Source organism: Mauremys mutica, chromosome 25, assembly GCF_020497125.1.
Source record: "Mauremys mutica isolate MM-2020 ecotype Southern chromosome 25, ASM2049712v1, whole genome shotgun sequence".
Taxonomy (NCBI): Eukaryota; Metazoa; Chordata; order Testudines; family Geoemydidae; genus Mauremys; species Mauremys mutica.
The window spans coordinates 1,158,266-1,292,676 of record NC_059096.1 but is presented as its reverse complement, the minus strand read 5'-3'; the positions used below and the strand labels follow the sequence as shown (position 1 = coordinate 1,292,676).

The 134,411-nt window shown below is 58.8% G+C and overlaps 10 protein-coding genes and 1 long non-coding RNA gene across 16 annotated transcripts in view; 7 read left to right on the top strand and 4 right to left on the bottom strand.

Annotated features, from left to right (window-relative positions):
• The window catches only part of NAGLU (N-acetyl-alpha-glucosaminidase), an 8,660-nt gene extending 2,854 nt beyond the window's left edge, over positions 1-5,806 (top strand). Inside the window, exons 2-6 of the mRNA XM_044999560.1 lie at positions 514-661; positions 1,075-1,221; positions 1,578-1,663; positions 2,263-2,519; positions 3,079-5,806. Of these exons, the coding sequence (XP_044855495.1) occupies positions 514-661; positions 1,075-1,221; positions 1,578-1,663; positions 2,263-2,519; positions 3,079-4,295 (1,855 nt within the window). The 3' untranslated portion in view covers positions 4,296-5,806. The remainder of the gene's footprint in view (positions 1-513; positions 662-1,074; positions 1,222-1,577; positions 1,664-2,262; positions 2,520-3,078) is intronic.
• HSD17B1 (hydroxysteroid 17-beta dehydrogenase 1) lies at positions 4,319-11,187 on the top strand. Of its 2 annotated transcripts, XM_044999562.1 has the most exons (6): positions 4,319-6,981; positions 7,790-7,951; positions 8,504-8,683; positions 9,165-9,258; positions 10,320-10,503; positions 10,889-11,186. In XM_044999562.1, exons 1-6 carry the CDS (start codon positions 6,885-6,887, stop codon positions 11,057-11,059), a joined length of 888 nt encoding a protein of 295 aa, XP_044855497.1. In that variant the 5' UTR covers positions 4,319-6,884; the 3' UTR covers positions 11,060-11,186. The 2 variants fall into 2 exon arrangements, with proteins under 2 accessions (XP_044855497.1, XP_044855496.1); XM_044999561.1 differs by having other exon boundaries at positions 5,947-7,951; positions 10,889-11,187.
• A 5,227-nt stretch (positions 11,188-16,414) lies between these two features.
• LOC123356480 lies at positions 16,415-19,033 on the top strand. The gene is made up of 3 exons (XR_006575366.1): positions 16,415-16,686; positions 17,872-18,037; positions 18,903-19,033. It is a non-coding gene; the product is annotated as an uncharacterized LOC123356480 (long non-coding RNA).
• A 3,606-nt stretch (positions 19,034-22,639) lies between these two features.
• On the top strand, positions 22,640-30,660 carry COASY (Coenzyme A synthase). The gene is made up of 9 exons (XM_044999578.1): positions 22,640-23,308; positions 24,334-24,548; positions 25,722-25,853; positions 26,567-26,756; positions 28,411-28,475; positions 28,790-28,874; positions 29,546-29,643; positions 29,735-29,881; positions 30,526-30,660. The coding sequence occupies exons 1-9, from the start codon at positions 22,645-22,647 to the stop codon at positions 30,571-30,573; spliced, it is 1,644 nt and encodes a 547-aa protein (XP_044855513.1). The 5' UTR covers positions 22,640-22,644; the 3' UTR covers positions 30,574-30,660.
• Positions 30,661-34,521: 3,861 nt separating this feature from the next.
• LOC123356368 (coenzyme Q-binding protein COQ10 homolog B, mitochondrial-like) lies at positions 34,522-37,127 on the top strand. Its single transcript, XM_044999579.1, has 5 exons — positions 34,522-34,680; positions 34,985-35,146; positions 35,357-35,549; positions 36,237-36,338; positions 36,645-37,127. The coding sequence occupies exons 1-5, from the start codon at positions 34,595-34,597 to the stop codon at positions 36,810-36,812; spliced, it is 711 nt and encodes a 236-aa protein (XP_044855514.1). The 5' UTR covers positions 34,522-34,594; the 3' UTR covers positions 36,813-37,127.
• A 7,646-nt stretch (positions 37,128-44,773) lies between these two features.
• Positions 44,774-52,954, top strand: MLX (MAX dimerization protein MLX). The gene is given in 9 exon segments (XM_044999636.1): positions 44,774-44,798; positions 44,801-44,877; positions 46,580-46,616; positions 47,171-47,260; positions 48,102-48,208; positions 48,810-48,909; positions 49,630-49,729; positions 50,243-50,444; positions 51,623-52,954. Coding segments are annotated over 9 exon segments (795 nt in total). The 3' UTR covers positions 51,680-52,954.
• A 1,114-nt stretch (positions 52,955-54,068) lies between these two features.
• Positions 54,069-59,623, bottom strand: LOC123356398 (PSMC3 interacting protein). Its single transcript, XM_044999637.1, has 8 exons — positions 59,468-59,623; positions 58,376-58,482; positions 57,821-57,910; positions 57,017-57,128; positions 56,639-56,784; positions 55,773-55,826; positions 54,808-54,867; positions 54,069-54,622 (listed from the first exon to the last, which is right to left on the bottom strand). The coding sequence occupies exons 1-8, from the start codon at positions 59,499-59,501 to the stop codon at positions 54,563-54,565; spliced, it is 663 nt and encodes a 220-aa protein (XP_044855572.1). The 5' UTR covers positions 59,502-59,623; the 3' UTR covers positions 54,069-54,562.
• A 324-nt stretch (positions 59,624-59,947) lies between these two features.
• Positions 59,948-83,163, bottom strand: RETREG3 (reticulophagy regulator family member 3). Of its 3 annotated transcripts, none has more exons than XM_044999906.1 (10): positions 82,943-83,163; positions 74,165-74,271; positions 71,993-72,023; positions 69,885-70,011; positions 68,958-69,042; positions 68,383-68,520; positions 67,753-67,832; positions 67,004-67,136; positions 64,597-65,044; positions 59,948-62,126 (listed from the first exon to the last, which is right to left on the bottom strand). In XM_044999906.1, exons 1-10 carry the CDS (start codon positions 83,110-83,112, stop codon positions 62,039-62,041), a joined length of 1,407 nt encoding a protein of 468 aa, XP_044855841.1. In that variant the 5' UTR covers positions 83,113-83,163; the 3' UTR covers positions 59,948-62,038. The 3 variants fall into 3 exon arrangements, with proteins under 3 accessions (XP_044855841.1, XP_044855839.1, XP_044855842.1); XM_044999904.1 differs by lacking the exon at positions 82,943-83,163 and adding an exon at positions 82,621-82,874; XM_044999907.1 differs by lacking the exon at positions 82,943-83,163 and adding an exon at positions 82,758-82,841.
• TUBG1 (tubulin gamma 1) lies at positions 83,094-93,289 on the top strand. The gene is made up of 11 exons (XM_044999908.1): positions 83,094-83,245; positions 83,700-83,812; positions 84,711-84,878; positions 85,161-85,229; positions 86,628-86,707; positions 87,265-87,391; positions 88,224-88,310; positions 88,834-88,983; positions 90,888-91,040; positions 91,491-91,652; positions 92,542-93,289. Exons 1-11 carry the CDS (start codon positions 83,197-83,199, stop codon positions 92,737-92,739), a joined length of 1,356 nt encoding a protein of 451 aa, XP_044855843.1. The 5' UTR covers positions 83,094-83,196; the 3' UTR covers positions 92,740-93,289.
• Positions 93,290-95,325: 2,036 nt separating this feature from the next.
• Positions 95,326-115,175, bottom strand: PLEKHH3 (pleckstrin homology, MyTH4 and FERM domain containing H3). Of its 3 annotated transcripts, none has more exons than XM_044999902.1 (13): positions 114,884-115,175; positions 107,188-107,243; positions 105,084-105,172; positions 104,230-104,424; positions 103,677-103,834; positions 103,267-103,390; positions 101,870-102,167; positions 101,003-101,210; positions 100,484-100,611; positions 98,802-98,922; positions 97,988-98,437; positions 97,346-97,537; positions 95,326-96,888 (listed from the first exon to the last, which is right to left on the bottom strand). In XM_044999902.1, exons 1-13 carry the CDS (start codon positions 115,028-115,030, stop codon positions 96,691-96,693), a joined length of 2,364 nt encoding a protein of 787 aa, XP_044855837.1. In that variant the 5' UTR covers positions 115,031-115,175; the 3' UTR covers positions 95,326-96,690. The 3 variants fall into 3 exon arrangements, with proteins under 3 accessions (XP_044855837.1, XP_044855836.1, XP_044855838.1); XM_044999901.1 differs by having other exon boundaries at positions 95,328-96,888; positions 100,475-100,611; XM_044999903.1 differs by lacking the exon at positions 114,884-115,175 and adding an exon at positions 108,460-108,481 and having other exon boundaries at positions 95,331-96,888; positions 100,475-100,611.
• Positions 115,176-123,871: 8,696 nt separating this feature from the next.
• CCR10 (C-C motif chemokine receptor 10) lies at positions 123,872-128,867 on the bottom strand. The gene is made up of 2 exons (XM_044999931.1): positions 128,198-128,867; positions 123,872-124,945 (listed from the first exon to the last, which is right to left on the bottom strand). Exons 1-2 carry the CDS (start codon positions 128,222-128,224, stop codon positions 123,872-123,874), a joined length of 1,101 nt encoding a protein of 366 aa, XP_044855866.1. The 5' UTR covers positions 128,225-128,867.
• Between the last annotated feature and the right edge of the window lie 5,544 nt (positions 128,868-134,411).

Below are 134,411 nucleotides of genomic sequence, written 5' to 3'. Positions count from 1 at the left end.
GATATTGCCTTGCCGTTGAGCGCTGCAGGGGGTCTCGGCGCCTGGTCCTTGCTGTCCTGTGTGCTGTTTGCACTTCATTAGTCTTGGACAATGACCGTTCCTCTCTGTCTAATGCGGAGGTTTACTTCTTCGCATTGCTGCAAGCGACCGGGTCCGTTTCCCTGCTAGGCTTTGCATGAGCTGCAGGTATTTGAGCTGCAAAACACACGGGGGGATGTTGAAATCGGCACCAAAAACTGTCTCAATTGGAAAAACAAAATCAAGTCCCTGTGTGTGGTATTGGGGGTGTGATGTTTGTCCCCGTGGGAAGAGGCTGCCTGAGTTAATTCTCCAGCATCCATGGGGCCAGCGCTGGTCAGGAGTGGACAAGACGCCTGGATGCACATTAAGCTCCATTGCGAGGAGCTGCCTGCGTCCTGATTTCTTTCGCTCGCGCCAACCCGGCTGTGGTCTCCCAGGGTGAGGTGAGGAGTCCGGCGCGTTCTCTGAAGCATCTGTTCTCTCCGCTCCCAGGTTCCGCTACTACCAGAACGTCTGCACCCAGAGTTACTCCTACGTGTGGTGGGACTGGCCTCGCTGGGAGAGAGAGATCGACTGGATGGCGCTCAACGGCATCAACCTGGCGCTGGCGTTTACTGGGCAGGAGGCTGTTTGGCAGCGGGTTGAGTATTTGATTGGTGTCTCTAGTGAAGCCGGGTTGCGTGCAGGGCCCGGGGGCTGGGGCTTATCAGGCGATTGGGGAGACACGTTAAATGTATTGTCCTGGGACAGCACAGAAGAGGGCGCTCTGGGGGGAGGGCTGCCATCCAGGGAGTGACCCAGCCCCTTGATGCCTGACTGCCATTGGCAGGCTGGGGGGCAGCAGCTGACCAACAGCACAGCCGTCTCTGTTCAGTGTGGCCAGGTAGAACTGCTGTGTAGGCTGAGCCGGGGCTGCGAATGCCGGGACTGGCCAGAGGGGAGCGTTCCCAGCATTGGGCACGTCCGCGTCCTGCCCAGCAGGGCAGCGTCTGTCTCCCTGTTGGCAGCAGCTGACGTCGTCGCTCCCTGTGTTCTTCCCCTCGTTCGCGCCAGGTGTATCTGTCCTTGGGCCTGAACCAGTCTGAAATAGACGAGTACGTCACCGGGCCTGCCTTCCTCGCCTGGAACCGGATGGGGAACCTGCACACCTGGGCCGGGCCCTTGCCGCTCTCCTGGAACCTAAAGCAGCTGTACCTGCAGGTACTCACGGCTGGGGCGGGGCTGCAGGTTGTGGAGACGCCCCCCCGCAGCGCTCCCTGCAATAAGCTCCCGGGGAAACGTGCTCTAGGGACCCTGAACCAGCCTGGGCATCGTCTCCATCTCTCTGGACGGAGAGCCGCCCCGGTGCTGAGCTCCAGGCCGGGCCTCTTGTCCCCTCTGTCTGGTGCCCGCGGGCTCGGAGCCTCATTCAGGCTACGCCCGGGGGCTGGAGTCTCCAGTACGGATACGCTCACGTGGCGCGGGCCTGTCCCTGAGAACGGTGGGTTCCAGAACAACGCGCCTGCGTCTCCCGGCCCATGCGCCCCCTTTATCCGGCTTTTCCTCCTTTCTCCCAGTACAGGATCCTGGAGAGGATGCGGTCGTTGGGAATGATCCCGGTGCTGCCGGCGTTCGCGGGGCACGTCCCCAGGGGCGTCTTGAGGTAGCTGCAGATGTGTGAGCGTGTCAGGGCTGGGGCTTGGGCAAGACCCGCTCTCCCTGCTGGGCCTCTCTCCCCACCGAATGCGACTCAGCCACATGTGCCTGGAAGCAGCAGGGACCCATGGGACTGACCGCTGTTAGGGATGTAAAGGGTTAACCAGTTAGCCAGTCAGCATTGGGCTTACCGTTAACCAGACCTTAACCGCGGACCCCGCTGGCCGGCCGGAGCAGCCCCGGCCGTGTCGGGCCAGGTGGGCTGGAGCGGGACCCCAGGCACGGCACGGCAGGCAGGTGGGAGCCCATCCCTGGCTGCAGTGGGACGGCAGGACCCCATCCCCAGCAGGCAGGCAGCTGGAGTGGCCCCAGCCATGCTGGGCTGTTGGGACCCCAGGCCCTGCCACCCTGCACTGGTTCGCCGCAGCGACCGTGGTTAACGGTTAACCAGTATAATTGTAATGAGTTAACCAGTTACCTTTTAACGGCTATCGACGTCCGCTCCCCTGGCAGCTCCTTGCACCCACGTGTAGAGCTCTGCATTGCTGGGCGGGTTGGGGGAGCCCTACCCCCGCGCTGACTCCCGGCTGCTGGTCTGTGATGTAGGGCTTTCCCTCGGATAAACGTCACTCGGCTTGGGAGCTGGAGCAACTTCGACTGCACCTACTCGTGTGCCTACCTCCTGGACCCCGGAGACCCCATGTTCCAGGTGATCGGGACCCTCTTCCTGAAGGAGCTGATCAGAGAGTTCGGCACGGATCACATCTACAACGCGGACACCTTCAATGAGATGAGCCCCCTGTCCTCCGACCCTGCCTACCTCTCGGGGGTCAGCGCTGCCGTCTTCAGATCCATGACCGCAGGTAGGACCCGAGCAGGAACCCAGGCTCCTCCTAAAGGGGCTCTGCCTTGGGGAGCCTTCGCTGTGCAGTCAGGCCTGGGCTTGGATGGCTCAGGGGTGGGGAGCCGGGAACCTTTCGTCCCAGGGCTTTGGGTCAAGGCTGGTCTGGATTCCTCCCAGCCGGGGCTGCGCTGGCTCGCTGGCCCAGCTGGAAGGAGTTGGTCATTGCAGGGCGGTGGATGGGTGGCCAGTCGTGAGGCTCTGGGCAGCCTCCGCAGAGGAGGGGCGTGGGGCGGGCTCCGCAGGGCAGGGGCATTACCGAGACCAGGAGGGCAGTGCACAGGAGAGCCTGCCTGGGCTGTACTGGCTCTGGGGACTGCAGCCACCCGGCCAGGCCCTTTCACCCCCCAGCTGTGTGTGCCGCACCGTGAGCTCCAGGGGCCGGCAGGCAGGCGGACGCCCTGGGCCGGCAGGCTCAGAGCCGAAGGGCTTTCTAGGGAGTGACAGGTGTGGGGCAGCTCTGTCGGGGGAGGGCAGCGCGTCCTGATGGCCCTAGCGGCTCTGTGTGTGTCTGTCCCCAGCCGACCCTGACGCGCTCTGGCTCATGCAGGGCTGGCTCTTCCAGCACCAGCCTGACTTCTGGCAGCCGGCCCAGGTGCGGGCCCTGCTGCGCGGCGTGCCCAGCGGCAGGATGATCGTCCTGGATCTCTTTGCGGAGTCCAAGCCCGTGTACCAGCGGACAGAGTCCTTCTACGGGCAGCCCTTCATCTGGTGCATGCTGCACAACTTCGGCGGCAACCACGGCCTCTTCGGCACGGTGGAGAGCATCAACCGGGGCCCCTTCGACGCCCGGCGCTTCCCCAACTCCACCCTGGTGGGCACCGGCCTGGCCCCGGAGGGCATCGAGCAGAACGACATGGTCTATGAGCTGATGAGCGAGCTGGGCTGGCGCCAGGAGCCGCTGGACCTCCAGCAGTGGGTTGCCAACTACACCGAGCGGCGCTACGGCACCGGGAACGTGGAGGCCGCCGGCGCCTGGCAGCTGCTGCTCCGCAGCGTCTACAACTGCTCGGGGCCCTGCGTCAACCACAACCGCAGCCCGCTGGTGCGCCGCCCGTCCCTGCGCATGGCCACGGAGCTGTGGTACAACAAGAGCGACGTCTACGAGGCCTGGCGCCTGCTGCTGGGCGCCGCTGCTGAGCTGGGGGCCAGCCCCACCTTCCGCTACGACCTGGTGGACGTGACCCGGCAGGCCGTGCAGCAGCTGGTGAGCGAGTACTACCTGGAGATCAAGCAAGCCTTTGAGAGCCACTCGCTGCCGGAGCTGCTGACTGCCGGCGGGGTGCTGCTGTACGACCTGCTCCCGGAGCTGGACGGCCTCCTGGCCAGTGACCCCCACTTCCTGCTGGGCCGCTGGCTGGAGCAGGCTCGGGCCATGGCCACCAGTGACAAGGAAGCCGAGCTGTATGACCTGAACGCCCGCAACCAGGTGACGCTGTGGGGGCCCAACGGCAACATCTTGGACTACGCCAACAAGCAGCTCGGGGGGCTGGTGCTGGACTATTACCGGGTGCGCTGGAGCCTCTTTGTCTCGGCGCTGGTGGAGAGTCTGAACACCGGCACCCCCTTCCACCAGGAGCAGTTCAACCAGGCCGTCTTCCAGCTGGAGAGGGGCTTCGTCTACAATGGCAAGCGCTACCCCTCCCAGCCGGCCGGCAACACGCTGGAGATCGCCAGGAAGATCTTCCTCAAGTATTACCCCCCCGCCATGCGGCGCGGCCGGGCGGGGGCGGCGTGAGGGCCTGCGGCTCTGCGTCGCAGGGACCTTCCGGGGATGGGATGGCGCCTCTGCGGCTGGCCCGGTCTCTTCCACGCCGGAGATGCTGGTGCCCCCAGCTTCTGTCTCTCCCCCTCTCCCCCCCAAGCCTCTGCCAGAGCCGGAACCAAGGCCATGGACCCAAAGGGAAACCCAGCAGGTAGCCTCGTGCTGCGTGTGAGCGACGCTGCTGCGTGGGCGGGAGCAGGACCGGGATGGACCTGCCCATGGAGCGCAGTGAGCTGGGGAATGAGCTCCCGGGGAAAGGGCTGGAGGGACTGATCCTGCACTGGCCCTCAGGGCGCTGGGATGCTCTGACCTGACCAGGGTCTCCTTGCGGCTTGGAGGCTGATCCCAGCGTCTGGGGGAGGCAGCTGGATTGTGGGGCAGAGGGTGGACGAGGCCTGCTGCAGGGGCAGGCGGGACAGAGGCTGAGAATGCTGATCCCTTCGGGCAGGGGATTCGCAGAAGGGGGCAGGGACAGACATTGGGATACCGTGGTGCTGGGTGCAGACCTGAAATGGGCACGTGTGGGTAGTGCCCCCTTGTAGGTGATGCCCTCGCTGCTATAGGCTGAAAAACAACCAGTGCAGTTTCCCCGCCACTGGCAGCTCCAGGGCTTTGGGAGCTCAGAGGAGGGAATTGGTTCTGAACAGGCTGAGGGGCAGGAAATGCAGCGGGACCCTCCCAAGCTCTCGGTCCGGGGAGGGGAGTTTAACACTGCTAGTCAAGGCTCTAAAGAACAAAAATCAGGGAGGCTGGAAAGCTCCAATCCTGCTGCTTTGGTGCCATTGCAAAGTGTGCGCTGCAGCCGGCTCCCTGCGTATCTCAGCCCCTGCCCAGGGCTAGGAGGAGGTGCTGCATCGCCCGCAGCTCCAGTCTGTCCCTGGCTAGGGGGTGCTGCCTCAGCTTCTCCTGTCCCCCCTTCCCCCCGCACCCCGAAACTGCCTCCCAGCCCCTGGCTGTTCCAAGGGCTGTCCCCACTCCTCTCCCCACATGCCCTCGCTGTTGGTCTCAGATGGGGGCAGATCTGCCCCAGAACAGCGGCTCACCCACATGGGGTTATTCCTAGTGCCAGGGCCTGTCCGGATGGGGGCCGGCTCCCCACTCTGTACCCCCTGTGCCTTTGGACTAAACAGAAACAGATGTTGGGAATATATTTTTACGAGGACAGTCTATTTTTACACCAGGGACCCCCCCACTCGCCCTCCCCCCTTCTGTGCCTTGCCCCCTTCCCGCACCAGCATGTGAGCTCCCCGGCAGAGCTGGCACGTGTCTGAATTCCTCCTTGCACCTGGCTCCGGTCGCTGCCAGCCTCTCCGGCTCTGGGGAGTGAGGGCTGCCGCCGGAGCACGGCTCGGGCTGCAGTGGGACTGTCTCTCTTTTAGCCGAATGATTTTTATACGCTTGTGTACGTTGGTTTGAACTGGCAGCACTTTTCGGAGACTGATGCCCGGACTGTGCATGCCAATTAAAGACCTGGAGTCCGTTCATTCTGCGTCCGGGGGTGTCTCTTGCCCACCCCCTCGGGGTGTGGCTCTTGGCACTGTGCACAGCGGGGCTGAGAGTGGCAGCTGTGAATCCGAGCGGGTCTCTGAGAACAGCCAGGGGCTGCAGTTCACAGCTGCAGCAGTCACAACACGGCCGCATCCCGGCCAGGCTGTGCAGCCAGCCAGCTGCTCTGGCGCTGTGGGACTCAGCCCTGGGGGCTGCACAGGGCTCCGTGCCGGTGGGGTTTGGCTGCAGGTGCCTGGCCAAGGTCCCCTTCTGTGGGTCTTAAATGAGCAACTGCTGTGGCCTGGGCCTGGATGCCCCGGAGCAGTCGCTACTTCCCTCCAGTCAGGTCCCAGAGGGCGGGAGGAAGGTTTGATGTTCCCCAGCTGCAGAAAGGGGGCCAGTGGCGCGCCAGGCACTGTAGGGCAGTCAGCCCAACTTCGATCCCCGGAAAGGGACGGGAACAAATGACTAAACAATGCATGTGTAAGCACCTGCTGGATGACTAGGACGAGCCAGCCAGGATTTGCCAAACCAGCTGAATTTCCTTCTTTGGCAGGGTCACTGGCCGAGGGAAGCAGCAGCTGGGCTTTGGTGGCTCCAGGGGGAGGAGTGGAAGCCCCTTTGCTGGGGCGCTGGCGTTAGCGCACGGGGAGTGATCCCGCGCTGGCCCTGCCCCTCGGGGAAGGATCAGGCTGAGCCCAGGGGTCTCTGCTGGCCCCAATTCCTACCTCTCAACCCCCACCCCAGTGCCCACCGTGGCTGCCTGAAACTCCCTCCCTGAGGCCGCCACAGCCCTAAGCCTGTGTCCTGGGCTGGGGGGGAGGCCGTTTGTCACCTCCTGCAAACAGGCTGCCCCTGCCCCCCACACCCCTCCCCGCTCGGCTCTGCCACGGCCTCTCGGCTGGAATCTTATCTGCCGAGGGCTGGGCGGAGAGTGAAGCTCTGTGAGGGACGGCGAAGAGCCCAGCCTTGAGATAAGAAAATAGACAAAATAGCGGAGCCCACAGCCCCTCGGCTGCCTGGGAACCGGACTTGCCCGGCACTGGATGCTCTGTCTCTGAGCTGGAGCCAGCGATGGAGAAGACCGTGGTGCTCATTACAGGCTGCTCCTCGGGGATCGGCCTGGGGCTGGCTGTGCGCCTGGCCTCGGACGCCTCCCGCAGGTTCAAAGGTACTGCCGGGGCTTGTACAGCCGAGAGCGGGAGCTGGTCCTGACCCAGCGGCTGGGCGAACAAGGGGCTGGCGGATGCGTGGTCCTCCGCTGGGAAGGAGCCGGGCTCTGCAGCCCAGGAGGTGGGAGGAGCGGCTGTGGGTTGGAGCTGGGGATGCTGTGGGGCTGGGCAAGGTGGGGCCGACGGGATACACACTCCGTTCGAGGTCACGGAATACAGGCCCTCTAGGAAGGAAAGCTACGGGGATCCCGGGGGCTGGGGTCCAGGCAGTCTCAGCAGAATGAACTCCCTGGGGCAGATGGGAGGAGACACGCACATGGTCCTGGGCAGGTCGCAGGCTCGGACGGAGGAGGCGACTTGGAGCCGTGTAGTGTCAGGCAGGACAAGGAGCGCCTGGTCATGAGCTCCCTGAGCACCTGGGGGTCCATGCAGATGGGGCTCCCTAGAGATCACCCCATCCCAGGAGGTGGGGGAGACGAGTCGCTTGCTCTGCGCCCACATGGTCCTGGAGGGAGGTGGCTCCCGGGGGCCACCAGACTGGCTGAGCTGGGCTGGGACGAGCCTTCAGTCTGAGGGGAGCGGGGGCTCCAGGTCTCTCCTGGGGGGGACGTTAGGGAGACACTTGCATGGTGCAAGCCGCGGCAAAGCCTTTCGCTGGAGCCGCCTGTAGCAGGAGGGTCTCTGTACTCCCCAGAGTGGGGGGCTCCCCTGGAGGCAGAGAAGATCCCCCACCAAGTGCCATGGGGCTGGAGGGGATTGCAACCAGCCCCTCCTCCCCCCCAAAGCCGGGCGCTCCTTCTCCCCTAGTCTACGCCACCATGCGCAACCTGGCCAAGAAGGAGCGGCTGCTGGAGTGCGTGCGGGGCTGCCACGCCAGCACCCTGGAGATCCTGCAGCTGGATGTCACCGACCCGCTCTCGCTCGCTGCAGCCGCGCAGCAGGTGCAGGAGCAGCGCGTCGACGTGCTGGGTGAGCCAGTCTGGCCAGGCGTCTCTGCAAGCCCCGTGCTCCTCGGCCCTGTGCCAGCTTCCTTCCCGCCCCCCGAGCCAGCCCTGGGAAGGGGGCTAGTTCCCAGCCAGCCTGCTGCATCTCCCTGCCTGCTGGGCACCAAGGCAGATCTGCCCTGTGTGACAGGTCGGGGGGTTCACACAGCTCAGACCCACTAGCCAGCTCCTCTGGGGCTCCCCCTGGGCTGAGCCTGCAGAGCCGCTGAGGGAAAGGGGATAATGTCCAGTCCTGCTGCTCCCGCGGTCCCTGGGCTTGCTCATGAAGCCCCAGCACCTGGAGCCCCGTGACTGGGCGAGAATCGTGCTGCTCACTGCGAAAGAGACGGAAGTGCCCAGCCCAGTCGGGCTGGCTGCTGGGATGGGCGAGCCCTAAGAGCCCGGTGACCAGAGCCCCACGCTTCAGATTTCACGCCAATTTTGGAATGTGTGGGGCTGGCGCTGCGGGGGGCGTGGGCCCCAGGGAGCTCCCTTCCCTGCACCTCCCTAATGGCGGCTCCTTGCTGTGCCCTGCCAGTGTGCAATGCCGGGGTGGGGCTGATGGGCCCCCTGGAGACCTGCTCCTACCAGGCCATGAAGAACATCTTCGACGTGAACGTGTTTGGGACCATTGGCACCATCCAGGCCTTTCTGCCCGGCATGAAGCGTCGCAAAGCCGGCAAGATCATCATTTCCAGCAGCGTGGGGGCGCTGCAAGGTGAGACACCCCCCCCTTCCCCATGGGGGAGGTACCTCCCAGGCCAGGCTCAGTCAGCAGCCCTGTGCCTGGGAAACCCAGCGACCCTGCCCACTGCATAAAGCTGTCTGCCCCTCAGTGCAGCCTGGGGGGTGCTGGCCTCGCCCTTCTTGGGGAGATTCTGGCCATGCATGGCCTCACCGTCCACCAAGGATCCTGGGGAGAATGGGGCGACTGCACCAGGAGCCCAAGCAGCTGCTGTGGCTAGGTGGGGATTGGGGAGCAGCTCCCCCCACGTGCCCATACCAGGACAGCCACGCCTGTGTTCTGTGATGCTGCCCACACCCCATGGCCTGTGGGTACCCACGTGGCCTTGCAAATCCCCCCTCCTGGGGGGGAAATGTGGGGCCCAGTGTAACGTCTGAGCTCCTGGGGGCAGTCTGGGAGGAGCTGGCCAGGCTCCCCCTGCCGGTTCTCACCCGTCCCTCCCGCTGTGCCCCAGGGATCCCCTTCAACGCCGTGTATTGCGCCAGCAAGTTTGCAGTGGAAGGTCTGTGTGAGAGCCTGGCTGTGATCCTGCAGCAGTTCAACATGCAGTGAGTACCGTGAACGGGCCTGAGGCCACACAAAGTGCTTTACGCCTGTCACTCGCACTCGCTGCCCTGCAGCCACCTCTGGGGTGGAACGAGGCAGCTGTAGCCTGGCGCTATTGCTCAGTAGTTTAGGACAGGAAGGGAAGAATAATCCTGCAGCCACTTGACAGTGCAGGGGGAGTTCCAGGCAAGAGGATGGAAGCACCCGAATTGCTGGGGTTCATCCATTCCTGGAGTTAAGGCAGGAGGGACCGTTAGATTGTCTGGTCTGGCCTCCTGCATGGCACAGGCCAGAGAGTTCCCCCGCCCTGAGCCCAAGAGCTGGGCTCTGATTAAAGCATCGCCCAGAAAGGTGCCAGTCAGGACCTGCAGAGCCCAGGAGATGGGGAACCCACCAGTGCCCTGGGGAGCTTGTTCCAGTGGTTAATCACCCGCCCGGTTACAAACCACGGCCCTGTTTCTAACTGGAATTTGTCTGGCTGTAGCTTCCAGCCGCTGGTTCCTGTTCTGCCTTTCTTGGCTGGCTTAGGGAGCCCGTTAGCACCGGGTATTTCCTCCCTGGGAAGATCCACCCACGCTGTCCTAGGCCCCGCTCAGTCGCCATTCTGGGAAGCTGACCAGCCTGGGCTCGATCCCTCGCTCTGTGCAGCGTCGTCTCCTGCCCCGGAATCGCTTCTGTGGCTCCTCCCTGCAGCCTCCCCAGCGTCTCCACACGATGCTCGCCCCAGGCCTGCAGGCAGCATTCCAGCACCGCTCACACCGCGGCCGGCTACAGAGGGGAAATCCAGGGGGCTTGCAGATGTCCAGTGCCATCACCCTCAGCCCTAGCGTGTAACGGCTGTGATCTCCCTGCCTCTGGGCCTGTCCCTGTCTCACACACCCCTCCAGCTCCTGGGGCCATGGGCTCAGAGATGCCATATTGCAGAACTGGCGCAAGATGCCCGGTACCCAGGGCATGGGGGCGAAAGCCCCTCTGTGCATGCTAGGAGGGTGTCACTCGGGGCTCTGCCCCTGGGCAGGGTGGGGCGTGCTGGCCCCCTGACAGGGCCCCTCTCTTCCTGCAGCGTCACGCTGATCGAGTGCGGCCCGGTCAATACGAGCTTCCTGGCCAACCTGCAGCAGACGGACGCCGAGGGCAGCGCGCTGCAAGCCCTGGACCCGCAGACCCGCGCCCTGTACAGCCAGTACCTCCAGCACTGCCAGAGCCTCTTCCGTGACGTGGCCCAGGACACCGAGGAGGTCCTGCAGGTCGCTCCCAGCTCCCTGCTTCTCTGCCCAGGGGAGCGGGGCCGGGCCAGGGGCCGAGAGCAGCCAGACTGCCGCGGAGGGGCCCCGGCAGAGCGCTCCCCACCCCTGGGGAGAGCAGTGATTGGTGCTGCTGCCCCCGACCTCACCCTGCCAGCTGGGGCAAGGGGGAGTGGCTGGGGCCTGTTGCCTGCCCCCCTTTCCCAGGGGAGCCTTGGGGCAGGGAGCCCGGCCCAGCCCTCTCTGCCCACAGGGGCCTGAGGTGGGGGCCATACAGCCCCAGGCAGGTCTATGGCCCTGTAACGCTGAGGCGGCCCTGCTCTTCCCATCAGCGAGGGGGTCCCCCGCTTACCGCCAGCCTGACACGCACCCTCTCTGCTTTTCCCAGGTGTTCCTGGACGCCATCTGCGCCCCCTGCCCCCCTCTGCGCTCTTTCACCACCCAGGTCTTCATGCCGCTCACCCGGCTCAAGCTGACCAGCCCCGACGGCTCGGAGTACGTCCGCGCCATGCACCAGTTCGTGTTCTCTGCGGGCGAGGCCCAGGGCGACCGGGCGTGAGGAGGAGCAGCGCGGCTGTCCCAGAGCGAGGGGCGGGCTCGGCGGGAAGCGGCCCCCGCATTGCCCTGAGTTTGTACAGGGGGGCTGGATACGACCCTGCCACGGAGCTCCAATAAATGTCTGCTCCCAGCACGGCTCTGGCTCTATCCACCCCAGCGCTGCGCCCTGCAGTCTGCACTGCCCTGGGGCGGGGGATGTGGGAGGGAGCTGGGGCAGCACCTCCTGCTCAGGTTGTGCCTGCCCTGGGGGGAGATGGGGCGGGACCCCAGCCCACCTTGCTAAGTACCACAGTCGCTGCGGTGAAGTGAAGGGGACGCCTGGCTGTCCCTATGCACCTCCCCAGCAGGCATGGGAGCCTCATGCTGAACCCACCAGCCACTCCAGCCCCCACAGCAGCCTGGGGGCAGCGCTGGGCCTTGCTTGGCCATGGGGGGGCCTGGTACCCCCACCCCTTGCTGCTCTGCCAGGGTGAGCTGTAGTTTGCTGGTCTCTGCGCTAAACCCGGTCCCCAAAAGGCAGGTCAGAGAGTCTCCCCTGGCAGGCTGCGGTTCTGCCCTCTGCCTTCTGGAGCAGGGCGTGAAGACGAGGCCACGCCAGGGCATTTAAAGTGAGGAGCATTTCAACCTGCCAGGGCTCCTCGATCTTCCCTGTGCCAGCAGCCGCTGGGCGATACCCATTGCCCAGGCTGGGGTGTGAGGAATCCTGGCCCTTGTGTGTGGCACCAAGCCCAGTGGGCAGAGCTGCCTTCATGCGCCAGTCAGCTTGGAACAGCAGCTCACCAGCGTGAGCCGTGCTGCCGGAGGGGCCTCAGCTTTAGCTGCTGTCTCCTCTGCTCCCCCAGAGACCCTGGTCTCTCTGTGCCCCCCCATGGGAGACCCTCCAGGTTGCAGCGGGGGGCTGGTGCGACAGGCACGGGGCTCGTTCCCCCAGCATGGCGCAGGGCCCAGGAGTGGAACGGGGAGGTGCAGAGGGCTGGATTTCATTTCCCCTTAGGGCCTGAGGGCTGGGCCATAGGGCTCCTAGTCCCCCTCCCCCCGCCGAGCGGCGCTGGCACCCGTGGCAGGTTCGAGGGGAGAACTGCCCTTTCCAATGCTCCAGAACCAGACTGTCCCGTCCAGCATTAAACTCCTGCTGTCGCGGCTTCTCTCCCTTCTCCAGCCCCCTGTCCTGTGCGTCATTCCTCCTCTCTTCCCTCTGCCCTTCCTCCCCCATGGCAGCTCCCATCTGCCCCCTCTAGGCCTGGGCTCAGCGATGCTTCCATCGATGTGTCACGGCTGAGATTCGGAGGGCCATGGGGGAGCTCACCCCTCGCTGAGCTACTGGTTCAGGCTCTCTGCAGACGCAGGCAGCTGTCATGATCACCTTGGAAGGTTTTCTTCACCACCAGAAGGGCTAGATGCTCACGTGCTGAATATGGGCAGCACCAAGCGGGTGAGATGCAGCCTGTGGGCGGCATGACTGGCAGCCCAGCAGGGGTTGGTGCTGGAGCTGCCTTCTGTCAGAGGAGCTGTTACAGCCGGGTCCTCACCACGCCTGGGCTCTGAAGATCCTGTCCTGCTTCCTCGTTGTGTGGGAGCCACAGCCCAGTGCAGCGGCATCAGCTCCTCTCACACCAAGGCTGGAGCAGTCACTATTGGCTTCCCCGCCTACGGAACCTGGTGCTGTGCCCTGGGTGCAGAATGGCCGCGCTGCCCCACCCCAGAAGTAGCTGCATCGCTGGAGTCAGTAAAGCCCACGGGGCTCCCGCTGCACGGCAGGTGCTCCGGCAATAGATGCTGCTTATTACTGGGCATGTGAGAAGCAGACTCGTGAGCCCCTGGGTCAGAGATGAGCTCAGAGCAGATCGCTCTGGCCTGGCCGCTCCATGGGGCTGGGGCTGTTGCTCCTCGTCGTGTGGTTGTGGGTTAGAATTGGCTCAGGGAAGGCAGTGCAGGGGCCCAGGGCTCATGTCTTGGGACAACTCAGAATTTACCCCAGTGGGTCCCTCTTCCTGGAGACCGCGCGACCGTTGCCTGGCACCAGCCCTGGCAGCGGTGCCGGCTGTAGTTCAGCCTGTCACAAGCATCAGGGCAAACACACCAGCAGGGTGGGGGCATTCCCCCGGCAGCCCTGGCACCTGCAGCTGCAAGGCGGCGGTGTGAGGACTAGGCATTGTTGGTGTGTTCTGCTGCCAGGCGGGTGCGTTATCCTAAAGCCAGCCGGGCAGTTGCATTACACTCCGGTGAGCCTGGCACCGCTGCCAAGACTGGCGCTAACCGAGCACGGTGTTGGCCCCATTCCACGTCTGCTTCCGCCTCTGCAGTGAGGCTCTGGCCACCTCATGCCCAGCTGGATCCCTAGCTCACCCCTGGCTCCAGCCTCCTGCCCTGGCACTTTCATCTTCCCACTTGCCTGCTGGGGCTGCCGGGCCGGAGTCACCGGGGTCCTTGAAGCAGAGAGGTGGGGGAGGAAGCTGTGTTATGTGACTCACCTATCAGCAGGGACAGGGAGGGATATTCACCGGTCCCTCCTTCACCTCCATGCGCCTCAGTGCCAAGCACTGACAGTCCTGCCTGGCGCCTCGTGAATGCCCGGCCCATCCCGGCCCTGTCCCGGCAGCCAGCGCTCTCCTGGCCGCAGGCAGGACCAGGCTAAGCTGTGCAAATCCTGCTGCTGGGCTCGGCTGGGGGTGGGCTCAGCCAGGACTCGCTGTGCAGAGGGCCGATGGGCGCGGGAGCTGTGGCAGGCAAATTAGCCCCCTGCTCCAGCGGCTCCCCTGAAGGAGCCAGCGTCCCAGGCCCACTTGTTTGTCTCTCAGAGGAGAGGCTGGTGCACGTGAGCAGCCGGTGCAGCTAGTGCTGCGTGATACAGGCCGTGGGAGGGGAACATGGGAACAAACAACGTCTCCAGAGAGGCCGTGCGCTCAACCAGCCGGGCCGAGCTGAGCCAGGGCAGCAACCCAGGGCTGGGGAGCGCAAGGCCCGAGAGACCAGTCTGAGCTCCTGCACCCCCCAGGCCGGCGAGTCCCCCCCAGTTCAAGGGGTCGGGTGGGGGCTGGGTTTCCATAAGCAGCACAGGGTCTGGGGGTTGGGCAGAAGAGGCTGTTCCACAGCTCTCAGCCCCACCCCCAGCAGGGCAGGATCTGGCCCCTGGGCGCTCTCCTGCTTTTCTTATTGTTTGTCTGTTCTGGGGCCCGGGCCCGGGCCCGGTGCGGTTCTCCCGCAGAACAACCTCTCAGGTGTGTTGGGTGCCCGCGCCTGCCTCCGCCCCTGCTGCTGGCGGGCAGCGAGGGCAGGTGCAGCAGCTCCGCTGGCACCCCGGAGCCACCCCCCCCCCAAGGCTCAGGTCTTCCTACAGCAATACAGATGTAAGCAGCCCCTCCCCGGGGGACTGGGCGAGAAAGTGCTCACGCTCCCCTGGGCCTGAGTCAATGGGAGCAGTTTGGCTCCCTGTTTGCGTAAATTAAGTCCATTGGCAGAACTGTGGGGAAGGGGGAGCCCAGGGCTGGGATAACAGGGGGCTGCGGGTCGGGATTGAGGGGCACCAGCAGAGCCGGGGGTGGGTAGCTTGCACAGTCCCTGCCCAGCTGTGCCTGGCTCCTGCTAGCGCTTTGGGCTCCTCACTTCAACAAGCACCAAAGTCACTCGGGGCGTGGAGAAGAGGGCAGCCACCCAGAGCGCCTGGGCCCCTCTGCTGCCAGGCTGCACCTACCTTACAAAGCCCATCCCGGAGCTCTCTGGGCAGGGGCACTGTCCCCAGAGCCCAGGCTTCCCTGCTCTGGGCCGGGAGGCTGATTTCCCCAGGCCAGGGGACTGGGAGCTCACGTTTTCTGGCCGCCCAGCTCAGTGACGAAGCCTGTGACCAGCTCCTATTCAGCCTGAGCGTGGAAGATGAACTGCAGGACCTCCCCGTCTCTGTCCTCCCAAAGGCCAACACAACTTGCTTGGCTAACAATATGTGTCCACCCACCACCTCCCTGAGCAGCGGGCGGCAGCGTGGCAGGGTGATGGCTCCCTCTTTTCTGACGTACCCACCGGGAACGCAGGGCTGGATATAAGGAGGGGAAGCGCTGCCTGCCTGACACTTCAATCAGCAGCCAGGACAGCAAGCGCCAGGGAAGAGCAGAGGTAAGTGCCCGGTTTGTGTTTCCTATTTGCAATGGGGCCAGAGCGCACCTGAGTCCCACGCTCCCCTAGGAAAGGAGGGAGGAGGGACTCCTGGGACTGGCTCTAGCAACCCCACGGCAGTGCTCAAATTACAGGGGGGCCGAGTCTCCGGGCTGCTTTTCGGGGCTACCTCCCTGCTGTCTTACGGCCCCCGTCCTTCGCACCACGGTTTAAATCAAAGCAGCCCCCCGGAGGCGAATCTGCCGCTGGCTGCAGGGTTTAGCAGGGACTCTGTGCTTAGGAAACTTTAGGACTTTTTCCCACTAAAAGGCTCCAGGATGAGATGCTGAGAACTAATAATAATTCAGCAGAGCTTCTGCAGCCCCTCACACAAACCACGTAACTGGGCTGACCTACATGCGGGGTCTTCAGGGGCAGTGGTGGGGCTAGCTGCTGTGCTGACAGCAATGCCCACAGGCTGGAAAGGTAGAAGCAGGCGGGTCCCACAAGCAGCCGCGGGAGGATAATAATGAAAAATCAGGGAGCTACACCCACCCACACCCCGTTAGGCAGGGGACCGGCCATAGGGATAGCCGCTGTCCATGCAGGGCTGCTCACCGTCTCCCGCTCTCTGCAAAGCCGCGGCCACTGAGGATGGAATTCATGCTTGGCAGAAACGACCTGCCATTAATGCCCCCACCCCCACCCCAGGCTCCAGCCCAAGCCGCAATGTCAAGTCACACAGCTATTTTTAGCGTGCTGGCGCGAGCCTCGCAGCCCAGGTCTGCGGATTGTGTGGGACATGCCCTGAGGTTCACTCCAGTAACTGCCCAGGTCATCCAGCTGAAAACACACTGCCCCATCTGCCCCAGCAGTCTGGCCACACTGCGTTTCGGTCCCAGCCCCGAGGTTCCAGCGAGCAAATCTCTCCCACGTCAGGGCTGAGTCCCGTGTGGACAGTGCCTGCGAAGAGCCTGGCGAAAGCCCCTAGCCGGCCCGTGGAGAGGGCCTGGGGCTCTTTCTGCCCTCGGCGTGGTTCACTCTGTCGGGAGCAGTGGCCAGAGCAGGGACTTGGATTCTCCTCCCAGCGCTGCCACCAGCTGGCTGTGTATTGGCCGCCCAGAGCCTCGCAGGGAGCTGTTCAGCCATGGCTGGGAGGTATCCCAGCAGGGGAGGTGCTGGCGCAGGGCACAGGGCTCAGCCCTGCCTGCTTTCTTAGCATTGCCCCACTCTGGCAGTGTGAGGGTTTCAGTGCCAAAGGCTTGTCCCCCCCCGGTGCAAATTCCGCGCTGCCCAGGCAGGCACCCCCAGGAGGGTGATGCTGCTGCTCCAGGCCAGCCTTAGGCTGAGGTCCCCCAGGGGTCGTGACATGGCAAGTTCTCGTCTGTTAACAGCCAGCAGAGGCTACTTCCAGAGATGAACCTGATGCTTCAAGTCACCTTCCTCGGTCTCCTGTCCCTGCCGGTGCAGGGCTGGGTTCAGAGCAGATCCCTGCAGAGTGAGAGATGGAGCCAGCTGGACCTGCCGCAGAACAGAGAGCTGGTGAGCTGGGGGGCTGGGCTCTCTCCGAGACCGGGGGGCTGGGGCTCTTTGCACAAGGCATTCCCATGACGTAGGAGCTGGAAGCGGCTCTCGCTACCCCCAAGGCGGGGGTGTGGAAAGGCTTTTGATGAATAACTGATCACGTCTCCCTTGTCGCTGTTATGCGGGGGGGGGTCGTCTCTTTCTTTTCCATAACACAGGCTTGGGGAGGGGGTGGCTGGGATCAAAGGAAGTGGGGAGGCAGCGCGATACCTCTGTGCTGAGGTTACATTAGCCAAGCCCTTGAGAGGGGCCTCTGGGCTTTCTCTGCCGTCTCTGGAGCCGCGTGGCGTACAGGAGGCTTCATTTCAAGTGCCCATTAGGGCCTCACTAATGAGCCACAATACCGGTGCCAGATGAATTCACTCTCGCCACGATGACTCATGCCACGACAGGTCCTGCAGGGCCAGCCCGGCTCCCGGTCTGTGGGAGGCACTGTCTGGGGGAGAGCAGGCAAAGCCCCCCACCCCCCACCCCGGGGAGTCCAGGTTCAATGGGGCCCTGAAAGCAGAGGGTCACGTGGCTAACACGTGGGTCTGTACGAGACACGGGGGCAAGGCCGTGGCCTGTCGCCCTTACGCTGGGAGCGGATACAGCTCCTCAGCCCGACTCCACAAGGAGCTCCCTGCAGGGTCCCCCATGCCCAGGCCCTACGGTGAGAGCGCTCGGAGCTCAGCACAGCCCTAAGCGTCCCGTCCGCCTGGCTCTCAGCCAGACAAAGTGGGTGAGGGGGGTGCCCCCGGGATCGGAACGGCCAGTCCCTTCAGACTGACTGAGAACAGACCCAGCTGGCACCTCAAGCCCAGAGCCGCTGCCCCTTGGGACGTTCTCCCCAGCTGCTGCTGCTGGACAGAGAAAACCATTCATAGAAGGAGCCGCGCAGCAGAGGTACCGGAGCCCTGGGGCTGGCTGTTCCAGGCGGATGTGAGCTCCGGCGAGGCTAAGGGCCCGGGAAGGGGGTTTGTGGGCCTGAGCTGCTCACTCCCAGCTGCCTTGCAGAGCCAGGAGCTGCAGGCTGCTCCCTGTTCCACCCTCCGGCCCAGGACTGAGAGCCGCTCCCAGCAGGCTCCGTGGAGCCGGCTCCAGCAGTTAGCAGGACCCAGGTTGTTAATGCACCAGCCGACTCAGGCCGAGTTTCCCCCACAGTTCCTAAGTGCCCTGCAGAGCTACTTCAGCAGCAGAGGGATCCACATAGAGAAGGCTGCGCCGGCCTTTGTGCTGTCCACGAGGAATCGCCACCAGGGGGACCAGGAAGGACGAGAGCTGCTGGCCCCCGAGAAGGGGGCAGATGACTAGGAAGAGCTGATGGCAGGTAATTGCTCCCGTTCCTTGTCTCTGCTCAGGACCGGCTGGCTTGGCACTCATAAGACAGACGACGCAGGGGGCCCCGTGAGCATCCCAGGGGCGGTTAGTTTTGTCCCCTCTGTAATGCATTTGCCCGAGTTGCCCGGACAGCTACAGAGGTAGCGTGGGCTAGTGGAGTGGAAATGGGACTGGATCCCAGGAGCCAGCAGGTTTATTGTGAGCCGTGTGGCCTTGTCCCTCTGATGGGGATGATGAACCGGGGGGTGAAGCTTCACGCCACAGTGTGTGTCTACAAAGAGCACTCAGGGGGAAAAGCCCAAGCAAGAACTAGACAGAGTTGTTCCACTGCATGCTTCCCAGCCACACATGGGGAGTGTTCGAGCCCTGCCTTGGGCCAAGCATTGGCCCTCACCTCTGCATTGCTTTCCAAGCACATGCAGTATAACTGGGACCCTCGAGTTCGACTGGAAGGGAGCCCGTGCAAGGGAGGGCAGGCCCAGGCCCCACACCAGCCTTGTCCCGGTGATTGTTCTATAAGAAACGAAATATGCAAAATTCCAGACAATTTTCATGATTGACCAGGTGCATTGTGGGGGGTTTATGCCACTGCGAGCTAACAGGCATAAGCCATTGCTGGAAGCAGAGCCTGGATTACAGGAGTGTAAGTTCTGGGCTGCACACCAGGAGGCAGGATGCTGGAGCCGATGGGAATAACAGGCTCTATGGGCCTGAGGGTTGGAGCCGATGCTGCAGGAAGCGGGATAGCAGGCTAGAGGGGACAATGCTCTGTTCCAGTATGTACAGTAACTCTCTCTTACCAGCATTCTGCCTTCCGGAGTCTAGCGCTGACTGATTCCACCTTTCCCGTTTAGGTGGAGTCCTGGCAATACGATCTCTTCTGCCTCTGAGTACTTCACAGTGATGCACTGACTCTCTCCTGCCGTTGTGCCGCTACATGCACACACACGCGCGCGCACACACACACACACACACACACACACACACACACACACACAGGAGTGACCTTTTTATATTTGCTGGGCTCTGCCTGCAATACTGCGCTGTAGGGTTTGGATTCAATACATTCTACGCTCTAATGCTTGTCATGTCACCTTCTTTGTGAATACCAGCAGCAGATGAGCTGCCATTTGGCTGTGTCTCCGCACGTGAGGTACCTGCTCCTTCCCCCAGACCAGTCCAGGAGTCGGCAAGGAGGGTTTGCACTGTCTGTCATACAAACAGGAGAATTCAAAATTATGTGTTGAAAAGAAAAGACGAGACATAGCCCCTGTCCCTGAGTACCTCCCGGGAGTGAGAAAGTATTAATATTATATAACGAGAACACTGCTGCATCCTTAACGATGGAGTAGCCGCCATCATCATAATTGTCTAATCTACCTACTGTTTATAGTGCACTCATCACCATAGTATCTGGTCACTGCCCGCCTCCCCTGTCTTTCTGGGGGACACCTGGAGCTCCTGCTTCAGCTCTTGAACTCATAAATTTTGTCTGGACCTTTTAAAAGTAGGTTTCTTTAGTGTCTTTGCTGCTGTCATGAAAGGACTTAGACCAGGTTCTGCCCAAAGCCCCAGAAAGCACCATCCCTGGGGCAGGTTTCTTCCCCCTTCCGCTGCCGAACAGCTCCTGCTGCCTTGATCTCACCCCCTGCCCTGGACAATCAAAATAGCAACCCCCACCCAGTCCCAGGCACCTGCAGTCAGGAATTCCCAAGGCCCATGCACCTAAACAGGGCACAGTCCTGCAGCCTGTCATAGCAAGGATGTGACATGGTGCTGCAGAAGCGGTTTCTGGCATATTTTGGTTTTGTTTCCTTAGTGAGATAAGGATGTGGGGGTACCTGCTGGTACCAAGGACTGGCCTGGGGTCACGCAGGGAGAAGAAATGTATTCTGAAGAATTAAGAAAGCTGCCCTAAGTGTGGAAAGAAGCTGCTTCAGAAAGGGCTGAGGCCAGGTGGGAAGGGCTGTTCCCAGAGCCTCATCTCTAGGCAGGGAGGGACACAGTAGTTAGAGATGGAGACACCTCGGCAGTCACAGAACCTATTCCCTCAGTGTCACCCTAGCATCCTGTCCCATCCCGGAGTCCATTCTCCAACACTTCTGGCCTATTCTGCAGAGAAGCTTAATGCTCACAACTCCAGTTGGATGGAAAAGCTGCTGTAGGTGCTGCATAGGTTTGCTGGAAGCCCTAGGCAACATAGTCCCTTACCCTAGAGGCTTATTGGCCTCGTGAAGCGACTCCAGGGCCTTTCTCTGGCTGTAATGCGATAGCTTGTGAATACCGCGTCTGATCAATTCCAAAGGTTCAGGGAATGTTCTAAGCATCGATGAGCAGAACCCTGTTGATTTTGGGAAAAACTGGGGGGGGGGAACCAAAGGGGAGAAATGTGGGGTCATGGAGCCCCTGGCATCTGGTTAGCAGAGCAGAAAGAGAAGAAATAAGAATAGTGGGAGGAATGGGGGTGCACAACAGCATCCCTGGCAGGTGGGAAAGGGAACCCTGGTATGGGGGGCAGGGAGCAGGGAGGCGGGAAGAGCCCCTTCCATGTATCAGAAGGGCAATGAGGGAAGGGAGGGCACCCAGAGCCCTGGGTATGAGGGAGGGGGTGGGGAGAGATTGCAGGGGGTCCCTGAATAGAGGAGTATGGGGGGGCTGACACAGGAGCTTGTGGGGGGAAATGGAGACATACAAGGAGCCCCTCATGTGTGCAGTGAGTTTGGCTCCATAAGCAACAAAACGGGTGAGCCTCTAGGTTCCCAGCAATGCTGTGACATCTAACTGGCTAAAAACTCGGGTTTACTGGGGGTCAGACTCTCTGGGGGTGGGTTTAGGGTTCCTTTGTTGTAGGGTTCGTTTGAGGGGTTCTCAAGCACACTGGGGTTCCTGAGCAGGGCTCAAGACACCCTCTCTTTTTCCGTGGCTAGAGGGGGGATCTCTGAAAGGCGGCTTGCCCAGAGGTGGCTGAGAGTCTTCGTGTCACCCTCTGGGTTTCCAGGTAGTCGTGATCAGTCTGAGCCAAGCACAAGCAGGTTGGTGAGCTGCAGTGGAGCAGCCGGGCCCACGGGCCCCAACCGCCAGCTCCCCGCTCAGGATCTGTAAGGCCCTCAGAGCCCTAAATGGGTCCCAGGGCTCCCATCCCACTTGGCAGGGTCCTCCTGGCCCCAGGTGATGCTTAGTGACATGGGGGGCACCTCTCCCCTTAGCCCCGCCCCCTCCAGGAGCCCCGCCCCCGCCTCACCCTTAGCCCCACCCAACCTCACCTCTTAGCCCCGCCCACCTCTCCCCTTAGCCCCGCCCACCTCTCCCCTTAGCCCCGCCCTCTCCCCTTAGCCCCGCCCACCACTCCCCTTAGCCCCGCCCCATCCCGCCCCACTTCTTCCCTTAGCCCCACCCAACCTCTCCCCTTAGCCCCGCCCCCTCCAGGAACCCCGCCCCACCACTCCCCTTAGCCCCTACCCTTAGCCCCGCCCCCACCTCTCCCCTTAGCCCCGCCCCTCCCCTTAGCCCCGCCCCGCTTCTCCCCTTAGACCCGCCCCCAGTGAGCCTCTCCCTCGTCAGCCCGCTTCCACGCCCCCCCCCGGAAGTCGCGCCCCCTCTCGCGAGAGCCCGGGGGTCAGAGGTCGCCCGGAACGTCGATAAAGTTATTGAAATTTAAACTGAGATTTTAAAAAATGGCGCTGACACACTTCCGGCGATCTGGGGGTAGCGCTTCCGGGTCAGGCGCGGAGCGGTGGCGGCGAGAGGTGGCCCCTGGCCCGGCCGCGCGGTGAGTGACCTCGAGCCCCGCCCCCCCGTGGCTCCGCCCCCGCTGGGGTATGGGCGTTACCCAGCATCCCCCGCGGGCTCCCCTGCCTGCGGCCCCCCGCCCCCCCCCGGGCTGGTAGCGCCTCCCAGGCTGAGGCGCCGGGGCTGGTTCGGGTGCGTGGGGCTGGGGGGAAATGGGGAGGGGGCTGGGAGCGATGGGGTGGGGGCAGGAGGGCTGGGAGCAGTGTGGCAGGGGGTGCTGGGGATGGGGCAGTCAGGTGGGGGACTAGGGGCAGTGGGGTGGGGGAAGGGGGCAGTGTGGCGGAGGTGCTGGGGACGGGGCAGTGGTGAGGGAGGGGGCAGTGTGTCAGAGGGTGGGGGCAGTGGGGCAGAGGGTGGCGAGGGCGGGGGGACGGGGCAGTGAGGCAGGGGGGCTGGGAGGTGGGGGCAGTGGGGCAGAGGGTGGTGAGGGCTGGGGGCAGAGGGTGCTGAGGGCAGGGGGGCAGTAGGGTGAGGGCTGGGGGCAGTGGGGCAGAGAGTGATGAGGGTAGGGGGGCTGGGGGCAGGGGGGCAGTAGGGTGAGGGCTGGGGGCAGTGGGGCAGAGGGTGGTGAGGGCAGGGAGGTTGGGGGTAGAGGGTGCTGAGGGCAGTGGGGCAGAGGGTGGTGAGGGCAGGGGGGCTGGGGCAGAGGGTGGCGAGGGTGGGGGGGCTGGGGACGGGGCAGTGAGGCGGGGGGCTGGGTGGTGAGGTTGGGGGTGAGTGAAGCTCACAGGCCATGTCATTGAGCTCACACTTTGCTGTCCCCCGTGTAACCCCCTGCCTTGCTCCTGCGTGTCTGTTCCAGGTACCATGTCTGTCTTCCGCTCAGGCCTCCTGGTGCTGACGGCCCCACTCTCTGCCCTGTCTCTGCGCCTTGTGCCCATCCTGGCCTCGGCCTCCCGGATCGTGGAGGATACGCTCTACATTCACCTACAGCCGGGCCTCAGCTTGACAGGCTCTTCGCAGCCCAGGTCCACTTACGTGCCAGCCACACCTGAGGTCTATAGCCTCATCAACAAGCTGTATGTGGACGCTGACGCCCACAGCCACCTGGACGTGCGGGTCCTGCTGACAAACATCCGCAACCAGAACCTGACGCCGCAGTCGCTGTCCTCGGTGCAGAACCTCTCCCACCCGCCTGAGGTGATCCTGACCGACTTTCAGACCAGCGATGGGGGCCAGTACAACCCCGTGAAGCAGCGCCTGGAGCGTTATGCCACCAGCTGTTACAGTTGCAGGCCCAATCTTATCTCTGTGCTGCTGTACCCGGAGTATGAGCCCATGATGGACCAGAGCGAGCTGCCCCCATGGGAGCCAGACTTGGATGGCGGGGCTCTGCGGAGTTATAGTGATGTCGTTGTAGGGGGCACATTCGACAGACTCCATAATGCTCACAAGATCCTTCTGAGTGTATGCTGCCTGCTGGCTGAGAACCGGCTTCTGGTTGGTGTCTCTGACAAGGATCTTCTGGAGAGTGAGTGAGAATCCTAGTCCCAAACCAGAAAGCAAAACCCCAGTTACGCTCGTTCTCCTCGGGCCGTCACTTCTTCAGTCCTTTTGCTCCCAATGGCAGGGAAGGGAGCCGTTTAGATCACTCTCTGATGTTTCCCTTGGGCCAGCTTAGGAGCAGCCTTCATGGACTCTGAAATGGGTGTGCTGTCCAAGCATCTAGGCTCTTTAAAGGTGGAGTGTGTAAATTGCAGAAAAGGGGAGACCCAGTGAGAGGATGAAGGGGGAGAGTAGGTTTCACATTAGTGGAGATGTAAAGCACATTTGAACCATGTGGGCACAGTGGTAATTGAAAAGCATCATTTATTAACGAGACAGGAGAGTCATTTAGGCCCAGCAGTTAGGCTTGTTGGCTTTTATGAAGAGATTTTGTAAACCTTCTAATAGGATTAGCAATGTTGCTAACCCTTCCCTGGCAGTAATGCGCCCAAGCAGTAGCCTTGGGTTTGCGCCTGAGAATGGGAAACTGGCCAGAGCTGATAAGTGAGACTCACCAGACTACTCCCACTGCCTGAGCCAAGGTGGAATGGCATCCCTGGTGAACAGATTAGATGTTTCCATGTCCCGGCGGGGAGGGTTATCATAGTGATTGGTATCTTGCTCGTGTCCCTTGAGTGTGTTTTGCTGTCTGTGTTTTTATGACAGATGTGTTGCCCTTGGAGTTAAATATTCCCTGCCAAGCAGCACAAGGCTGAGTCACTTGTCTGTGCTCGCTGCTTTTTGTGCAGAGATGATGCTCTTCTGATAGCAAACCCAAGGAATTGCAGCATTGTCGTCTTGCCAGAGTGACTCTGTTCTCCAACGCACAGAAACCTGGGGAGCTCAGTGCCCTTTGGGCACTAGAGAAGTGAGGGCTTAAGTCATTCCAGAGGTTGCTAAAGCCTTTTTGCATCTCTATTGGCCCCTCCTTTAACTGTGACTGTTTGCTGCTAGCTCTGGGTGCGGAGAGCTGCATGCTGTTGCTTCCTCCCTGTTTCTTGTCCCTTCCAGATAAGATGCTGAAGGAGCTGATCCAACCATATGAGCAACGAGTGGAGAAGCTCTGTGAGTTCCTGGTGGACGTGAAGCCCTCTTTGCGTTATGACATTGTGCCTCTGGTAGACCCCTATGGCCCATCGATAACGGACCCTGACCTGGAGTGTATAGTAGTCAGTGAGGAGACCCGCAAGGGAGGGGTGGCCGTGAACAAGAAGAGACTTGAAAATGTAATGCCTTTAAAGCTGACCTAGCGGAATACACCCCCTCCTGCTATTCATTCCTTAACTGTGTGGTGAAATCTGATGGCATTGAAAGTGAGGACCTGGGAGTTCTCGCCAAAGCCAGGCATAGGGTGGCAGGTGCTGTACAAGCTCCCCAGTTTGATTCTTCCAGTGAACAGTAGTCCTGACCTGCACTCCCCCTGCTGTTCCAGGCCTGGGCTTCCTCCCCACCCCCACCCCACCAGCTCAACTCTGCCAACGCCCCTCATGAGCTGGTTATCCTTCCCAAGTGTGTTGTGAAGGGAGGGTGCAGCTGTTCCAGAGGAAAAGAATGAAAACTCAGGTAGCTGGGAGCAGAGAGTGCAAGAGAGAGATGGGACAAACAGTTTATTGGGTTCTGTCCTCCTCTGAGCTCCACAGAGGTGGCCCCTCCATGGCGGGGACCCTGCTCCTGAAGGCTGTACCTCTTCCTTGGGGTTGGCCTTCTGCAGAAACCTCCCCCCATCTGTGGCTGATGCCATGAGGTGTAAAGCCCTGCCCCTCCAGCCATACCCCCTCTGGAGCAGTGGGGGAAGCTACCCAAGAGGGACCCTTTCCTCCCATCATCTCTCACTGGTTGAGCAAGAGCACCCCAGTGACGCACCTGGGAACTCGGCAGTCTCTGTTGAGGCTCTGTTTCTCTGTCCACTGTCACCTATAGGAACTGCCAGCCCCATCAGATCGGCCCTGGACCCAGCAGGGGATTTCTGTCTCCAACAGCAGCTGTCCCCTTAATGGACAATTCTGGACTAGCCTGCCCCACGGGAGCTCTCTCCTGGGCCCAGGCAGTTACTCGTTGGGCTGGCCCCAAAGGATAGTAGGGGAGCTCTGTCCCGTAGGTAAAAAGAGGCTCCTGATTCCTTGGGAGCCTCCCCTTCTCTGGCGGCTGCTTTCCCACCTGACTCCAGAGTCCCCTTCTGTCACCCCCGTCCTTGCCCAGCAGCGGCCTGTAGCACTGCCCAGGCGCAGGCAGTGCCTAATCGGTGGGAGGCAGCAACCGCCAGCCTTGCAGAACTGCCCCCAGGCCTCCTCCAGAGCTTGGTGTGAAGATGCTGTGACTGCTCGGGCGCCAGTCTGACTGAAGGGCTGCCGGTGGCTCTCCACCCTCTGACCACGCTGTGCTGCACATTCTCTTTGCAGGGGCTCTCCGAGCTGGCCCTCCATGAGATCCTGCTGGTTAAAGATCCCGGGCACGGGGAGAACGAAGAGGAAAAGATCAGCTCCTCCACCATCCGGCAGAGGCTGCTTGGAACACTGCTGCAGCCGCCACAGGTAGGAACGCACAATAACTGGAGCTCTGCAATCGTGACTCCACTCCGTCTGCCAAGCGACCTCCGGCTTGTAGGGTTTTGTGTGGCTTCTAGGCCTGGGGTGAGACGCTGCTCTACTCGACCTCCACTGAGTGGGGACCAGAAACAACAATGGCTCCCCCAGGGGAGGGGTGACACACACACAACGGAGCTGAACCGCATGTCCTGGGTCAAATAACAAGGGCGGCGTTGAGCGTGGGGACATGGAGACAACAGAAGGGAGCGCCGAGCAGAGAGGCCTGGCCAGGGCCCATTGCTGGAGTCAGCTGGCATTGTCCAAACGAACTCAGCCCAGGGCCCTGTAACCGCATCCTCCTCCTGGACTGACCTGATGCCAGAAGGAGGTTGACGGTGACGTTCCTGGGCGTAGTTTGGATCCTGTGACCATAACTAAGCACAGGGAGAAGTGCAGCCGGACACTGAGCGGGTCTGGGGGGAGGTGTGGCAGCCTGGTGTGGTGGAGACTGGGGTGTACTGGGGTCTCCCTCTCAGGGGCATCCATGGAACATACCAAGACCAGACCATGTCTCTACTCACGGTCCCAGGGAGGAGCAGTCAGCTTGCATCAGCTTTCACATCCATCCTCAGAGCTTGTGGGGATTCACGATCAGGGTCTCTTCTCCCCAACCCTTCCTGCCCCCACCAGCGCTGACACCGTAACTCTTCTTTGTGTAGAAAGACCCGGCCCTGCCTTCTCGTCCCTACGTGATCGGTCTGACTGGAGGAACTGGAAGTGGGAAAAGTTCCATTGCCAGATACTTGGAATGCCTAGGAGCTTTCCTCATCGATGTTGACAAACTGGGCCACGAAGCCTATGCCCCAGGTGGCCCTGCATATGAGCAGGTGGCGGAGGAGTTCGGAGAAGGTACAGCAAGCATATTCTGCATAGAATGCCAGAGCAGCAAGGGTGACGGGGACACATCATCTTAGTCACTTCTGAGTTCCAAATCTCTCCCTCCTTTGGTTTGGGAGCAGTCAGCGTACCCTGCACTTCCCCAGCTAGCAGGGCTGTGGAGAGCTAATGTCTGAAAGTGAAGTGCTGGAGGTAGTTTGTTTCTTATCCCCTGACATCTTTGGCTGTTAACAGCATCCATGATTATTGGCCCTGGACCCAGGATGCTCGCTAACGTGTGCTTCCCTATACTGGCTATTCCCTGCCACTGAAGCAGCAAAACACCAGGCTACCTAGAGTCTGTCTGTTGGCTGGCTCAGCCCTCGGTGGTGTCTCAGACCCAAACAAACAGCTCTTTGGGATCCAGAGGGTGCTGCTGGCAGAGAACTCTTGGACATAGGTTGGTTTGGAAGCCTAAATTGCTTGGTAGGGACCCTGTAAGACAAGGGTAGCCAAGCTTCGCTGAGCTAAGGACTGTGTTGTATCCAGAGTTGTGGTAGCACAAAGGCTGCCTGTGAGTGGCAGAAAATGGTGCCAGCTTCAGGTGCCCTCCTCCTTGGTACACAGGTCCCAGCGTACAGTGCTCCAGCTCAGTGGCTCTCAACCTTTCCAGACTCCTGTACCCTTTCAAGAGTCTGATTTGTCTTCTGGACCCCCAAGTTTCACCTCACTTAAAAACTTACAAAATCAGACATAGAAATACAGCAGTGTCACAGCACACTGTTACTGAACAATGGCTGACTTTCTCATTTTTACCATATAATTATCAAATAAATCAATGGGAATTTAAATATTGTACTTACATTTCAGTGCATAGTATACAGAGCAGTATAAACAAATCATTGCCTGTGAAATTTTAAGTTGTACTGACTTCACTAGTGCTTGTTACGTAGCCTGTTGTAAAACTAGGCAAATCTCTAGATGAGTGGATGTATCTCCTGGAAGACCTGTGTGTATCCCCAGGGGCACTTGTAGCCCTGGTTGAGAACCACTGTTCTGCTTTGAACCAAGCAGAAGGTGCTTAATTTAAGACGAAACCTAGCATGTTGGTCTGTAGCGTTCTTAGGCCTTGCCTCTGTGCCATGAGCATGTTGGCTGCCCTTCTGCTTTAAAAGTGACCGGAAGGTGAGGAGAAGGGGACTCAGAGACGGGCCTGCAAGGTTGTCCAAAAATCTGTCGTCTTTTCCATGAGAAATTCATGGTGCCTGGAGACCCGGCGACGTGATAGGTGAAAGCTGAGCAGTGGAGGGGGAGAGATTCTTAGGAAGATCATTGAACTGTTTTTAACTCCTGTTGAATTCCACTGCCTAATGAACCGTAGGGCGAAAGGACATTTCTGGTAAGGCGAGAGACCTCCCACTCCATAGCTGTGCCCACCAACAAGTTCTCCAGCTAGAGCAGGGAAGGCTGGACTTGACATTCCTAATGTTCTCAAGGTGAAGGGAAAAGCCCTTTCCTGCCCTCGCTACACTGTAAAGAAGCCCAGGGTTTGAAACCTTGTTTGCAGATCCCTTTAAGGGAGTGCCAGGCAGAGACCCCACTCAGCAGCCCCTGCTTCCCTTGGAGCCCTTCTCCCATGAGGATCTGAACTGAGTCCTTTTTTTTACTGTTCTTCTTTGTCTTCCAGACATTTTGAATGAAGATGGGACAATTAACAGGAAAACCCTTGGGGCCAAAGTGTTTGGAAACCAGGTAAAACCCGCCCAGCTCAGTGTCAGTATTTCACCTCTCCTGTGCCCACTGCTGCCAAGGCTTCGGTATCTTCCCCTCTGTGCTTCTGCTGCTCCCTCGGCAGGGCAGGAAAGAGGAGGAGAGCACCTTGCTTCCTAGTGCAGCATCACCACCTTCCATCGGGGGCTAACCTAGCGAGCTGGAAACATGGGGCCCTTGTGGGAGGGGGCAATAGGGATGCTTGTGGGTGACTCCCTTTGCTGGGTTACCCGGGAAATCTGTCACTTGATCATATGAAAGCAAATAACTGAAGTCCAGCCATGTGCCCTTGCTAGGAGCGGTTAAAGAGTCTCACGGACATCATGTGGCCTGTGATTGCGAAGATGACAAAGAGGCAGCTGAATGAAGCAGCAGCACAGGGTGAGCGTGATCTTCCCTTCTGAACCCAAAGGGGGCTGGGACATATCATCCTATTACCACCGCGCAGTCCAGAGACCCTGGGTAACTGCTGTCCTAAGCCCCAGTCTGCAGCTGCATCTACTTCCTGATCAGCCTAGAGCTGGTCGGTTTTCCCAGCTCAGTCCTTTCTGTGCTTTACCGGGAGCTTGTCCACTGCATCTTCCTGCAGTTGGGTAAGTGCCAGGGGCCAAACTGCTGCCAGACTTGGATTAGGAGCCTTTGCATTAAATGGTTGGATACTCTGCCCCCCTCCCTTTCCAGAAAAGGCCACGAGTGCGTTTGTAATACCAAATCCCAGCAGTGAGAGTGTGTTTCCCTGGGAGAGAATTCCTCTAGCTCCCTGGGGCAATGGAATGCCCCTGGAGCATTGCTACCCTGCCAGGCATTTTCCTGGAGATGCCCCCGTGGCCTGGCCCAGCCTGTGTGCACATGCTAGGCAGAAAACAGTCTGGGTCCTGCTGCTTTCTCTTCTGCACGGGGTTCTCTTGCTCCACAGTAAAGTGTCTGCGCTGCCCATGTGCAGGAACTCGTGACATTTCAGGCTTGCTTGGATTGGGTCGTATAAACAGCCCCGGGGAATTGTGTGCGCTTGTGGTTCCCAAGCACTCACGGGGAATGGCCTCGTTCCACAGGTAAAGCGGTGTGTGTGCTGGATGTTGCCGTGCTGCTGGAGGCTGGCTGGACAGACATGGTCCATGAGGTCTGGATGGCCAGCGTCCCGGAGCAGGAGGTAGGTGACTCCCTGCCCCAGCCATTTGCGGTTAGCGATTGGATCCTGGTGCACCCGTGTGGAGGTGAATGTCCCCTCTTGGTCTTTTCAGGCCCTGCGCCGCATCATGGCCAGAGATGGGCTGAGTGACGAGGCTGCTCGCAACAGGCTGCAGAGCCAGCTGAGCAACAGCCAGCGGGTGAAGCAGTCCCATGTCGTGCTGTGCACCCTCTGGGAGCCGGAGGCTACCCAGAAGCAGGTGAGAGCCCAGGGTCTGCCCGGCGTGGGAGCCAGGAGTGCTTGCTGCCTTGCCTAGGACAGGCCAGCAGGGATGGAGAGGAGCCACTGGGGTCCAGCCGAGGACCTAGGTACCATGTGGTTAGACAGGAGTCCTGCCTGGGCTACCCGTAGGGCCTTGGACAAGCCACTGCTCGCCGGGTTGTGATCAGATCGGGAGAGAGCCTTGTTCCTCTCTAGTGGAATCGGGCTTATGGAATATCTGGTCCTACAGCTGGCTCCGTGTCCCTCTCCCCATGGAGGAGCTGTGGCTGCGGGTCTCTCCTTCCCGGGATGAGGGTCGTCCCCTGGGAAAGCGGCGCGTTCTGGTAGATGTCCAATTGCTGCATCCGCTCAGCGGAATCAGGTGTTGGTGGGTGGCCAGTGAGAACCCCCAAGTCCTGTCTATGCTGCAGATCCGCCCCACGGCTGGGTTGAGTCCTAAACACAGCCTGGAAGGAGTGAAAGGTTTGGGGGCTTTGTCCGTTCTGCACTGTAAGGGGAGTTCCCGCCCGTCCCTGCGCCAGTGCTCTAGCAGGCTGTGCCCATCCCCGCCCTGGCACAGCTGCATTTGGTGCCCTTTTTCCTTCTGAACCCTGACTTGCTGTCCCATGTTTGTTCTGGCAGGTGGAGAAGGCCTGGGCCCTCCTGCAGCAGCGCATCGGCCAAGACTAGAGTCTTGGGACCTGGTGGTTTTTCCCATCACTCCCGTCTCATCTTCATTCACAGCCAGACTGGGCATCACAGCACTGCTGGGCCCTGCTGCCGGGGCTGAGTGCCTGCGCTCTTGCCCCCACTCTGTCTCTCACCGTGTTCTAGCATCGCACATCGTCAGTCAGCCGGGCGCACTTCAGGTCTCAGCTGGGTGGTTAAATGGCTCGCCTGGTATTGAGGGGGAGGGGCTGGGGGCAGAGGCATCCTGCTTTCCTGTTGCTAAAGGCCCTGAGCAAGAGGCAGTACCCTACTGTGGGCTCAGAGGGCAGCGAGGAGCAGCTGCCCTGAGCTGGCAGCATGGGCACAAGCCAGGATTGCCTGATGTGGCCAATGTCCCCTGCACCCCCTGGGGAGCCAGAGGACACTGCCACGCATGGAGCGGGGACATGAGCGCCGTCACCCCCTTGTGTGATCAGTATCCCCGGATTGTCCCCCTTTCTCCGTGGATGGGCCGCGGGGGCACGGGCTGCCAGACCTGGGTGTAGTCTGTACCCTGTGGGCATGTGCCAGTTAAAGGTCCGGTTTGCGCAGTCTGTCTCTGTGTGGTAATTGTTCTGCCAGGCCTGTTTCTTCTGTTCGCCTCGAGCCCAAGGGCCTGTCCCCAAGCAGGCTGCACTTGTGCCGCTGGTCTGAGGTAAAGCAGCTCTTCCCGCTGTAGGGGAGAATCCTGCTGGCTCGTGATGGGAGCTTCACTAGCCCTCGTGTGTCACTCGGTGAGCACCGGGCCAGAGGTCTGTGGAACTAGGGGGACCCGGGAGGGCTTTTCCCCATTCTCTGAGCACTGCCCGTGCCAGCCTAGTGTTTTCAGAGCCTGAACTGAAGTTAGCTTAAGGCTGTTCATAGGGATGATACAAAGCCCCCGTGCAGCCAGGGAAACGGATCCAAATTGCACACTAGTGCAGCAAAGCAGATGTGCCCCTTCGCTCCTGCCTGGATCCTGGGCGCAGTGAGGAAGAGGTGGTGTAGACGCCCCCTCGGGTGTGCTGCTGCTATCACCAGTCCTTGCAGCAGGAGCTTTGCCAATGGACTGGAATTTGCAGAGGCTGAGTTCGTGTTCAGTTTCATGCCCAGCTCTCGCTCAGCCCTGGACATGGCTTAGATGCTCAGCTTGGCCCTGTGAGGGGTGAGTCTGTAGGATGCCCTAACCAGCCAGCTCTGAATCCTTCATTAGCCTCCCAACCTGGCCCAACAGACAGCACCAAAGCAGCGTGCAGGATCCGGCCCCGGCTGCTGTCTACGGCTGTCAGTAACCAAGGCACTTAAGTATCAGAGGGGTAGCCGTGTTAGTCTGGTTCTGTAGAAGTAGCAAAGAATCCTGCTGCATCTGAAGAAGTGGGTATTCACCCACGAAAGCTCATGCTGCAAAACGTCTGTTAGTCTATAAGGTGCCACAGGATTCTTTGCTACTTCTACAAGGCACTTAAATCACTTTTAAAAAATAGACCTAGCAGTTGTACCAGGTGGCCAGCAGGGGGAGCTGCTCATTCAACCAGCTATCACTGCACTGGGCAGAGGGACCCAAATTCCATGCCACCTTTGCGGGTGCTGATGATTTGAGATTCATTTTACTCCCACTAGCACCTCTAGTGCAAGGCCCGTGTTCATAGGTTCAGCGGGTGATGCATGTTTAGGGGCACAAGAAGGCAAAGCTGATGGCAGAAGAACACAAGGCAGAATAAGATCTTGGATGGATGGAGAGGTCTCCTGGGTGGATCAACAAGACCATTCAGCCACCAAGAAAGTAGCAGCAGATCAATGGGTGCAAATAATGAGGATGCCACGTAAGAAGCAGCAGTTCTAATCTCCCCTTGTATGTTCTTTGGTTTGGGGGCAAACATTCCAACTCCCAGCCTGCCCCATTCCTCTGGCCAAAGAGCAATGGAGGGAAGAAGTGCCCCCACTCCCGTCAGAGTCTGGGGGTTTGTCTACATGGGAAGGGAAGTTATACTGGTTTAAGCCAAGGTGTGAATTTAAACTGATCATAGAACTGGAAGGGACCTCGAGAGGTCGTCTAGTCCAGTCCCCTGCACTGAAGGCAGGACTAAGTATTATCGAGACCATCCCTGACAGGGGTTTGTCTAACCTGCTCTTAAAAATCCCCAATGATGGAGATTCCACAACCTCCCTGGGCAATTTATTCCAGTGCTTAACCACCCTGACAGGAGGTTTTTCCTAATGTCTGACCTAAACCCCCCTTACTGCAATTTAAGCCCATTGCTTCTTGTCCTGTCCTCAGAGGTTAAGAACAATTCTTCTCCCTCCTTGTAACAACCTTTTACCTACTTGAAAACTGTTCTCATGTCCCCTCTCAGTCTTCTCTTCTCCAGACTAAACAAACCTAGTTTTTTCAATCTTCACTCATAGGTCATGTTTTCTATGTCGAGCACCCACGGAATACGGGGGAAGTCGGCGCCTGTGCTTGCAACCCCCGCAGCTTGGTATCGATAGCTGTAACAGTATAGTAACACCATGCCCCATCCTTGTGGCCACTGATATTCAGTGTACCGGTGGCTTTTTTCAGTGTTGCTTATGACATTTAGGAAGGGTTTTAAGCTAACCCGAAAGCCACTTGAATAGTGGACTCTGAGGGTCCTTGTGGGATTATACTGGAACAACCCCTGGTTTAGCTATAGCAGTCAAACTTTCCCATGTAGACAAACCCTGACTGCTCGGAGCAGGGCTTGCTCTTCACACTCTTTTCGGCCCTACAGTAGATCAGGCTGTTTCCCCTCCAGCAAACCTATTGTGCTCTTCCCCCCCAGGCTGTGTTCTGGTCACAGAAGCTTCGTCTCTGAGGATAAGGTGGGTCCATCACCAAGGGTCAATGAAGGAAAGGTCCCACCCTCATTGATTCCCTGATGCTGGCTGCAGAGCGGCAGCACTGGCAGGTTTCAGACCGTCTCCCAGTGCTGCTGCCACTTTTCCCTCCAGAGATTCCAGTCCTTGGAGCTTGTGGAAACGCCTCATGAAAACCTCAGCTAGAATTTCACTTTCAGACTGCAGTGAGCAGACACTTTCCTTCCCTAGGCCTGAGTCTGCTGCAGGTATGTCCCACCGAGGGAGAAGTCAAGGACACACTCAGGAACAGAGAACATTTTTTAGCTGAGGGAATGAGGAAATTAAATTCCAGACTGAGAGGGCGTCAGAGTAGCTGGGCAGGAGGTCTGGCCATCCGCATTCCCGCTCCCTTGGGCTGGCCAACATACTTGGAGTGTGAGTCATCTGCAACGGAAGCCCGGTTTGTGAAGTGTCTGTTACACAACCTGCCCTCACGCAGGATTGAGCAGGGGAAAACCAGCCTTGCGCCTGTAGATCAGGTTGGAGGTTTGCCTAGACCAGGGGTTCTCAAACGGGGGGTCGGGAGGTGTCAGCCTCCACCCCAAACTCCAGCACTTACAATGGTGTTAAATATATAATAAAAAGTGTGTTTAATGTATGGGGGGTGTGGCACTCAGAGGCTTGTGATGTGAAAGGGGTCACCAATACGAAAGGTTGAGACCCTCTGGCCTAGACCTCCAGTATCCAGGGCTGCAAAGCCAGCAAGTGTCTGTCTGTCTCCTGCCCTGGAGCTCGGGAAGTTCCCCGGGGCCAGTCTCGCTGGAGCCCTAAACAAGCCCTGGTGTTTGCAGGCAGCTTCCATCCCCCCCATACACACACTCACCCCCCCCCATACACACACTCACCCCCCGAACCCACCTACACACACTCACCCCCCCACTCACTCACACACACTCAGCGACCACCGGACTCGCACCCAGGACACGGCTCCAGCTCGGGCCCAGGGCTGTGTCCGGACCGCCCAGGGGGCCCATCTCCTGCCCCCCCGCACAGGCCCCAGGGCGCCGGTCTCCGGGCGGTCCCTGCCGCCGCCCCGCCCCGTGGGAGTTTCCCCACACGTCGCTGGAGCACGTGGCGGACCCACCCCGCGGGGGCCGGGCAGGGGCCGCGGCCGGGGCCGGCGCAGACAGACGGAGCCGGAGCCATGGCCGGGAGCAGCAGCCGGGGAGCCGCGCTCCTGCGGGCGCTGCGGGGAGCTGGGGGCCGCCCGCGCCCCGGGGACGGGACTCGGTAAGGGCCGGGCCGGGGGAGCGGGGGCCGCGACGCTGCCGGGCCGGGTTCCCGGTTCCACCGGCCGGGCTGCTCGGAGCCGCCGCCTGGTCCCGACCCCTCGGAGCGAACGTCCCACGTGGCTCCGGGTTCGGGTTCGGGGGGGACCCCGGGACCTGCCCCAGCCGGGCGAGGCGCCGTGGGCGCAGACCAGCCCCGGTCCCGCGCTGGGGGCGGGAGGGGCCCCGGGATCCGAGCCCCCGGGGCTGAGCTGTCCCGGGTGTATCCGACGCGCCCCCCCTGTAACCCGCCTTCTCTCTTCCAGGCATCTCAGTTCCTGTGGGATCCTGGCCACGCCGCAGCCCCCCCAGCGGCCTCCCGCCGCCCCGGCGTGGGGGCTGCAGCCCCCGGCACGGACCTTCCTGAACCTGGCAGCCCCCCGGCTGGGTGGCAAGCGGATGGAGTACGGGGAAGCGCGAGTGCTGGGGTGAGTCGCTCCCGTCGTGTGTCCGGCGGCTCCCAGGGGGGCTTGGCCGTGGGGCTGGGAGTGGGAGTTGTCTCTGGTGGGCAGTGCCAGGGGCCTGTTCCCCAGGGCAGTGGCCGAGTTCCCAGCCCGAGGACCCCCTCGCCAGGTGCTGCCTGTCTCGCGTCACCCTGCCCGGCACCTGCTCACAGGCGTCTCGTCTCCCCTCTCCAGCTACTCCATGGAGCAGATGTACAGCGTGGTGGCCAACGTGGAGAGCTACCAGCACTTCGTGCCCTGGTGCCAGAGCTCCAAGATCCTGTCCTGCCGCAAGGGGCTGATGCGGGCAGAGCTGGAGGTCGGCTTCGCGCCCCTCGTGGAGCGCTACGTCTCTGAAATCTCCCTCACTCCCCAGCACCAGATCCGGGTAAGGGGCCACCAGGGAGCCGGGTTCTCACTAGGGGCCTGGGGGGCTGCCCAGGGCCAGACACCCTGGGCTTAGCTGGGAGGTGCTGAGCACTCACAACTCGCTGCAGGTGCTCGACACTTCTGATAATTGGCCCAAGGCACATCAAGCACCTAACTAAAGAGGCTGGTCTTGGAAAAGGTTCCCAGGCCTGTGCTTGTGGCTGTGACCCCGGCTGCCTCATTCTCGAACAGCTTCTGTGTGTGAGATGCAGCCCCCAACACCCCCACCCCTCATGCTGAGGCAGCAGCTGGGCTCCAAGGAGCCAGACAAAACCAGGGTTGTATCTGGTGCTGAGCTGTGTGGGTCCAGTTCCAGGCGGATCAGGGCTGAGGATACGCTGACGTCACACTAAGTCAGTGCTTGGGACGGATGCGGCTAAGGAACCTCTGCCTGAGCGCACTGGCAGCCCCAGCCTCTCTGTGGATGGGGGCTCGCATGTTACCACACAGCCTGTGTAACCTGGTTCCGTGTTCACAGACTCATGCAGATGTGAACTCGTGTGTGAACAAGGAGCCTGGTTCTTACTGGCTCCAGCAGCCCTGGCTCAGTGTCACTGGCTCCTGGGCACTCCTGGGTGTGGGTGGATTGAAATCAGCTGAGAGCCTTGTGGGATGAAACTGACAGGAGCCCCCTTTCCTCCTGCAGGCTGTATGCAACGACAGCCGCATCTTCAGCCACCTGGAGACGCTGTGGCGGTTTAGCCCAGGGCTGCCGGGGCAGCCGGACACCTGCACGTTAGACTTCTATGTGAGTATTGCCGCCTGTGCCAATCCCCGCGGCAGGCTGGGCCCTGCACAGAGCATTCCTTCTTTCATGGGGGGGTCACCGTGTGCGGTTAGTGAATGTCTTAGACAGGCCACCCCAGTGACGCTGCAGCCTGCAGTTCTGGCAGGCTGCCCTTCTGCAGGAAGTCAAGGGCAGCTGCAATCTGCATGTGCAGCCACTGGCTGTGCAAAGTGTGCCAGCTCCTGTGCTGGTTCTCAGTGGTACGGTTAATTGCCTGGCCAGAGATCCCAGGGCAGCCCCCTGTTAAGATCTGTGTTGCCTTGCCAGGTCTCCTTTGAGTTCAAGTCCATCCTGCATTCCCACTTGGCCAACCTGTTCTTCGATGAGGTGGTGAAGCAGATGGTGACGGCCTTTGAGAGGTGGGCGGAGAAGATGTACGGCCCGCAGACGGATGTGCATCCCCAGAAGTGTTTGCAGGCAGCCCGCTGCATGTGATGATGCCTCAGGACCAGCATCTCCTGCCGCAATGGGACACCCCTCTGAGCTCAGCAGAAGACTCTGTCTTCGTTTCATTCTGTCCAGATTTTTGGCTGGACGCCACCCAGATCCCTTGCTCTATTTATGTCTATTTAACCTGCACACCCTAGAGATAAATTATTTTTTTAATCCTTTTTTGTTTCTATTTAATTTTGGTGCCACAAAGACCAAAAGTCCGTTGTCCTGATCTATGTGTCTGTTGCAATATCAAATGTTAATAGACTCTGTGTCCTGTTCTGTTTTTAATGTGACCTCAATAAAATGTTGAATGAAGTCATGTTGTTCTGAACATTTTTTCACCCACCAGTCTCACTTCCGCCCTGGGGCCTTTTTTGCTTCTCAGCAGCCTCCTTCCCCACTTCTGGGAAGTGAAGTAACCGTGATGTCAGTGCAGGGAGCGTAGCAAGGCAAACAGGAAATGGAAACTGCCATGGGGACAGGGAGGGGCTGCGGAATCCAGTGTGATCCGAGCTTCCTGTGCACTTCCCAGCCCCGGTCGGTCGTGGGGGAGGTGGGTATAGAAAGGCTTGGAGGGCGCTTGTGTTCTGGTACTGGCAGCATCCAGCAGTGGAACAGTTAAACCCACCCGTGCAGAACTGGCCCTGTAACCTGCACCCCAGGGCAGGGCCTGCTAGATGTGCTGCTCTGGGGGAACCCGGGCTTTGACCCTGTGCAGACCGGGCAAGAGAGTACTGGGGCAGCTGCCCTGACGGCCTGAATCGTGCGCCCCTTGCTGGTGTGTCAGTGTCCAGGCGAATGGCCTGTGTCCCCGGGTCGCTCCCTGGCCAGGCGTGTTCTGATGAATACAAAGTGCGGCCGCGTGGAGCTGCTGCTGATCGCAGGGGCCCCGGCTGGGCTGGGCTGGGCTGGGGACCCCCCCACCACCTTGAGCTGCGCAGGCTGTCGGACCAGGAGATGCAGGCAAGTGAGTGAAGGAGCCTGGGGGGAGCAGCCCCCACAGTCGCTGTGAGGGAGCAGGGGGGGCTAGGCTCCAAGTCCAGGGTCGGGGCAAAGCACAGAATGTTTTCTCTCTGCCCAGTGAGGTGTGTGGCCTTTGCAGGCAGGGGGAGGAAAGGTCGCCGATTCCCGGTGCTCTCCCCCGTCTGCGTCACAGCCGTGCTCACAAACAGCCCTGCCGCACTGTGCTGGAACGGCCCAGCTAGAGAGACGCTGGGCCAGGGCCGGGGGCTGCATGGCCCAGGAATGTTCCTCGTGCCCCCCCAGATCCTGCCACTGGGGTGCTGAGGGGGAGGCTGCCTCGAAATACCTGATGCCAGGCAGGCCTCTCTGGAGGAGGCTCTGAGCGGGGAGGGGGGCAGGGGACACACTCTCTGCAGGTGTCGGGTGTTAGCAGGTGAAGCTCTGTTAGCAGCTGGGGTCAGAGTAGGTGGCTCCAGGGGTCCCTCCTGGATGTAGCTGGTATCCACTGTAGAAACCCCCGTTAGCCCTGCCTGGGCCTGGAGCCTTGGGTGGATTTTAGATCGTGAAGCAAACGTCTGTTGCAGACGAGCCAATGGCAGCAGCTGCTGGCCCTTGGGGGGGTGTCTAGAGAAGGGTCTGTGTGTACAGCACCTCGCACAAGTGGGGCCTGGCCAGTGACAGGGAGGCTCTGGGCACGTTGTAACGGGTCAGTGGGGCCCAGCGGGGTTCCAGGGCTGTGCCTTTTGCAACCCCCCAGGGGAAGTGAGGGCTTGTGCTGTCCACCCGTCACAGCCCAGGCGTGTCTCACCGTGCAGCCCCAGCAGGACCCTAGCTGGAGTGATGCAAAGGGCCTTTGCACCTGTGCCCTCTGGCGCCACTGGGGCTGCAGCCAGCGGAGGGCAGGTGGCACGTCAGCCTGGACTTTGCGCTGGCCCCGCAGCAGCGTCAGGAGGGACGCACCGGGAACAGGAGGTGGCTGTTATCTCAGGGCTGGGTACGCCAGCAGCACCTGGCGTAAGCAGGAGAACATGACGTGCTGTCAGGATATCCCGGGGCGAGGGGGCAGGGAGAGGAGCCATGAGGTGCCCTGGGGACTGTCTCCTCTCGGTGGCACTCGCAGGCATCTCAGCTGGGGGCTGCAGGCAGGAAGTGCGCTGAGGTTGGGCCCAGGGGCTCAGGGCTAGGCCATGTGGGTCCCAAAGCCAGGAGCAGGTGCAGCCTCCCCCTACTCCAGGCTGTGGCTGGGAGGAGGGAGCCTGTCTGGCAGGGCTGTTCCCTGAGCTTTTGGCCACAGGGTCTGGGGGGGTGATGGGGCTCCAGGGGGTCCCTGCTTTACTAGCCCAGTTTCTGGGTCTGTCCAGGGGGGTTCTTGGTGGAGGCTGCCCTCCGTCCTGGCTTGGCAGTGGGATGGGAGGGAACCCGCCTGCCCCTTTGGCAGAGACTCCCACTGATGCAATGGGAGGGAGGTGGGTTCTCCAGCCTCTTCGGACTGAATCAACATTGCCTGTGCCCCAGTGCCCTGGGGGTGTGCGTCCCGCTGCCCAATCGCAGCTCATGCTCTCTGTGGGGGGTGGGGGGGGCGACACCGAGTGGGCTCTGCACAGGCTTTGCTGAACAACACCTGGGGTGGGGGGAGTCAGGCAGCCGGCGAAGGCAGCCAGTGCCCTCTCCAGCAGGTCACCCCATGTGCAGAATTGCCCAAGTGGTCAGGTGCATTAAGGGGTGTCGGCTGCTGCTGGAGGCAGCAGAGGAGAAGGGTGGCCTGGTCTGTGGTGGTGACTGGTGTCAGCAGCCCTGGGCACTGATTCCTGGCTCTGACACAGCGCACCTCCACGACCTGGGGCAAGTCACCTAATCCGCCCTGCGCCCAGGTGCTGCCTGTCCCCACATGGTGAGGAGAGGGTAAATCCCACTGCTGCTGCGGCTGGGGACCAGCCAAGTGCCTTGCTCGAAAGACTAATCCCCTTTGCAGGAAGGCCCAGGCTGATCTGCCTCCCAGCATCTCTGCGCACAGGTGATTTCCCAGGGGGGCTGAGGACTGGCTGGGAGCAGGGAGCAGCTGGTGGTGGGTGAGGCCCGAGGGCAGCATGACATCCGAGCCCAGGGGCCCTGACAGAACCTCCCCGAGTGCTGCACTCAGTCACACGTGGCACTGCCGGCTCTGTGGCCTGTGCCAGCCTGGGGTCCTGGTCGCACTCCCAGGCAGGGGGCTGAGCTCAGGGCCTCGCCTACGCTAGGGCTTACGGTGACGTTTGCATGTTACTTCCATGTGCTCACAGCACGGGGTGCCGAGGCTGGGCCAGCTCCATCTCAGGGCTGTGGAGTGCTCATGGCCTGGAGGCGAGTGCCCTGCAGTGCCACATGGGACACCCCTTCCCAGCACAGCCTGCTCCCCTCTGCTCTGTGCTGCCCTGGGAGAGTGCCCCCCCGCCCCCCATCATGTCTCTGGCTCCCATGCTGCAGGGCTCTGTCCGGCCCAGGCGCTGCTGAGTCTCAGCCAGAGCTGGCGCGTCCTGCTGGTGCTGGGAGTCAGGCAGCACCGGCAGTGCAGCTGAGCATCCCCCTAGGCGGAAGCAGGAGACCAGGCTGCTGGGGAGGCCAGCGCAGCCAGCGGGCAGGTGCTGACGGTGGCAGAGGCGATGGGAGGGGCTTAGAGCCCAGGCCAAACACTGAACTTGCTGCAGCGAGCGCTGCCCAGAGCAGGGCCCCATTGCAGTGGCCCAGGCAGGAATGCGCCAAGGGGCATTTGCGTGGGGACAGCACTGAGCCAGCCTGCTGCGGTCCCCGCTTGGCACCTTCCCCCACCCTGTCACCACGGGAGGCTCCTCTGATGGTCGCTGCTGCCCAGCCCCGGTGGGGATGTGCGTCCCAGCAGGGCAGGACATTTCCCCATGTGGTTGGAAACCCTTCAGCTGCCTGCCCCCAGAATCCCAGCCCCATGCTCTGCTCCAGGGGCTGGGGCCTCACAGCCTTGGCTGCAGGGGGCTCGGGAATTGCCCCAGGCGGGGGCAGTTCTCAGCCAAGGCAGGAGGCCCCCTTGCCAGAGTCCCATGGGGCTGGGTAGCTCTGGGGGTAGGGCTGCAGCAAGGAACAGGTAGGAGGTGGCTCCAGGGCATGCGCCGGCTTGGCAGAGTGGCCTGGGCCTGCCCCTTGCCTATGACACTGGCTGATTGGACCAAGCCCTTCATAGCAACCAGGCATAAAAATCAGTGTCCAGAGCACCAGGAGAGAGCCCCTCCCACCAGTGTGCAAAGGGCCCAGCTGGCCTGGCTGGACTGAGGTGCTCTGGAGTGGCAGGGCGCCCCTGGCGCCCAGAAACAACCATGGGTCCTGTGCCATTGCAATGAGCCGTGGCTGAGGGGCACCGCCCCTGCCTGCCTCCCACCGCAGCCCTGAGGCAGGGCACTGAGGGACATAGGTGCCTGCACCATCTCCCAGTGCCTCCGGCTAACCCCACGTGAGTCGGTATCATGTCGAGCAGGAAGCAGCTTCCTTTCTGGTCTGGAGGCATCAGCGTCATCAGAGGAAATGTCCCACAAAGACCCCCCCAGCTGGCAAATGCTGCTCTGGACGTAGCACAGTGAACTGAACTCAACCTGGCCAGACACCTCGTGTACCCTGTGACTGCCCGCCCCGGAGACCCCAATTCCGGTGCTGGCCCCTGTGACACCCCCACCAGGGACCCCGCTTCCTGTGCTGGCCCCCATCCCCCAGGTGACTCTGCTTCTTGCCTGATACTGCTCCCGTGATCCACACTGCCTGAGGCCAGGGATTTTGCACTTTAGATTCACTGGCTCTGCTGGATGCAGACCCTGGGGATTTTCTGTCCTGCCCCTGCCAATAACCAGCCCTGGGGCTCAGAACTCTCCTGGCCAACTCTGGCTCCTGCCAACTGCACAGTGTGGCGAACTCTTAGTTTCATCAGGAGCCTCGTATGAAAGCCTCAGCTCCTGGAGTCCTGTGATTACAGGCGACTCTCAGCTTCCATGTAAACCAATACAAACCGAGCATGCCTGGTTAGGAAGACAAGTAGGAAACATGACCCTAAGGGTCAAATCCAGGAGGCAAAGAAAATAAAAAAAACTGAAACCCTCAATGGTTTATTGTGTGTAACATTAAAATCTCATGATCTGAGGGGCCGGACAGGCTGGGTCTGAGCTGATGGGGCTCCCAGGACCAGCACAGGGAGTGATGTTACTTAGGTTCATGGGCCTAGACCCAGGCCTGGGTGTGGGGGGGCTGTGTGTGTGTGTGAATCACCTGCAGTCATAGGCACAGGGCAGGGAGCTGAGTAAATGGAGGTCACAGGTCCAGACTTGGGATGGGAGAACCTTTGAGGGGGTGGGGAGGCCAGGCCCACAGCAGAGATTGGGGGTCATATGAGGTCACAGACCCAGACCTAGGACTGGGATGAGTTCATCTGTGGCCACTGGGCAGGGAATGGGGTTATCTGAGGTCACAGGCCTAGATCCAGGGCAAGGAATGGGGTAATTTGAAGTCACGGAATAAGTAATGGGGTCATCTGAGGTCACTGGATAGGTAACGGGGTCATCTGAGGTCGAGCCGCAGATCCAGGGCAGTGAATGGGGTCATCTGAGGTCACAGGCTGAGACCCAGGAGAGCAATTGGGGGTCATCTGAAGTCACTGGAGAGATAAAGGGGTCATCAGAGGTCAAGATCCAGATCCAGGGGAGCAAATGGGATAATCTGAGGACACTGGACAAGTAATGGGGTTATCTAAGGTCACAGACTCAGCTCCAGAAGAGCAAATGGGGTCATGTGAGGTCATTGAAGAAATAATGGGGTCGTCTGAGGTAACAGGTCCAGACCTAGGGCAGGTAATGGGGTCATCTGAGGACACGGGACAAGTAATGGGGTTATCTGAGGACACAGCCTCAGATCCAGAAGAGCAAATGGTGTCATGTGAGGTCACTGAAGAAGTAATGGGGTCAGCTGAGGTAACTGGGGTCATCTGAGGACACTGGAGAAGTAATGGGGTTATCTGAGGACACAGACTCAGATCCAGAAGAGCAAATGGGGTAATGTGAGGTCACTGAAGAAGTAATGGGGTCATCTTAGGTAACTGGGGTCGACTGAGGACACTGGAGAAGTAATGGGGTTATCTAAGGACACAGACTCAGGTCCAGCAGAGCAAATGGGGTCATGTGAGGTCACTGAAGAAATAATGAGGTCCTCTGAGGTAACAGGTCCAGACCTAAGGCAGGTAATGGGGTCATCTAAGGACACTGGAGAAGTAATGGGGTTATCTGAGGACACAGATTCAGATCCAGAAGAGCAAATGGGGTCATGTGAGGTCACTGAAGAGGTAATGGGGTCATCTGAGGTAACTGGGGGTCATCTGAGGACTCTGGACAAGTAATGGGGTTATCTGAGGACACAGACTCAGATCCAGAAGAGCAAATGGGGTCATGTGAGGTCACTGAAGAAGTAATGGGGTCATCTGAGGTAACTGGGGTCATCTGAGGACACTGGAGAAGTAATGGGGTTATCTAAGGACACAGACTCAGATCCAGCAGAGCAAATGGGGTCATGTGAGGTCACTGAAGAAGTAATGGGGTCATCTGAGGTAACTGGGGTCATCTGAGGACACTGGAGAAGTAATGGGGTTATCTGAGGACACAGACTCAGATCCAGAAGAGCAAATGGGGTCATGTGAGGTCACTGAAGAGGTAATGGGGTCATCTGAGGTAACAGGGGACATCTGAGGACACTGGAGAAGTAACGGGGTTATCTGAGGACACAGATTCAGATCCAGAAGAGCAAATGGGGTCATGTGAGGTCACTGAAGAAGTAATGGGGTCATCTGAGGTAACTGGGGTCATCTGAGGACACTGGAGAAGTAATGGGGTTATCTGAGGACACAGATTCAGATCCAGAAGAGCAAATGGGGTCATGTGAGGTCACTGAAGAAGTAATGGGGTCATCTAAGGACACTGGACAAGTAATGGGGTTATCTGAGGACACAGACTCAGATCCAGAAGAGCAAATGGGGTCATGTGAGGTCACTGAAGAGGTAATGGGGTCATCTGAGGTTACTGGGGTCATCTGAGGCCACTGGAGAAGTAATGGGGTTATCTGAGGACACGGACTCAGAGCCAGAAGAGCAAATGGGGTCATGTGAGGTCACTGAAGAAGTAATGAGGTCCTCTGAGGTAACAGGTCCAGACCTAGGGCAGGTAATGGGGTCATCTAAGGACACTGGAGAAGTAATGGGGTTATCTGAGGACACAGATTCAGATCCAGCAGAGCAAATGGGGTCATGTGAGGTCACTGAGGAAGTAATGGGGTCATCTGAGGTAACTGGGGTCATCTGAGGACACTGGAGAAGTAATGGGGTTATCTGAGGACACAGACTCAGATCCAGCAGAGCAAATGGGGTCATGTGAGGTCACTGAAGAAGTAATGGGGTCATCTGAGGTAACTGGGGTCATCTGAGGACACTGGAGAAGTAATGGGGTCATCTGAGGACACAGACTCAGATCCAGAAGAGCAAATGGGGTCATGTGAGGTCACTGAGGAAGTAATGGGGTCATCTGAGGTAACAGGGGTCATCTGAGGTAACAGGGCCAGACCCAAGACACAGATTGGGGTCATCTGGGGTCACTGGACAAGTAACGGGGCCACGTGAGGTCACAGGACCAGCTCCCCCAGGTGTTCCTGGCCGTTGCCCCCACCAGTGTCCCCCCGTTCGCAGCCCTGACACGTGGTTTCCACTTTGCGCCCCCCACCCTCCAGGCCCCTCCCCCGCCGGTCTCGGGGTTCGCGGTTCCCCCCGTGCTGAGACCGCGGCGCCTCCCGCTGCAGGATCTTCGCTGTCACGGCGCCCCCTCGTGGCTCAGGCGGGCCAGGGCCCGGGACACACTTCAGCTCCCATCTGTCCCCGCGCTGGAACTACAACTCCCATCAGTCCCCGCGGTTACACGACATCTCCCAGCAACCCCCGCGGCAGGCGTCTCCCGGAAGCTCCTTTCGCTGCAATGGTCGGGCGCTGTGATTGGCTGATGCTGGAGGTCACATGACCCGAGTCCGCGGGAAGATGGCGGAGCAGGCGGGCGCCTCGCCCGAGGACCCCTGGGGGAAGGTGAGTCCCGGGAGCGGGACGGCGGCCGGCGCGGGACACACCGCGGGGCCCTTCTCCCCGGGACAGGGCGACACCCCCTCTGGTACCCGCCCCGCTCGCCGGGCTCCGCCCCCCGGGCCCGGAGCCGGGTCACAGCGGGCGCGGGGGCCGGGTGGGTCGGGGCTGGGGTCACATCAGGATTGGGGGTTGGGGGTTGTGTCAGGACTGGGGTCATGGGTCAGGGATGAGGCCAGGGGTCAGGTCAGGTGTCCAACGTCCCTGTGACCATGCAGGTTCCCAGCTCTGTGCCAGAGAAGGCAGATTTCTGAGGGGATGTGACTGGACGCAAAGCCACTGGCTGGTGGCTCTCCTGGGGCATCTTGCCTTTTACTGCATAAAGAGAATCAGATACCACTGCTGACTTATTCTCTGCCCATCGTCCCCAGACATTGGGAAGGGACAGAAACCCTCCTGCATTGGACACGAGCCAACTCTGGGCAGCCGGGATTGGCGAGGAACCATCCAATATGGGTGGATTATTCCACAACTCTACATTTCTGTCACTGCAAAATCTTGACTGTCTTGGGAAAACATCTCTCAAGTAGGTCAAAGGAGCTAAATACACTTAGGGCCAGATTTGTAAAGGTGTTTAGATGCCTAGTGGGATTTTGCAAAGGAACTAAGGCCCAGAGCCTCAAATCAATGGAAGTTTGTGTGACCCAGGATTTAGGTTCTTAGGCACTTTTTGGTATGCCACTAAGTGCCTATCTGCTTCTTTCGGCAGCTAAATACCTTTACAAATCTGATCCTTGGTTCCTTGGGGGAGGCCTTACACAACTGCTGCCAAGCAGAGGACTTGGCTGTTGAATGCACTTAGGTTTCCTGCTTGGCATATCCAGGGAATAGTGTATCTTGAGAGTCATACCCAGAGGCTGAGCTTTAACTTTCTATGAATGTTTTGTCCTCCTGAACGCCTGGAGCAGAGCTACCTGGTCTTTTGTCTTTTCTTGTATTCAGTCTTAACATTCAGATAAATATAACAATGTAACAGGGGGAGGAAGTGTTGACTATGTGTCCATAAGTGCCCAAAGTCCGTGTAGGAACCAGGGTCAGATTTTCAACACCCAGGTTCTCCTGTTGTCGTCAATGTGCATATGCTTTTAAAAATCTGACCATGTATTCCTAGAATAAAGTGTAGTATTCATTCCATGGGTGGTGAACCCGAGCCCACTTATTCACTGACACTTTAAAAACCCTTGCACCCCAATCTGGGTCTATGCTGGTTATGTGATATGTATGTAACTTTTCATCCTTGCAAAAGATATCTGTAACCCCCCATAACCCAAGCCTGACCCCAGATGTACAGTACCTTCCCTCTCAACCTGTGTATATTTCATTTCAAACATTTACTTTAATAAAATTTTTAAAACTGTAACCAGATCAATCCTGCTGCCACAGCCTTGTTAAACTGAAGAACAAACCGTGTTTCAGCCTGCAAGGGAATTGGGCAGCACTGTTCTTCTGGAAAGCGGATGTGTTGCGTGGGGGCTCATGGGACCACCCACATTGTTCCCCCTTGCTGTCACGTGTTGGCACTATAGTTTATTGCGCAAAAAAGCAAATGTGCTAAAGAGGGAACTGCCTCACTCACTGGTTGGTTTCTTTTTCTCTCTTCTCTTCCCGGTTTCTTGCGCTGTCATTGGCTCCTCCTACAATGCACCAGGTGGATTCTGCGTACAGTGACAGTGGACTGGATCCCTGTGAGTAGCTTTGTGCCCTCTTGTTCCAAACTCTGTCAGGTCACAGCTGACTAAATGGGCCAGGGAGCCCTGGTCACTTTTGTCCTTTGCGCTAGTTTATGCTGTTAGAAGAGAGAGAATCTGGTCAAATTTGGCCCAAATCCAGAGTCTCTAATCAGACCCTTTGGCCTTTTAAATCAAGCCTAACATCTCCTCATGGGAAAAGCAGCACGGTCGCGATCATCAATGTATTCTTTGCTCCTTTAATGAGAGGCTCTTGAAGCACTTCATAAGTCTCCCAGAATGTATTTCCCCCGTTTTACAGACAGGGAAACGGGTGCAGAGGATATTAGAGTGACATTGCTGTGCTTTAGCTGGCTTTCCAGCATTCATCGTACCTATCTGCACATTGACAGGGACTGCAACAGCTGCTAATCCCTAGAGCTGGTTGCCCCGGGACTCGCCTCGCAGAGCTGATCCCTTCTCTGTCCCAGTTGCAGTGTCTCTGGGGGTTAGTGACACTTACTGCCTCCTGCATGACTTAGGGAAAGACGGTGTGGTATTTTCTCTTTCAGCACTCTTTGTGGAAAGCACTAGGAAAGGAAGCATAGTATCCCGAGCTAACAGCATTGGCTCCACCAGTGCCTCCTCAGTCCCCAATACAGGTATGGTCCCTTCTCTGTTCCACCAGCTTCTCCAGCACTGCAGTTAATAGGGGCTTTTCCTACTCTCTCACTCATATTCCTGTTCAGTCTCATTCTCCTTAGGTAGCTATTCTGTAAGTGATTGCAAGAGCTTCCTCTCCAGCTTCCCCTGCCCTTGGGTAGGGAGGATGGTGTCCTGGCTTCCTGCAGGGCAGTTTGATGGGACTCTCCTGGTAATGGAGAACAGAGGAGAGCTGGAGCGAAGTGCTGAAGAAACTTCTTGGCTGAGGTTTTTGAGTGCTGAGTGGTGATGGGTGCCCGCTCTGAGACACCTTCCAGAGGCCTGATTCCAGGAAGGGCTGAAAAGTTGGCCCCTCTGCGGAAGGGATCTCAGCTTAGACACCCAGTCCCTCTTGAAATCCGGACTGCAGCAGAGCCCTTCTAGTGAGAATCCTGCCTAGACAAGCCAGGGCCCAACCCCAGGGGCCTGCGGGAGAAGCAGGTGGCCCAGTTGGCACCTAGTATCTTTGTTATTGGCCTTCACTATAATGAATTTCCCCAGCTGCTCATTCATGTTGTGAGCTGTTGTCAGCAGAGATGCCCTTGGACAGGTGGATCTTTACTGTGTTTTAGTCCCATCCTTTTGAAAGAGCTGTTTGGAGCTAGTCCATCCAATCGGTAGCTAAGTGGTGTGCCTGTGAGGTGTTCTCAGGGACAGGGGTCTAAACGATCCCCAGGCCAGACATTGCCTGGGTTCTGTGTTGCCTCAGTAACTGGAGGTATCCGTTTTTGTCTCTGCTTCCTGGGCTCTGGGAGCTGCCATGTGCCCCCAGAGCTGATGGCGACCATTCTTCCGCTGCAGATGATGAAGACAGCGATTATCACCAGGAAGCCTACAAAGAGTCATACAAGGACCGACGCAGACGCGCTCACACCCAGGCCGAGCAGAAGAGACGAGATGCCATCAAGGTAACCTCAGAGCAGCTAGCAGGCTGCTCGTTTGCATGAGAATTCAGACTGCGCCTTCCTTTCACATCAGACCCAGGAGGGCCCATTATTGAACCTTGGGTTATTTACTTAGCTGTTAAATTCCATGTGCCCCCAAACATTCAGGATGCTGCAGGGCAGTGTTTCCCAAACTTGGGATGCTGCTTGTGTAGGGAAAGCCCCTGGCGGGCCAGGCCTTTGTTTACCTGCCCCATCCACAGGTCTAGCCAATCGCAGCTCCCACTGGCTGCAGTTTGCTGCTCCAGGCCAATGGGAGCTGCGGGAAGTGGCAGCCAGTATGTCCCTCGGCCTGTGCTGCTTCCAGCAGCTCCCATTGGCCCAGAGCAGCGATCCGCGGCCAGTGGAAGCCGCGATCGGCTGGACCTGCGGACAGGGCAGGTAAACACACCGGCCCGCCAGGGGCTTTCCCTACACAAGCAGCATCCCAAGTTTGGGAAACACTGCTGTAGGGGGGTTGTATCAACCTAGGGGAGCTGTAGCTTTCCACTTTGTTAAACCATCTGCCATCACCCCATGCTGTTGAATCTAAAACACCCTGTCACTTCCGTTCTGCCCCCCACAGAAAGGCTACGATGATTTGCAGGCCATTGTTCCCACGTGCCTGCAGCAGGATTTCTCCATTGGCTCCCAGAAACTGAGCAAAGCCATCGTCCTGCAGAAAAGTGAGTCTGGGGTCGGGGGGAGTGATTTCTGGGCCTGTGCTGGCATTCCTAACAGCTGTGACAAATAGCTTCTGTGCTGGACGGCTGTGCTCCTCTGGCCACTGAGTGGGGTACTGGCCAGCCAGAATTGGAGCCGTTCATGGGGGTTCGATGGGGAAAGTCCTCTGGCTGTTAAACCCTCCCTGCAGACATTCAAAACTAAAATAGCAGGTGCCTTGTTCCAGGCCTCACTGAGTTGTCTGCTCCCTCCCGGCTGGCTCTGCAGGTTAACACTGTCCTGGTCTCTTGCTGAGGGTAACACTTGTGCAATCAGCCTGGAGTGCAAGGGAGGCACACTGTTACAGGGTGAAGCACTAGCTGCCTAGCCCAGTCACCCCTTCGTGCAGCTCACAGGCATCGAAATCACTTAGGTTGAGGGTGGGAGAGTGTCTAGGGCTTAGGAGGCTTGGCCACTGCTAGCGTACGATCTAGAGCACCTTGCTCCCCGTCCCAGGAGCCGGGTTGTGAAGCACTGAGACCCTCTGAGGAGAGGAGGCACAGGGGGAGCCTGGCTCCTGGTCAGTTTGGATGCATGAGGCCTGTGGGGATGAAATATAGGGCCATGCGTCAATCCCACAGGTGCCCCAGTGTCTGCTTGTCCTGTCCCCTGCTGAGCAACATCACTGTGACCTCTGATCTGTCTCGAGCATCCTGAATCCTCGTCCTCCCTTTGCTTTTCAGCCATTGACTATATTCAGTTCCTCCATAAGGAGAAGAAGAAGCAGGAGGAGGAAGTTTCTACACTCAGGAAAGATGTCACAGCTTTGAAAATCATGAAAGTGTAAGGAGCAACTTGTCACACATCTCCCACCCTGAGGGGCCAGGGAGACAGACACCCTGTGTTTTAAATACTGCAGCAGACACCCACCATACTCCCCCTCTGTTCTGTGCAAATCCATCCCAGGGCTGGTTAGTATCTGACTCGCTGGTCAAGCTGGACTTGACGCAGATCCCAATACAGTGTGAAGGGCATGGGCTGAGCACGGGGACTGCCAGTTCAGAGCAAGGAGCCCCAGCCTGTTCCTGGGTCTCCTCTCCAACATGGAAGGGAGGCCATGAGTTCCCTGCATTTATTCCCCTAAAGGAATTTAAGCCCAGAGCCTGCTACCTTAACCATACAACCAGTCTGAGTGTCGCCTTATGGTCCTAACAAGCAAAGTTAATAGCCTTCAGCAAACACTGTGGCACATCTTTGGTCTCTCTCACACCTCAAACAGAGCTTTGGAAAGTGTCTGAGGCCAGAGCTGGCTTCCCAAGCCTGCCATTTTATCCAGGTTTCTTTGGTTTGTTTCAGAAACTATGAGCAGATTGTGAAAGCTCATCAGGATAATCCAAATGAGGGGAAAGACCAGGTCTCTGACCAAGTCAAGTTTAATGTTTTCCAAGGCATCATGGATTCACTGTTCCAGTCCTTTAATGCCTCCATCTCGGTAACGAGTTTTCAGGAACTTTCTGCCTGTGTCTTCAGCTGGATTGAAGAGCACTGTAAGCCCCAGGTAAGGACTAGGAGCCACACACAAAGTACCACGGGGCCAGATAGCTACAGTAGATACAAACGCAAAGCAGCGCACGTTGGAGGGAACTGCTTGATCTGTTCCTGCACCTTACTGGGCTCTAATTCACTAGCGCCAGGGCCAGTTCAGCACCTGGCAGCAGCCCAAGCACCTTAGGAGGTTTAAAGACCAGGATGGAGATAGTGACTGCAGTTCCAGTCACCCCATCTCAAAGAGGACGAAGCACAAGGAGACAGTTCGGAGACAAGTGACGAGAATGACTAGGGGCACGGAAAGCCTGGGACTGTCTAACAGAGGCAGAACAGGGGACATGATAAAGAGATGCAAAATAGTGCCTGGGGCTGAGGAGGGAGATGGGAAACTTCTGTTCTCCCTCTCTCGTAATGAGCAAAGGGACCATGTGTGAAATTGAAAGCGTCAAATTCAGAATGAATAGAGGGAGAAACTTCCCCCAATGTGCAGCTGGCAGGGTAGTGCTGTCTGCCACAGGAGATCAGGCAAACCCAAGGGTACATCTACACTGCAAAAACCCCTACAGCAGCGAGGCTCAGAGCCCAGGCTCTAGCCTGAGCGGGCACATCTACTCTGCTATTTTGAGCCCCATAGCGCAAGCTCTGCAAGCCCGAGTTACCCGACCCAGGCTCTGAAACTTGCTGCTGTGGTGTTCTTTTCTCAGCATAGAGAGACCCTGGTGAACAAGAGCCCCAGCATGAGACCAGCAAACACGAGCTTTGAGAGAGATAGAAACCCTCTGCTTCAGAGCATAAATGAGGCTCTAGCTCATGGGGGCTAAGGAGAACCTTCCCTGAGGGGCAGGTAGTCATACCACACCTTCTTGCACTAGGCTTTTTCTCTAAAGCAGCTGGTTCTGCTACTGTCAGACAGGAAACTGGCCCTTGGTCTGATCCAAGCTGGCAGGTGCTGTACTCCCAGTAATACTGAGGCACTGAAGCCATGTACCCCCCCCCACCCCGAGGTTTGTTCCCATAAACACCACTGTGCATGGCTGACACAACTGGTACCTAGCTGCCTTTTTACACACACAGTCCCCTCTGTAAGGCGTTCCCTGGCCTGTTCTGGAACCCACAGAGGCATTGCCAAGGTGAATGTTTCTTCATCCTGCAGAGTGACTGATCCTGCCTCCTCCTTGTTCTCCTCAGACTCTGCAGGACATCGTGCTTGGGGTTCTGCATCAGCTGAAGAATCAGCTCTTTTGACTCTCTCCCTGCCCTTGCCCCAGCAGCACGGGCCTGCGCTCATCATCCACACTGCTGTGGGGTGCCGCCCAGCAGGGAGGGAGTTGGGAAACAGACTCCAGGAAGGGCTGGTCTGTTTCCCTTGGGGTTGTTCTTAAAGCTTCTCTCTGGATTATTTATTGTATTGACCAAAAACCAAAACTGGGCCGTACATACCTCTCCACAGACCCTGTCGCAGTCTGTAGCACTAGAGGCTGCGTAGGGACTCAGTCAGCAGAGAAGGGAGTTTAGATGTGATGAAATACACTTCTCGTTGCCCCAAAGGAAGGCAAGAGAGGCTCTCGCCCAAACTGGCATGGCAGTGAACGGACCTCGCCTGAGCCCCTGACTCTTTGCAGTAGCTCAGCTGGTGGGAGGGATCTGCTCTGTAGCAGTCAGACTGTCCTGCTCCCTGAAGGGGGGGAATGGCATGGAGTCTAACTACTGCCTGGTCATCTGAGCACTGACCATCTTCTGCCTGGTGGGATGCATGCCCTGAAAACCGGGGCCTGGGCGTGAGCTGTAGAACAGATGGAACACGGGCTGTTTGGTTTCCAGGTAAGCACTTGCTGACATTGCAGCTACCCAGGCACCTTTCCATAGAGCAATGCAGGGTGACCTCCCCCCCGCCCCAGCTAGTTGCCACATTAGGATTAAAGACTTTGGCTGGGCTATGAACCCTCCTGCACCAGGCAACAAACTGTCCTCTACAAAAGGGGGTTAGGAAGAAGCTTCCCTTGGCACAGGTTCTCCCATCACTGCAGGCTTTCTTGCACCTTCCTCTGAAGCAGCTGGTTCTAGTTACTGTCGAGATGGGTTCTGGACTAGCAATTCCTGTGTGCCTCAATCCTGATTATCTAGTTCTGCCTAGGGATGGAAGGCTGCTTCCTTTACTGGTGCAGAATGACTTTCCAAAAAGCCATGCAAAGGAAGCTGGTGGGCTGGCCCCTCACTGCCACAAGGAGAGGTACTTAATCCATGGCCTCGACCTTCGCTTGAGCCAGCTACTGACTCGAGCCATGTTTCCTAAACAATTAAACATGAGTGCAGCTTTCGCTACAGCCTTCTCCAGCTTTATCAGCACAGAGGCTGATCTCTGTCGGGCTTTATATGACTTGGAACTTTTTGATAAAGTCACACTGTGTGGGAAAGTAGAATAGTGTAGCACAGAGTTGCTGTGAATTCTAAGTAGACGTCTGCTCTTGTTTAGAATGATAGTTTTATATCTAATAAAGCCTTGATTTTTGTAATGCATTGGAAAAAAAAAATCACACTAACATGTTACCAGTTTACATTTTGCAGACAGCTGCTTGTCTGGGACAATTTAAATCAGTTACACCCTGTTTCTTTCCCTGTAGCCCTACAGGTCTATTAACAGCAGATGGCAGCTGTCTGCTAAAGCAGCAATGGCATTTTACTGCTCAAACAAGGTGACACTATTGGAATTACCCCAGCAAAGTGACTCTCTTACAACAGTATTTGTCAATTTTCAATTATGTTCCTACCACACCTCTAAAAATCCCATGTTAATGGCTGTTGTGCATTTCTTTCAGTTTGGGTATGGTAGTTTCTTGGTGCTGGTTGTCTGCCTTTCAAACACTGAAGCAGGGGCATAATGTTTCCATTCAATCAAGGAAATATTCTTGGTGGTCTTGGATTTTATAAGACAAAGCACTTCTACAAAGCTTGCATTGTCAGTCCAAATGCAGCATACAGCCCCATGGAAGTTCAAGAGTTTGTTTGCAGTGACGTGTCTAACTGCTGAAGTGAACTGTACACAACAGGGGAAGCTGCCGCTAGGCCTGTACTCAAGCACAGACATGTAACTCTTGTAAGATGTTGCTTTGCTGTAAGGAAAGCACCCTGTTTGCAGAACCGATAGCCTGTGCTGTTTACTAATAAGTGGCATGTGTATTTCTCAAAGGACATTGCTTTTTACAGACCTCACTCAGGTGGAAATGAAATATTTTTCTATCATGAAAAGTAATTATAATAAATTTTTGCTAAGCATTTTAAGGATTGTCCCCCTCAGTTTGTTTATTTCTGACACAGAATCGCTGGGTTTGCTATGAGAGGTGATGAGGCAAGGGCCAATTTTCCAGAAGTGACTAATGATTTCAGGATGCCCAGCGTGACCTCTTAGCCAGTGTTATGGCAGCTGTATTGGAACAGCCCTCCCCACCTGCTCATCTCCTGTTATCTGGGTGCCTGACTCCGACTGTTCTCAAAGCCATAGTTAAACCAGACTGGAATACAAACCACCTCCCTTTTGTGAGAGCAAAGCGGCCAAGATTCCAGACAACAGTCAGGAAGCCAGTCTTGCTACCGCCAGGACATGCAGGGTGAGAAATAATTATGGAAGAAGCAGGGCTAAGATGAGACACAGTGGTGTTTAATGACTCACACTCCTGTATACAGCATTACGGCATGGTAGATGCTGGGGGAAGCATTTCCCACCCTCCCTATTAAATACATTGAGATGCTAGTACATCTCTACACAGTTAAACAACTAGTTTCTTTCCCATCTCCTAGACACTCCTTCCCTCCCTTTGCTAGAACAAACTCACCTACTTGCTGGCAATCCAACACACCCCGAGCCCAGTGGAGAGGCACCCTCCCAACTGCTCATTGCAACAAAGGATAATAGAAACGGGACTCCACTGCAAATGAGAATATGATGGGGCCTGGAGCTGCCTCAACCCCTCTAGCCACCCTCCTGACTGCAAAGCATTTTAAAACATAAACATACATAAAAGACGCAGGACAAAACCAAGCCCTACAAACAGTGCAAGTTTCAGAAGCGGCTTCTGTTGGGTTCCACACTGGCCAATTTTCTCCCTTGGAGCAGAGGCTCCTGTCAGCAACTCAGACAGCCACCGGCAAAGTGACATTGTAATCCTCATCCGTCTCTATCCCAACTTCCTCCTGCACAAGAACAATGCAGCCTCTTTACCAAGAGCACAAGGGAGAGTTAAGCTGGCTGTACAGCACAGAGAGAATTCAGAAACAGGGCCCTTTCCAGCACTGTGGGACTTGCTGATGGTTACACTTGCAGCAGAATAAATACGGATTTGTGTTAGTCAAAGGCAGGTGGAGATGGTCGTACTTACAAAGAACTGTTTCTTGCTTTTGGGGTAGCCCTCCAGAATTGCATCAAGTAGCTCAGTCGCCTGGTAAGACAAAATAATTTGAAAGAATATTTAGCTACATTTCTTCAGGAAACAGACACATTAAGTGAAACCTGGGCAAGCTCACCAGTGGGACAAGCCTAAGTATGCAGCTTAGCAAAGGCTAAAGCATTAGCCCCCATGGTCACAAGCAGTGAGGCTTCCTAGGGCGCATGCCTGCCTTGCACCCCTCCTCAACAGAGGCCATTACCCAGGCTGCTGAAGTCAGGTCTCCTCCCAGTTAGCCATTACACACTAATGAGAGGCTAATGGCCCCTACCAGACAGCTGTGGGGCTCCTTTCACCCCATATATTTCAGGGCTCTAAGTGATAACAATCTGCTTTGCTGCAATCACCCACTGGTCCATTGAAAGTGGCAGTTTGGGATCACTATTCGACTGTAAACCCCCAAACAAGATGACTCTGGTGAGTGACAGAGGGAGCTGCCACTGGAAAGCCAGAGAGGATGGTTGGGAGCTTGTCTTGCTATGTCCATACATTGGAAAGCAGATATCAGAGCCCAGGAAGAGGTCTCCCTGCCAGGATGGCTGCTTTCCCAGCACTAGAAACTATGGGATGGAAGCTGGAGAACAGCAGCATTAGAGTGGGGAGAAGTGGCCTTGTGGTTCCTCCTCCTGGGTGACACCAGAAGGGCCCAGGCATCCCCACTTCAAGACTAGCATAAGCTGAGTGTGCTACAGAGGTTCATATGTCAAGTAGTTCTTGGCTACCTTGGCAGCAGGCTATGGAAGCAAGATGCTCAGTTAGCACAGGCCCCTAGGGCTGCTCCATAAATCATTAAGTCGCTAGCATTTTTTCCCTGAACGAAACACCATGTCGCCTCTTCGGTATCATTGCCACCACCCAATGGTGCCCATCTACCCAGTATTCATAATAAAGGTCGCTACCATTCTCTTCCTCCTTCTCCATTCTTTACAGTACAGCTTTTTCTCGTTGTAAACCTGCAACCAACAAGACTGAGTGAGTAACATTAAACCCAACCACTCCCTAGTGTGAACCAAGGAACTACTGCTAGGAGGAGAGGCCAGGCCAGAGCAAGATGCTTATTTAGTGTTCAAGACCATCACACAGTGCAGGCAACTGTCTGACAAATAAGCTCTTTGGCAGTGGGTCTCCTTTTAAAATGGATGATTTGAGAGGCTAAAATGTTGAATTTCTGTATTAGTAAAATGACAACCCAGAGCAAAGGGCTGCAGGCAAGAGTCTCTCAGGAACCAGCCTTATAGCTGCTCCGCCTAGATACACACACAACCTAAGGAGGCACACAGTGAAGGGTCTGCTGAGAACATTAGGGAGCAGGACATTTCCAACGACATCAGACTCTGGGATTGGCTCCATGCTGGAGTGAGCCATACTTAAAGCTGACCAGCACTGCAACATGCCTGGCAGGTAATGCCAAGGTAGTGTGATCAGACTTCAGAGATGAGGCCACAAAAGCACCACCCTAAGCTATGAACAGGAACATTGGGAAGTTAATTGAGAAGAGGACAGTTTGTGCTGGAGTTTCAAACCCCTCCCACAACCACTCCAATTCTTCAGTGTTTCAAAACGTCTGTCAGCATTCTAAGGTGCCTTTCATCCTCACATTCAGACACACCACCTGCTTACAGAAACAGAGGACCCGTCCAGAAGGGACAAGCTATTCCCTGTCTACATCTAAGGATACTTTATTCAGCATTTTGTTAAGACAAGTAGCATTGAGCTGGGCTCTTGGCTGCTGTGTTCAGTGGCACAGCCCCTTCCAGCTCTTTACCTTCTCTTTTTCTTCAGGAGTCACATGGTTGGCTGCAGATTTAATTCGCTCCAGTTTCTCTGTGTAACTGGCACAATCTTTTTTTAACTCTTCAATCTCTTTAATCATCTCTGGGGTTGTCATTGAGCCATTGAGATCCTTCAGTTCTGGAATGGAATCGCTAGTTACCCAGGGATGCCCACAGCTAAAGCTCAACAGCTAGCATTAATGTCTGCATGACGCCACGCTCCATGCTGGCACCACAGTGCGATGCCTCAAAACACACGCTCCATGCTGGTGCCACACTGCACTGCCTCACACACACTCCATGCTGGTTCAGCTTCAGAGCTACTCTACTTTGAAATAAACCTGGCAGTAGAAGTGGAAATTCAAACATACCTGATTCCATATGGCGGCAGCTCTGTTGAAGGGTTTGTACTTTTGAAGAAAGCTCTGAGATTTCATTGTCCAAGGCTTTAAGCTCAGAGTCACTCACTGTGGGAAACTGATCCTGAGAGAAAAGAAAGATGATGCATTATGAATTACAGAAAACAGATGTTCCCTGGACAGTCACCACCTCCCATTTTTGACAGAGATCTTAGAGACATTTGTTTCCATGACAGCTTGCTGCAGTTCTCGAGATCAGCCATACACAATGTGCTCCTAAAGGTATCATCTCCATTGGTTACGAGGGGATGGGAAGAGTGCTGATAAATGGGCTAGAATGGCATAGCTTTGGTCATTGTTAATATTAACAAAATTTCATATTTATTACATTATAGTCTAAACTGGTGACATTGTCTAGGATGTTACAGACACAGCAGGTTTTATGTTATTGAACAGCAGAGTGCTGGGTTCCTTTAAACAAATAATCCAAAGTAAAAGGAAGAACCAAAGCATTTGAATGGAATAAACGCAAAACAGCATATGTTGCTTTGAAGTGTGAGGAAAGCCGCAGGTGCCCATATAAACACACATACTGGAGTCGCCTAGTGCATTTTGTGCTGAACCACTATGTAAATAAAAGCTTCTTCACAGTGTCTCCTCTGTGCCTGATGCAGCACCAAGAGTGCTGTCAGCACATTAACATAGACCGCAAGGAAGGCCGTGCCTCGCCAAAGGGCTTTACTTGAGGCTGGGCTGTTTAGTTTTTCACTCAACATTGTTTTTGTTTCCTAGGGAAATTGAACAGATTCATCTCACCTGGTCTGGAAAGTAGATTTTCTGTTTCCCATAAGCCTTCTCTCTTATTTTCCCTTGTTGAGCCAGCTGCTCCAGTGCTTTCACCACAGCCTGATGCAAAGAGGAACAGGAGTCCACATGAGAACTGGACAGAGCACCAGAAAGCGACCCTGTGGACTAAGCTGGGCAGGGGAAGAGATGAACTAGACAGACCTTAAGGGCTGTGTGTGTTGTTACAGTTGCAGAGATGGTATCTGCCCATGCAGCCAACCATCTGTGCATCTATCCAAGGGGCTCTCGCTGCCACCTACCAGCTGCCTGTGACATGGGTTGGTGAGAGGCTGGGGATTTCTCGCGCTGCTGTGGGACAATCTCTGGGGAAGGGAGGCAGTGGCAGAGTGAGCTCCCACCCATCTGGCGTGGTCACTAACATGCTCCCTACCAGCTTCTCGCTTGGGTGGAAGGCTCTGACCCGCCTTGGTGCCACAGGGGCCTTGCTCCAAGCAGCCAAGGGGGGCGGGGGGGAAGAGGCAGAGCCTCTATAGATCCGGGCAGGCTCCTAGCTCTGCGTCTCACCGTCTTGCCCAGCCCATGCTCCCGCTGCAGGTTCCCGAAGGCGTCCTGGGCGCTGTGTGGCCGATTCTGGTCCCGGAGGTAGCGGAGCAGGATTGCGGCAGCTCCTCCTGCAGGGAAGAGAGCGGGACAAGAGGCTCAGCGCCAGGGCTTGGCCACAGCAAAGTCAAGGGAGTGCGGCCCGGCCCTTGGGAGGGAGCCAGGGCTGGTGGGGGGTGGTCCTTGGGGAGAGGGGGGGGACTCTGGCAGGGGGGAGGGGGTTGGGCGGGAGTGAAGGGGGCCTGGCCCAGCGGGAAGGAGAGTCAGGCGGGGGGGGGGGAGTTGGCCCGACGGGGGAGGGGAAGGATCAGGAGGGACGAGGGGGCCCGGCCCGGCGGGGGAGGATCAGGCCGGGGGGGGGGCTGGCCCCGCGGGGGGAGGGACGAGGGGGCCCGGCCCGGCGGGGGAGAATCAGGCCGGGGGGGGGGGCTGGCCCAGCGGGGGGAGGGACGAGGGGGCCCGGCCCGGCGGGGGAGGGTCGGGCCGGGGGGGGGGGGCTGCCCAAGCGGGGGGAGGGACGAGGGGGCCCGGCCCGGCGGGGGAGGATCAGGCCGGGGTGGGGGGCTGGCCCAGCGGGGGGAGGGACGAGAGGGCCCGGCCCGGCGGGGGAGGATCAGGCCGGGGGGGGGGGCTGGCCCAGCGGGGGGAGGGACGAGGGGGCCCGGCCCGGCGGGGGAGGATCGGGCCTGGGGGGGGGGGGGGCTGGCCCAGCGGGGGGAGGGACGTCGGGGCCCGGCCCGGCGGGGGAGACTCAGGAGCGGGGGGAGGCCCGGCCCGGCGGGGGAGGGTCGGGCCTGGGGGGGGGGGGGGCGGGCCCAGCGGGGGGAGGGACGAGGGGGCCCGGCCAGGATCAGGCCGGGGGGGTGCTGACCCAGCGGGGGGAGGGACGAGGGGGCCCGGCTCGGCGGGGGAGGATGAGGCCGGGGGGGGGGGCTGACCCAGCGGGGGGAGGGACGAGGGGGCCCGGCCCGGCGGGGGAGGATCAGGCCGGGGGGGGGGGCTGGCCCAGCAGGGGAGGGGGGGGCGATGGAGAAAGGGGGCGGGGCCTCTCCTCACCTGCCGCCGCGGGGCTCTCTCGGACCTTGCTCATCCTCTCGGTCTCTGTGCGGGGCCCGCGGAGAGGGAGGCGGAAGCGGAAGGAACGCAGCCCCAGCAGCCCGCTCGACTGCTGCTATGGTTACCGTCCCTATTTCCGGTACGCAGCCCTCGGTCCCCTTTCCACCAATCAGAACGCGCTTCGGCTGCGGGGGGCGGGGCGGAGCCTACGCGTGAGCAATTTGACAGGAGAACTGGGCTCTGATTGGTTAGCACACACGGTGCCTGGGCCGTGACCCCCATGACCTCTCCCCTCCCCGCGGGCCCCGCCTCCTGGCCCAGCGCCAGGGGAGAAGGCGCCGCTCTGCGCCCCATTGCCCCGCCCCCCCCGGTAGAGCTGCCCCTGCCCCTGCCCCACAGGGACGCTCCTTGGACGAACCGGCTGTTTGTTTAATTCACCTGCCCCCAGCCCGGAGAATAACCAAAAAAAGAGACAAAAACTAAGTTTTTATCAACATTTTACTTAACTCACTTCAAAAAACTGCAAACTGACAAATGGCTATAAACGTTCACAACGGTGGCTACTGTAAACACAAAGGATGATATTGCCACACCACTGATCTCAAACCCAACCCACGGAGAAGTTACAACGCACTGCATGCTGGCCTAGGCGAGCCTGGGGGCGTATTGTTTCACTAGAAACGTCACTGATGTTGTGACTACTGACTTCACATTATTATTTGGCAAAAAAGGGCAGGGTGGTATCATCTGTCTTAAAACGCTATGCTTTAAAGTCATGAAATTCTAAACTAATGAACTCTAGAGATGGAGCAACTTCAGCTGGAACTAGATGCTTTCACAGTGGATATGCTGGTCTACAGAAAGTTTCAGTTAAGCAAATTTACACGTTTTCACAAGTTACTAAAGATCTTGGAAACTCCCAGAGAGCCATTCAAATTTAAAATCACAAGATTCCCCCAAGTTTCACATTGTTCACAAAACCAGGTGAACTCTGCTCCCAGCGTGGGCTACAAACCTGATTTGGCATTAGGTGGAGTTACAAATTTACACTTTTGGTGGGGACCACAGCACAGAGGTCCCTACATTTTAACCAACTAAGAAAAAGCAACCTGTTTCAAAGTAGCTCATTAATGTGGGGCACAGCATCTGTTAATGCTACTAGAACTTAACAGGCCCTGCTCCAAAAGAATGTTAAAAAGTTAACAGAGGCTATTTTCAAACATTTACTGCTGCAGAGGATTCTGCATTTCCATCCTTAGGAAGCAGCAGCACTTCAGTAGAATTTTTTTTTTTGGGAGGCAGTGGGGGCGAGAGACTAGCCAGGTCAGGAGTATTCCAAAGATTTATACTTAAGCAGCCCTAGTATCACTTGTGCCACAGCTGAGAATAGACAACCCTGTTTGTTACAATAGGTTAGCTCCCCCTTTCTGCACTGCAGCAAAGAAAGCACTTTGACCTAGAGGTGCTCATCACCCATCCATAGTTATATATCATTTGGAGGGGTTCTGCCACAAAAGTCTGCAGAAGGTGTTGGTTTTCTATCTGGCCCTACAAGACAGGTAGACTGCCACTAGTAAAGACAGAATATCCTGGGACCAACACTGTTACAACACTGTATACTAGTAAAGACATAACTCATAAGAATTTTCAGAGATTTAAGTGGAGTACGGCATTCTTCTTCAGCCTTAAAAGCCATGGTGATGATTACACAATGGACAAGGAGGGCTGTAATGAGTATGGAAATATGGATCCAAAAATTCACAACATGGTGTGTAGGAAGCTTCGTTTTGGAGTCTGCACTGGTAAAAGCAGTGGAAATAGTCTGGGGAAACCTACACTGCTCATCATGGATTGGTTTATTTTCTCCTCCTTGACCGCCCCCATAAGAGGCTAGTAACTTTTAAATAGGAACGATGAAGTATGGAGAAGTAAAGTTACTTGCCCGGTGGCAGAGGCAGCCATCCGTAGGAGAGCCATGCTCAGAACACCCATGTCCTAGCTCTGCTCGTACCACAACACTCCCCTATAATGCCCAGCCTTTTTGGAGGATTGGGGTCAAAGGAATGGCTGAAGAAATGAGTCTGTGACACAGGAAGTGTCGTTAGTGCTTCAGGGAATAACTGGGTGTTCACAGACTCTTAAATCGCTAGTAGATGCATCTGAAAATAGACTAATCATTAGCACTGAGCATTGTTTTTTCAGTTCTAGTTTTGATTATGCTGATTGCTTACAAATAGATGCAATTAAACAGGGATCTTTCAGAGACCACCACCACTCTACTTGTTTTACCCTGATTTGATACAATTAATCTATCCAGGTGTCTAATAAAGCCAACTGAGTTTAGAGGACTTCCTCTGACTTGGGGAGCTGCAAATCTTGTTTTTAAGTACTTAGGGACACCAGAACTTCTGAACAGTTTTACAGCATGGTATTAACACCAATGTGGAGTGTAAAAGGCTGATTTCATACACGGTTGTTCTTCCTCACAGCAGAGAAGAGGAAACAGTAGGAAAAAGGCAAGATCTCACATAAGAGTTAAATACTTTTTCCGGGATTAAAAAAGTCAACTTGTCACATTGGTACCTGAAGTTTGAACCTCTGGTGCTGTAAGTTACTCATGCAATAGCTGCACAGTGAGAATCTATTTTCTTCAAACAACCTGCAAGACATTAAGACTTAATGACAAGGTTCATTTCAGTGTTTGCAAAGTGCTCACATAGGGCTTTTGTTTAATAAAACTACGGCATGCAAGTTTGCATCAGGGCTTTACTAAAGCTATGCATGCCTGGGCTCCTGCTGTGCTTGTTCCAGAATCTAGTGCTTGACATTGTAAGAGGCAGCTCCTCTTCCCTATATCATAGGCCTCCCATCACCAGTTCGGAAACCTCTCAACCCCCAAAGTGAGACTGACAACCTGTCCAGCGTGACAGATTAAGATCTGCTCTCTACACCCATTCCATGCCCTCGGTGAAAGGTAGTTCCAGTAACATGGTAGTTTCCTGCAATATGCTCCTCTTACATTAAAGAATTATTCCCAGAAATTCCCTTACCAATAAGAATTAAAATTTCACTAGATCAGCTGAGGAGGACACCATCAGAGCCTTGTAGATGAGCAGAATGACTATACTAAGTAGATTTTAGAATCTAGTCCCAGGTTAATGGTTTCAAACAATTTAAAGTGCTAGTTAGTGGCTCATTTAGTTATTGCTCTCAAGTGATATGGGGCAGATTCTAGTTTTTGCGTGTGTTAATGTAGCCTGCAAGCCAAGAGAAATGGCCATTTACTGACATGAAAGCAGTAGGCAGTGACAGACTACTGAGAAGGCAGCCTACACAAAGCACTTTCTGTAGTCATATCCGTGGTACTGGACTAATCCCAGCCACACTGGATACCGCAGCACTGAGGCAGGAGTGTTGTCAGAGGCAGCGAGAAGCAGGTCTGATAGTAGGTAAAGGGCACAGATTCTTTTCGAAGCTCAGTGAACAAGATCTTTGTATTTTTAATGAGAATTTTAACACTGTACAATAGCCAAGTATATACAGTGTCCAAACTAACCCAATTAAGGATTTGGGGTTGGAGCTATTTCTATATTTTGTTTTCAATGCCAATTTAGGCCCATGTCCATTTTGGTTATTATGGGGTACCCTTGCTGCACCATAGCTAAGGTTGATTTTTATCCTACCAGGTTGATTTGATACTAATTATGGATAAAACATCCTTAGTTTTTTCCTTATTCATAACCTAGAAAGGTCACCCAATTCCTGAATTTAAATCCAATACCAGCACATGTCCATTTTATAGCTTAGATTTCTATATGGCCATGATTTCCAGACAGGTAGTCTACATTCAGCCTAACTTTGACTTAAAAATGCACAAATAAAATGAAAGCTAGAATTGAATTGAACAAGAGAATTTCCCTGAAGAGAGAAGCTGCTTGCTGCACAAGTGTAATCGGTATCAATTTCTATGGCTTAGAAAAGCATTGGGAAATTTAGGGACTGGATGGCTCAGGCCAGTCAGTTTACAGAGCCTCCCCTTCAGGTTGCTGGCTCCAGTCTAAAAGTGACCAAAATAGTCACCATCTCCCAGTTGTTTGGTGGCTTGTGTGACACAAGCTGGTAGCCTAGTGGACAGGTGTCCTCCCTGCACAATACTGCCTCAGACTGGGCAATGTCACAGAGGCCAAGAACTAAATGGGCCATGGAGACTGAATCCTCTCCACCCCCCCTCAGGCAGTCCCTCCACAGCAGCTCAGGAGTTCCATGCCAGGGCAGGGTATGGAATGTAGTATTGCTGTTGCCCAGGTGGTAGCTGCTCTAGAGTAAAGTGGGAGAATTTAGTTCTGCAGAGTGTCAATCCAGCACTAAGCCCCTTCCTTTTAGAAAGGCAATGCAATAGCGGGTGCTGCACCGATGCTCCCCCAAGGACTGGGACCAGCACAGTAGAGGAGTTATTGCCATTATGACTTTTATAAACTAGCGTCACTGGAAAGCTTGAGTTTTGATGGGGAGCAATATGAATTATGTCATTACTTGTGAGGAAACTGCTTTTGCCATTAGATTGTTTTTTCTTCCCAAGACAGCTGGATACTGCTGAGGGAGGAGGGAGAAATGTCAGTTGTTTTTAAGCGTGACTTAGGAGTAGGGATTTTTTTTTTTGTTTTAAAGTGAAAATAGCATAATCCAGGTTTCTAAGAGGAAACCAGTCCTGTTCACCTTCTGCTGAGTGTCCTGGGCTGGTGCAAGAACATTCCTAACGGAGACTGAAGTCTGTCTGCCAAGGGGCACTGGAGCTGCAGACACACTCAGCAGTTATCGTTTCAAGTGAGCAGGTTTGGTTTAGGGCAAGGAGCATCACAGTAGACAATGCAGAATGATGTGTGGGTGCTACTGGGGCTATCGCATCAAAAGCCTCTGCCCTGTGAATGACCAAAGCGTGGTTTATTTTGAAATCCAAGCTAGCCCTACCGATTCACATCACAGTGATGTACCCAGCCAGGATTGGTTGCCGTACTATTTGTACCCACAGGAGACAAATTTAGATTTCTGTACAACGCTTTTTCTTCTGAAGATTCCCCTCTGCTACTCATGACAGAAAAATCAGAAGGAAAGGAAGTGTGATTGCTTACTGGCCGCGGGAGCCAGCTGGATCCAGCTGGATCAGCTCTGACTGATCCAACAGTTCAAAGTCATCCCCTTCTGCATCAGTGTCCAAGTCAGAGCTGGAGGTTCTAAGATAGGTTTTTGTGCCTCTCTGCAGATTGTCACTGCATACAGGGCCTGGCTGAGAGGCTCCTGACAAGGCTAATTGTATCATGCCTCTGGTGACAAATCCAGCTAAGTTATTTGTAAGATTGTGCGCAGAGGGCAGTGCCCCTAGTAGGAGCGCAGGGACAGCTTCTTCTTGGTCATACGGGTGACGCAGATCTTCCATGCCCTGCGAGCGGTAAGCAAGGCTGGGAATCCCAATGCTGGTGTCATCTTCATCATCTATTCCAGTCACCTCTGGATTTATGGAAGGGAAGTCAGGGAGATCCCTGGCAAAAGATTCTTCAGGGTCACTGTGACCATCAAGATCTAGAAGGGAAATAGAAACAGCTGTAAGCTTAGAGCACAGACTATCCTAACCCATCAGGCGAGTGCCACAGACAGTCTCATACGGATCCCCTGCAGAGTTCAGCCATCTTTGATGGAAGAAACCATTGTCCTGGCCCCCAACACACCACCCGCTTGCCTCCTCTGACCAAGCTACACATAGTGTCACTTTTCTTTGGCAGGCACAACAGAGGAAAGTTGCTTTCTTATCCAAGAGAGTGAGGATACTGCAGGGGACAGCTATTGCGGAGAGAACGCATGTCCTCCCAGGCTTCTTTCACCGTCAGCCAGCAGAGGGTGCTCAGATGTTGAACCCTCTGAGATTAAGGGCTCAACTATAAGAGTATATTGCACTGGTTTTACTATAGGTTAGTGGTTCCCAAACTTTAGTAACCTGTGAACTCCTTTCACTAAAATGTCATGTCTCGCGAACCCCCTCCTAAAAATGAATATTTCCAGGGATTTTCTCCTTTACCTGAGTATAAATTATAAAAGCAGTGATCTTGGAAATATAAAATTTGTTTTTATGACATGCTTATTATACACTATTATTATTTATCATTACAGTATTTTTATTACATTATGAAAACGGCAACACTCTTTCATAGCTTGTATCACTTTGAATAAGCCTGTTATAAGACAAGGCTCCTATGTTTCATCAAGGAGTCTCAGATGTGAAACAGCAGGAAGGTATTTAAGAAGCCAACTCAAGTTCCTCCTACACAAGCATTCAGGTCTTGAGCAGTCCAGGCAAACAACGCACGTTACAACAAAGCTTAAACTTGTTCTTCATAATAATTTAACAAACAATACTAGCTGCCTATTTAATTTTAAAAACAGCAAAAATTATCCAACTCCCTTTCCATTTCTTATGAGTCTTGAAGTTTAAATCTCCTCAGTGAGATAGAGATGTTTGCTTTGATCTGCTTAGCTCTTGGAAGTCCAGGGACTCTGGTCTACTGGCCCCATAACAGGGTCCCTAGAAACAGCTCAGTCTGCCATTAGGGAATTTTTCCAGCCCCAAGAACCCCCTGTAACATTTTGTGAACCCCAGTTTCGGAACCACTGCTATAGGTGTTGCATTTTGAACTGATTTAACTAAACTGGTACAAACCCCTGTGTGGACACTCATCTTGGTTTAAATCAGGCTTACTTCAGTTTCTCTCAAGTTAATTAGGAACTGATTAAGGTAAACCAGAATAAGCATCTACCCAGGAATTTGCATGGGTTTAACTGCCTTAGTTTAAAAGGACACCTTTAGTTAAACCAGTGCTACATTTCTATATTGAAAAGGCTTAGATCAGGGGTTCTCAAACTGGAGGTCGGGACCCCTCAGGGGGTCGCGAGCTGTCAGCCTCCATCCCAAACCCCGCTTTGCCTCCAGCATTTATAATGGTGTTAAATATATAAAAATGTTTTTAAATTTATAAGGGGGGGTGGTCACACTCAGGGGCTTGCTCTGTGAAAGGGGTCACAGTACAAAAGTTTGAGAACCACTGGCTTAGATCATCTGTGTGCTGCCCTGGCAGACACTTTCTAGTCAGACCATCTTGCAGAAGGCCTGGTCTGACGGCTCACATTCCCTCTTCGGGTAGCTGTAAACAGAATATGAATATTCCTTAACGCAGAGAATTAGCTGCCTCCATTCACTAATGGTGTGAATAGGAAACATGCTAATGCGGTCACTTTGTACCAGCATCAGGTTATGCTGCTCTTCCCAAGCACTCTGTGCCATATCTAGGCACCGTACGTGGAAACTGGATCTATTCAGACAGGACAGTGAGCTCATCATCCTGTGGCAGGTAGCAGGTGAACATTATACACCAGAGCTCAATTCTCAGGGAATACATCTGGTCTATTGTCCTCATTTCAGAGTGGTGCATGCTGAGGAGGGAAGAGTAGAGTCCCTTTGCCTTTAGGAGGCTGTTTCTTCTCTCTCACCTTCAGATCCCTCAGTCAGTGGAGTTTGTCCCCTTGACAGATTAAATGTCCCATTCTCAGTGTAGGAAACTTCAGCATCTGAATGCTCAGAGTCGGAGATAGTCAGTTCCTTAGCAACTACAGAATCATCCAGCTTTGAAGCAGAGAAGAAAACACAGTTAGAAGAACATCAGCACTACTGGCTAAGATTGTTTCTGTGCTCCAAGCTAGAAAGATTCTGATGACCCAGCATGACAGGCTCCCACTTGAGACTTGCTTGCTGCTTTGCTACCCCTAGGCGGGTGAAGGAGGGGCATTAGTCCCTATGGTGTTGGAAGAGGAAGGGGTGTGGGGTGCTGGCTCCACAATACCCTGATGGCCAATTCAGGTGCAACATCTGGCTTTGGACAGGATTCGTAGCAGGGGTGTGGAAAAGGTAACAGATGTACCTTTGGGAGCTGGGTCCTTCAGACTGAAGGTCTGGAAAGTTCAAGCTTTTAAGATACACAGATAAGATGTGGATTTAATTAAGTGGGCTGGGAGCACTGCAGCCAGACTAATCTCGGAGCACAGGAAGGCTTGACAGTGTATGAATGCCTGCAGCCAGACTCTGCCCAGATATTCCTCTCCACCTGATACCCTATGTTTGGGGCCAGAGAGCATTCCAAGGCTGCAGTTTTATCACAAAACTGATTCAGACACCACAAAAGCCATCAATGCACTGGAGGCTTTCTTGCTTGATTTTGAAATTTGCAGAGATGCCTGGTTACCTTGGGACAGAACGCAGCAAGTTCTTCTTCACTGTCAGTCCCAGCATCAGCAGGCTCCTGGTTCAGCGCTTGCTGGCGCACTGCCATGAGTCAAAGCAGAAATCTCCCATTATTGCCAGGGCAGACAAGGCAACATTTAAGCATAACATTAGGCACAGCAGAAAGTCACTTCAAATGTAGACCAAAGGGTGTCAATCTATCACAGATCAAAAAGCTGTTGTGTTAAACGGGGGCTCTCTAGTTCTGGTTTGGGCTGTTGCGGATCTAGTGCCAAATGGAAGATGCTCAGCAGTGACCTCACATTGGAGAGAGATGCTACAGGCAAAAAATCAGCTTTCAACAAGCAGCACTTAGTGCCCTTGTGTTCCCATAGCGGAGAAAGGGGGAAAGGCTGGGAGCCACTGGGAATTTGTAGAAAGCTCTCATCTGAAGCAGGGACCCAGTGTAGTTGCACAGCTTCATCTCTGTGGAGGGGCTGCGAATATTTGACCAGAGGACTCGACATGAATGCTGTACTACACATGCGGTTGCTGTCACGCCCCATGATTGGAGGTTCATATCAGCAACTGTTTGTAGATTTCAAGGGCCGGCTGTTTGTCTGGCTAGTTTCAGACACTCTTGGAGTCTTACATTGCTTCACTCGTTGCTTTGACATCATGTAGCCTCGAACACTGAAATCCAACCGCTGCAGAGCTGGCTCCAGCTTCATGTACATGCGCTGCCCCAGTCTGTGGTACACTGCGAGAGGCCATAGCAGGATGAAGAGCACTGAGGTAAATGGGGAAGCTGGTTAGAAACCTGCCTGTGCTACTTAACAGATCTGTCAATCAAGTGTTTTGGGATGCAGTACAAAGATACAAGACTCAGTTTTGCTGTGCTGTATGCACACAATCCAATGCATCAGAAGCTAGGCAGAGAGCAGTGCAGATCTGTGCCGACTGACTAGAACTAAGATAGCAACCAACACACTAGAGCACTTCGTCCATGTATCTGCCTAGACAGACATGCACATAGAGCCTGTTTGGGGCTAGCTGGCCAATCTGTCCCAACACTTTAACATTCTAGCACAAGAGCAACGCCATTTTATATTATATTTGTCAGAATTTTAGCCCTTCATATCAGCTGCACCTTTGAGTCTACATTAGCGATTCTGCCCCAACCCTCTGTATACAACACCTTGTTTGACTGAGGAATATTGTACTTACGCATAAGGTACGAGAGCAAGAGTCCAGGAATGTATCGGCCCAGAACAGCCAAGAATGTAAAGACTCCACACACTAAAAGGCAAAACTGGAGGCATAGGAGAAAGCATGAGTTTCCATAGCATTAAAATAACCCAATCAGGTGATTTCAGCTGGTGTAACTGGATTGTTTTCTAGAGAGTTCCAGCCAAGAAACAACAGCTCAAATATCAGCAACACTGTTTGGATACTCCAGTCTTCTTAGGCGATCCTATTTCATCAGGATAGGTACCAAAACAGTCTCATTTTCAGAGTTTTTGTCTATCATCCCAAGACACCTTGGCAATTTAAAGAGAACTTAAGTTACTGCTCACTGCTATAGGCAGGGTAGGATTCTACAATGTCTGTGCTGACAAGCAGATGTAAGGTTGTGGGAGACGGTCCCCTCCAAAGGCGGGAGTAGGGGCATGTTTCATGAGGCTGCGATCACAGTAATAAGCATCTAAGTATTCAGCCTCTTCATACTACCCATACAATCGCAGTTGTCACTAGGCTAACACTGGTTCTATAGGACTCGAGGGGGAAAAAAAAAGATTCTAAAACCACTTCCTGGTTTGTTTTTTAAGTTATTAAAAGCCAGACTCAGGGAAAGAACTGTGAGGTTAATAGCAGACACTTCAGACCAGTACCCACAGAAGGAACAGCTACATTTACTGCTAAATAAAACAAAATGAAATTAACAAGCAAAGTTGCCACCTCCCCGCCCTGCTCACTCCTACATTCGATCCCTTCCCACCTCCCTTTTTCAAAGTGGGAGCTCTTCGGGGGCAGGGAACATCTTATGTTTGGAATACTTACCCATTCTGGATGCTCCTGCAATACACAGAGTGGCTGTCTGCATCAAAGATTAGATGCCGAGTGTTTAGTTTGCCCAAGCAAGTGTGCTCTTACCTTGCCTGGATTTTGCCTTTTGAAAACGAAGAGATTCCTTAAGAAGGTGACCCCAGTAACCCATCCATCAGCTAAATGGTGACACAGCTCCGGCACACTCAGCAACTGAGGGTGAACATAGCCCCAGCTACAGAGAAGGCAGAATAATTAGTGAGCAGGTGTCTACTGAGCCACATGGTGTTACTAAACTGACCTTAATATAGGGCACTCTTCACCTCAGAAGCATTGTTTCAAGACCACTTCCTCCCCCCTCCACCAGCTGCCCAAAGTCTGGAAGACCAGACCTAGTACTTGGAAAAAATCAAATAGCTAGACCCATATGCCATTCAATATGCATCCCATTTTTCTTTAAATTACAGACAGCTAATAAATTAGCTGAGTACTGCAATTAGAATGCAAGAACTTGCAAGTTGTTGGACGTCAAAGGCAGCTGGCAGGTCCCATGTTCTGCAAACTCCCATAGCAATCACATGCATCCGATTAGAGCACACAAGGATTTTGGGGATCACTAACACAGTTTAGAATGAGCTGCAGTGAAATGAAGGAAAGCCCTGCTTGAAGTTTCATCTTTTAGTTCAGCTACAGCTGAGGCAGGGGGATTTAGCCAGTACAGTAGAGTTATTTCTTGGTGTTTACACCTCCCCACTCCCTGTAAGAATTCAGTGCCAAGTTTCCAAGGAGCCCTGTGACCTGGTTGGTGGAAATTTGTTGTCGCTTAACCTTAGGTCACATGGTATCTGTGCCTTCGGAAGAGCACTTCCTCCTGTGCCAGGTCACTTGCAAGAGAGGCGTGCTTTTCTGACACTTGATTAGGCGGTTTTCTAACATTTGAGGAGTTTTAAAATGTAACTTTTGAAAGATTGATTTAGCTATTTAGTGCACGTGAACAACAGAGCAGACAAAAAAAGCTAACAGACTATTAGGAACCATTAGCAAAGGGATAGATAAGACGACAGAAAATATAATGCCAGTATATAAACCCATAGTACACCCACATCTGGAATACTGTGTGCAGTTTTGGTCGTCCCATCTTAAAAAAAGGCATTAGAATTGAAAAAGGTACAGAAAAGGGCAACAAAAATGATTAGGGGTGTAGAACAGCTTCCACATGAGGAGAGATTTAAAAGACGAATAGTTTAGCTTAGAAAAGAGATGACTAAGGGGAGATACGAGAGGCCTATAAAATCATGAACGGTGTGGAGAAAGTGAAAAAGGAAATGTTATTTACCCCTTCATATTACACCAGAACCAGGGGTCACCCAATGAAATTAATAGGCAGCATGTTTAAAATGAACAAAAGTGAAGTATTTCTTTGCACAGTCAACCTGTGGAACTCATTGCCAGGGAATGTTGTGAAGGCCAAAAGTACAACTGGGTTAAAAAAAAGAACTAGATAAGTTCATGAAGGATAGATTCATCAATGGCTATTAGGCAAGACAGCCAGGGACAGAATCCATGCTGTGGGTGTCCCTAAACCCTGACTGCCAGAAGCTGGGACTAGACTGCACGGGATTGACAGATTGTTTATCCCCTCTGAGACATCAGGCATTGGCCACTGTTGGAAGGCAGGATACTGGGCTAGACAGACCATTGGTCTGACCATTCCTATGTAAGCTGAGCCTGGAGAGAGGAAAGAACTGATATGAAGGACGAAATCCCAAGAGAGTTCTAGTTTTGTTGTTAATGCTGCACTCAGGGTCTCACTAACTACCAGGGAAGCCTGCAGTGCATCCAGCTCTGGTCAGAGAAGTTTGACAAATTTCTCTTGTTTCAAGGACGGTTATTCTGTCACTTGCAAGGAAGCTCTCAATACACTTTAAAGGCACCACAAAACTTCTTTAACATAGTGGGGTTTTTACAAAGATGACATGAACATTATCCCCATTTTACACAAGAGGCTGTGGGGGCAGGGAGAGATTCAGTGACTGGCCCAAGGTCACAACAAAAGCTTGTGGCAGAGGCAGAAGAGAACCCGCACTCGATGCTTCCTCTGAAACTGAGCAGATATGACAAGCATGTGCAAAAATGAGTAAATTCTGTCATCGTAACAAAGTACCAACACAGCAGCAAACAAAACAAAAAAAAGGGATTTAATTAGTGTTCCATACCTCTCATTGTCCGATTCATCAGATCTTGCCACTAAAATATTAAGAACAGACACTGAATTAGTTGCAAGGAATTTTGCAGTAAGAATGTTTAGCTAATGGGAATTTAACTAAATCTTGTATGAGGTTGAGAAACAACCAGTGTGATTGATAAAGGTAATTAACCAAAAATCTGTTGCTCTGCATCATATTCTCATAGGACAGCCTGAAACAGCCCTCCTCTCTGTGTCACAACAGGTACCATTAGAGAGAGTGAGTGGATGGCTATTCTGTTCTGCAAATCACTAATAGCTCATTTTAGTCTTAACCAAAAGCAAGAACTACCAGTCCTGTTTCAACATACAACCTACACACCTGTTACTGAACTGGGTGTGCTGAGGGATGGACAATTTGCTCATGATCTGGAGACATCCAGGAAAGCCTTACTTCCTGGACTGGAGTTGATAAGTGAGCCAGGGACAAGTTAGCTTAGAGAACTGGCACAGCTCAGGGCTACTGCGGGACTTGAATATACAACCCTCAAGATACGTAGAAACAATTAGCCTGCCTACCTTCCAAGAAAGGTGATGCCAGAAGCTGGCAGTGATTCCTATGCCTCAGCTTGTGTTGTCTCTTGGAAGACCATATTAATGCTTACTACCTAACTTCGACTAGCTAGCCAGGGAGTTACCCCTTGGGAGCCTGCAGATCACACACCGATCTGTTTTTAGATGGAGAATGGGCTGTGCATCAAATCTTATCCTGTGTTCAAGGCAAGGATGGCGGAGTTCTGCGTTAGAGCTGGTGATTTACTAAACACTTTGGTATTCAAGTAACTGACAGTTCTTGAAGATTCCACCCCTCTCAGAATCTCCATAATGAGGCTGGGCCTCTGACAACCACCATTTATTACCTTACAAACACTCTGAAAACAATTTCCAGTGTGTTCAAGTGAGAAAACTAATTCAGTCCTATCCTGCAAGCTCTGATTTCTTAAATTGGAAGCTCGTTGGGGCAGACTTGTGTCTTCTGTGCAGTCAACCCATTGTTGGCACTACTGGAATATCGAAGTGTGTCACTGACTGGCTCCTCACAAGCTAGCCACTGGGAGGTGCCAAGCTGAGGGGGTCTGTGCTAAGCCCTGCCCCTCTGATATAGACACCTGCTTCTGCTTGGGATTCAAACCTGCTCTTGGCATTAGGCACCTTGTGCAAGGAGAGGAAGAGGAGAAGGACGACGACCCCCCTCAGAACTCTTAGCCAAGTGGTTAGGGCCTTCAAACTGGGGGTCTTCACACCCCCGATGAGTCCCCCCTCTACCTCAGGAGGGAAGGGATTTGAACTAAGAGCCATAAACACTGGGCTACAGGACACTCTGATGTGGGGCTACCTCACTGTGCAAAAGTCATTTTAAAAAGACACTGGGCCAGAGAGCAACAAAACTGCCCACACAAGCCCACAGGCATGAGAATGACTTGTAGCCTAGTGGGCCGAGCACTCATCCAGGACGTGGGAGGCCTAGGATTCAGTCGTCCTGTTCCAACAACTTTTTACATTATTTATTCACTGGGAGAGGGACAGAGCGTGCATCTCCCATCAGGATCGCACAGCCCACAGATTAGAGCACTCACCTGAGAGGTAGCAGATCCCTGTTCAAATTCTCTCTCCCAGAGGTGGAGGGGGGACTTGAACCAAGGGTTCTCCCACATCCCAGATGAGCAGCCTAACCACTGGGCTAGAAGTTATGAGGGAAGCCCCCCACCAGCTGCTCATATTCGTGAGCTACTCTGAGGTAATTTAATGGATCAGGCTCCACAGGCAAGCTAGACAGAGGGCAGATCTCCTTTCCCCAGTTTGGGTATTGCACTGGGGCTGAGGCGTTTACATGCCAGCATGGGACTGCAGCGCACATGCTCGGGGCAAAAACATAGGCACCCAGGGAACTTTTACTGCAAAAGCTTAGGTGCCAAGCGAGTTTAGGCATATGCAGGGCTTGGCCGCAGCTCTGCGGGGGTTTTGCAAATCCCTGTGGGGCCTGGTTCTGGGATTTACCCACATAAGTCCTTTTGTGAATCTAGCCCCTTGTGACTCTGTCCGAGACATATTTAAAGCCAAATGGTGAAGAGAAAGAGCGCATGGTGGGAAGTTGAGAAACAGGTGTCATTTTCAGGGGCCAGCTCTGACCGATGCACCTTACCTTTAATTTCAGGCCAGATTTTATTCTTCCATTGATCTAAACAAACTATTATTATCAGGCCAAATGCAACCAAGAACACCAGCCGAAGGGAAGTCAGTGCCAAAAAACTGCAAAAGAGAAGCAGAGAGAATCAGCAGTGAGCATGTGGGTCTGCTTCTACTGTTGTACCAGGCCTCTCAGATGAGCACCTCTAGTTAAATGCACTGACCAACTGGGTTGGGTGAAATAAGAAAATAGCTCATTTGGTCTTTGGGGGCAGCAGACATCTTGAATCAAAACTGGTATCAGATCCATGGAACTGGATATTCCTGTTACTCGGGTGTTCGGCGCTTATCCCAATTTATTTCTAAAATAATTTTATATTTACTTTAAAGACATCAGTTTTCTCTTACTCTCTTGAATGACCAGGGAGTATAGCAACTAACAACTGCAGCAAGGCAGTATGAGAAGAGTGATGTTTGCACCACTATAGTTAGTCTGTCGGCATTTCCACAAGCCACGCTGACATTAAAGATGCCTGGCTTTGTGCACTATTCAGGATCTGGCAGATGCCTCCGATTCCGAGTCAAAGTGGTTTTTGAATTAATCAGGAACTGGGAGATGCAAAATAACTTTATTCATGAGTGTTCTTAGTTTTGTATCCATTACACCTCGGACTAACCAGCCAGCCTGGAAAAAAAGAGTTATATGATGGAGGAAGAGAGGACAAACCAGTCCTCCACTCAGCTAGCCTGGGCAGGAGGAGTGGTTGTTTTTACACCAAGTTGCCTCTAGAACCCTAAAGTTTCATGTTTGCTCAGGGTTTCTGTGCCACACGGCCTCGGTTTATAGCTAGTCTGATGGAAGCCATCAGTGGTCCCAAGGCACAAACTGTCACCTTCCTCCTCACTTTCCAGTTTAAAACTTAGTTTGTTTTGAGAATTGAGGTTTTCTGCTTGCAGACAGGTCCCTCCCTACCAGTCTCCTTAGAACTCCCTACACAGAATCCTGAACTTAATGGTGCTCATCTGGAATTGTCAGCTGCTGAAAAGACTCTAAAAAAGTAATTAACGGTTTGACACCAGTACCCCTAATTCCCATCCTCAGCTGCTGAAATAGCTCACAAACTCAGTGTCTGTCCAGTCTTCAGCTTCCCCTCAGGCTATTACCTAAATCAGTCAACGGTAAGACTAGCTGATTTTGTCGGGTTTATTGCTTAGTTATGACAATAGTAAGGTTCAATACCAAAGCTCTCATCTATTTTGAATCACAGTCATCTGGACTGTTCCGGACACGTGTTTGTCTAGCATAAAGCATCAGCTGGTAGGGCCAAGCAAGTGACAGGTCCCATGGAGGGAATTCACAGGGCAAAGATCAGACAAAAAGACAAGTTACATTTAGCATTAAAAATTTGTTGTGGATTAAGGACAGAAAACTGATGGAATCAGAAGAAGTGCTGTGTAGCTCATCTCCATATGGCTATTTTCCTACTTGTGCTCAAATAGCATGGCCAGACCATGGTACAATGCCAGTTAGAGTTTAAAATCCATACCAAAACAAGCAGACATTCCAGTAGCTTAAGAGACTAAAGAATTAAACCCTCTACAAATTCAGAAAAGGTTAAAAAGACTGGGACTGTTCAGCTTAGAAAAGTGACAACTAAGGAGAAGGATATGACAGAGGTCTATAAAATCATGAATAGCATGGAGAAAGTGAATCAAGAAGTCTTATTTATTCCTTCCCATAATTCAAGGACCAGGGGGGTCACCCAATGAAATGAACAGGCAGCTGGTTTAAAAAACAAACATAAGGAAGTACTTCTGCACAAAACACACAATCAGTTTTTGGATCTCATTGCCAGGGGATGTTGTGAAGGCCAGAAGTATAACTGTGTTGAAAAAAAAGAATTAGATAAGTTTGTGGAGGATAGTCCATCAAGCCAGGGATGCAACCAGATGCTGTGTCCCCCTAAACCGCTGACTTCCAGCAGCTGGGACTGCATGACAGGGGATAGATCACTCAATAACCGCCCACATTCAATTCCCTCTGAAGTATCTGACACTGGCCACTGGTGGAAGACAGGATACTGGGCTAGACAGACCATTGGTCTGGCCATTCTAATGTGTTCTGGCCCAGTTCTACACTAGATTCCCCCACCCCCTTGATATCTTGTAAGCTGTGAATCCAGTTTTGGAAGAAAAGCAGATCATTTAAATTCCACAGCCCAAGGTTCAAATACTCAGCAGTCAATAAGGCAACATGAATAAGCCTGCATTGAAATCCATCCAGACAAATACACAGTGCAAGAAGTAGATGCACAAAGGAAAGCAACAGAAATGGTTCTATTCTGAATATTAGCTAAATGCCTAGAAGAATCAGACTGGAACATGACCAAAACTACAGCAACAGGCCATAGATATGACATCCTATGCCAAACATCAGCATGCAGGGTATTTTTGTTTTTGTAAGAAAACACACAAAACATCAATTATAGCCTAGCAATCATTAACTACAGCTAAGTGGGTCTAGGCAGTCATCTGATTAGGAGCACATGCTAACAGTTTATCCCTTTCCCAAATGGTGGTTTAAATCTGGAGATTATTTGTTGAAAACTCACAGAAACAGATACTGCATAGAAGAGGTAATTTCACATAAGCCTTCCTACCAGGGCCGGGTATTAGACAAACACCACACTTAAGTGCTGTCAAAGCAAGAGCATGTGACCCTTCATAACCGTAAGTGGCTGATTGTCTAATGAAAGCAGTTCCTCCTGACAGTCACAGCGGTGTATACTGATTCCCCTCGCTAAGGTCACTTCACAATTCCCTCTTGGAGGCAATGCAGATGGAAATCGCAATGGAAGAGTCAAACCAAACTAATGAGGCATTTGGATGCCACTGAGAAGCACAGGGCATGAAGCTATGAAGATAATTGCCTGCAGCTTAAATATCAGGGATCATTTAAACTCCCTTGACATGGCCACGTTTGCTGTACAAACACCATAACAAGAGCGTGTCCAAGAACTCCATCAGAGTTATGGTTACATATGGAGACAACTTATCTTTTAGGCATTTTTATATTAGAACTTTAAACCAGGGGGTCTCAAACTGGGGGTCGGGACCCCTCAGGGGATTGCAAGGTTATTACATGGGGGGTTGTGAGCTGTCAGCCTCCACCCCAAGCCCCACTTTGCCTCCAGCATTTATAATGGTGTTAAATACATTAGAAAGTGCTTTTAATGTCTGGGGGTTCACACTCAGAGGCTTGCTGTGTGAAAAGGGGTCACCAGTACAAGCAGAACCCCTGCTTTAAACAAACATGAAGCTCAGTAGCCTCTTCGCAAGACATGCATTGGGAATTACTTCCCCATTACCCTCTAAACCATCCTGTCCATTACAATGTGCTACAGCTACGCCTGCCACTGCAGCTGCTACTTGCTTTGTCCATGTCAGCGTTCGGAGAATGACAATGGTACCGCCAGGCAGTGGCAACTTTGAATCATTACTTTGTCTCACTACTTCCTTCTCTGCCATACACGACTCCCAGTTAGTCCTTTGTGGGGCCCCCGGAGCCGGATATTGAGACTGAATTTATGAGACCACTGCAATAACCAGTCAATAGAGAAACAAATTAATAGATTTCAATAGTTAATTTGGGCAACAGTTCCTAATATCTACATACTACACAGACCACAGTGAGAGATTATGCCGTACTCTATCTAAGAAACTGAGGAACCACCTGATCAGCATCCTATACAGCAAACAGGAAAACATCAAAAAAGAGCTCTCCAACCTAGAGACTCTCATCAATAACCAAACTTCCATAGAAACGGACTTCACTAAAATAAGACAGGAGATCTACATTACCCACTTCACCTCTCTAAAAAGGAAAAAGGACTGTAAGCTGTCTAAACTCCTACCTGCCACATGGGGCCACAACCGTGGTACCCCTAACCCACCCAGCAATATTGTCAATCTATCCAGCCACACACTCAGCCCAGAAGAACAGTCTGTCCTATCTCAGGGACTCTCTTTCTGCCCTGCCACCCCCACCAACATGATACAGTTCTGCGGTGATCTGGAAGCCTACTTTCGCCGTCTCCGACTCAAAGAATACTTCCAGGACAACACTGAACAGCGCACTGATACACAGTTACCCTCCCACCAACAGCACAAGAAGAAGAACTCCACATGGACTCCTCCTGAGGGTCGAAATGACAGTCTGGACCTATACACTGAATGCTTCCGCCGACGTGCACAGGCAGAAATGGTGGAAAAACAACATCGCTTGCCTCACAACCTAAGTTGTGCAGAACGCAATGCCATCCACAGCCTCAGAAACCATCCTGACATTATAATCAAAGAGGCTGATAAAGGAGGTGCTGTTGTCATCATGAACAGGTCTGACTACCAAAAGGAGGCTGCCAGACACCTCTCCAATACCAAATTTTACAGGTTACTTCCCTCAGATCCCACTGAGGAATACACTAAGAAACTGCACCATCTGCTCAGGACACTCCCTACACTAACACCGGAACAAATCAACATACCCTTAGAACCCCGACCAGGGTTATTCTATCTACTACCCAAGATCCACAAACCCGGAAATCCTGGACGCCCCATCATCTCTGGCATTGGAACTCTCACTGAAGGACTGTCTGGATATGTGGACTCTCTACTCAGACCCTATGTTACCAGCACTCCCAGCTATCTCCGTGACACCACTGATTTCCTGAGGAAACTACAATGCATTGGTGACCTTCCAGAAAACACCATCCTAGCCACCATGGATGTAGAGGCTCTCTACACAAACATCCCACACACTGATGGAATACAAGCTGTCAGGAACAGTATCCCTGATGATGCCACAGCACAACTGGTTGCTGAGCTCTGTGCCTTTATCCTCACACACAACTATTTCAAATTTAATGACAATATATATCTCCAGATCAGTGGCACTGCTATGGGCACCCGCATGGCCCCACAATATGCCAATATTTTTATGGCCGACCTGGAACAACGCTTCCTCAGCTCCCGTCCACTCACGCCCCTTCTCTACCTACGCTACATTGATGACATCTTCATCATCTGGACCCATGGGAAGGAGACTCTGGAAAAATTCCACCATGATTTCAACAGCTTCCACCCCTCCATCAACCTCAGCCTGGACCTATCTACACGGGAGGTCCACTTCCTAGACACCACGGTACAAATAAGTGGTGGTCACATTAACACCACCCTATACCGAAAACCTACCGACCGCTATGCCTACCTTCATGCCTCCAGCTTCCATCCCGGGCACACCACAAGATCCATTGTCTACAGCCAAGCACTGAGGCACAACCGTATCTGCTCTAACCCCGCAGACAGAGACCAACACCTAGAAAATCTCCACCAAGCATTCTCAAAACTACAGTACCCACACAAAGAAATAAGGAAACAGATCAACAGAGCCAGATGTGTACCCAGAAGCCTCCTACTGCAAGACAAACCCAAGAAAGAAACCAACAGGACTCCACTGGCCATCACATACAGTCCCCAGCTCAAACCCCTCCAACGCATCATCAGGGATCTACAACCCATCCTGGACAATGATCCCACACTTTCACAGGCCTTGGGTGGCAGGCCAGTCCTCGCCCACAGACAACCTGCCAACCTGAAGCATATTCTCACCAGCAACTGCACACCGCACCATAGTAACTCTAGCTCAGGAACCAACCCATGCAACAAACCTCGATGCCAACTCTGCCCACATGTCTACACCAGCGACACCATCACAGGACCTAACCAGATCAGCCACACCATCACCGGTTCATTCACCTGCACGTCCACCAATGTATTATATGCCATCATATGCCAGCAATGCCCCTCTGCTATGTACATCGGCCAAACTGGACAGTCTCTAAGGAAAAGGATAAATGGACACAAATCAGACATTAGGAATGGCAATATACAAAAACCTGTAGGAGAACACTTCAACCTCCCTGACCACACAATAGCAGATTTTAAGGTGGCCATCCTACAGCAAAAAAACTTTAGGACCAGACTTCAAAGAGAAACTGCTGAGCTCCAGTTCATCTGCAAATTTAACACCATCAGCTCAGGACTAAACAAAGACTGTGAATGGCTTGCCAATTACAGAACCAGTTTCTCCTCCCTTGGTTTTCACACCTCAGCTGCTGGAACAGGGCCTCATCCTCCCTGATTGATCTAACCTCGTTATCTCTAGCTTGCTTCTTGCTTGCTTCTATATACACACCTGCCCCTGAAATTTCCACTGCTTGCATCCGAAGAAGTGGGTATTCACCCACGAAAGCTCATGCTGCAAAACGTCTGTTAGTCTATAAGGTGCCACAGGATTCTTTGCTGCTTCTACAGAACCAGACTAACACAGCTACCCCTCTGATTCCTAATTTTGAACAGTCACACTCTGACTCAGAAAACAAGTTACTACCCAGTACGGTCAGAGTGATAACTGGGTAAAGGATTGTACAATAAAACCTTCTGAATGTGTTTTTATGTGCTCATCCTCCTGCTACCATCACTGTAGAACTGGAGTTCAAACAGCATTGCTTTTGTAACACTGCCTGGAGATTAAACAGACGCTGAAAACTGCCAGATGAGATAGCCTTCAGATTAACAAACTAAACATCTAGAAGCCCAAGCTGATCATCAGGAAACCCCGTTATACATTTCCTACTTTTTGTGAATGTTATTTCACAGTAAAAAGCAACAAAGAGTCTTGTGGCACCTTAAAGACTAGCAGATGTATTGGAGCATGAGCTTTCATGGGTGAATACCCACTTTGTCAGACGCATGCTTATAATATATCTGTTAGTCTTTAAGGTGCCACAGGACTCTTTGTTGCTTTTTACAGATCCAGACTAACACGGCTCCCCCTCTGATTAGTTCACAGTGGAGACCTTGACCCGAACATTATGTGCTAGAAAGGGTTCCCAACGTCAGTCACTTTGAATCTTCCCTCTTCCTAATCGTGTGACTTTGGCCAGTCAGAGCCTACTCAAGAGTTCCAGGCACCTCAGGAATGGGACCCCCATCGACAATACTCACACTGTTGCATTTTACTGCTTTTAGTCTAACTTGAGAATTGTTTCTTACATGAAATTGCCAGCTGGCCAAGGCTTTGCCATGAGAACACAGCTAGATGGATTTTGCTTGACTTCACCTATTGAGATATAGTAACACAATCTCCCATTTCTTTGTTATTTAGAAGATGTAGGGTCAGACCCAGAGGCCTAAGTTGTACTCCATTTCACCAGGAAGGGCTGGTTCCCTACAACCCCTATGCTCAGCCCCTGGAGGGAGGATCTACACTTGTAATTACCCAGACAGCAATCCTCTTTGGTTAACTTATTAGCATTGGCTCAGGCTCCCTTTGGGCCTCACCATTCTCTCACCATCAGAAGGTTGGTGACTGATGTAGGATGTGGAAAATCCCCAGGGAGGTGAGGGGAAGGAGCAAGAGAACAGTGCTACAACCATCACAAAAGCTTTTTCTTTTGTTTCAAGTCAGCCCCCTCCCCTCCTCTCCCCCAGCTGCATGAGGCTGTTGGAAGCCCATGGCCAGAGCTATGAAAACATAAGACACTTGAACATCCATTCTTGGCACAGGGCCCTGTTAAGGAAGTAGTTCCATAGAGCCACAGACTACCAGAAACATACACCACTGACCCATACTAATCACACACTCCTCTTTATTAGAGCAGCTCAAAGTCTCCTATTTCTCTCCAGGAGGAAGACAAGGCACTTGTTTCTTTGTAGGAGAAGAGGAAATGGCTACTTACTTGAACTAGCCAGCACAAGTGCCAAAGACTCTAGAACTTCTCATGACCTGTTTACTCATTTCATGAGAATCCGCTCGATGCAACAGACCCCTTGACTCTAATCACACAAACATTAAACTAGGTTTAGTTTAGACTTAAGTAGAAACCAGTAATTACTGTCAGAAAACTGTATGTACAGGACATTAATGTCCTAGACCTAGTCAGTCCCTAAAACTACTCCCATTGGGAATGGATCCTACCTACAAACCCCTCAGATAACAAGTCTTCCATGGGAAGTTGTGCGTTGGTTTTCCACCACCATTTAGCACGTCCGCGGGTACTAGGCTCAGAGTCACCCGTAGGACACACGCCTGAAACGTGGCACAAGCAGTTCTTGCGGCAACATTACACAACATCAAAACCCAAGCCCCAGACGGGACCAAGTGCAGGCACCAGCCACGAGCAAGCACAAGGCAAGCCCGGCGCTGGCGGCCAGCCCGGCCCGCGTGGTTCACATGCGCACACCAGCCTCCGGCAGGCTCGCCCGAGCTCAGCCCCTGCGAGCCTCGCTCGCCGAACGGCGGCCCCGGCGGCCCCCGGCTGAGGGCGATGGGGCTCCCGGGCCCGGGCCCAGCCGGGAGACGAGGGCGCGGCCCGCCCGGGGCCCCCCGCCCGCTCGCTCGCTCGCTCTCACCAGAAGGCGCCGTGCGCGCCCGCCCAGCCCAGCGCGCTGCGGCCCGGCCGCTCCCAGACCAGCGCCGCCTGCAGCGCGCTCAGCAGCGGCTCGTAGGGCCCGAGCCGGGCCCGCAGCGCGGCGCTCAGCGCTCGCACCCGCTGCTCCCGCTCGCCGGGGCCGCCCGCCCGGCTCCCTCCGGCCGCGGCCTCCATCGCTTCCCCGTCAGGGGATCAACATCCGCTCCGCGCCGGGACGTCACAGGCGGGCCGGGTCGGCCCTGCCCCGTCGCGGGGTTACAACCGCCCCCGCCGCGCGCCGCGACCGGCATGGCGGAACGCACTGGGGAAATGCACGGCGCAGCCATCTTGCTATACGGAAAGGAGGTGTCTTCCTACTGCGCATGCGCACTCTAGCGGGTGGGTGGTTTTTTTTATTTCGCGCATGCGCGTTTCCAAGACGAAGCCCGGGGGCTGGGTTAACGGCGGTTCCCCGGACGCGCAGCTCGCGCATGCTCAGTTCCGCTAGACGCGGGCGGGAGGACGCAAAGGCAGCGGCGGGTGCAGCGAGGAGCCGGGCCGGGCCGCAGCGGCCGAGATGCCGCGAGAGATCATCACCCTGCAGCTGGGCCAGTGCGGCAACCAGAGTGAGGCCGGGGGCGGGGCGTACACGGGGGGCGGGGCTTGGAGGCGGGGAAACTGAGGCACCGAGCGGGCCCCTCCCCTTTCCCTGTCACTCAGCCAGACAGCGGCAGAGCCGGCCATAGAACCCAGGCGTCCTGGCCCGGCAGCAGGGGGGTCTCCCCCCTCCAGCCCGCCTGAGCCCCCGCTGGGCTGGGGGCAGCAGGGCGGGTCTCCCCCCTCCAGCCCGCCTGAGCCCCCGCTGGGCTGGGGGCAGCAGGGCGGGTCTCTCCCCTCCAGCCCGCCTGAGCCCCGGCTGGGCTGGGGGGCGCTGGGGGCAGCAGGGGGGCGCTGGGGGCAGCAGGGCGGGTCTCTCCCCTCCAGCCCGCCTGAGCCCCCGCTGCGGTGGGGGGCACTGGGGGCAGCAGGGCGGGTCTCTCCCCTCCAGCCTGCCTGAGCCCCCGCTGGTCTCTCTTGCAGTCGGGTTCGAGTTCTGGAAGCAGCTGTGTGCCGAGCACGGCATCAGCCCCGAGGGCATCGTCGAGGAGTTCGCCACCGAGGGCACCGATCGCAAAGACGTCTTCTTCTACCAGGTACAGCAGGCGCCAGCTCTGCACCTTCCCACAGCCGCAGCCCATCGCTCAGATCGAGCCCAGGCTGGGCCGGGTGCCCTTTCCCTAGGGTTTCCCCTGGACAAACTGAAGGCATCTCTCCTCCAGAGGGACAAAGCCCTGGAGGTCTGGCACTGCCAGCCGCCCCGCTGACATAACGCTGGTATCTCCAAAAGCCTCCCAGAGCCAAGGTGGGACCTTAGTCAAGAGTTTCTGGTTCACATTTCCTCTCTGTTCTCTGTGGCTGGAGCCCAGACTGGCTTTTGGGGTCAGCAATAGGAAGACCCAGTTGTTATTTCAATTCACAAAGACCAACCCTAAGTCTGGATCCTTCTCTATTGATGGATCCTATCTCCTCTGTTGAGAACAAACCCCTTCTGTAGCTACTCCTTTTGCTGAGGACACATTGGGGAGTCTCTGGCCACCCCGTCTCTGTGTCTAGCCAGCAACCCACATTCACTTTGTGAAAGGGGCTGGCGAGCTCAGTCCAGCCCCAGCTCATCTCCTTCAGTGGCATCTTTGCCGAGATCTACTGCTTAACAGCATGTTGTCGTGGCCTGGAGCCTGGTGGGTGCAGAGTGCTGGGGACTCAAGAATCAGTTCATATTTGTTACATAATTTCTCCGATTGTGAGCTGTTTGGGTCAGGGCTCATCTCTTTGTTCTGTGAGGTATGACCTCCAGCGTGCTGCGAGCCAAGTGCTCCCATAATACAGACAATACATAATCGTTTCTTTATCTTGTCCATTGTGGCAGGATCCAGTAAAGGTGTTATACCTCTCTCCGACCAGTGGGGGGCACCCTCTGTCACGCTCTCTCTTTTGCAGTCTGGAATCGTGCCCCGGCATGTTCCTAGGCCCTCTTGTCCTTCCCTGTTACAGGCAGATGATGAACATTACATCCCCCGAGCTGTGCTGCTGGACCTCGAGCCTCGAGTGATCCATTCCATTCTGAATTCCCCCTACGCCAACCTGTACAACCCGGAAAACATCTACCTGTCCGAGCATGGCGGCGGGGCTGGGAACAACTGGGCCAGCGGCTTCTCACAGGTAACAGGGCTGGAGTTGGCATGTGCAACCGTAGTTCAGATCCCTGGGCTTGAGATTTTGTCAGGGACACCTTGCCTCCCAGCAGGCGGTGGTGTGTGATTGCTGGAGCAAGCACCGTACCTTTCGGCAGGGACGCACTGGGGACAGCTCACCACCAGCAGGATCTGCTGATATGGCTGTAAGCCTTGTCTCCCAGCTGACCTGGCTTTGCATTATGCCTGGGAAGCGGCTCTCTCTGGGGTAAGTACATGGACCGAAGCCTGCTTTGGTTTTATCTTGCAGGGGGAAAAAATCCACGAAGATATCTTTGACATCATAGACAGAGAGGCTGATGGGAGCGACAGCTTAGAGGTAAAGAAATGAGGAGGCCTCGGATTGGCTTCCCTGGCTTGTTTGTTTTCTGAGCCAGACGGCTTTTTTCGGAGCAGGAGCCCAATCTAAGGTCTCTGCCGTGTTGTTTGCATGGAGTTGAAGTCTGTAGGGAGCCTGGCAGTTGTGACGACCTCTGGGGGTCAGGGTGCTAAGCAACAGGCACATGGAAAGGGTTAATCCTAGACAGGAGGCCTTTCCCATCTCTGCCACGTCCTCTTCACCTTCCCCTCCACCCCAGGCCCTCCTGAGGCAAGCAGGAGTCACCCCTATGGTGCGTTTTCCAAACCCAGTTAAAAAGAACTCCAGCGTTGGACTCTTCCCAGGGGACATGGTCAGCACTTACCAGAGCTCACCACCAGGAAGGGTTTGTGATATTTGGCCTCCATTTACCTTTTCGTCATTTCGTCCCACTCCTCCTGCTTGTCTCTGCTAGTATCAGCCTGAACAGTTCCTCTCTCTGCTTCCGAAAGGAGAACATGCTCGCCCCGTACCTGTGCTGTCCGCACCTCTTGGCAACCGTCTTTCCAGGTTGGCCTCCGATGACTCTCCTGCTTCAGTTAGGAACAGCTCTGCTGAAGTGGCATCTGCCTGCTCTGCCTGGGCCTTGCAGGCTGAAGGGTGTTCGGTTTGGTGCCACGGGGGGGCAGCATGCCGCTGTTTTCAGGAGGGCTTGGGCCAGCGGAGGCTGTTGCCTGCGGTGGAATTGGCTCTGAAGAGCCCGTGGCAGCTGGTTTCAAAGGGACTCGGCAAGTCAGACACGAGGTGGAGGCCCGACTCCTTGAACCTTCTGTTGCTCCCAGTGGCACTTGAAGGAGGGAATCTCAGTCTTTGAGTGGGTTTACTCTGGGCGTCAGATCCCACCTGGGCTGGCGTCAGCTGCACCTTTACCCCACAGAGAGAGAGAGCCCCCTGCTGTTTACATCTGGCTGCTGCACGGCAACAGGGGAAGGGAAAAGGCGACTGGGAAATAACCGTGGGCAAGGGGACTAAGGGGCAGGTGGGGGGAGGGGCTTGGGATGGGCTGAGCTCGTTTTGTTTAACTGAACAGGTGTGGGGGGGTAGGGGAGCCCCTTCCAGCCTCTGCCTGTCTCCTGGGAGGCTCTGGCTCTGGCGCTGTTCTCAGTGGGTGCAGAGAAGTGAGGCCCTGCAGTTCTGGCCGGAGCGCTGCGATTGGCTTGCAGCTCTCCGTGCCCACGGGGCTACGCTTGGGGTGTTTGGTGACTGCCTGATCGCACCAGCGGTTCTTGGCACAGATCCAGAGGGAAGCAGCCACCATCTGCCCTGGCCTAGGCTCTGGCATTGGCCGGTGGCGCGGCTCGCCCCGTTCTGTCTGTGAGGGTAAGCCCCCGCCCTCAGCTGCCTTCCCTTTGGTTCCAGGGCTTCGTGCTGTGCCACTCCATTGCTGGTGGAACAGGCTCAGGGCTGGGCTCCTATCTGCTGGAGCGACTGAATGACAGGTGAGTCCCCCGCTGGGGGAGGCTGGCCCTGCCTGGGCGTCCTGCCAGAGCATGAAGCTGGAGAGCGCTGACTCAGAGCCGGGGCCCCGCCCCCACCCAAGCGCTGTCTTGTGCAATCCCTGGCAGGCTGCCCAGGGGATGGGCCGGCTCCTGCTGTGTCCGGGGAGGCTCTGCAATTGGACCCCTGCTCTGCAGCCTCCCTGTCGCCTGTCAAGCCTTCTGAAGCTCTGCCCACGCCGGACAAGGCAGGAGGCTGCAGCCAAGGTCCCTGTGCAGCCACCCCGCCTGTCCCAGCATGCAGCCTCGAGAAGAGGCTGGGGAGCAGCTGCTTAATCAGCCGGTGGATGGCTCAGCCTCGCCCGTGGCTTTGTCTGGCAGCTTCCTCCTGTGCTGGGACAAATTCCTCTCTTCCCTGGGAGCAGACTTTGGCATGCTGCGCGGTGACTCACTGCCGCCCGGCATGCTGCAGACTGCCGGGGAGCTCGTGGGAGGGGAGCACTTAGGCGGCGGCTCTGGGACATTAACCAGTTCGGTGTCGGGGCGCTCTCCTCACGCAGGTATCCCAAGAAGCTGGTGCAGACCTACTCCGTCTTCCCCAACCAGGATGAGATGAGCGATGTGGTGGTCCAGCCATACAACTCCCTGCTGACACTCAAGAGGCTGACTCAGAACGCTGACTGTGTAGTAAGAGTTCTGCTGCAAGCCAGCCCCAACTCCCCACCACTCAGAACGGGGGCCCTCGAAGCTCTAACCTGCACAGACCGACATAAGTCAGTAGATCACCCTCTGGATTTCCGTGGCACGGTAGCCACCTCTGAGGCGAGGGCCAGCAGCCCACAGAGCCCTGAAGGCCCCATGTGCTCTAGCACAGCTGCCTTCTCTGCTCTCCCTGCTACTCCAGGCCTTGGGCTTGCCGGAGCAGAGGCCACTTGGCAGGGGGCTCTGGTGTACAAACATGGGTGAGGATGGGGCTCCTGCAGCATCATTTGTAATCTGTCCCCGGGTTTGAAGCCAAGGATCCAGCAGCAGGCCCCACCATAGACCTTTGGGCACATACTAACAGGACGCCTGCTCTCGGGGGTTCTTCGTCTCTGGCACTCAGAGGAACAGGCACAGCTGCGTTGGCAGAGCAGTCCCTGTTGGATGGCACCTTCTCTCCCTACCCTCCTATTTTTCAACTGCTTTAAGATTGCTTGGGCCTAGAGGATGGATGTGCTGGCCTGGGGGCCGGCGTGTGGGGCCAGTGCTGTCTTGGAAGGGCTCCGGGAGGAGGAGAAGAGCTTTCTATTGAGTGTCAGTTACGCCCGGGGGTAGCCGGCCCCAGAAATGAGTCAGCTCATGCTTTCATGTGTCTGCTGGCCCCGTTGTGCTGTGGTATCCAGGCCCGTCGAGCTGAGACAGTATGGATCAGTGCTCTCGCCCGAGAAGCTGGCAGCAGTCAGTCGCTTGGCCTCCCCTGGGCCCTCTCTGCAGCCTCCAAGAGCTGCTCTGATGGGACCGACTTTCTTTGTTTTAGGTGGTTCTGGACAACACAGCCCTGAATCGGATCGCCACAGACCGGCTGCACATCCAGAACCCGTCCTTCTCCCAGATCAACCAGCTGGTGAGAAGCCCCACTGGGGAGCGCTCGCTCTGGCAATTTAGCCACATGTCTGGGCCAGGGCTCCTGTTGGTGCTGGCTGATGAGTAGCTCCGATGGGAGGCTGGGGGCGTGGAGCTGGGATGTTTCCCTTGCTGCATTTGTGCTCAGCGGTGGCTCCAGGTGCCACGGCTCCAGGTGCCACCGCTCCAAGCGCGTGCCTGAGGCAGCAAGCTGCAGGGGGTGTCCTGCCAGTCCCTGCGAGGGCGGCAGTCAGGCTGCCTTCGGCGGCTTGCCTGCGGGAGGTCCGCCAGTCTCGCAGATTCGGCAGCAATTCGGCGGCAGGTACGCCAAAGCCGCGAGACCAGCGGACCTCCCGCAGGCGCGCCGCTGAAGGCAGCCTGCCTGCCATGCTTGGGGCAGCAAAACTAGAGCCGCCCCTGCTTGTGCTTCTGCTCCCTAGCGAAGGGGAGTCACAGCTGAGCTCTGGCTCCAGGGAATCCCTCCAGAGCCTTCACCCCGACTGTCTCTCCCTTCTCTGCACCAGGTCTCCACCATCATGTCTGCCAGCACCACCACGCTCAGGTATCCCGGCTACATGAACAACGACCTGATTGGGCTGATCGCCTCGCTCATCCCCACCCCCCGACTCCACTTCCTGATGACGGGGTACACGCCACTCACCACAGACCAGTCGGTAGGTGCTGCAGTTCCCCAGGCACACGGGCAGCCCTGCGCCATCCCTATGCTGGCTCCTGGCTGCCTCCTGCACCTCAGCCAAGCTCCTCTGGGGTGGCCCTGAGGCTCCCTGCAGCTTAGCTGCTCTCTGCCTCTCAGCTCACATGCACTCCCATGCACCCCCAGCCTCCTCACTTAGCCCCGGGCATGGCGGGACCCCTGCCTGGCCCCCCCCCAAGCTGCTGTGAATGCCTCGGGGAGGGGATGTCCCTCACCCACACATGGTAAGGCTGGGTGCTCCAAGTTGTCCTCACGCTCTGCTGGCAGCCCCGTCCGTCCCAGGGAGTGCAGTGGGGTTATTCCCAGGCAACAGGTGCTCAGATCCAGCCCGCTGGGGCAGGACGCCGTGGTGCCTTGCCATGCACTACTCCCGGTGGGAGTACTGGATACCAGCCCCAGAGATCCCCCCACCCCCTCCGGCGAGCACAGACACCAGACCCCCTGCAGGGGTTCATGGGCTTTACATTGGGGCTAGGTGAGCAGGACACTTGTGCTGTCCCTGATCACGGTTCCCAGCCGGATCCAGGACTCCATTGGGCCGTAGCGAAGGGCGGCTGGGCCAGTGTTCTGGGTCTGCAGGAGAGGCTGCTGGGCTGGCTCCAGGGCACCGTTCTGCTCAGCTAACTCTCCTCCTGTCGACCTGCATTTCCCCAGGACGTTGCTCAGAGAAGCACATCGGAAAGGCTGCTGGCTCTGAAACGGGTACCCAGTGTGCTCTGTCCTCTCCTGTGCCGGGGGGGACTCTGCCGTAGTTAATAGGTGTCTGACTTAACCTCCCCACTTCCAACCTGGGGCCACCTCTCTGCAAGTCCCTGGAAGCCTGGCCAGCGGAGCACGCCGTGTCCAGCCTGTGCGGGGGGAGGGGATGGGCCTTCACGCGCCTCCAAGCGAGCGAGAAGGGGGGGGGGGGTGTTTGCTTTCCCAGAGTGCTCAGTGGCTGCAGCAGCTGTGGGGCTGGTTGTTCTCCCCCTGCCAGCCACCACTGGGGCCAGCCTTTCCTAGTGCCCAGGTGCTGTGGCATTTAACAGCCCAGCCCCCTGCAGCTCTCCCAGCCTAGGGCCTGGCGTGCAGCTTCCTCTCACACCCTGAGCAGACGCCTATTAACCCTTCAGTCGCTGCCTGTTGAGGCATGTTCCCAGCTGCAGAGAGCGGCAGCCAAGCTAGGTGCATTATGGGAAGGTAGGGAGTGCTACGGCCAAGCCTGCTGCACGCAGGGGTTAACTTGGCACCCTCTGGAGAAAGGTGGGGCTGGGGGAGGGTTTGTTGGCCACATTCCAAGCATGCGAGCTCCCTGCCCCGCCCCGTCCCATCCCTCTGTGCTTGAGGGGGGCAGCAGGCAGCACGTGCCCTGGGCACTGGCTGAGCGGGGCCTTGGTTCCGCGGGGAGCCTGGCTGCTCTGCTCCCAGCGAGTCCCCCATGAAGTGCGAGCCCAGGCCCTGCGCGGGAGCCTGCCACTGCTGTCTGGGACACAACTGAGTCTCCAATAGCCGCTTCCCAGGCCTTTGCTGGCTCTCTCTGAGCTCCACTTAACTCAACTCCTCCCCTGTCAGGACAGGGGGAGGGGAGACGGGGCTGGCTCCCTAGCGCCCCCTGGAAAGGGCATCGCTACAAGCCCCCAGGTTTGGCCACCGCTGTCCTGTGACCTCCTGCATGCAGCTCTGTGCCTGTGCATGTGACTGGCCCGTTCCACAGGGCTTGTCTCTCTCTCTCCGCTGGCTGGCCAGGGATTTGCCTCTGCTAACTTCAGCCGAGGGTGGCAGAGCCTCTACTCCATGCGTGTGCAGTGTGTGCGGCTCCGCCACCCCCCAGGGACAGGGCGCAGGGGTGGTCTCCCCCTGAGTGCCCCATGCTGGTGTTTGCAGGTGGCCAGCGTGCGGAAAACCACGGTCCTGGACGTGATGAGAAGATTGTTGCAGCCTAAGAACGTCATGGTCTCCACGGGGAGGGACAGACAAACCAACCACTGCTACATCGCCATCCTGAACATCATCCAGGGTGAGGTGGACCCAACACAGGTGAGCAAGCTGCAACCCTGCGCCAAGCCAGGGCTGGCTGAGTCGTGTGGCCCTGGGCATCAGGCAGGCAGATGCCAATAGCGCTGGGCGTGGGAGCAGGCCAGGCGTTGCAGTGGGGAGTGGGCAGGAAACAGCTGCTGGCAGAGCCAGCCAAAGGGTTAACGTTGCAGGGGCCTAGCTGCCTGGATGCTGCCCTGGGAAAGGCTTCCCCTCGTCACGTCCTCTGCCAGCAGGCGTTTGCCAGGCGTAGGAGGCACCTGCCCCACGAGCAGCCCTGGGCCCGAGCCCCTGGGCGTGCGGAGCAGCTGGGACAGCAGTGGGGAGTTCACGCTGCCCTGTTCCAGTTTACGTTGTTAGCTGAGGGACCAGCCCCTGCCCCTCTGATGCTGTGACTCTCGCCAGGGCAGGTGGCTGGAGCACCACTGCCAGCTCTTGCTCGTGTCTCCCTAGGTTCACAAGAGCCTGCAGAGGATCCGGGAGAGGAAACTGGCCAACTTCATCCCCTGGGGCCCTGCCAGCATCCAGGTGGCGCTGTCCAGGAAGTCCCCGTACCTGCCATCTGCTCACCGTGTCAGCGGCCTGATGATGGCAAACCACACCAACATCTCCTCGGTGAGTACGGGCTCGGCCCCTCGCTCCCCCACCCGCCTGCCCTCTCTGCTGCCGAGTGCCCTTAGCAGGGAGGTAGGGGCTTTCACCTTCAGGTGCTCTCATGTATCCTTTGACTCGGCTGTTGCCGCGGGATCTGCAGGAGAGCGGAAGGCGGTGGCTGCCTCCCGCCCCAGCCCTGCCAGAGAAGGCAGCGGGTGGCACTGCAGAGAGCGGAGGCCCAGCCAGGCTAGAGAAGGCAGTGACTGGAATTGGGGGATGGGGCCAGTTGGTTGCCCTGCAGCATTTCCTTCAGTAGAAAGTCATTCTGGGCACAGCTCCCAGCCCCTCCCCTAGCCTCCGACCCCATAAACTTGGCCTGCTGAATCCATTGGCAGGAACAGACGCTGTCCGCTAGGTTTGTCCATTAACCCAGTAGTGGGTTCCCTTTGTCCTGCCCTGCGGGACCATGCTGCTATTGGAGGAACAGCCTCCTCATGAGAGTAAAGCCCAGGGCTGGGAGGCAGGACTCCAGGGTTCTATTTCCTGCCTCTGCCACTGCCTCCAGAACCTTGGCAAAGTCACCTAGCCCCTTGGAAAGCCCTCTGCTGAAAGCAGCTTGGGGAGCGCAGGGTGTTCCCCAGATCACAGCCTGGCTGTGGTGGAGCCCCAAACGCAGAGGTTTTCTGAGAGCCCTTCGCATGGGCTTGTTCTGCATCACCCCCAGGGGGTGAGCCAGGATGGCCCTGGGGACATCCCATCTCCCCAGGGTAGCCATGGGGATGCCCCTCCTTCTGCCCCAGGTAGCCACAGCCAGGGGAACGCCCCAGCGCCCATCCAGCACTTTCCCCTGGCGTGTGGGGTGAGGGACGGGCCGTGCCCTCATATTCACGGGGACTTGGGGCCGGCACAGCTCTTCGAGCGGACGTGCCGGCAGTACGACAAGCTGCGCAAGAGGGAGGCCTTCCTGGAGCAGTTCCGCAAGGAGGATATCTTCAAGGACAACTTCGACGAGCTGGACAACTCCCGGGAGATTGTGCAGCAGCTGATTGACGAGTACCACGCGGCCACACGCCCCGACTACATCTCCTGGGGCACGCAGGAGCAGTGAGCACCCCTAGGCTCTGCGAGGGAGCGCACAGAGCACGGCCCCTTTCCATGTAACTTCAGGGGCCACAAGCCCCCCCTCTACATGTTAGTCCTCATGGCTTCTGCTCACCCCCCCGAGGAGGGACGGAGTGGGGCTCCCTGGCACAGCAGCACTGCACCCTTGGGAGTCACTCCATTGCGGGCCAGAGCCCGTACGCCCCTCCTCCCAGCAGGACCACAGCCCCAGCGCTGGTGGCTCCTTAGTACAGGGGCCTTTCCTCTGCCGGGGGTTAGGGGCAGCGGCTCGCCGCCCGGGGGGGTGTTGTGTGGGAGCAGGAATCCTTGCCCTAAGTGTTCCCCTTCTCGGGGAGGGTGAAAGCCACAGGCCCCAGCCTGGAATGGGCCGGGGCTAAGACCTCGACCAAGCAGGGAGCGTGTAGGACCTGGCTGAGCCAAGCTGGGCCCCTCAGCTACCCTCAGTCCTTAGCCTGGGCAGCTGGTGCTGAGAGCAGCGGGGGCTGTATCTATTTTTGTAGCTTATTTTGCTTCAATAAAGGCTGTTGCTGCCCTGAGCCCTCCCTGTGCTGCCGGGGCATGACAGAGCCGGGAACGAGGGCACGGAGCGGGTGACAACAGCCCCATCCCCCCAGCTGGTACTGCCCAGGCCTGCAATGCTGGGGCAAAGGCCGGGGGGGCCCTGCAGAGCCAGCTGCCCCCAAGCTGCCTAGGGGAGGCCAGCCCTGGGCTTTTCCCCCAGAGGCCCCAAAGCACCCTGGGAGTGGGGATCCCAGCCCTGCTTCGCTCACTGAGCGGGAGTGTGGACAGGGCCCAGCACCGCGTATAACCCAGGCCCAAGGGCGGTGCAGAGCCAGAGCTGGCTGTGCTGTGCGTGGGAAGGGTGGGCTGGGGCTCCCTGCAGGCAGCTCCAGGAGAGCAGGCCTGGGTCTCCCTGCAGGCAACGCACAAGGCTGTTGTCAGGGGCCTGGGGCTGCCAGAAGGAACCAATGTGACCATCTGGTCAGACCCCTCCCGGGACCTGCCCCAGCTAGAGCCGAGCTTTCCAAACCATTCGGTCTTGATGTAGAGAGAGAATCGCCCCCAGGGCGGGGTCCAGGGGTTAGTTACGCTCCCCTGCATTCCAGCCATGGGCCCACAGCAGCCCTGGCTCTGCTTGGTCTGGTCTCAATATCCATTGCCCAGGGAGGTACTTCCCCCAAACCCCTGCTGAATAGACCGAGCTCCTGGGGTCTGTCCCTAGGGCAGGTTTCTAACTGTTTCTTGTTTCTGTCCTGGCTCCAGTTTATCACCATCCATCTGGAATTGTGGCCCTAGACCAGGGGGGGGAAGGTCCCAGCCTCTGGAGCCTGCAGAGGGTTAATGTGCCTAGCACCAGAAAGCCAAGGGGGGGTGAAGGCCCCTGCCCCACTGCTAAACCACATGTCCTACCTGCACCTTCCCCAGGGTGGAGCAGCCAGCTCAGAGCAGTGCACCCCCGCTGGGGGCACATTCTGCCATCCCTCTTCCCCAGAGCCCCTGCCAAGGGCCTGGCTCCACCTCCCTGGCCCATGGACTTGCCTCCTAGCACTTTGCCTGGGGCCCCTTGGGCCACCAACCCCCTCCCTGCCAGGCTAAGGCAGAGAGTACCAGGGCACCCCAGCAAGGCCCCCAGCTGGGGCTGGATTTCGCTGCAGTTAAAGGGAGGGGCTTGGTTCACCCCACAGCCCGGCCTCCCCATGGGAGCGAGCAGCTGAGCCAGGTAGGGGGAGTCACTGGCTCCAGCCCAGGTGAGAATTAGCCTTTTCCTCTGGTCCAGCAGCACAGAGACAGGAGCTAAAAATACTCCCCTGCCATGTGCCCAGCCCAGCTCCCATGCCCTGCTGGGCACAGACGGAAGCTGGGGGCTGCCTCCTCCCCCAGCTCCCTGGGCAGGCCAGGGGAGGTGGCTGCAGCGTTGATTAAATGCCAGAGGTCAGAGCAAAGCAAGGCTGGGAGCCAGTCCCCAGCAGCCCTGGCACTCTGCCTCCATGCCAGGGGGCTCTGGCTGGGGGAAGGGACCTGGTCATGGGCCCTGCCAGCCTGGGCCCTTGGGGGCATGCAGCCTGGGGGGAGTTGCATCCCCTCCTCCCAAGGAGCAGCCCCCAGGAGGACCCCCCAAGGCAAGGCACCAATTTCCTCAAAGTCTCAGGGTGAGTGGGCAGCTGAACTCCAGTGCAGGCTCAGCCAGGGCCCCAGCCCCCGGTACTGAGCGTGGTGGCAGAGAGGGCAATACCCCTCCCCCCCCCCCCGCACATCAACCCTGCCCCTCAGTGCACTCCCTGCCTGTGCCCCAGGCCTGTCCCTCCCAGCCTGGGCAGGACTCCTTCACCCATGGGGGCAAACAGCCAAGCTGGGCTCCCCACGCATGGCCCCCGGGGGAGATGCCGGTCATGCTGGGAGCCTGCCCCTTGGGAGCACCCAGGGCACTACATGGGCTCGAGGGCACCAGCTGCCTGGGAAGCCCAGGGCAATTCCCCCTCAGTGAGCGTGGCCCAGGCTCTCTGCAGACTCAGGCAGGAGCTACTGCGCTGCTTACGCTCTGGCCCCGTTGTCGTCACAGGCACAGAGAGGGGAAGTCACTAAAGCAGGCTCCGCTTCTGGACACAAGCAGCAGTTCAGCAGGGATGCCAGGCTGCTGTCCCTCCCTTGCCCCGAGGGAGCCCCGCCCCCGGTGGCATGTCAGAACAGAGCAGGCTGCACTTTCCTTGGGTGTTTAATACAAAAACAAGAAGAGGAACTTTACAGAGGCAACACAGAGAGAGGCCTGAGCGCCCCCCCACAACATGGGCCTGGCCCCCAGCACGCCCATAGGGAGCCTGGCCAGCACAGCAGAGACAGGCCCATGCGGGAACCAGCCGCCACTCAGAGGCCGCCTGCAGCTTTCTGGGGCACAGAGGGGGAAGGTGCTTGGTGCACAGGACAGACAGACGGATGGGGGTGGAAGGCAGGATGCTGCCGCTGCCAGCGCTCTCCAGCCCTGGGGAAACTTGCTGCAAGTTACCAGTGGGCCCAGGGCAGGGCTCTGCTCCGCAGGGGGGCCAGTGCCATGGCACAGAGCGGCGTGAAGGCACCTGGGAACCACCTGCCCAAGGGGATCTTGGATCCCAGGCGGGCAGACGTGAGAGCGGCCCCTTAACCCTTCAAGTGCTGGGAGAAGTCACTGCAGTGACTGTCCGTGGGATCAGGTGGTGCTAGCCCAAGGTGCCCGGAGATGACACACCTGGCCAGCCCCAGCGCAGACAGCAGCCCCAGCATCTCCCACCCATGGTCCTAGCAAACAGACTGCCAACCCCACCCCCACAGCAACTGGCCAGCCTCTGGGCCCCCAAGCAGCTGCACTGCCTGGCCCACCTGTGCTGGTGCCTAGGTCATCACCAGACCCCAGGGGCTGCACGGGAGATCCTGCCAGGCACCCCCACCAGCCGAGCAGGACTTGCAAGGGTGAATCCCCAACCCGGGCATGACAAACCAGTACACCAGCACCCCAAGGCAGAGCCAGGAATAAGGTGCCAAGCAGCGTCTGGCACCTCCCTGCCAGGCCGGGCACCCGCAGCACCCAGTGCAGGTAGCTGGCATTTCTACAAATAAATTAAGGAAATAAACTAGCAACCCAACAGCTGAGTGGGGGGAGCGAGTCTCTGCCCGCTCCCCGCCCTCCACCCCCTGCTCAGAGCCAGGGGCTATAGATGCCACACTGGGAACAGTGTCTCCAACTCCTCAGGACCATGTAGTTCCAGGGCTCTGACCCCGGGGCCCAAAGCAGACCCCAGCCGCCGACATCCCAGCTCCCCATGCCGGTGGGCAGGATTCTCAGTGCTGGCAGGGCGCGAGCCGCTTCGGGGCAGCCCCAGCCCCCTGTACACGCCAGGGCCACTGCTGGTGCAGGAGGGGCCCACCAAAGGGCACGTCACCTGAGCTGGCACACGGGGCCAGCAAGCTAGATGGGGAAGGAGCCTGCGCTGGGCTGGCCCCCCCAGGGCGCGCTTGCTGGGCACAGTCTCTGCTGCGGGGGAGGGAGGCCCGAGTCCAGTGCGTCCCCAGGGTGGCAGGTGTCGGCCAGCTCCTCCCGCAGGGGCGTCTGCCTGGTGCCCAGGCTGGTGAGGTACGTGTGCAGGAGCTGGGCGATCTCATCCACCTGGAGGGGAGCAAAGGCCCGTCAGGGGCACACGAGGTGCCCTGGAGCCTGGGTCCGGCCCCCCAGCCTTGGCCCCGGCGCCCCACCCCCAGCCCTCGCTCCCTGGCGCCCCACCCCCAGCCCTCGCTCCCTGGCCCAGCTCCCCAGCCCTGGCTCCCCGGCCCCCAGCCCAGCTCCCCTGCCTTGGCCCTGGCTCTCTGGCCCCAGCCCTCGCGCCTCGGCCCTGGCTCCCCAGTGCCTCGCTCCCCGGCGCCCCGGCCCCCAGCCCAGCTCCCCGGCCTTGGCCCTGGCTCTCTGGCCCCAGCCCGGCCCCCAGCCCTGGCCCTCGCTCCCCGGCCCCCCGGTGTCACTGCACAGCCCAAGCCACCAGCACGGACTCCTGCGGGGGGTACCCAGCTGTGCTGCAGGGAGACCGCGCTCCGTCTGCGTGGGGAGGGGAGGGAGTGCAGGGCCTTACCCGGGGGCACTCGAAGAGCAGGTCCCTGTCCCCCACGGAGAGGTGGAAGGTGCTGCTGTCAGACACCCCGAAGGACGAGATGCGGCTGTAGCAGAAGCTGTCGAAGGGCTCGGCCTCCCCGGGCTTGTACAGAGACACGGCCTTGGCCCCGACGCCCAGCCACAGGCGCTGGGGGCAGCTGCCCTCCAGGCTCTGCAGACAGATGGAGAGTCAGGGGCAGCCCCACGGCCCCTCCCTTCCCGCCAGCCACATTCCCAGTCCTGCATCCCCCAGGCCCCATCACCCCCCAGCTCCATCCCCTGCCCCCCCGACCCCAGTCAGGCTGCTTATTGCCCCCAGAGAAGTTCAGGGTAACGATGGAGGGACGCTGCAGCTGCCCCCAGCCCAAGTGGGGCTCCGTCTCCTGTGGGGTGGCTGCCAGGGCCCGCTTGAGGGGTGGGCCCCCAGGAAATGCTCGTCTCCTGGCTGTGACCCACCCCCCATGCAAAACCCCAGGAGAGCGGATTTAAAATGGCTGTCCCTTCACGCAGAGCAGCTCCTGTTTCTGTAGGTCCTACAGAAAGCGTGTGCTGTGCTCTGGTGCTGGCTCTGCTGAAGGTACAGGGCCTGCTCCAGGGACCCCAGCCCAGGGAAGGGGCTCACCGTGTGGAAGTCGACGTCAAAGAGGGTGGAGCCGAATCCCGGCCACTCCCGCACCAGCGCCAGGTAGGCGGCCATGGCCTCGGCCCGGCCCATGCCCTGCAGCAGCTTCCACCTGTCCACAATGGCAGCCATCACGCTGGCGCCCTCCTCGCGCAGGCGGCCCTGCAGCTTCTGGTCCTGCTCCGCCTGCTGCTTGGCCAGCGAGTGGCCCCAGGGCAGGGCGCCGGCCAGCAGCCCCGCGCGGAGGCGGGCGCCGGGGCACCAGGGTAGGCCCTGGCAGGAGGCCCGGAGGCGGGAGTGCAGTGCGTGGACGGGGAAGAGCTCCTCCGGGCGGGGCACGGGGGCGTGCGTGGAGAAGTCGCTGTTGAGACTCTGCAGGCGCAGGGCGGCCAGGGACTGCAGCGTGTCCTCCGACGTGGGCACGTAGCCCCGGATCACCATCTCGTGGGCCTGTGGGGGGGGTGTGTCAGCCAGGGAGCGGTCGGGGGGGGGGGGAGCCAGGGAGCAGACCCAGCAGGGAACAAGGGCTTGGGGGGGATTCAGCCGTGGAGCACCCTGCGGGGTGGGGGGAGAGACAGGTGAGTCGCCTGCCCTCCACACCCCACATGCATTAACCATTCAACCCCCTGGGGTGGGCTGTGGCAGCTGGGTCGGGAAGCACCGGGGGTCCTGGGCCAGGACGCGGGGGGTGACACAGTGGCAGGAGCTCAGAGCTGCAGCACTGCCCCACTCGCCTGGCGCCGTGGGGCAGGGTACTGGGAGCCCCGTCACAAGCAGCTGCCCGGCTCAGCCCAGGCCGGGGCCCGGCTCCTACCTGCTCGAAGAGGAGGGCGAACTCCACGCTGTCCCGGGGCACGTTCTCCGTGTCCAGGAAGCCGTAGTGCTTGAAGCAGAGTCTCCAGGTCGAGTCCTGCGTCCTCTCCTCCCCTGCCAGGCTGGGCGAGGCCGAAGAGACACACAGCGCCCGTTAGCACCAGGCCATGCAGCCCCCCAGGCCGCCTCCTGGGGGGAACGAGCCCCCCGAGCCCAGGCAGAACTGTGCTGTCGCCATGGGGCCCAGGCAAGTGACATTCCCCACACACACACACTGGCTCCTCCCGCCCCCATGGGCGCACCTGCCTTCCCCTCCCCCATCTCCTCCCAGCTCCGGGCTCCCGTCTCCCAGCCCCCCTCCCTCTCTCCCCTCAGCCCCACCCAGCCCCACTCTGCCCCCCAGCTCAGGGCTCCCGTCTCCCAGCCCCCCTCCCTCTCTCCCCTCAGCCCCACTCAGCCCCACTCTGCCCCCCAGCTCAGGGCTCCCGTCTCCCAGCCCCCCTCCCTCTCTCCCCTCAGCCCCACTCTGCCCCCCAGCTCAGGGCTCCCGTCTCCCAGCCCCCCTCCCTCTCTCCCCTCAGCCCCACTCTGCCCCCCAGCTCAGGGCTCCCGTCTCCCAGCCCCCCTCCCTCTCTCCCCTCAGCCCCACTCTGCCCCCCAGCTCAGGGCTCCCGTCTCCCAGCCCCCCTCCCTCTCTCCCCTCAGCCCCACTCTGCCCCCCTCCCCCATCTCCTCCCAGCTCAGGGCTCCCGTCTCCCAGCCCCGCTCCCTCTCTCCCCTCAGCCCCACTCTGCCCCCCAGCTCCGGGCTCCCGTCTCCCAGCCCCCCTCCCTCTCTCCCCTCAGCCCCACTCTGCCCCCCAGCTCAGGGCTCCCGTCTCCCAGCCCCCCTCCCTCTCTCCCCTCAGCCCCACTCTGCCCCCCAGCTCAGGGCTCCCGTCTCCCAGCCCCCCTCCCTCTCTCCCCTCAGCCCCACTCTGCCCCCCAGCTCAGGGCTCCCGTCTCCCAGCCCCCCTCCCTCTCTCCCCTCAGCCCCACTCTGCCCCCCAGCTCAGGGCTCCCGTCTCCCAGCCCCCCTCCCTCTCTCCCCTCAGCCCCACTCTGCCCCCCAGCTCAGGGCTCCCGTCTCCCAGCCCCCCTCCCTCTCTCCCCTCAGCCCCACTCTGCCCCCCAGCTCAGGGCTCCCGTCTCCCAGCCCCGCTCCCTCTCTCCCCTCAGCCCCACTCTGCCCCCCAGCTCAGGGCTCCCGTCTCCCAGCCCCCCTCCCTCTCTCCCCTCAGCCCCACTCTGCCCCCCAGCTCCGGGCTCCCCTCTCCCAGCCCCCCTCCCTCTCTCCCCTCAGCCCCACTCTGCCCCCCAGCTCCGGGCTCCCATCTCCCAGCCCCCCTCCCTCTCTCCCCTCAGCCCCACTCTGCCCCCCAGCTCAGGGCTCCCGTCTCCCCGCCCCCCTCAGCCCCACTCTGCCCCCTCCCCCATCTCCTCCCAGCTCAGGGCTCCCATCTCCCAGCCCCCCTCCCTCTCCCCTCAGCCCCACTCTGCCCCCTCCCCCATCTCCCTCAGCTCTGGGCTCCCATCTCCCAGCCCCCCTCCCTCTCTCCCCCTGGCTCCCCCAAACCCCCTCCACCCTTTCCCCCTCCCAGGCCCTACTAAGACGGCTGCACGAGGGGACATTTACTTTTCAAACCTGGTGAGGACGTCGGCCACCAGCGTGGCCCTGCCCACAGGCCGCTCGTGGTGCCGACTCTGCTCGTAGAGCGCAAAGACGTTGGGGCTCTGAGACAAGCCCAGCCGAGCCACCAGCTCCCGGGCCACCTGGGGCGAGACAAAGGCAACCAAGGGGTGACTGCACGCCCCGGGCCACGGCGCTCAGGGCTGCAAAGGGACACAGACAGGTCACAGCGGGAAATCCCAGACGCTCCCCGAGTGGCTCCCACCCGCCTTCCACACGCCCCGGGGCACCAGGGCCGGGGTCTGCACAGGAGTCCCCAGCCTGCTTTCCGCAGCCCTGAGCCCAACTGCTCCCCACACAGGGCCTGGTGTTCCAAGGTCACCCGCTCCCTCCACTCTGCAGAAACCTGCCCCCTCACAGCTCAACCCTGGTGCCCCAGCCTGGGCACTGTGGTTCCAGCCAGCCCCACGTCAGGAGCCTCCCCTCCATGCTGGGCCCCCCCACACCCAGACACCTGCCCCACTCCCTGCTCACCTCCTCGGCCGTGGTGTGGGAGCTGATGGCCACGGTGCAGGCGGAGGTGCCAGGGCAGTGCACGGTGCAGAGCATGTCCTGCCGCTGGATCAGCACCACGATCTCATCCAGCGAGGGGACGCACTCCCGCACCTGGGTCTTGTCCAGAGCCGCCGCGATGAAGCGCCCGTACTCCGCCATCTCCGAGCCGGGGAACTCACTCTCCGTCCTGTGGGAGAAGACACGGGGGCATCAGGGAATGAGCAGCACCAAGCACGCTGCCCAGAACCCAGCCTCTGGGGCCCGGCCGCCATCACTCCCGACCCCCAGAGCCTTGCCACAGGGGATGTAACACGGGCGGCCTGGAGCCAGAACCTTGCCCCTTGCGCCGCACCAAGGGCGCCTGGCACGCAGCCCTCGTGGCCACTCCATCCCCAGCAGCTCCCCCGGGGGCTGCAGGACCAGGGTGCCCCTCACCCCCCGGCCTGGCTGGGAGCCCACAGGCTATTTCAGCAGCCAGATTTGCTCTCTGCTGATGGGAGTCAGGTTTCCTGCACCAGAGCTGGGAAGGCAGACATGGCACCTAGCACCGTTAGCCCACGGCACTCACTGCCACAAGATCACTGAGCCCGAGGGCTCAGAAGATCCTACAGGGGCTCAGACACAGGTGTAGGGAGGAGGGGGCACATACCCCCCTGCTCCAGGCCTTGTTCTCTGCAGAGCAAGGCCCTTCACCCCTCCAGTACACGACCCGGAGACACATGCAGTGCCTCACCCCCACCCCCCAAGGCCCCAGGGCCCCCTGCCACCCCTCCCCCAGGGCCCAGCATGCACCCCCCCACCAGCAGCACTCTCCCCTGGGGTGCACGCCCCACAGCCTGCACTTGCCTGCCCAGGTGGAAGCACAAGTAGCGCAGGACAGGCGGGGAGGGCAGGAAGGTGCAGCTCATGCAGGTGAGCAGCTGCCAGTAGCGCAGGTTGCCCACCCCCCCGGGCACCGGCGGCTCCGTGGTCTGCTTGACCAGCTGGCAGTAGATCTCGTCAACCAGCGGCTGCAGATCCAGGCATGTCTGCAGGACGCCCTGGATCAGGGGCACCGGGTCTCGCTCCGACTCCAGCTGCTGCAGGGAGTTGAAGAGCTTCACGGCCTCGTCACGCAGGGTCATGTAGCCGCGGGGGCTGGGGGCTGGAGGCGGACGGCTCGGTTAACGGGGCAGGAACCAGGCAGGGCAGGTTTGGGTCCCACTTGGCCAAGTGCTTCTGGGGCCCAGTCCCTGGATCTCACTGAGCTCGGGGCGGGGGGGCACCTGGCACAATGGGGTCCCCCCCATCACCAGACACCCGCCCAGACACTACCAGGCACAAGTGTCACCATGGCGACCCAGAGGGGAAGACCCTGCCCCCTCCGGCACAGACGCTGGGCCTGCTCCCCCGGCAGCTCGGAGCGGGGCAGGTGGGTAGGTCAGAGCCCAGCTCGGCTGCTGGCAGCAAGCCCAGCCTCTTCCTGCCCTGCAGGAGCGCGGTGCCCAGCCCCAGGGCCAGAGGGAGCCCAGGGCAGCATTGGCTGGGACCCTGCCCCTGCGCAGGGCCCAGGCAGCACCTTCTGTGAGAGCTGCCACGAGAGAATCGTGAGACAGACACGCAGGGGCCTGGGCAGCAGCCCAGCCCAGACCCCAGAGACACGTGGCAGCCACGTCTGCTGGGCCGCAAGGGGGAGACTCCTCCGCGGCGCCCCCCACTCCCTGAGCCCCCCCATTCATGGGGCAGGGCACCCCCCCACACCTCCACGGAGCCCCGTGCTCATGGGGCAGGGCACCCCCCCCCCCGTCCACGGAGCCCCTGTGCTCATGGAGCAGGGCTCCACCCCCCCTCCACGGAGCCCCGTGCTCATGGGGCAAGACACACACCCCCCCCTCCACGGAGCCCCGTGCTCATGGGGCAGGGCACCCCCCCACACCTCCACGGAGCCCCGTGCTCATGGAGCAGGACACCCCCCCCTCCACGGAGCCCCGTGCTCATGGGGCAGGACACCCCCCCCTGTCCACGGAGCCCCGTGCTCATGGGGCAGGACACCCCCCCCCTCCACGGAGCCCCTGTGCTCATGGAGCAGGGCTCCCCCCCCCCCACGGAGCCCTGTGCTCATGGAGCAGGGCTCCACCCCCCCTCCACGGAGCCCTGTGCTCATGGAGCAGGCCCCCCCCATCCACGGAGCCCCAGGCAGCACATCCAGCCCTCGCCCCCCTCCCAGGGAGCCGCAGAGCTCGGCCCTGCCCCCACCCGCTCACCCCTCTGGTCGGAGCTGCCGTACGGGAAGGGCAGCAGCGGCGCGTAGAGCGGGCTGCTGGTGTAGCGCAGGACGGGGTTGCAGCGATAGATCTGCTCCAGGATCTCCGGGCTCCCGCGGTTCTCCTGGGGAGACAAAGGAGCAGCCGGGGCTGCAGGGCAGGTGGCTGGGCACAGACGGCTGCAGCAAAGGCAGGTGCTGGGGCTCTGGGTTCCAGTACCAGGGACTCTGCTCTGCAGCCAGGCACCATGTGCTGCAGGCCATGTCACGGGAGCCAGTGATCGCCCGGCAGCAGCTTCCCCACCCACGGGCTGGGAGCCGGCCAGGGCCGTGGCAAGGCCTCCGGGCCAGTGGAGAGGAGGGTCCCAAGGGAGCCATGGGCCGGCCAAACGCGTCCCCTCCCGGCCTTACCTCGATGTCGTGCATGAGCAGCTGCGTGGGCGTCTGCACGGGGGCCTTGCTGTGGATCACCTTCTGCACAGCGCACACCCAGTGCACAGCCTCATTCAGGTGCTCCGTGTACAGGCGGTAGCAGTGCTTCCGGCCAAACACCGTCACGCTCCAGTAGCCTGCAAAGGGCAGAGCGCTCACACAGGCCGCCGGCCCCAGGCCACCAGCCCCAAGCCCCCTCCCGCCCGCGCACCAGGCAGCTCCTGCTTCCCCCCAGCCAGAAGCCAGCTCCAGAAAGCAGGATGCGCCCTTCGGGCCTGGCCCTCTGCACCAGCGGCTGGGCCCAAGGGTGGGGGCTAGCATCCAGAGCAGCGCCCCCCCCAGGGAGCCACATGCAACCCGGGGGGAAGCGCTGGACGCCGAGCCAGACGCGGCCTTTCCCAGCAGCTCTGCACGGGGACGCCGGTGAGCTCTGTGTTCCAGACTGACGCCCTCCCGGGCCCGTTAAGGATGAGCCCTCCCCCCAACCCCTCCCTGGCGTCTGCGCCACTGGCCCGGGGGCAGGGACCCATACCGGTCTCCTTGTAGGTCTGCTTGTCGGGCCACAGCACGGAGCAGAGGCTGGTGAGCACCAGGGTGCCCAGGCGCCGGGCTCCCACCTCGCTGCTGCTGTAGTAATCCAGGGAGTCCTGGGTCAGCACAAACCAGTATTTCCGGGGCCGGATCCACGGGCCCTTCACGCCCCCCCGCGCCTCCCTCTGCAGCCAGCCTGGGGAGACAGAGAATGGGGTGAGCTCCCCCAGGGCCCAGCATGGTCCCGGCTCCCCGCCGGCCGGTCCCCCGCACCAGAGCAGTTCTGGCCCTTTGCAGCCCCTCGGGCCCCCGCCACACAGGGGGCTCTCCGGGGAGAGGGTGTGGGGGAAGTGACTGAGCTGACCTGAGGGACCCACCCTCCATGTACCCACTGCACAGTCCAGCCCCTGAGGCAGCTGGGGGCAGGGGCAGGGCTGCAGGCAGAACTGGCCTGGCTGTGGCTCCCCCACGTTACAGCTCCGGGCAGCGGCGGGGGGGGGGGGGGTTCCGGCTGGGGAGCCGCCGCTCACGTCTGGCCAGCGCCTTATGCAAGCACAGGAAGCCGGCTGGTCCTGGGCCATGACATGGCCGTGCTGGGGCCTTCAGGGCCTCCACGCCCCTGGCCAGCGCCTGCAGCTTCAGCCCAGAGCAATGGGAGCCGGGAGGAGGGGGAGTGTCTGAGCAGCAGGTGGAAGACGCCAGGCTCCTTGGAGCCCCAGGTTCAAATCCCAGCGGGGCTGGCTTAGGGTCTGGGCCAGCGTGGAGCCCTCCCCGCCCGCAGGGACCTGCTGCGGGAAGCAGGGAACTGCCCAAGCGTCCGTCTGCCCCTTGAGTTCCCCCCAGCCCCTCACCCACCTTTCACGATGGCATCTGGCTCCTCCTCCACTGGCCCCGGCCCCTTCTCCGTGATGAGGCTGCGCATCTCCTCCGAGACGGGCAGAGACCTGGGACCAAGACAGGGGGTGAGCAAGGGCCAGCCAGTCCCCTACGGCCCCGCGCACCCTGCTTGGCACAGCCAGGGCTCAGCTCCCTTGCCTGGGGGTACCAGGCTGGCACAGGCCACGCGGCAGCAGCACCACTCAGCCTCTGGACTCAGCCCCTGGGGCTCACGGCCAGGCTGGGGCTGCAGGCAGGGGGTGCAGGGAAAGCAGCTCAGGGGGCAGTGCTGGCCCCAGAGGGGGCAGCCGCCCGCCCATCTTGGCCTGAGAGGAGACAGGTGGCACCCCCAGTGCAGCCCAATGGGCACTTGGGAGACCCTGCCAACGCCCAGGTCCCACCAAGGAGTCTGGGAGGGGCCCTGGCAGGGGAGGGGGATTCATGCCTCACGTCATCCCAGCCCTCCCAACAAACCCCTGCAAAGCCAGCCCCACCCTGGGGGTTGGGGGTCTAGCCCCAAGTACCTGGCCTCTGCCAAGATTAGAAGAGGGGCCCCCAGCCCCCGATAACCCCCCCAGTGACTGTGCATGGCTCACACGCAGCAGTGCGGGGGCGCGGGGTGACCCAGTCCAATCCAGAGGGGAAAGACCCCCCCGCCCCCGCTCCCGCCTGGTGGGAAAGCATCCGAGCCGTCGGATGCAGATAACCCCGGCTAAAAATAACCCGCTCGCACTCACGGCCTGCCAAGGAATTTGGAAAATGAACCACCAGAAAATGCTGGTGGCAGCGGCTGAGTGGGCAGCGTCGCACTGCAGGGCCCTGACCCTGCCACCCAAACCAGACCCCACCGCAGGGCCCTGCCACAGCCCTCCACACCCCCACCCCACCCCACCGCAGGGCCCTGCCACAGCCCCCCACCCCACCCCACCGCGGGGCCGACCCTCCCACCCAGACCAGACCCCACCCCCACCGCAGAGCCCTGCCACAGCCCCCCACCCCACCCCGTGGCCGACCCTCCCACCCAGACCAGACCCCACTTCCCACCGCAGGGCCCTGCCACAGCCCTCCACCCCCCCACCCCACCCCACCGCGGGGCCGACCCTCGCACCCAGATCAGACCCCACCCCCACCACAGGGCCCTGCCACAGCCCTCCACCCCCCACACACCCCACCCCACCGCGGAGCCCTGACACAGCCCTCCACCCCCCACACACCCCACCCCACCGCGGGGCCGACCCTCGCACCCAGACCAGACCCCACCCCCACCACAGGGCCCTGCCACAGCCCTCCACCCCCTCCACACACCCCCCACTGTGGGGCCCTGACCCTGCCGCCCAAACCAGACCCCCCCTCCCACCACAGGGCCCTGTCTCTCCCCCCCTCACCCTGCCATCTGGATAAGGAGCTGCTCCCCTCCCCCATCCCACACACGACCAAGGCCCAGTTGAGCCGTGAGTCACTTCCAGGAGGGCCCGGCAGCGGGATCCGCTGCAGAGAGCCTGGGCCGTCCGCGGAGCCAAGTGCCGACGGGCTGGTGCCTGGGCACTGCCCCGCGATAGCCTCCCCTTCCGGCAACGCCAGTGCCCGCTGGGTGCCCTGTGAGCCCTGCTCCGGCTCAGCAGGGACAGAGTCTGGGGGAGCTCAGACACAGGCCAGGAGATCTGCCCGGGATGGGGGCACATGGGATCAGGGCTGGGTACCACCCTGGGGAGAGGGGCCCAGAGGGGATGGCAGACGTGGGCTAGGGGTGTCATCACTAGAGGGCAGGGCCGGGGCCAAGGAGCAGGGCCTCAGCCCCGCTCTGCTCCACCAGCCCCCCCGGCCTGGCTGCGAGGCTCCTGGGAAGGGGGCACCATGCCAGGGGCCAGCCACATGGCAGCTGGTTATCGGCAGGGCCGGGCCGCGGGAGCAGGGCCCAGCGCTCAAGCAGCACGCGAGCCAAGGGGCCAACCCAGCGCCCGTTCCTGGCTGCGTTTAACCTGGGCCCCGCGCCAGGCTTCCCGACACTGCCGGGCCATTCCAGGGGAGCAGGAGCCAAGCTGGGTGCCCGAGAGACGGGGGCTGCCAGGCCCAGGTCACTCACCGTTCGGAGCCGCTGCTGGTGCAGACGGGCTGGGTCAGGCTCAGCTGCAACGGCCCCTGGGGAGCAAAGGCAGAGGCGCCGTTAGAGTCCCAGATCCCCAGCCAGGCGCGCGACACCCCCCCTCCCCCACCCCCACTCACCCCACACCAGGCCTCACACAAGCATCTGCCAGAGGTCTCAGCCCCAGGCCCAGCCCCTCCCAGGAGGGTGGCTGGGAGCCGGCAACACTCAGCCCGCACGTCCCCACCCCAAGCCACTTCCACATGAAAGAAGGAGATGAGTGACCCACGAAGCCAGCCCATCCCCCCGCACCCCGGCCAGGCCTGGGGGCTGTGGCCAGGTGAGCTGGCCCTGTATCCTCAGCCAACCCCGCCAGGCTCTGTCCCGTGCAGCATTGCACAAGACGCTGACCTGAGGGCACAAAGCCCCATTGTCACTGGGGCCACCGACTTCCTGCCTGCAGCAAGGGGGCTCCGCGCAGCAAGAGCCACCGGCAGAGTCCCCAGCCCAGCAGCCAGAGAGGTGCTGGATCCTCCCCAGCTGCAGGGCTTGGCTTTACTGACGCCCCATCCTCCCTGCTCTGGGCCTGGGACATCCCAGACTGCTGGGCTGAGATGCGGAGGGTGTGGGGGGGGAACAACACTGCAGGCAGCACCAAGGGGCATCAGCAGAGCTCAGGTGGGGGGCAGCCCCCAGACTAGAAAGTCCCACTGTTCCAAAGGGGAGGGGGAGAGGTGCAGGGAAAGCAGGGGCCGCAAGTCAGGACTGAGGGGCACCAGGAGAGCTGGGCTCAGATACCAATGGCCTGTGGGCCAGGACTGGTGGGCACTGGCAGAGCTGGGGGGGAAACCCAGGGCTGGGCTGTGAATGAGGGGCACCAGTCCAGTCAGAGCTGGGGGGGAAACCCAGGGCAGGGCTGTGAATGAGGGGCACCAGTCCAGGCAGAGCTGGGGGAAACCCAGGGCTGGGCTGTGAATGAGGGGCGCCAGTCCAGGCAGAGCTGGGGGGGAAACCCAGGGCAGGGCTGTGAATGAGGGGCACCAGTCCAGGCAGAGCTGGGGGAAACCCAGGGCAGGGCTGTGAATGAGGGGCACCAGTCCAGGCAGAGCTGGGGGGGAAACCCAGGGCTGGGCTGTGAATGAGGGGCACCAGTCCAGGCAGAGCTGGGGGGGAAGCCTAGGGCTGGGACACCAGGGGGCTGCAGGTCGGGAGGGAGGAGCACTGGCAGATGTAGACAGAGTAAGAACAAACCCACACGAGGAAGCCCCCTACCCTGTCTGCAAGGGAGGAGTTGATGGGTGTGACAAAGTGGGACTGTTCTTAATGTTTCCTCTGAATACTGTGTGGGTGCCTCAGTTTCCCCTGTGCATTTCTTAAGTCTCCAGTGTGCATAAATGGCCGACACTCTGTCTCCCGCCAACAAATGGCTGGGGCCCTTCCCCGCTGCAAGGGAATAGCTAAAGGTGAACAAAGAGATCAGGTGACCTCCTGGCCTGGGAAAGGAACAAAGGCCAGAAAGGAGGAGCTGGAGGGGGTCAGTTGGGAGCTGGCTGGGGACGGGAAGTGAGGTGCAGACATGGGTGTCTGGCTCGCTGCCCCCCCTCCCCCTCCCCCACCTCCCAGGATGGAACCAGCGGAGGGGTCCGGTTCTCTGTACCTACAAGCTCTGTGTTAGACCCTGTTCCTGTCATCGAATAAACCTCTGTGTTACTGGCTGGCTGAGCGTCACGTCTGACTGCGCAGTGGGGGGGCAGGACCCTCTGGCTTCCCCAGGACCCTGCCTGGGCGGACTCGCTGTGGGAAGCGCACGGAGGGGCAGAGGATGCTGAATGCTCCAAGGAGAGACCCAGGAGGTGAAGCCGTGGGAGCTTCTTGCCCTGCAGACAGGCTGCTCCAAGGGAGAGGAGGCTCCCCAGGGTCCTGACCGGCTTTGTGGGGAGCAGTTCCAGAGCATCGCCCGGGGACTCCGTGACAAATGGGCCATTCACAGTTTGGGGGGGGGGGCAGACTAGCGACTGGATGCAAAGGAAAGGAGGCTGCAGCTAAAAATAGAGCGGGGGGGGGCTCCAGCAGGTACTGAGCGGCGGCCCTGGGGGACCAGCGCTCGGCTGACCTGTGGCATTAGCAGCACCTGTTACCAATATAACCGGAGCCCTTGCACTGACAGCCTGGCTCGGTTCAGTCCCAGCCGCCCAGCAGCATTGCCGGGGTCTGGCTGGGGCCCCCGTGCACCCAGCCACGGAGCAGGGGAGGATTTTCCCCGCTCCCCGAACAGCTTCCCGGAAGATCCTCGGCCGAGCCGCGGGGCCTTGGCTGCCTCCCAGCTGCGGGGGAGCCGTGGGCTCTTTCCCAGCGATATAAATAACAGGCAGAAGCCAGGCCTCAGCGTGCAGGGCTGGGGCGGCTGCTCCCACGATGGCGGGGGGGGTGGTCCCAGCACAGCTGGGGCTGGTCCGTGGGGTGCTTGGCGAGGCTGCTGCCCAGACCTAGCCACAGCATCCAGCCCAGCTCCCCAAGGGCAGGCAGGAGTCACTCCTCCGGCTCTGGGCAAACACTCATCAGCCCCAGAGAAAGGGCCCCTACAAACCCATAGCCCCCCCCGTTAAAGAGACAGTTCCCTCTAAAACCACCCCCCAGCCACATCTGGGCAGCTGCCACTGGGCTCTGAGGGCGACGAGGGGTATCATGGCCCATACCGATGGCAAGTCCTGGGGAGCTGAACGGTGGCAGGTGCCCAGGTGTGTATAACAGAGGGGCACCAGTTTCCTTTGCACCCTCTCCAGCTGCACAGCAGGGAGCCTGGGACCCCAGCTCCCCAGCCCCATGTGCCAGGCAACAGCCCCACACGTATCAGCCTGTGCACAGACAGGTGCTCACGGGGGCCCCGGCAGGGCAGCGCGGGCAGCCACGCCCCAGGCAGCACATGACCCGTGGTGGTTTGATAACGTCTTCACCACAGACCGCACCGGGGGGGGGGGGGCGGCAGGGCCCGGCGCGCTGCTCAGCCCAGACCACGGAGGTGCACAGGCCTTGGGAAAGGGGAAGCACTAAGTCTCCTTATCAAACAGCAGGGAGTCCCCAGTGTTATCAGCCTCCTCCACACAGGGCAGCCCCAGGGCAAAGCAGCAGCTTCCCCAGGCTCGGCGGAAGCAGCCGCAGGCGCTGCCAGACCCTGCACTGCAATACGACCTGTCTCCACGCACCCCTGGGACGGCCCCGCCACGCCCACACTGGCACTAAGCCTCGCCCTGCCATGCTCTGATGGCAACGAGGAACAACAGCCCCGTGGCCCGGGCACCCTCCGGAGCTGGCAGCCCCACGAACGGCCCTGGGGCCGCCCAAGGGCCAGGAGCACCGTAAAGCCACTGGGACCCTGCAAAGCTGTTTGGTCGCTGCTGGCCGGTCTCTCTGCTGCACTGCGGGCAACCATGGGCCTCTGCCCTGGGATTCGGCACCCCAGCCCTGCTGCTCCCTGCCCCGGAGCGGGGTGGGCAGCTCTGCAGGGAGCTCCCCTCTCCCACAGGCTCTGCCTTGTCTGTCAGAGCCAAGGCCTCAGCTCATCCACTCTGGGCCCCGGCGTCTGATGGATCCCAAGCCTCCTGTGGCAGCGCCCTGGCGAGGGCCCTGCTGGCAGCCCCGCCGTCACTGCGGGGAGAGCCGCTGGCACGCAGGGACTCGGCCCAGCCAGGACCCCGCTGGGAGAGACAGGCCAGCCCAGGGCTCAGACCCCAGGACAGGCTGGGGAATGGGGGGACCCTGGCTCAGTACCCGGGACCCCCAGCACCCTTGAGCTGCTGGGCCCAGCATGTCTGGGCCAAGAGAGACAGAGTTACCCAATCCCCCACCCCACTCACGCCCAGCGCCGCCACCGCCCCCCCAGGGGCCCACTCACACGCCCAGTGCCACAACCCCACCACCCCACCCTGGGGCCCACTCACACGCCCAGCGCCGCCACCACCGCCCCCCCCCGGGGCCCACTCACACGCCCAGTGCCACAACCCCACCACCCCACCCCGGGGTCCCTCACACGCCCAGTGCCACAACCCCCCCCACCGGGGCCCACTCACACGCCCAGTGCCATTCCCCCCACCCCACTCACACACTCACCACCACCACCACCCCGGCCCAGGGCCCCTCACAGGCCCAGCGTCGGCATCCCCCCGGGGCCCGCTCACACACCCAGTGCCGCAACCCCCCCCCACCCCCGGGGCCCGCTCACACACCCAGTGCCACAACCCCCCCCCACCCCCGGGGCCTGCTCACACACCCAGTGCCGCAACCCCCCCCCACCCCCGGGGCCTGCTCACACACCCAGTGCCACAACCCCCCCCCCACCCCCGGGGCCTGCTCACACGCCCAGTGCCACAACCCCCCCCCACCCCCGGGGCCCGCTCACACACCCAGTGCCACAACCCCCCCCACCCCCGGGGCCTGCTCACACACCCAGTGCCGCAACCCCCCCCCCCCCCGGGGCCCACTCACACGCCCAGCGCCATTCCCCTCACCCCACTCGCACGCTCAGCACCACCACCACCCCGCCCCAGGGCCCGCTCACACGCCCAGTGCCGCAAACATCCCCCCCCCAGGGCCCACTCACACACCCAGTGCCTCAACCCCCCCCGCCGCGGGGCCCACTCACACACCCAGTGCCACAACCCCCCCCCCCCGGGGCCCACTCACACGCCCAGCGCCATTCCCCTCACCCCACTCGCACGCTCAGCACCACCACCACCCCGCCCCGGGGCCCGCTCACACGCCCAGCGTCGGCATCCCCCCGGGGCCCGCTCACACGCCCAGTGCCACAAACATTCCCCCCCCCGGGGCCCGCTCACACGCCCAGTGCCGCAACCCCCCCCCGGGGCCCGCTCACACACCCAGTGCCACAACCCCCCCCACCCCCGGGGCCCACTCACACGCCCAGTGCCGCAACCGCCCCCCCCCCGGGGCCCACTCACACACCCGCCACCCCTCCCCACCCCGGGGCCCGCTCACACGCACAGCGCCACCCCCTGGTCATTCTAGTTACCAGGAATTTGCAGGGGCACTTGGCTCCATCCACCAGCACCCCCCAGCAGCAGCCCTGGGGCAGCAGGGGCACCTCTCCTTCCCCTCCACCCCCCCTTCCTCCGTCGGGCAGATAGAACTCCGGAGAGCTGAGCCTGTGCACTGGGAGGAGGCCGCATGGGGTGATCAGACGGACAATGTGGGGCTGTTCACTCCCCAGCGTCGCTGGGTCCAGGATTAGCTCCTAGTTCATGCGTTCGGCCCCCAGGGGCCCAGCACCGGGGCCTCCGCGCCAGCTCTCACGTGCTCTGAATTACAGCACCAAGTGGCATTAAAGGGGCAGGATCACCTGGGTCCTTCCAGCAGCTCCTACTCCCCCTGCACGCAGAACAGACCCCAGTCTCCTTAGCCAGTGAGCAGCAGTCGGGGGGGGAGCTTGTCCCAGCGCAGGCCTGGAACACAGAACTCAGGGTACAGAGACCAGCCCCCTCTATCCTCCAGAGCTGGCTCCAGTTCCCTCCATCTCCCCACTCCCCTGGCTGGGGGCAGCTATCTGGTGTGGACTGGGGAGCTGGCAGCTAGCAGGGGGAGACACTGTTTGCTCTGGGGTTACGTGAAGGATTCTGGCCCCTTTTGACAGCCCAGAATCCTCTATTTAAGGCCCAGGATGAGCCAGGTCTCTGGGGAGCCCCAGACGAGCGGTGGCAGCACAGGGCTCCCCTCCCCACCCCGTCACCAGCACCACACGCATCTCCGCTGAGATCACCTTGCTGGGCTGGGCCAGGTCCTGGGGACGGACGGACGCGCACACGCACACTGCACCAACCACAAGAGCCACAGCCAGGATCCCGTGCCCCTCCTGCACACACCATCACGGGAGGGCAGCGTGATCTTAGGTGGGCATAACAGCCGCCCTGCACACAGCCCCTTTATCTTGGTGGTTTGTGAGAATTCCCCCAGGGGGTCGGCTAACCCACGGCCAAGGGCGCATCAGTGACAGCAGACATGGACTTCCAGAAAGCCTGGGCCAAGGTCCCTCCCAAAGGAAACAGGCCTGGGACTTCTCTCCTTTTAGGCTCTTGGAAGGGAAACTGCCAGTGAGCAACAGCAGTACCATCCAGAGGCCCCAGACAGAACCCGGCCTTGTCGTGCCAGGCTCTGCACAGACCCCCCTGAGATGGGGGGGCAGGATCCACCCACGCTACCAGCACCCCCAGATCGGAGCCAAGCTCTGCACAGACACAGTGAGACACAGGCCCTGCCCCCGAAGACCTGTCTGCGGGAACAAGGCAGGCACAGGAACAGGAACCAAGGCCCAGAGAGACGGGCCACAGTTTTCAGGACAGCTCAGCAGCAGGCTGTAAACCTGGCCCCATCTGCTGGGGCTGAGCCTGTGGAAATCTGGCCCGCGGCTCTCTGGAAATCTGGCCAGGAGCTACTTATCCAGGGTGGCACTGGGATCCTGGGGCTGAGCCAGGAAATCGAGCCAGGGCCCCCAGGGCCCAGCCAGCCCCTCTAACCGCCGGGAGAAGTTCAGCAACATTTGCTGAAAGCCTGCAGCCAGCTCAGGGGTGCATGTCTCAGCACGTCGGCCTTGCGGAGCCGGGTGGGGATGGCGCTGCCTGCCTGGGAAGGTGTGAAGAGGGGACTCTAGTGCAGGCTGCTAGGAAAGGGCTGGGAAACCAGTTGAAAGAAACATGGGGTGTAACCCACCTGGGGGCAAATCCGAACCCCAGCAGTGAGCTCAGTGCCAGACCGACCTGCCTGCGGGCACTGCCACACACAGCGCTGCAGGCCCAACCCAGGGGCGATGGGGCAGCCCCAGCCTTTCCCTGCAGCCACGGCTGGTGCCAGGAGCCAGGGTGAAGGGTCTGTACGCTCAGCTCCACCTGCCACAAGGGCTCACGACCCTTCCTAGGCCACCCCTGATGGGACAGGCATAACAGAGCCTTGGGGAGATCCCTGAGCTCCAACGCACCCGCAGGGGAGACCCCTGAGCCCCAACGCACCCCCAGCCGGGTCCCTTGACAGGGCTGGCACAAGCCACGCTATTGGGGTGGCAGCACCCAAGGAAGCTAGGACCCAACAGACGCCCAACTCTCCTGATACACAGTTTGATGCCACCTCCCTTTCATAGGGGTGCTGGGAGTGGGGTGGCCCAGGATCTGCGCCACCCCTTCCCCAAAGAGCTGGGAGCTGTCAGGCTAACCGCACCGCAGGGCTGAGGGCGCCACCAGGCTCCATGGACGGGGCAGGCCAGGGGGTGCCTGGATGCCATGAGCCGGGGCTGGGGGTCCCCGCACACGGCAGGGACCAGGGGCTGCATCTCCCTGCAGGGCACAGGGACCCCAGACCCCGCGCTGTGCAGGGGGCCTTGGGCACCCGAGCCCTGCGCTGCGGCTGGCCGGGCCCCTCTCCGGGGCTGAGCCGTCCCGGGACCTCCCCCCGCGCCCCCACCCCGGGCCGGGCCGGGCCACGTTCCAAAGGAGGGAGCCAGCAGCGCGCACGGACGGCGGGGGCAGCGGGGAGGGGCCTGGCCCCGGGACCTTCCCACGTCCCGGCCCCAGCGTGCGGGCTGCGGGAGCGCACGCCGCGGGGCCGGGGAACCGGGCCGGGGCTGCGCCCCCTGCCCCCGGAAAGCGCCCGAGGCAGCCGCGTCCAGCCCCGGGGGCGCAGAGCGCTGGGCACCCACCTGGGCTCCTTTGCTCCGCAGCTCGAAGGACGATTCCTCCTCGGCCTCCCCGTCCGGCTCCTTGTCCGGCTCGCCATAGTCCCGCCGGAGCAGGGTGAAGCCCTGCCGGCAGCACACCAGCCACCAGAGCCCGCCCGGGAACGGCATCCCCCCGCCCGGGCACCAGCCGCTCCGGGCAGGGCGGGCGCAGCCGCTGCGCGCCCGTCGGGCCGGGGAGCCCTGCGCGCTGCGAAGCCCTGATCCGCCCGGGCGCCCTCGGCCTCTCGCGGGCCGCTCCCCCGGCTCCGGCTGGGGGGACCCGGCCCGGTTCCCTCCGCCCCCGGGCGGGGAGGGGGCAGGCGCGTCACGGGGCCCGGCCAATCGCTCGGCAGGTGCCCGAGGAGCCCCGCCTGCCGCCGCGGCCGCTTGCATCATGTGCCCCGCCGGGGGGGCCCTGCCCCGGGGGAGCGCGGACCTGCCGCGCCCTGCGCCTGCCGGGGACGGTGCCCCCCTCCCCGCCGGAAAATCTGGGCACGTGTGTCTGTGATTCACACCCCCCCGCCCCGGGCCGGGCCGGGCCAGGCCAGGCCAGGCAAAGAGCGTCTGAGTTTTCGGGGTCTCCGGGCAGGGGGCGAGCTTGGTCCTGGGTAGAGCCTTTGGCTCCCAGCGCTGGGACCCCACTGGGCAGCTCACCCTGCCATAGCAACCCCCAAGCCTGCACTAGCCCTTCCGCCGAGAGGCAGGCTCCCTGCTCCCCAAGAGCCCTGCAGAGCAGAGGGTGCTGGGTTTGAATTCACAGCCACCCACTAGCCCCCCCCTCCCCCCAGCTGTGTGCAAAGGTCTCTCCAGCCCCTGGCCTGCTGGTGTGAGGCCACAATCCGCTTATTGTGACCTCACTGCTGGTTGCCATGGAGATGGCAGATGTCACAGGCAGAGGATTTTGACATCACTGGGCAGGAGAAGGATGCTGGACTCCCACAAAGGGCCTGGTGCTATCAAAGGGGAGGAGAAATCCAGCCCCTGGTTAGAAGGTTATGACTTCAGAGGCAAGAGAAACAAACAAAGCGCTTCCTTTGCTGATCCCACCGGCTTCACTGGCTCCTTGAATCCATTTGTTTAAAGTGACCATTCCCAAAATGTTTTGTGCAGCCAGGAGAGCACTGGAGATTGGTGCTTATTTGCTTTCAGAGACTCAGGGACTTTAAGGCCAGCAGGGACCATCATGATCATCTAGTCTGACCTGCAGGCCACAGAACCTCGCCCACCCACTGCTGTAAGCCACCCCGCACCTCTGGATGGCTTTCAAATAAACATTGTGCACAAGAACCAAACAACACTGACCCCAGGAGCCAGAATCAGCTGACTGAGTCACTCCGCAGAGCTACATGCTTTTCTGCCTGTAGCAGTGTCAGGGAAAGTTGTGGGTTAGCAGGGACTCCAGCTGCAGCTTGTGGGATTTCTGCCTGGGCCAGAGCTAGGAGACACACAACAATGGGAGGAGAATTGTGGGTGTTGGTGCACCAGATGGCAGGGGAGAGGGTTACTAGCTCACCCAGCCCCCAAACCAAGATACTTTTTAATCTACATGCAAAAATCCTAAAAATTCTAGAAGTAATGTCAAATCCAATGTAAGCTGACCCTGCAATACTGATGCTCTCTCCCTGCGGTGCCTAGGGGTAGCAGGGTCCATCAGACCACCCACTGGGGCAGCAAACACCCACGTTACTGTATGTTGAGATAGATGGTAGCAGCTACTTTCACTCTACATTTCTGTCAGCAGCCCCTTAGTGTCATTTAAATGCAGGTGTATGTGCGTGCACATGTGTGTGTGAGCGTGTGTTCATGTGTAACAAGCAAACACTTGCAGCAGTTTTCCAAAGGGCCAGTTGAAGGAAAGGACTTTCTGAAAACCCAGAGTAAAGGAAACTCAACCCAGCTCTTCGGCCAGGGACATCATCACAAAGATCTGCCCGACGTGATAAACTGGCAGATTCCAGCCAGTGGCAGGAATATTCAGCAAATCTAAAATATTGCAAAACACAACAATCGGTCTCTTATCTGTCCCTGGCCCACACACCCCTTCTGTCCATCCCCAGGCCCTTTTCTAGCTAACCGTCCTTTGCAAGGCATCTGTTACCATGTTAGCTAGCACCAGACATGTTTGAGAGGGGCAGTGACCGGTTCCCACGTGCACTGGGGCAGTTTAGAACCAACTCCACAAGCTCCAAGCAGCAAGGAGAGTGGGAAAGACTAGAGAGAACAAACCCCCAGCGAGACACAATTATTTCCTGTGAAGATGCTTCATTCTCCCCCCATCCGCCACTTCCCACTGGAAGAGGCTGGAACTCTCCCCAGAACCCCCAGCAGGTGGGGAGGGAGGAGTTCTCTCTGCCTAGGCCTCTGAGGGTTGTTCACAGAGTTTCCTTTCCAGGGCAGTGACGGAGTCAGCAATACAGCAGGGCAGATCGGGGATCCCAAGACCACCTCTGGGGGTTGCTATGGTAATACAGACTGTAGGGTACATGCCCTGCACGGGGTAAAGCAGTTTGACACCAGGGTAAGTTGCAGCAGCTCGAGTCCCTTTTTGCCTCGGTGCCGGGTGTTTACACTGGTGGTTGCAGCGAGGCAGCAACCCCTGGGCTACCTCCCAAACAGACAGTCCCTGAGTTACGTGACTTTCAGCTGGATTGGGCCCTTGGGACCAAAATGGTGCTCCGATACCAGGATCCACTTGCAGCAAACACAGCAGCCAAGGCTGTGGTGCCTCGTGACTGGGGCTGGCCTCCTTGGACAGAACCCCTGGGTTGTGTGTGCTCGGCTGGTCTCCAAGCTGTATTATTCCTCCCGAATCCTGCCCTGGCTCAGAAGGGGTTAAATCCCTCAGCCTCTGGCACTGGGTTTCCTACAGCTGCTGGGTCAAAAATGTCTCTGGAAGCAGCCAGTGGGGGCCGGGATGCACACACAGGAAATAGCAGGGCTTGCCAGCTTTCCTCCCACTCTCCCAGGCGGCTCAGGAGACGCAGCTCCCAGCAGGTCTGAGCCAGCCTGGGCCACTGGGCCTTTATCCTGCCTCGCTTGCAAGGGCAGGGAGCTGAGCAGCTGTGCAGCAGACTCCCATGGGCTGCAGGGACAGGACAGGCTGGGGCTGTGCAGAGCGGCTGGGGGCTGGGGGCTCGGCTCTTGCTAGGGGCTGTGGGACTGGGGGGCATTGGGGAATAGGCTGTGCACAGGCTGCGGGGTCTTCTCCTTGTCTCCAGCCACCAGCTTGCATGATAACCAGCTAAAGGCACTTTAACCCACCTGCTCCCTTGCTAGCGCCCCCATGCCCCCCTTCTGGCTGCCACGTCCGCACTGCACACAAGGGGTTAAAGCGGTGAAGACCCGGTGGAACCTGGCTTAACTTGGGTTGGCAGCGTGAGTTAAAGCTGGTACCCCGAGCTAGAGGCTAGTGGCCACGTCCTCGCTGCTCCTTTAACCCGAGTGAAGGACACACCTTCAGTTCCACGTCAGCCCACGCTGAGCCATGGGGCAGGGGCCCTGGTGTCCACAAGAGGATCTGTCTCCTGCCCCCGCCCCCATCTGAGCATTTGGAGCCCATCCTGGGGCGATAGAGCCTCCTTGCTGCTCTGTGCAGTGCAGCACACGCAAGCCAGGCCCTACAACACTGGTGGAGGCTGTTCCGCGGGAAGCCCCCCGCTCTGGCTGCCTCTCCCCTGGGGCAACGCCCCCCGAGCTGCCTGTGCCCAGAGCCAGTGCCCCACTCCTCTTGCTGTCAGACAGGTGCCCCCCTGTGGCTAGGAAACAGCACAGAGAAGCCAGCCCAGGGAAGTGCTGGCTGGGAGAACCAAGGCCCTGGCTGCTCTGTGAATAGCAGCCCAGGAATAATCAGCCGGATCTGCTGACTCAGCTATAATTGGTTTCCTGCCAAGAACTAGGTGAAGGGTCTGGGCCCAGCAGAGCTACAGTAATACTGGCAGCCCGAGAGAGCCGAGCGTGAGAGGGGGAAACGTGGGGGGAAGTGTGTGCGCACGTGTGTGTGTGTATGCACGTGTGTGTCTGCAGGGGGGAGGATGCTTTCGGGGACTGGGCTCCAGCTCCCCCCGAGGCTCAGTAAAAGAGCGGGTGCTGCCAGAGCTGCTCGCTGACGTTCAGCAGTTGCTGAGCTGCAGCAGGAGCCTCGAGCGAGGGGCCAGAGCCCAGTTCCTGCTGGTGCTCAGTGCCTCTGTCCCTTCGGACCCCTTGCCCTCCAGCTGGCAGCTGCCATCCTGCCACTGTGCAAGGCCCAGCAGCCTCTGGTGCGGCCCGCTCTGTGCCAGGGCCCAGCAGCCTCTGGTGCGGCCCGCTCTGTGCAAGGCCCAGCCGCCTCTGGTGCGGCCCGCTCTGTGCAAGGCCCAGCAGCCTCTGGTGCGGCCCGCTCTGTGCAAGGCCCAGCAGCACAGCCTCCTGGAGAACGGTTTGTGCCGGGCAGGGGAACGGTGACGTGGCCGGCAGTTGTTTTCTGTCTTTAGTCCAGCACCATCCCCCCTGGACCAGGCCTGGCCGGGGGACTGGCGGTTGCCCCATGCACCAGCTCAAAGTTAGAAGGAAAAGCAATCACAGCGCAGGGACTGGCTTATTGGCCCCGCAGCCCCTAGCTGGTCCCTGCACTGCTGCCTGGCTCCGGAATTGTGTCAGTTCCAGCTGGCACAGATACTGCTGCAGCCCCGCTTGGCTAGCATCATGCCGTGCAGAGGGGAAATGCTCCCTTGGGAAGCTGTGACCCATCCAAGTGCCCCCCAGGGCACAGCGTAGTGCTGCCTGGGTGTGCCAGCCGGGGTGGCTGAGCAAACAGGTGTCTCTTGGGCTGCCCAGGATGGCATCTGCGGGCAACTGGGAAGTGCTGCCTGTGGGACTGAGGGATCCAGGAAGTGAAACTAGCAAAAAGTCCCTCTCAGCCTCCATCTGGGAGGGGGGTTTCCATGGTGACAGTGGGTGTTTCCCTGGGGGGAATCCCCATGGCCAGGGTCCTGCTGGGAGTTTCCTGTCCTGGTGGTGGTGGTGATCAGAGAGTTTAGGCTGCAGGGCTGGGAACCCGCCAGCAGCATCACAAAGGAGGGGTTGGTTTAGGCCATGGTGACTTTGTGGGGTGGGTGTGGGGGCTGAGACCCTGCTGGGTCCATCTGCCCCCCACAGCTGGCCTATCCCTCCCATGAGGCTGTGGCATTCCTGCCCCACCCCCAGCCCTGAGGGGTGTTCGCCAATATCCCAGGTGCTGCCCACAAGCCAACGGAGAAGCGCAGTGCTGTGTCAAGCGTCTGTGTGTGACCAGGGTCTCCAGCTGCCCTGCCGGGCAGAAGAGATGCTGCCCCTACCCTGGTGAAACCGGGAATCCTCACAGATTTGGACAATGGCAGAAATCCACCCCAGGAGCCAATGCCCAGCACAGGAAACTGAGCCATGAGCTCACTTCTGCTGCTCCAGGGGTGGCACTGTCAGTGCGGTGCCACTCCCGTTGGGAGGTCCCGTGCCCAGCCCCAGTGCCAGGGAGAGGGTGCAGCAGGGATGGGTGCCTGTGGTGCATCTCACAGGAGCATGGTGTGACGTCTGACCATCTGCCACCGAAAGGGGGCGTTGGGGCTCTGCTAGCCCAGCCTCACCATTATCGCAAGGCGTTTGCGGAGTCCCCGACCAGCCGGGCAGTGCGATCCCAAAGGGGCTGGAGGGAGTGAAACTGGTCATCTCGGGGGGTGGGGGTGTCCCCCCATGCTGCCCTCCAGGGAGAGACCCTGGGCTCCCAACCTGGCTGACTCAGAGCATAGGACTGCAGGGAGGCTTGGCTGGTTGGCCCTTCTCCCCAGGGACGTGGTGGGGGGAGGGCCTTGCACCGAGATTAGAAGCTCTGCCAGCCCGACGGGTTGCCAGGGCAAGTTCTGACGTGCAAGGAGGGGGAGGGGACGGGACTACAGCTGAGCTGTGACTCCCAAACACGGGTGCCCTGTGTGGGCCAGCAGCCAGAGCTGCTCCTCTCTCCACCCCCGGTGTGGGTAGCCCTGTCTGCCAGCAGAGAGCCAGGGATCAAGGGCAGCCGAGAACACCTTCCCCCTGCCAGCCCTGGGGGATGAGACCAGAGGAGACAAATGGGAGCAGGCTGGGCACAGGCCTGGGCGGGGGGTGGGACTCCCCGGAGCCCCCCGCAAGATGCTCCCGCATGCCACTGACTCTCCCGTCCGGGCCCCTAACCACAGGGTGCGGGAAGGGACTGGGCTGAATAGTTTGGTTCTGCTGCCCCCTGCAGGGCACCCCTGGCCAGAGCTTCAGAGACATTCACCCCAGTGGCAAACCCCACGTGGGTCTGGCCATGCCCCCCAGGTTCCCCCTGACCCCCAGGCAGCCCGCTGCTCTCCTGCCAGCGCCACCCTCACTTTCGACCAAGCGTTGGCCCCACCCACTGGCCCCGGGGCAGGGGAGCACCTGACAAGCTTTGAGTGTCTGCCGCCCTCCAGGGCCACGAGGGGTCAGCGCGATCGCAGGGGGCGAAGTGACACAGCACAGATGCCCCGACTCTGCCCCCTGGCCCCCAGGACCTGGGGCAGGGACAAGGGAGGCTCCCAGTAGGTTAGCCAGGTCCTGGAAGGGAATGACGAGACCACCGCTAACCCCACTGAGAGCCTCTAAGCAGCCCCCCTGCCCAGCCAGCCACCCCATCCCAGCAGCTGCCACTCCCCTTTTGCAGCCGCAGCTCCAGCGCCAGGCTTTCCAGCGAGGCCACCGGCAGTTACCCCAGCCCCGGCCCACAGGTTGCCTGGCAAAGGGGCAGTTGGCACCAGGGGGCTGGGAACACGTGGCCCCATCCTTCGTTGTTGCTGACACAGCCATAGGCCATTAACAGACCCGGGGGGAAGGGTTCAGAGCATCTGGCCAGCTGCCTGGCCTGGCCCTAGAGGCCCCAGGGCCTTGCTGTCCAGAGCTCCCTGACTCTTGGTCCTTGGCTCTGACCATGAGACTGCATGTAACAGGGTCACCACCTCCCAACACCCCCTCGTGGCACAGCCATGCAGCATCCCTGCCTCAGTTTCCCCTCAGGGACTTGGCTGTCTGGTCTGCTGGGGTGCACAGGTACAAACACAAGACAGAGTCTTCTGGGCAGCTCCACCCAACACCTCCAGTCTGAGGAACTGCTCTGCCAGTCACACATCGCCCCACGCCCTTCCGCCCAGCTGGGCTTCCCAGGCTCCTTTTCCTTTCTCCCTCTTCCCAGCCTGGCCCCAGGGGGTCACTCCCTGCTCCTTCCCCAGCAGCTGCTCCCAGCCCCACCTGCCTGGAGTCAAGTCCTCTGCACACGCCAGGCCCCTGCTGAAGCCCCTAGTACGGATCTGGCCCAGGGCCTTACCCTTCTGTGTCCCAGAGGAGAGGCGCAAAGCGGCCAGGGCAGGGCACGTGAGAGCCAGCTGGGCCCTAAGGAGGCTGAGAACCTTTAAAGGGCCAGTCACCCCAACACTGCAGCTGGGCGGCTGGAGCAGGGGAGTTAAGGAAGAATCACACACATGAATAACAATCACACGCAGGCGCCCAGGGCAGGTTTTATTGATTTGCAGGGGACGAGGAGGAGGAAGCCTGATTATTTTCCCACTTCCCTAGATAGTGCTGGGCATTACACAGACCCCTCCCCCATGTGCGGGGCATTACACAGACCCCTCCCCCATGTGCGGGGCATTACACAGACCCTTCAGTGCCCTGCTGTGACGCAGGAGGGAGCAGGGCGGATTGACCTGGGAATGTCTCTAGTTTTACTGGGACTGTCTGCATGGGGGATGGGAGAGCAGGGGGTGACTCTGGTGAGGGAAGGTACCTGAGCCTGTAACCTGAGCCAGGAAGGTGGGGGGGGGAGGCAAGTCTACACCTTTGCCGGGAAGCTGGACAAAGGGAGAGGGGGAGAGAAGGGGCAGAGCCGGCTGGAGGGGTTTTGGTTTCAGTTTGGGGCTGGCTGGGAAGAGGCAGGAACCCCAAGTCTGGGGTCTAAGCTCCTTGCCCCCCAGAGAGACCTGGCTGAGGGGTCCTGGTTGTACCTACAAGCCCTGCTTGGGACTGTGTTCCTGTCGGCTAATAAACCTTCTGTGTTACTGGCTGGCTGAGAGTCCCAGGGAATCGCAGGAAGTGGGGGGTGCAGGGCCCTGACTCCCCCCACACTCGGTGACAGCTGGGTGTTACACAGATACCCCCCCAGTGTGCTGGGCAATACACTCCCCCACCATGTGTTGGACATTATACAGACCTTCCAGTGTGCTGGGCATTACACAGATACCCCCCGAGTGCCGGATATTACATGGACCCCCCTCCCCCCATGTGCTGGATGTTAGACACCCCCTCCAGTGTGCTGGGCGTGAGACAGCCCCCTCCCCCCACGTGCTGGGCATTACACAGACACCCCCCTCCCCCCCCAGTGTGCTGGGCATGAGACAGCCCCCTCCCCCCACGTGCTGGGCATTACACAGACACCCCCCCCCCAGTGTGCTGGGCGTGAGACAGCCCCCTCCCCCCAATGTGCTGGGCATTACACAGACACCCCCCCCCAGTGTGCTGGGCGTGAGACAGCCCCCTCCCCCCATGTGCTGGGCATTACACAGACAGACCCCCCCCAGTGTGCTGGGCGTGAGACAGCCCCCTCCCCCCATGTGCTGGGCATTACACAGACACCCCCCCCAGTGTGCTGGGCGTGAGACAGCCCCCACCCCCCTTGTGCTGGGCATTACACAGACCCCCCCCCAGTGTGCTGGGCATGAGACAGCCCCCTCCCCCCATGTGCTGGGCATTACACAGACACCCCCCCCCAGTGTGCTGGGCATTCACAGACACCCCCCTCCCTCCCACCGGCCAGTGAACACTGCCCCTGGAGCGGCCAGAGGAGGGTGCAGTAACAAGTGACACTGCCTCCTGCCAGGAGCCTGCCCCAGCGGCCCCCTGCCAGCCGGGGAGGGGAGCCCTGGCCTCCTGGCCGGCAGGGGGAGGGCTGAGCCCGGACAGCACCGCCCCCTACACCGTGTCCAGCCAGGTGGAGAGTGGTGCCCGGCGCCTGGGGCTGGGGTGCTGCCCGTCCTGTGCCCGGCCCACGCAGCCAGCATCGCTGGCCAGGAGCCGCAGCTCCTTCCGGAAGCGCACGCCCACGAAGGCGTAGAGCACGGGGTTGAGGCAGCAGCGGGCGAAGGCCAGGCCGCTGGTCACCACCAGAGCCAGGTCCTTGCGGCGGCTCTGGGCGCAGCTCATCTCCCGGCGGCCCAGCACGTCGGCCGTGTCCAGCAGCACCACCAGGCTGTAGGGCAGCTGGAGGGCCACGAAGACGAGCACCAGGGCCAGGATGACGCGTAGGGCCTTGTGCCGCTGGAAGCTGCGGGCAGCCCGCAGGGTGCGGGCCACGGCCGCGTAGCAGGAGGCCATGACCAGGAAGGGCAGCACGAAGCCCAGGATGACCTGGGCCAGGTTGGTGGCTCCCTGGGCTGCCTTGGAAACGCCGGCAGGGAAGAGCACCCTGCAGAGCCGGAGGTCCTGGTGATCCTCGGCCCGGCTGTACACGAACTGGGGCAGTGCCAGCAGGGTGGAGAGCAGCCAGGCCAGCCCAGCGGCGAGCCAGCCGTAGCAGCGGGCCCGGGGGCGCAGGCGGCAGGCAGCAGGCGCCCGGACGATGGCCATGTAGCGGTCCACGCTGATGCAGGTCAGGAAGAGGAAGCCGCTGTAGAAGTTGAGGGCGTAGAAGCCCTGCAGGGTCCGGCAGGCGTCGCTGCCCAGCAGCCAGCCCTGCAGCGCGCCCGCCACAGCAAAGGGCAGCGTCAGCAGCAGCAGCAGGTCGGCCACGGCCAGGTGCAGCAGGCAGACGTCGGTCATGGAGTGGGCCTGGCGGTAGCGGGCGTGGGTGAGCAGCACCAGCCCGTTCCCCGCCACGCCCAGTGCTGACAGCAGCAGGTAGACAGCCGGCTGGTAGGTGCGGACAAAGCTCTGCACGGTCCCCTTCTCACACACCTCGGGCAGGGGGCTGCCCCCCTCCGAGTACTCCCCATCCTCGTAGTAGTAGTCGGTGGTGACCGGGGGCTCGGCTGCCCAGGGGCTGAAGGTCTGTGAGGGCGAAACATCGTTATTGTTAGCAAGGAGCTTCGCTGCACAACGTGGCACCGCACAACGACACGGCACCGCACAGCTACAGCACACAGCAACACAACCACAGCACAGCTAGACAGCACAACAACACAGCACGGCACCGCACAGCAGCACAACACAGCACAACAACACAGCACAGCAGTGCCGTTACACCACACAGCAACACAGCACGGCACTGCACAGCTACAGCACACAGCAACACAGCACAGCTACACAGCACCGCACAACAACACAGCACAGCACTTCACTTACACCACACAACAACACGGCACTGCACAGCGACAGCACACAACAACACAACACAGCACCGCAGTTACACCACACAGCAACACAACATAGCTACCCAGCAACACAACACTGGACAGCTACCCAGCAAACACAACAAAGCAGCTACACAACACAGCATTGCAACACAACATATTAACACAACACAGCACTGCAATACAGCACAGTACATGAAAACTGCACAGCACCACACAGCAACACAGGAACACCACACAGCTACAGAGCAACACAACACAGCACCCCACAGCACAGCTACCTAGCAATACAATCCAGCACAGCACTGCAACACTGCACTGCACCACACCACCTCACAGCAACACAACACCGCATAGCACCACACAGTCCAGCACAACTCCATACAAGAGGTAGCAGCACTGCACAGCAACCCACAATGCTGCAGAGCAACGGGATCAATGTCCGTTGCACAACCCCTGCTGGGATACTCAGCCAGGCCGCCAGCCTGGCCCGGGACCCTCTCCCCCAGGCACATGCTGTGCATCAAGGGGTGGCGGGGGGTGGGGGGGTCACTCCCTGGAGCAGTTTGCTGCCAGTCTGGTGCTGCCCCATTGCCCCGCCTCGCTCAGACCCCTCTGGGGTCAGCCAGAAGCTCAGGCTCTGCAGCCCGCTCAGCCCTGGTCCTCTGCTGAGGCTGCCAGCGAGGGGGGCTGGCTGGTGCCCGCTGGGTCGGTGGGTTTGTGTGATGTGGGCACCTGTTCTGCTAGGAGCTAGGTTGAGCCCAGAGGAGACGGGAGCTGGAACACCCAGCCGGCTTGGTGCCTCGGGACGGGCCCTGCCACACCAAGAGCCGCTGGATTCAGTGACTCAGTTTCTGTCTCACACCCAGCCCTGATCGGCGGGGGTCATTTCCGGGCTGCCAGTTGTGAGAGCTGCTGTGTCACTCCCTGGGCTGGAGACTCATGTGCCAAGGGGTGCCAAGGGGGGAGAGGGCCAGGCTGGCATGATGCCCTGCAGGCAGGGGGAGCGGCAGCCCCATCTGTGGTTTCCTTTGATTCCTGGAAGCCTGGCGGCGTGGGGACCTGGAGGGCACCCTCAGCGCTGGGCTGCGACTCGAGGCACTGATCAGCTCGAGGCATTTCACTGACGAACAATGAAAGTGTCAGTGACCAGAGTGCGAGACGGGAGCGTCATGGAGGGGACAGGTGCTCAGCACCCTGAACTGGAGCTGCCTGGAGCTCAGCACCCAGAACCGGAGCTCAGCACCCAGAACCAGAGCTATCTGGAGCTCAGCACCGAGAACTGGAGCTCAGTACCCAGAACTGGAGCTGCCTGGAGCTCAGCACCCAGAACCGGAGCTGCCTGAAGCTCAGCACCCAGAACCAGAGCTGTCTGGAGCTCAGCACCCAGAACTGGAGCTCAGCACCCAGAACCGGAGCTGCCTGGAGCTCAGCACCCAGAACCGGAGCTGCCTGGAGCTCAGCACCCAGAACCGGAGCTGCCTGGAGCTCAGCACCCAGAACCGGAGCTCAGCACCCAGAACCAGAGCTGCCTGGAGCTCAGCACCCAGAACCGGAGCTGTCTGGAGCTCAGCACCCAGAACCGGAGCTGCCTGGAGCTCAGCACCCAGAACCGGAGCTGCCTGGAGCTTGGCACCCAGAACCGGAGCTGCCTGGAGCTTGGCACCCAGAACCGGAGCTCAGCACCCAGAACCAGAGCTGCCTGGAGCTCAGCACCCAGAACCGGAGCTGCCTGGAGCTCAGCACCCAGAACCGGAGCTGCCTGGAGCTCAGCACCCAGAACCGGAGCTGCCTGGAGCTTGGCACCCAGAACTGGAGCTGCCCAGAGCTCGGCATTCAAGCCTGGAGTTGTGGTCACTGACCCCTGCTGGGGGCACTGCCAGAGCCTGAGCCCCTGTAGATCAGGTGCCTATGGGGTGAGTCTGTCTCATGAGTCATGTCAGGCCCCACAGATGGGCACTGGGACCCCACCCAGTGACTCTGCACTGAGCAGCAGGTGGCCCCCCGCCTGGGGCGGGGGGTGTGGGGGTCCATGGGCCTGGACACGCAGACAGACACACACCGGCACTCAGCCATGGGGAATGTACTGTCCTTCGCGGGGGGATTTCCCAGGGGCCGGCAGGTCTTTCCCCGCTTGGGGCTGCCTGAATTGCTAGTAAAGATGTTTGGGGAAGAAACATGCAAAACCCGCTGAGCTTCTCTGGCTCCCTGGTGATCAGCTGTCCTCTGGGATGCCCCCGGACGCCTGGGGCCAGCCCTGCCTGGAGACCCAGCTCTGGTCCCTTGCAGCTCAGAGCCACGGAGCCAGAGCCCAGCTGGGGTAAATGGGCAAACAGTGCTGCTGACTCCGGGAAACTGCCGCTGTTACACCAGCAATTGGGCCCTGGCTCGCAGTTTCCTTCTGCGTGGGCTGCGTGCTGAGCCCCTGGGGGCCTGGCTTCCCTTCTCCTGCCTCGCAGCAGCCCTGGGGCCCTGCACTGCGGGTGGCTGCTCATGGTGTCTCGGGGCTGGACTGAGCCCAAGAACTGCCCAGGGACAGTGCGATTTCTCAGCGGCCCCATGCTGGCCTCTTCCAGGCGCCTGGCCCCTGAGACTCCAGTGTGGAGCTTTGCCCTGCCTCTGCCAGGGACGTGGGACCCCCAGTGTCAGTTCCTGGTGGGCTGGGCAGACAGCAGCTTTCCTGCAGACCCAGCTTTGGAGCTCTGTGTGGGCGCAGGGCTCAGCCTGGAGCTCACTGCAGGATCGGGGCCCCGACATCCCTTTCTGCTCCCAGCCCCCAGGCTCTGGGCGTGGAACCCATCCCAGCCTGCATGGGCCAGAGGATCCCAGGTGCGCCCACATGGGACCGGGGGCTCACGACTCAAACCCAATCAGAAAAAAAACAGTTTTACATGGAAACAAGCAAGCGATGTCCCCTCCCCTGCCCTGGAAAGGCCCCGCAGCCCCTCACCTGGTTTGGGGGAGGCATCTCTGTCATTGTGAAGCTGCAGCAAGCGTCCTGCTTCTTCGAGACTCTGCCGTGGCCACCCCTGAGCGCGACGCAGCCTGTGGTTTGACCACGTGCCCTACCTGATACCGAGAGCTGCTCTGAGAATCCAAGGCCTGCCCCCACGGGACCTGAATGCCGGAGGTGACCCCAGGGCTGGGCCAGGCCCTGTGTCGGTGACAGGAGGCATCCAGCCAACACCCTGAGCGCAGGCACCCGATTGAACAGAGCACGGCTCCTCGTGCACCCACGTGCCACGCTTCATGGAAACGGGCCCTGGGGTCCGTGGCATGGTGGGTGCCCCAGCCAGGGGGATGTAGGTTGCAGAGCGCTAGAGCTGCCAGCAAATTGAACGGAAACCCCTGGAGCATGCGTGGGCTGGGGCCAAGGGAGTGAGGCTGGGTCAGCGTGCCCTGCTCAGCCCCAGAGCCCTGGGCATGCGGCGCCTGCTGGGCCTTTGCTTCTCCAGCTGCCGTTGGTACCAGCTGTCCTGCTGGCCCATGGTCAGGGCGTGGGGAGACAGGCCTGGACACGAGCCACTCACGAATTGGGGGCCATTTACTGGGATTAACTCGTCTGGAGTCCCCCGAGGAGCCCACACAATGGAGCCGGGATTGTACAGCCTGGGAGCACCCAGCACAATAGGCCCCTGGTCCAGGACAGGGCTCCTGGGTGCTACCGTAATGTACCTAATAACCTGCAGCACCCAGCCACGGTGAGTCCCAGGGCTCCTGGGTGCTACCGTAATGCACCTAATAATGTACAGCGCCCAGCCACGGTGAGGTCCGGGGCCATGACAGGGCCCCTGTATCACAGATAACACGAATCGTGCCAGACCCTTGGCTGCTGTGAATCAGGGCAGCTGAATGAACTTCCACCAGCAGGGCTCTGGCCCCACTGACACCAGTGGGGCTCTGGCCATGTGACAGGGACTCCCCCTCCGTAAGGAGCCAGGACAGTCTCTCTCTCGGGACTCAGCTTCACACAGGAAACAGTTTGTTCTTGGAACAAGGAGCAGCCGCTGTCATCACAACCCCCGCGGAGGCCCAGCCCTTCTGGCCCAGCAGGGGTGTCACCCCAGACGGCCCTGCTCCAATACCCTGGGGGAATTTATAACGACCCCCACAAAAATTCTTCAGCTTTTTATTACCATGCAGATTAGGGCACGGTGGGGGAGGGGGAGGGCAACTGCTTTTCTCTCCATGTCAGCAGCAAATCGATTCCAGTTGTTAATAGGCTTTCTGCCTTTTGCAGTTATAATCCCACAATCCCTCCTTTCTCCGAGGCTCGAGTCATCTTTGCAATGGCTTATCCCTGCTTTGCCTTGCAGACCCCCACACCCCAACTGCCAACTCCTGTCCACCAGCCAGCCTGGGCTGCACAGGAACAGGATGGGGCACCTTTAACATTTGTGAGCCTTCTACTGGTCCTCACCGTGTTCTGGGTTTCAGAAGCTGCTCGACCCCCATCAGAGCAGCCGTGTGTGTGTGCATGTAGCCAGGCCTGGCATGTTGTATCTAGCCAGTACACATGGTCTTTGGGCCCCACCATGCCTGGGGTTCCTTCCTCTGAGCTTTGTTGTGCAAGGAACAAAAGACACAACAGCTCAAACCTCCTGCTTGGCTTTCGACCTGGGCTGTGGCTCTTACCCCAGGGAGCAGCGCGGCACGCAAGCCTGGGACAGACGCAGCATTTCAATGTGCTGCTGCTCTGGGCTTTGACTCCCCCTCTGCACTAGTGCAAAGAAAGGGGCAGCTGCCACACCCTGGCAAGCTGGCAGCAAGGGGCTGTGAGCAGGGGGGCGCCTGGCAGGGGCAGCGACCCCTCCTCACTAGGAGGCAATGCAAAGTAGCCCATAGGAGTTGTGTGGGGGTCAGCCCAGCTTCTGCTTGGACCAGCACACAGTGACTGTCATTCATGGCCCCTCCAGGGCCATAGGTACGGGAAGTAGGGGTGCAGGGGGTGCTGCAGCGCCCCCAGGTTTTATCCCTGCACCCTGCTCCCCAGCTGCTGGCTCCGTGCATAAAACCTGGGGGTGTTTCCTGTGCCTATGCCCAGCTCCCGGCCCTCTGCCTGCACTCTACTCCCCAACCCCTCATCTCACCTGGGGCTCGGGTCCTGGCCGCTGGCTCCACCCCTGCTCCCAGGCCTCTGCTCTCGGGGCTCGCCCCACTCCTGGCCTTGCGCCTAGGGCACTGCTCCTGGGGTCCCAGCTGCTGGCCCCTGCCCGGGGCTCCTCTCCACGCCCGCCCCCAGCTGTGGCCTCGGCCCCCTTACCCCTGGGGGCCCCCCGCTTCAGGAAACACAGCGTGGGACGGGGTAAGGGGGCTGGCTTTCAGCACCCCCACTACTCAAGATGTTCCAGCGCCACTCCCCATGGCAGCCACACCTGCAAGGCCGCATGCTGGGCTGGGGACTCCTGCCCAGAGGGTTGCCAATTTTGGTTGGATATATTCCTGGAGAATTCATCACAACGTAATATTTAATTAAAGATTGATCTTTAATTCCTGGAGACTCCAGACCAATCCTGGAGGGTTGGCAACCCTACACCACCCTGCACCCCATGGACACCATGACAGAGTGGGGCTGCAGGCAGAGGGGGAGGGGGCTGTGCCCACGAGATCAAGATGGGACGGGGGGGGGCTGAAGCCGGGGGAGCTGGAGGTCGACGCGGGCTGGATTCCAGCTGCAGAGATGGGGTCAGAGGGGAACAGGCTTCACAGCCACCTTGAAGCTTCCCTCTTGTGCCCCTGTCGGGGGCGAGAGCTGCCCCAGTGCCAGGCTGGGGCTGCTGGTTTGGGGGCGCCCTCCTGCCGCTCAGGCAGGGGCCTGGCCAGGTGGCTTCAGCCCCCGCACAACCCAGCCCACAAGCCAGGAGCTGCTTCGCTTCTGAGTAACTAACGGTGTCCCTGCCGTGGGCCCGCTGCACCTGGGATTCTCTGTTCTCTCTTTCGCCCTCCGACCAGGCCCTGCTAACAGGAAACAGCCACGTCGCCCACCGCCGAGCAGGACCCAGACATCCTCCCAGGCCCGGCCCCGTCTGGCTCCTGGCCCCCGCCTGCCCCTGGGTGCAGGGATGAGCTCCCTTCAGCCAGGCTTGGCTCCCTGGGGCTCCCCCATAATCCAGCGAGACCCCAGCTCCATGGGTGTGGGGGAGCCCCCAGCCCTCTGCACAGGAGGGCGGCCAATCGGGGCTGCCATCTCTGACCCTGGCTCCCGGGCTCTGCAGGTTCTGAGCCCTCCCACAGAGGCCACGCTGGGGCCTGCAGCTCTGGAGCCCTGGCCCCACAGACATCCCTGAGTGGCAGCCCGCTGGGGCCGAGGCCAGGGCCAGGGCCAGCGGGAGCAGGGCTGGGGGCATGGCCAGAACCCTTCTGCAAAGAGACCAGAGACCTCAGCCCAGAGCAGAGCAGGGCTCCTGCTGGACCGCGACTGGGGGCTGCTCTGAACACCAGGGTGCAGACGGGAGAATATCAGGGAGGCAGCGACAGAGCTCATGGCAGGGCCGGGGGGGGGCACAAGGAGTGGGGGCATGAGGGGTATTTGCGAGTGACAATCAGCCCTTGAATCCCCCAGGTGAATGCACTCAGCTTGGCCTGAGTCCAGAGCTGTTCCCCCGCCCTGCCCTGCCCTCTCTCACAGTGCTGACTCGGGGAGCTGGCCTGAGCCCCTCATCTGCTGGGTGCTGGGTCCCTGACAGCTGGGGTCCCCTTGCACTGTGCCCCCCTCACCATCAATAGCCGGGGTGGGGGCAGCCAGGGGCCGAGGGAAAGCCAGGGTGACAGTGCTCAGCTGCAGGGCCCAAGGGTGCTGAGGAGGCTGGGGTGGGATCCTGAGCCATGGTGGGGGGTGGAGGGGGCTGGGGTTCTTATGTAGGCCATGCAGCCCGCTTGCTGCGCCCCGCACTCAGCACGCCCAGGGACAGCTGACAATGGCTGTTTGGGAGCAGACCGGCTAAATCCCATCTCTTTTTTGCACCAGTGGAGAGAGACAGGCAACTCCTAACCCACAAGGCTTAATCTGCTTGTTGATTACAAGCCAGTCCCACATCTGTCACGGCGCCTGCTTTGCAAAGGTTGTGGTCACTGTTATCCTGCCCTCACTCCCCACTCTGCTGGGACCGGGGCTCACGGACAGTCAGAGCCAGACTCTTGCTTGTGGTGTCACTGGAAACACCCCGATGGCTGGAGGCGGGAGCCGCTGGCATGGGCTGCCCACCCCTCGCGCCCCTGCAGAGTCCCTGCGGCACAGGGCTGTGGCCCGCCAGCTGGGCCGAGAGGGTGGGTGTGTGGGAGCCTGCCCAGCCGTGCCCCCAGGCAAGTGAGTATTGCAAGGGTTAATTTGTGTGGCCTCTCCCCAGCATAAGGCCTGCAGGGGCCTGACAGAGACTCCTGGAGCAGCCCCCGGCCTGTCCCCCGCTCTCTCTGAAAAGGGCTTTCCTGCTCCGGCTGCCCCCCCGGCCCCATCCTCACAGGCCCTGGGGGAGGGAGGGGGCGGTCGCTCTGCTCCAGAACAAAAGCCCAACTCAGCCCGTGACACAAAATGGCTCATAAATTCAGGCAAAGCTGGAGCCCGAGAGACTGGGAGGGGCTGCAGGGAACATCCCAGGGGCTGTGAGGGTCTAGAGATGGGAGGGAATCACTGCTCTGGTTGGTGACCAGCTCCCGGACGTTGTTTATCGGGGGCGGGGGGGCAGGGAGTCACCACCATACCTGCCCGCCGTGTCCTGAGATCCCAGGCACTGCTGGGCTTCGTCGTCCTGGTCCTGGCGACACCCTGGCCAGAGCGGGCCAGGCAGAAGGACCCGATGCTACCGCCACCGGCTCCTGCTGAGTCTGAATGGCACCGGGGATGTCAGACTTGGGGTCCTGCTGTCAGTCCCCTTGGGCCATTTCCCTTTGTTCTCCTCTCTCCTGACCCTCTCTCTGTCTCAGGCTAAGGAGAGTCTGGCTGAGCCGCCCCAGACAACCGCACCTTTTGCACCAGCTGTGAGCCTGCACCCAGAGGCAGCTAAAAGCAATACCACAAGCAGCCCAACGCTGATACGAGTTTGCCAGGTCTCGGCGCGGCTGGTCAGACCATGGGCTGGGCCTGTGATTCTCCAGTGCTGAGGTTAAGTGAGGGTCAACGCCAGAGACAGAAGCTGCATTTTCTCTCTTAGCTGTTCCTTTCTCTCCCCTCCCCTGTGCGTTGTTTTGTTTTGTAGGGAACAAGCTCCCAGAACCCACCTCAGCTCCCTATGGCTCTTTGCCCCAAGCGGCAGCTATCACCATCTTTAACAGGCGGTGGGGGCCTTGCCTCGTACGACCTCTCTACCCTTCCAGGGGGGAGAATGCGGGAGCTGATTAGAACAAACCCCTCACTTAACGCTGCACATTTCAAGTGTCGGGCCTGGTTTCTGTATCTGTAACACAAGGTTAGAAGGGGAGCCACCCACCAGCGACGGCTCTCACAGGCCCCCGCGGAGCCGTTCAGGATCGCACCAGGGACTCATTACGCCTGGCTGGGAATGTGGGAAACATCTCACCCCTGCACTCTTCCCACCACGGCGTCTGACGCAGCCCCGCTGCCTTGCACTCAGAGGCTCTCCGAGGCCCCTTTGAATCTGGCGGCCCCCCAAGCCGGCCTGGAGCACTCCAGCCCTGGCAGTGGATCGGCTGAGAGCCCTGCTCATTGTGCTGCATCCTCTGTCTCCGGGGTGGGGCTGATGCTACTGCTAGGCCGTGTTACTAGGCAGGCGGGCTCCGAGGCCCTGCCACTGAGAAAGGGGGCGCGTGGGAGCCGAAGGGCTGTTCTCCGCACAAACGAGCCGGCAGTCCCCTTGGCCCCGGCTGTCGCTGCATTGCAGGAGCCCGGGAGGGAGCGCGTGGTGTGTGCGTCTCTCTGCGCCAGGCCAGGCTGTGCCCAGCTGGGCACAACATGGCGGCCAGTCTCAGCCAACAGAAATTGAAAGGTGCAGCACCCAAAGTGGGGCCCACGGCTGAACCCGTCACCGCCGCTGGGAGAGGGGCCCGGGGCAGAGCCCACCGAGCCCTGGGCAGGCTGTACTCACATCAGCCAAACCCTTTGCCTGCCCCCAGCAGCTCCCAAGCCAGGATCCCAGCACACCGGGCAAATGCCTACCCAGGGATGGCAGGGGGCACAGTGCCCCCTTTCACTAGGGCAGTGCATACTGCAT

Excerpts from the sequence above, each read along its gene's own strand:
- HSD17B1 (XM_044999561.1), top strand. The coding sequence starts at position 7,609 with ATGGTGCAAGCCGCGGCAAAGCCTTTCGCTGGAGCCGCCTGTAGCAGG. Across the intron at positions 9,259-10,319 it reads CTGCAGCAGTTCAACATGCA|CGTCACGCTGATCGAGTGCG; the intron begins GTGAGTACCGTG and ends CTCTTCCTGCAG. Across the intron at positions 10,504-10,888 it reads ACACCGAGGAGGTCCTGCAG|GTGTTCCTGGACGCCATCTG; the intron begins GTCGCTCCCAGC and ends TGCTTTTCCCAG.
- COASY (XM_044999578.1), top strand. The coding sequence starts at position 22,645 with ATGTCTGTCTTCCGCTCAGGCCTCCTGGTGCTGACGGCCCCACTCTCT. Across the intron at positions 25,854-26,566 it reads CACTGCTGCAGCCGCCACAG|AAAGACCCGGCCCTGCCTTC; the intron begins GTAGGAACGCAC and ends TTCTTTGTGTAG. Across the intron at positions 29,882-30,525 it reads CGGAGGCTACCCAGAAGCAG|GTGGAGAAGGCCTGGGCCCT; the intron begins GTGAGAGCCCAG and ends TTGTTCTGGCAG.
- LOC123356368 (XM_044999579.1), top strand. The coding sequence starts at position 34,595 with ATGGCCGGGAGCAGCAGCCGGGGAGCCGCGCTCCTGCGGGCGCTGCGG. Across the intron at positions 35,147-35,356 it reads GGGGAAGCGCGAGTGCTGGG|CTACTCCATGGAGCAGATGT; the intron begins GTGAGTCGCTCC and ends TCCCCTCTCCAG. Across the intron at positions 36,339-36,644 it reads CCTGCACGTTAGACTTCTAT|GTCTCCTTTGAGTTCAAGTC; the intron begins GTGAGTATTGCC and ends TTGCCTTGCCAG.
- LOC123356398 (XM_044999637.1), bottom strand. The coding sequence starts at position 59,501 with ATGAGCAAGGTCCGAGAGAGCCCCGCGGCGGCAG. Across the intron at positions 56,785-57,016 it reads CTGCCGCCATATGGAATCAG|AACTGAAGGATCTCAATGGC; the intron begins GTATGTTTGAAT and ends ATTCCATTCCAG. Across the intron at positions 54,623-54,807 it reads AAAGCAAGAAACAGTTCTTT|GAGGAAGTTGGGATAGAGAC; the intron begins GTAAGTACGACC and ends GTTCTTGTGCAG.
- RETREG3 (XM_044999904.1), bottom strand. The coding sequence starts at position 82,814 with ATGGAGGCCGCGGCCGGAGGGAGCCGGGCGGGCGGCCCCGGCGAGCGG. Across the intron at positions 74,272-82,620 it reads GGCGCGCACGGCGCCTTCTG|TTTTTTGGCACTGACTTCCC; the intron begins GTGAGAGCGAGC and ends TCTCTTTTGCAG. Across the intron at positions 67,833-68,382 it reads AAAGCAACGAGTGAAGCAAT|TGCGCCAGCAAGCGCTGAAC; the intron begins GTAAGACTCCAA and ends GACTCATGGCAG.
- TUBG1 (XM_044999908.1), top strand. The coding sequence starts at position 83,197 with ATGCCGCGAGAGATCATCACCCTGCAGCTGGGCCAGTGCGGCAACCAG. Across the intron at positions 85,230-86,627 it reads ATGGGAGCGACAGCTTAGAG|GGCTTCGTGCTGTGCCACTC; the intron begins GTAAAGAAATGA and ends CTTTGGTTCCAG. Across the intron at positions 88,984-90,887 it reads CACTCACCACAGACCAGTCG|GTGGCCAGCGTGCGGAAAAC; the intron begins GTAGGTGCTGCA and ends TGGTGTTTGCAG.
- PLEKHH3 (XM_044999901.1), bottom strand. The coding sequence starts at position 115,030 with ATGCCGTTCCCGGGCGGGCTCTGGTGGCTGGTGTGCTGCCGGCAGGGC. Across the intron at positions 104,425-105,083 it reads GCCAGATGCCATCGTGAAAG|GCTGGCTGCAGAGGGAGGCG; the intron begins GTGGGTGAGGGG and ends CTGTCTCCCCAG. Across the intron at positions 97,538-97,987 it reads TTGACGTCGACTTCCACACG|AGCCTGGAGGGCAGCTGCCC; the intron begins GTGAGCCCCTTC and ends ATCTGTCTGCAG.
- CCR10 (XM_044999931.1), bottom strand. The coding sequence starts at position 128,224 with ATGACAGAGATGCCTCCCCCAAACCAG. Across the intron at positions 124,946-128,197 it reads AGATGCCTCCCCCAAACCAG|ACCTTCAGCCCCTGGGCAGC; the intron begins GTGAGGGGCTGC and ends TCGCCCTCACAG.